The sequence below is a fragment of the Bombina bombina genome, chromosome 4 (genome assembly GCF_027579735.1).
Source record: "Bombina bombina isolate aBomBom1 chromosome 4, aBomBom1.pri, whole genome shotgun sequence".
Classification (NCBI taxonomy): Eukaryota; Metazoa; Chordata; class Amphibia; order Anura; family Bombinatoridae; genus Bombina; species Bombina bombina.
Window position 1 is genome coordinate 814,933,320 of NC_069502.1, and position 144,179 is coordinate 815,077,498.

General features: G+C 40.4%; 2 protein-coding genes, 1 long non-coding RNA gene and 1 pseudogene across 3 annotated transcripts; 1 reads left to right on the top strand and 3 right to left on the bottom strand.

The window, feature by feature from the left end:
• Positions 1-1,447: 1,447 nt before the first annotated feature.
• Positions 1,448-4,154, bottom strand: LOC128655618 (uncharacterized). Its single transcript, XR_008401860.1, has 2 exons — positions 1,765-4,154; positions 1,448-1,693 (listed from the first exon to the last, which is right to left on the bottom strand). It is a non-coding gene; the product is annotated as an uncharacterized LOC128655618 (long non-coding RNA).
• A 26,666-nt stretch (positions 4,155-30,820) lies between these two features.
• Positions 30,821-100,825, bottom strand: LOC128657092 (gastrula zinc finger protein XlCGF26.1-like). The gene is made up of 6 exons (XM_053711338.1): positions 100,728-100,825; positions 100,506-100,589; positions 91,888-91,986; positions 41,413-41,520; positions 38,003-38,107; positions 30,821-33,812 (listed from the first exon to the last, which is right to left on the bottom strand). The coding sequence occupies exons 3-6, from the start codon at positions 91,937-91,939 to the stop codon at positions 32,362-32,364; spliced, it is 1,716 nt and encodes a 571-aa protein (XP_053567313.1). The 5' UTR covers positions 91,940-91,986; positions 100,506-100,589; positions 100,728-100,825; the 3' UTR covers positions 30,821-32,361.
• A 5,014-nt stretch (positions 100,826-105,839) lies between these two features.
• Positions 105,840-117,018, bottom strand: LOC128657900 (gastrula zinc finger protein XlCGF66.1-like). The gene is made up of 6 exons (XM_053712327.1): positions 116,967-117,018; positions 116,712-116,898; positions 110,276-110,398; positions 107,516-107,575; positions 107,177-107,324; positions 105,840-105,850 (listed from the first exon to the last, which is right to left on the bottom strand). The coding sequence occupies exons 3-6, from the start codon at positions 110,351-110,353 to the stop codon at positions 105,840-105,842; spliced, it is 297 nt and encodes a 98-aa protein (XP_053568302.1). The 5' UTR covers positions 110,354-110,398; positions 116,712-116,898; positions 116,967-117,018.
• LOC128655620 (proteasome subunit alpha type-3-like) lies at positions 109,027-109,910 on the top strand (annotated as a pseudogene).
• Positions 117,019-144,179: the final 27,161 nt, after the last annotated feature.

Below are 144,179 nucleotides of genomic sequence, written 5' to 3' on the forward strand. Positions count from 1 at the left end.
ACCAGTAGCTCGCCATTGTGTAACGCACAAACACTCAGTGTCAAGCATAAGGTCCATGTTGATTGACCACTTACCACCTATGCCAAGAGGGGGTGATAGGGCTAAGAGACTACTGCAATTGGAGAGTAGATGGATACATAGATTGGACACATTGGTTCCAAAAGGGTTGAATACGTCATTTGACTTTAGTCCTTTTTATTAAACCTGCACCCTTGTGACTTTCGTTTTGTAACCCATTCAATTCCTCCATGTGAAGCTCACTGTTTCTAAGTTTCTACCTATACTCCAGGGAGGCTTGATGTCACTATATATATATTATATTATTTTATTTAGTGAAAATGTGTGTCAGTGTTCAACTCTTGCAATTTGGATGATATTGTTTAACATGGATATATGTGCAGTTTGTGTATTATTTATTTGCTGCCATTGTCGTTGGTAATGGGGTATTGACTGATCAATTAATATGATTTATTGGTCTTTCAATTCTTCAAGTTGGTCATCATGATATTGTTGTCTTTTGATAGAATGCGTACATGACATCGGACACCGTGCATTATTAACTGTACCCGGAACTATATGTCTGTGAGATATATATATGACCCTGTGCTTGGTCTATTTTGGGTCCTTAGTGTGGATGTTATGTTTGCACGGTTGATCGATCTCATGCACTCTCTGCCACTTTTGCATCTTTTGCTGCTATCAGCACCGACCTCACATATCCACCTTAGCCAGCATTGTTTATGTTTAGTTTGTTGCTGTAGGAAACACGCTTTTCCAATAAGGGTTCTAGTCACACGCAGGCGCACTGTGGCTTAGACCTGCTCTGATGCTGTAGGCTTTCCGACATCGCTATGGCAACGCCGTGCCATGCGTCATCACGCTAGGCACGTTCTTTGCCTACGTGACATCATTGCCGTAATGGGGAAGACGCGAGCGGCTGTGTGGCGGTAATTTGAATCCTCAGGGTATGTTTTTAACATTTATGTTAGATGATTTTAAGTGTGTTGTATACTTTGTGAATATATGCTGACATTTGACAAAGGCACAATGCCGTGCCGAAATGTTATGTCACTCTTTTAATTATGACTTAATAAATTTTTGGATATTTTAACTAAGACCAGTGAGTGCCTGCACTTTTTTGAAATGCTTGGATGATATTCAACAAAAGAGAGCAAAGGGTTAACTGCGCAAAAAAGGATACCTATTAGACCTGTGATAATTAAGAGGAAACTCCCAACCTCTATTGATTAAGTGAGAAAAAAGAATAGTATGGAGTCTAAGAAGAAACCATAAGATTCAAAAAACACAGGCGCTATACAGCTTAAAATAGAAAAGTATATAAATAAAAATATAATTATAATTGATAAGCATATAATGCCAAATATATGTGCGAGGGATAACACCTGGTGCGGACCAAATAACCCAAAAAAGTGCTAACAACGAAGGATTAATAAAAATGTGTAAATTTAATTACAAATGTGAAATATATAAAAAACAAGAATAAACAAACACAATAGCGCTGATCAGACGCAATAATAAAGTGTAGTATACAGACAGCAACAATGTATCAAGGTATACAATGCAAATGTAACAATATGGAAAGTGAGGTTGTGAACGATCTCCTGGAGTGATTCGATGTGGCGGTCTTTGAGTGAGCCCAGGTTTGAAGAAGGATTTTAATCTTCAGTTGAAACTGGAACGAGATGAGGAAGACCGATAAAACGGCAGACAAGGCAACAGCATAAGGTGATCACTTATACTTACATCGGAGGTCGGTGGTTTGGTCCTATATGTTCCTCTCAGTGGCATAAATCTCCAAACCGCAGGAAGCAGCAAATTCAGCCCAGCATGGATAGTAGCAAACACCTTTGCACACAGGTAACTGGGAGACTGCACCTACGGAAGCCGAAGAGAGACAAAAAACAAACAAAGCAGAGCAACGCGTTTCAACCCGTAAGCAGGGTCTTTTTCAAGCTCCCAACGATAAGTAAGATTATGCTATATATAGCCGTTGTAATCAGGCTATTGGTTATTTTGCTTAAGTGGGCGTATATATTCGAAAGTCATTCTCGAACACTACTATTCAATTAGCTCAATGGTTTAACGTATCTACTTCATATACTGTATCACACTTTCAATCAAAAAAACATTCATGTATGTATATACATATCCTTTGAGATGCACAACTTTGGTTATACTTAATCCGCACCATAGGTCCATCGGACATACAAGGAAGCGCCATACGCAATACAAAATGTTTGCCGAAAAGTATAATATATTTGAAAATTATACAATAGGATTGTAAAAAATATATATAAAAATATAAAAGATATATAAGAAATATTAGCAACATTAAAAAAGATATAATTTGAGGGGAACAGCAAATGACCCCAGAAAAAATATATAAATGTAAACTAGGGTTATGGATGGAATAAGAGGTCAGTCATTTAGGAAGCAACCAATGTCGAAATCGACATTAAGACCTTGGGGTTGTAGGGTTTTTAAATCAAAGATCCATTTACTTTCTCTTTTTAAAAGATCGTTATGTATATTTCCTCCTCTCCATTTCTTTTTTACCTTTTCTATTCCTAGAAAGGAGAAGTGGCTTAAATTCCCATTATTGCAAATGCCAAAATGTTTAGCAATTGGTAGGTCTTTGTTTCTTTTGAGTGTGAAGTTTTCTATAGACCACATATGTTCCCTGATACGAGTACGTAGGGGTCTCGAGGTCTCGCCTGTATATTGCAAACCACATTTGCACTGGATGATGTAAATAATATTACTATCAGAGCATCTAATAAGATCTTTTATCTTATATGATTTTCCTGTTGTGTTTGATTTAAATTCTTTACATTTACTTGAATGCTCACAAGATTTACAAGGGTAAAAACCCGTTAGACTATTGCCTTTTATGTCGAGTTGGTTAAAGCTATTCACAGAATTCTTTATACTAAGTGTAGGGGCCAAGATGGTCTTAAGATTTTTAGTTTTTTTTATATACTATTTGTTGTCTAGGTGGAAGAACGGGACCTAGTATTTCATCATTTTTGAGTAATTTCCAATGCTTATTCAGAATTCTCTCTAGCAAATTTTTATTTTGACTATAATTTGTAATGAAAGGAATGAATGTCTGCTCCCTCCCCTCTCTATCCTTGTGGGTGGTGTATGTGGTCTGTTTGCGTTTGGGGATTAATAAGGAGTTTCTATCAACTAATCTGACCTCATTAAGAGTTTTATCTATGTCACTTTCCCCATACCCTCTCTCTAGGAATTTTTGTTTCACTAAATTTGACTGATTTTCAAAATCTGTCAAATTTGTACAGTTTTTACGAATTCGCAGAAACTGCCCTTTGGGAATTTTGTCCAACCATTTTTTGTGGTGGCAGCTTGTGTAGTTTATATAGCTGTTAGCATCAACTTTTTTGAAAAAAGTTCTGGCATTTAATTCATTGCCCTCTACAAAAATTTCCAAATCAAGAAAGTTGATAGTGGTTTTATCACGAGTGTGAGTAAATTTAAGATTAATATCATTAGAGTTCATATCTTCAACAAATTTATCTAGGGATAGGCAGCTTCCTCGCCAAATAATTAAAATATCATCAATGTATCTTTTAAAGGACACCAGGCTTGCCCCAAGTGGGTAATTTAGTAGAAATTGATGTTCCCAGTAGCCCATAAATAAATTGGCATAATTTTTTTATATTTTTTACAATCCTATTGTATAATTTTCAAATATAGTAAAACTTGACATACTATATCTAATAGCAACCCATAAATGCTCGTTTGGGCTAGGGATATGACAGAGAGCAAACATGCAGCAGAGACTGCAACAGTGAATCGATAATACAAGAAAAAATTCACTGTTTACATCAGGCTGCTGTCGGCATTAGGTGTCATAAAAATTCCTGACCGGAACATTTGTGTGTGAGAGGGGAGGTCTGTTGAGAGTGCTCTCCGTGTCAGATATCTGCGCAGTGTGCACACAGAAAGTCCTGATGTGGTGCAGCTGGTGTAAAACCCAGAGACAGACTCCCTTATGTCGGCTTCTCTGAATATACTGCTCTGTGAGAGGCGGGGTCATGTGACATTGTGCAATGACGTCACTGACCCCTGAATCGTTAATGGCTGCATCGCGATGCATCACTGAATCGATTATTTTCAGCAGCCCTAATATATATATATATATATATATATATATATATATATATATATATATATATATATATATATACCAGGCTCGGGAGAATGGGAAACAGAGCGAAAATGTATAAAATAAAGAAAACAAATTCATAAAATGCTGCATGAAAGCTCTCTAAGGCCTAGATTTAGAGTTTGGCGGTAGCCGTGAAAACCAGCGTTAGAGGCTCCTAACGCTGGTTTTAGGCTACCGCCGGTATTTGGAGTCACTCAAAATAGGGTCTAACGCTCACTTTTCAGCCGCGACTTTTCCATACCGCAGATCCCCTTACGTAAATTGCGTATCCTATCTTTTCAATGGGATTTTTATAACTCCGGTATTTAGAGTCGTTTCTGAAGTGAGCGTTAGACATCTAACAACAAAACTCCAGCCGCAGGAAAAAAGTCAGTAGTTAAGAGCTTTCTGGGCTAACGCCGGTTTATAAAGCTCTTAACTACTGTGCTCTAAAGTACACTAACACCCATAAACTACCTATGTACCCCTAAACCGAGGCCCCCCCATATCGCCGACACTCGAAAAACATTTTTTAACCCCTAATCTGCCGACCGCCACCTACGTTATACTTATGTACCCCTAATCTGCTGCCCCTAACACCGCCGACCCCTGTATTATATTTATTAACCCCTAACCTGCCCCCCACAACGTCGCCTCCACCTGCCTACACTTATTAACCCCTAATCTGCCGACCGGACCTGAGCGATACTATAATAAAGTTATTAACCCCTAATCCGCCTCACTAACCCTATAATAAATAGTATTAACCCCTAATCTGCCCTCCCTAACATTGCCGACACCTAACTTCAATTATTAACCCCTAATCTGCCGACCGAATCTCGCCGCTATTCTAATAAATGTATTAACCCCTAAAGCTAAGTCTAACCCTAATACTAACACCCCCCTAAGTTAAATATAATTTAAATCTAACGAAATTAATTAACTCTTATTAAATAAATTATTCCTATTTAAAGCTAAATACTTACCTGTAAAATAAATCCTAATATAGCTACAATATAAATTATAATTATATTATAGCTATTTTAGGATTTATATTTATTTTACAGGTAACTTTGCATTTATTTTAACCAGGTACAATAGCTATTAAATAGTTAAGAACTATTTAATAGCTAAAATAGTTAAAATAATTACAAATTTACCTGTAAAAGAAATCCTAACCTAAGTTACAAATAAACCTAACACTAGACTATCAATAAATTAATTAAATAAACTACCTACAATTACCTACAATTAACCTAACACTACACTATCAATAAATTAATTAAATACAATTGCTACAAATAAATACAATTAAATAAACTAGCTAAAGTACAAAAAATAAAAAAGAACTAAGTTACAAAAAATAAAAAATATTTACATACATAAGAAAAATATTACAACAATTTTAAACTAATTACACCTACTCTAAGCCCCCTAATAAAATAACAAAGCCCCCCAAAATAAAAAAATGCCCTACCCTATTCTAAATTACTAAAGTTCAAAGCTCTTTTACCTTACCAGCCCTGAACAGGGCCCTTTGCGGGGCATGCCCCAAGAAATACAGCTCTTTTGCCTGTAAAAAAAAACATACAATACCCAAGCCCCCCAACATTACAACCCACCACCCACATACCCCTAATCTAACCCAAACCCCCCTTAAATAAACCTAACACTAAGCCCCTGAAGATCATCCTACCTTGTCTTCACCTCACCGGGTATCACACAGATCCGTCCAGAAGAGCTCCTCCGATGTCCTGATCCAAGCCCAAGCGGGGGGCTGAAGAGGTCCATGATCCGGCTGAAGTCTTCATCCAAGCGGGGCAGAAGAGGTCTTCCATCCGATTGAAGTCTTCATCCAAGCGGCATCCATCCGGAGCGAAGCGGCAGCATCCTGAAGACCTCCACCGCGGAACATCCATCCTGGCCGACGACTGAACGACGAATGACGGTTCCTTTAAATGACGTAATCCAAGATGGCGTCCCTCGAATTCCGATTGGCTGATAGGATTCTATCAGCCAATCGGAATTAAGGTAGGAATATTCTGATTGGCTGATGGAATCAGCCAATCAGAATCAAGTTCAATCCGATTGGCTGATCCAATCAGCCAATCAGATTGAGCTCGCATTCTATTGGCTGATCGGAACAGCCAATAGATTGCGAGCTCAATCTGATTGGCTGATTGAATCAGCCAATCGGATTGAACTTGAATCTGATTGGCTGATTCCATCAGCCAATCATAATTTTCCTACCTTAATTCCGATTGGCTGATAGAATCCTATCAGCCAATCGGAATTCGAGGGACGCCATCTTGGATGACGTCCCTTAAAGGAACCGTCATTCGTCGTTAGTCCGTCGGGCCAGCAGGATGTTCCGCGTCGGAGGTCTGCAAGATGGATCCGGAAGAAAGAAGATTGAAGATGCCGTTGATAGAAGACTTCATCCGGATCATGGACCTCTTCAGCTCCCGCTTGGATGAAGACTTCATCCGGATCATGGACCTCTTCAGCCCCCCGCTTGGGCTTGGATTAGGACATCGGAGGAGCTCTTCAGGACGGATCGGTGAACCTGGTATGGTGAAGACAAGGTAGGAAGATCTTCAGGGGCTTAGTGTTAGGTTTATTTAAGGGGGGTTTGGGTTAGATTAGGGGTATGTGGGTGGTGGGTTGTAATGTTGGGGGGCTTGGGTATTGTATGTTTTCTTTAAAAGGCAAAAGAGCTGAACTTCTTGGGGCATGCCCCGCAAAGGGCCCTGTTCAGGGCTGGTAAGGTAAAAGAGCTTTGAACTTTAGTTATTTAGAATAGGGTAGGGCATTTTGTTATTTTGGGGGGCTTTGTTATTTTATTAGGGGGCTTAGAGTAGGTGTAATTAGTTTAAAATTGTTGTAATATTTTTCTGATGTTTGTAAATATTTTTTTATTTTTTGTAACTTAGTTCTTTTTTATTTTTTGTACTTTAGCAAGTTTATTTAATTGTATTTATTTGTAGGAATTGTATTTAATTAATTTATTGATAGTGTAGGGTTAGGTTAATTGTAGGTAGTTTATTTAATTAATTTATTGATAGTATAGTGTTAGTTTTAATTGTAACTTAGGTTAGGATTTCTTTTACAGGTAAATTTGTAATTATTTTAACTATTTTAGCTATTAAATAGTTCTTAACTATTTAATAGCTATTGTACCTGGTTAAAATAAATACAAAGTTACCTGTAAAAACAGAATTTATGTTTACCTGATAAATTACTTTCTCCAACGGTGTGTCCGGTCCACGGCGTCATCCTTACTTGTGGGATATTCTCTTCCCCAACAGGAAATGGCAAAGAGCCCAGCAAAGCTGGTCACATGATCCCTCCTAGGCTCCGCCTACCCCAGTCATTCGACCGACGTTAAGGAGGAATATTTGCATAGGAGAAACCATATGATACCGTGGTGACTGTAGTTAAAGAAAATAAATTATCAGACCTGATTAAAAAACCAGGGCGGGCCGTGGACCGGACACACCGTTGGAGAAAGTAATTTATCAGGTAAACATAAATTCTGTTTTCTCCAACATAGGTGTGTCCGGTCCACGGCGTCATCCTTACTTGTGGGAACCAATACCAAAGCTTTAGGACACGGATGAAGGGAGGGAGCAAATCAGGTCACCTAAAAGGAAGGCACCACGGCTTGCAAAACCTTTCTCCCAAAAATAGCCTCAGAAGAAGCAAAAGTATCAAACTTGTAAAATTTGGTAAAAGTGTGCAGTGAAGACCAAGTCGCTGCCCTACATATCTGATCAACAGAAGCCTCGTTCTTGAAGGCCCATGTGGAAGCCACAGCCCTAGTGGAAGGAGCTGTGATCCTTTCAGGAGGCTGCCGTCCGGCAGTCTCGTAAGCCAATCTGATGATGCTTTTAATCCAAAAAGAGAGAGAGGTAGAAGTTGCTTTTTGACCTCTCCTTTTACCAGAATAAACAACAAACAAGGAAGATGTTTGTCTAAAATCCTTTGTAGCATCTAAATAGAATTTTAGAGCGCGAACAACATCCAAATTGTGCAACAAACGTTCCTTCTTCGAAACTGGTTTCGGACACAGAGAAGGCACGACTATCTCCTGGTTAATGTTTTTGTTAGAAACAACTTTTGGAAGAAAACCAGGTTAGTACGTAAAACCACCGTATCTGCATGGAACACCAGATAAGGAGGAGAACACTGCAGAGCAGATAATTCTGAAACTCTTCTAGCAGAAGAAATTGCAACCAAAAACAAAACTTTCCAAGATAATAACTTAATATCAACGGAATGTAAGGGTTCAAACGGAACCCCCTGAAGAACTGAAAGAACTAAGTTGAGACTCCAAGGAGGAGTCAAAGGTTTGTAAACAGGCTTGATTCTAACCAGAGCCTGAACAAAGGCTTGAACATCTGGCACAGCTGCCAGCTTTTTGTGAAGTAACACAGACAAGGCAGAAATCTGTCCCATCAAGGAACTTGCAGATAATCCTTTTTCCAATCCTTCTCGAAGGAAGGATAGACTCTTAGGAATCTTAACCTTGTCCCAAGGGAATCCTTTAGATTCACACCAACAGATATATTTTTTCCAAATTTTGTGGTAAATTTTTCTAGTTACAGGCTTTCTGGCCTGAACAAGAGTATCAATAACAGAATCTGAGAACCCTCGCTTTGATAAGATCAAGCGTTCAATCTCCAAGCAGTCAGCTGGAGTGGGACCAGATTCGGATGTTCGAACGGACCTTGAACAAGAAGGTCTCGTCTCAAAGGTAGCTTCCATGGTGGAGCCGATGACATATTCACCAGATCTGCATACCAAGTCCTGCGTGGCCACGCAGGAGCTATCAAGATCACCGACGCCCTCTCCTGATTGATCCTGGCTACCAGCCTGGGGATGAGAGGAAACGGCGGGAATACATAGGCTAGTTTGAAGGTCCAAGGTGCTACTAGTGCATCTACCAGAGTCGCCTTGGGATCCCTGGATCTGGACCCGTAGCAAGGAACCTTGAAGTTCTGACGAGAGGCCATCAGATCCATGTCTGGAATGCCCCACAGTTGAGTGATTTGGGCAAAGATTTCCGGATGGAGTTCCCACTCCCCCGGATGCAATGTCTGACGACTCAGAAAATCCGCTTCCCAATTTTCCACTCCTGGGATGTGGATTGCAGACAGGTGGCAGGAGCGAGTCTCCGCCCATTGAATGATTCTGGTCACTTCTTCCATCACCAGGGAACTCCTTGTTCCCCCCTGATGGTTGATGTACGCAACAGTCGTCATGTTGTCTGATTGAAACCGTATGATCTTGGCCCTCGCTAGCTGAGGCCAAGCCTTGAGAGCATTGAATATCGCTCTCAGTTCCAGAATATTTATCGGTAGAAGAGATTCTTCCCGAGACCAAAGACCCTGAGCTTTCAGGGATCCCCAGACCGCGCCCCAGCCCATCAGACTGGCGTCGGTCGTGACAATGACCCACTCTGGTCTGCGGGAGGTCACCCCTTGTGACAGGTTGTCCAGGGACAGCCACCAACGGAGTGAGTCTCTGGTCCTCTGATTTACTTGTATCTTCGGAGACAAGTCTGTATAGTCCCCATTCCACTGACTGAGCATACACAGTTGTAATGGTCTTAGATGAATGCGCGCAAAAGGAACTATGTCCATTGCCGCAACCATCAAACCTATCACTTCCATGCACTGCGCTATGGAAGGAAGAGGAACGGAATGAAGTATCCGACAAGAGTTTAGAAGTTTTGTTTTTCTGGTCTCTGTCAGAAAAATCCTCATTTCTAAGGAGTCTATTATTGTTCCCAAGAAGGGAACTCTTGTCGACGGAGATAGAGAACTCTTTTCCACGTTCACTTTCCATCCGTGAGATCTGAGAAAGGCCAGGACTATGTCCGTGTGAGCCTTTGCTTGAGGAAGGGACGACGCTTGAATCAGAATGTCGTCCAAGTAAGGTACTACAGCAATGCCCCTTGGTCTTAGCACCGCCAGCAGGGACCCTAGTACCTTTGAGAAAATCCTTGGAGCAGTGGCTAATCCGAAAGGAAGCGCCACAAACTGGTAATGCTTGTCCAGGAATGCGAACCTTAGGAACCGATGATGTTCCTTGTGGACAGGAATATGTAGATACGCATCCTTTAAATCCACCGTGGTCAAGAATTGACCTTCCTGGATGGAAGGATTGTTCGAATGGTTTCCATTTTGGACGATGGAACCTTGAGAAACTTGTTTAGGATCTTGAGATCTAAGATTGGTCTGAACGTTCCCACTTTTATGGGAACTACGAACAGATTGGAGTAGAACCCCATCCCTCGTTCTCTTAATGGAACAGGATGAATCACTTCCAGAAGATAACCTTGGGAGACTATTTCTAGCGCCCAAGGATCCAGAACATCTCTTGCCCAAGCCTGAGTGAAGAGAGAGAGTCTGCCCCCCACCAAATCCGGTCCCGGATCGGGGGCCCGCATCTCATGCTGTCTTGGGAGCAGTGGCAGGTTTCTTGGCCTGCTTTCCTTTGTTCCAGCCTTGCATAGGTCTCCAGGCTGGATTGGCTTGAGAAGTATTACCCTCCTGCTTAGAGGACGTAGCACTTGGGGCTGGTCCGTTTCTGCGAAAGGGACGAAAATTAGGTTTATTTTTGGCCTTGAAAGACCTATCCTGAGGAAGGGCGTGGCCCTTGCCCCCAGTGATATCAGAGATAATCTCTTTCAAGACAGGGCCAAACAGTGTTTTCCCCTTGAAAGGAATGTCAAGCAATTTGTTCTTGGAAGACGCATCCGCTGACCAAGATTTTAACCAAAGCGCTCTGCGCGCCACAATAGCAAACCCAGAATTTTTCGCCGCTAACCTAGCCAATTGCAAGGTGGCGTCTAGGGTGAAAGAATTAGCCAATTTAAGAGCACGAATTCTGTCCATAATCTCCTCATAAGAAGAAGAATTACTAATAATCGCCTTTTCTAGCTCATCGAACCAGAAACACGCGGCTGTAGTGACAGGGACAATGCATGCAATTGGGTGTAGAAGGTAACCTTGCTGAACAAACATCTTTTTTAGCAAACCTTCTAATTTTTTATCCATAGGATCTTGGAAAGCACAACTATCTTCTATGGGTATAGTGGCGCGCTTGTTTAGAGTAGAAACCGCCCCCTCGACCTTGGGGACTGTCTGCCATAAGTCCTTTCTGGGGTCGACTATAGGAAACAATTTTTTAAATATGGGGGGAGGTACGAAAGGTATACCGGGCCTGTCCCATTCTTTATTAACAATGTACGCCACCCGCTTGGATATAGGAAAAGCTTCGGGGGGCCCCGGGGCCTCTAGGAACTTGTCCATTTTACATAGTGTTTCTGGAATGACCAGATAATCACAATCATCCAAATTGGATAACACCTCCTTAAGTAGAGCGCGGAGATGTTCCAACTTAAATTTGAAAGTAATCACATCAGGTTCAGCTTGTTGAGAAATTTTTCCTGAATCTGAAATTTCTCCCTCAGACAAAACCTCCCTGGCCCCCTCAGACTGGTGTAGGGGCCCTTCAGAAACAATATCATCAGCGTCCTCATGCTCTTCAGTATTTTCTAAAACAGAGCAGTCGCGCTTTCGCTGATAAGTGGGCATATTGGCTAAAATGTTTTTGATAGAATTATCCATTACAGCCGTTAATTGTTGCATAGTAAGGAGTATTGGCGCGCTAGATGTACTAGGGGCCTCCTGTATGGGCAAGACTGGTGTAGACGAAGGAGGGGATGATGCAGTACCATGCTTACTCCCCTCACTTGAGGAATCATCTTGGGCATCATTTTTACTAAATTTTTTATGACATAAATCACATCTATTTAAATGAGAAGGAACCTTGGCTTCCCCACAGTCAGAACACAATCTATCTGGTAGTTCAGACATGTTAAACAGGCATAAACTTGATAACAAAGCACAAAAAACGTTTTAAAATAAAACCGTTACTGTCACTTTAAATTTTAAACTGAAAACACTTTATTACTGCAATTGCGAAAAAGTATGAAGGAATTGTTCAAAATTCACCAAAATTTCACCACAGTGTCTTAAAGCCTTAAAAGTATTGCACACCAAATTTGGAAGCTTTAACCCTTAAAATAACGGAACCGGAGCCGTTTTTATATTTAACCCCTTTACAGTCCCTGGAATCTGCTTTGCTGAGACCCAACCAAGCCCAAAGGGGAATACGATACCAAATGATGCCTTCAGAAAGACTTTTCTATGTATCAGAGCTCCACACACATGCAGCTGCATGCCATGCTGTTCTCAAAAACAAGTGCGCCATACCGGCGCGAAAATGAGGCTCTGACTATGATTAGGGAAAGCCCCTATAGAATAAAGTGTCTAAAACAGTGCCTGCCGATATTATTTTACAAAAAATACCCAGATTAAATGATTCCTCAAGGCTAAATATGTGTAAATATGATCGATTTAGCCCAGAAAATGTCTACAGTCTTAATAAACCCTTGTGAAGCCCTTATTTACTGTCTGAATAAAAATGGCTTACCGGATCCCATAGGGAAAATGACAGCTTCCAGCATTACATCGTCTTGTTAGAATGTGTCATACCTCAAGCAGCAAAAGACTGCTCACTGTTCCCCCAACTGAAGTTAATTCCTCTCAACAGTCCTGTGTGGAACAGCCATGGATTTTAGTAACGGTTGCTAAAATCATTTTCCTCATACAAACAGAAATCTTCATCTCTTTTCTGTTTCAGAGTAAATAGTACATACCAGCACTATTTTAAAATAACAAACTCTTGATTGAATAATAAAAACTACAGTTAAACACTAAAAAACTCTAAGCCATCTCCGTGGAGATGTTGCCTGTACAACGGCAAAGAGAATGACTGGGGTAGGCGGAGCCTAGGAGGGATCATGTGACCAGCTTTGCTGGGCTCTTTGCCATTTCCTGTTGGGGAAGAGAATATCCCACAAGTAAGGATGACGCCGTGGACCGGACACACCTATGTTGGAGAAATAAATATTAATCCTAAAATAGCTATAATATAATTATAATTTATATTGTAGCTATATTAGGATTTATTTTACAGGTAAGTATTTAGATTTAAATAGGAATAATTTTTTTAATAAGAGATAATTAATTTCGTTAGATTAAAATTATATTTAACTTAGGGGGGTGTTAGTGTTAGACTTAGCTTTAGGGGTTAATACATTTATTAGAATAGCGGTGAGCTCCGGTCGGCAGATTAGGGGTTAATAATTGAAGTTAGGTGTCGGCGATGTTAGGGAGGGCAGATTAGAGGTTAATACTATTTATTATAGGGTTAGTGAGGCGGATTAGGGGTTAATAACTTTATTATAGTAGCGCTCAGGTCCGCTCGGCAGATTAGGGGTTAATAAGTGTAGGCAGGTGGAGGCGACGTTGTGGGGGGCAGATTAGGGGTTAATAAATATAATATAGGGGTCGGCGATGTTAGGGAACCAGATTAGGGGTACATAGGGATAATGTAAGTAGCGGCGGTTTACGGAGCGGAAGATTAGGGGTTAATAATAATATGCAGGGGTCAGCGATAGCGGGGGCGGCAGATTAGGGGTTAATAAGTGTAAGGTTAGGGGTGTTTAGACTCGGGGTACATGTTAGAGTGTTAAGTGCAGACGTAGGAAGGGTTACCGCATAGCAAACAATGGGGCTGCGTTAGGAGCTGAACGCGGCTTTTTTGCTCAAACAGCCCCATTGTTTCCTATGGGGGAATCGTGCACGAGCACGTTTTTGAGGCTGGCCGCGTCCGTAAGCAACTCTGGTATCGAGAGTTGAAGCTGCGTTAAAAATGCTCTACGCTCCTTTTTTGGAGCCTAACACAGCCTTTATGTGGACTCTCAATACCAGAGTTATTTTTATGGTGCGGCCAGAAAAAAGCCGGCGTTAGTTTTTCGGGTCGTTACCGACAAAACTCCAAATCTAGCCATAAGTGTTTTCTGAGAACACTGAATTAGCTAGGGTGAAGCTTATAAAGGCAGATTTTGTTTTTGGCGGGAAAATTTAAATTTTTGGCACCAAATGAAGCAAAATGATGACACGTCACCCTAAATAGCATTATCACATGCGCAACATGCAAAGCTGTAGTGGCTTTCTAATACACCTATCACTCTAAAAAGCAGTTAAGAATTTTGATTGTATATACAAAAAAACTAAATGTACCTAAATAAAGTCTAAATGGATATTCTATTATAGCTGCATAAAATGCGATTATCAACATTCCATGAGACGAACAGAATACTTAGCATCCTAATTTATGAATAAATTACTAGCTACAAAAAAACCTGTATGTTTCACAGCCTCTACCAACCTTGACAAATTTTTAGCCACACATAAAGTTGCTAAAAAAGATCACTGAATTACTGACTCAAGGCATATAACAAATTTTGTTAAAAAGTGCTCAATCCATAGCTGAAAGTGTCTTATACAATAAAAGTATATACTTACCGTGTAAGACACCCATCGACATATAGCAGACAGCCAAACCAGTACTGAAACATATTAACAGAGGTAATGAAACAAGAGTATATTGTCGATCTATAAAGGGAGGCAGCAGATGAATCCCTGCGACCAATTTACAGAAAGCCATCATGCAATACTCCCTTCACATCCATCATACAAACACTGCACTTAGAGAGGAGCTGGGCTTCAATATGCTTAGAAGCGCCTTTCACAGAAGAAATCAAGGAGGCAAAGTTTTTAAAACTGAGGTATGAGTGAGGTGGGAGGTTTATTTATAGGCATTTGAGGTTTGGGAAACTCTGCCCCCTTCTGGTAGGAATGTATATCCCATCAGTAACTAGCTTGTGGACTCTCGCCACCTATATGAAAGAAACAATATTTATGCAATATTCATTTTTAATAAAGTCTTATACTGTCTATTTATTGTAATTTTTAAAAATAGATTCCTATATACCGTATTTGCTTGATTATTAGATGACCCTGATTATAAAAGACGACACCCCAAACTTTCATGTATCAGGGAAAAACGTTTTATATACATATTTTTTTCAGCAATGACATTTGAGCACTTTAGTATAAGCAATCACACTTTCTATTTCAAATCAATATAGACACATGTCCCAATGCTGAGCTGTATGAAACGAAGTGCAATTCTCAAAGTATTGTAAGAAATACCAATATTGTTAAGTTACCACACATACCGGTATATTATCTGATAGCCTACAGACTGTGTGCACTTCTCTTTACATTATATGTTGCCTGTAGGACCCCACCCAGTCATTAGTCAGTCTATCATTCCTTTTGCCCTGCACCCTCCATCAGGTAGGCTTTCCAAGGAAACAACAGACTTACAAGGTCAGTGCTTAGCAGGGTGAGTGGTAATGCGCTAAACAGTCTATATGTTTGTGAAAACAGGTAATAGAAGCGCTTTCCCACCCGGTTCCTGGAAAAGTTTGCATGTCACTGCAGCTCCTGTGCGGTATGCTCTTCCTGTTCATCCTCCAATATGGGACCCGCTGTATGCTCTTCCTGTTCCTCCTCCAATATGGCGCCCTCTATTCAGCACTTTTCAAGTTTGAAAGTAAGACGACCTTGATTATAAGACAAGCTCGTTTTTTTTCAGAGGTTTTTTTTTCTGAAAACAAAATTTATGCTTACCTGATAAATTTATTTCTCTTGTGGTGTATCCAGTCCACGGATTCATCCATTACTTGTGGGATATTCTCCTTCCCAACAGGAAGCTGCAAGAGGATCACCCACAGCAGAGATGTCTATATAGCTCCTCCCCTAACTGCCACCTCCAGTCATTCGACCGAAGACAAGCAAGAGAAAGGAGAAACTATAGGGTGCAGTGGTGACTGTAGTTTAAACATAAAAAACACCTGCCTTAAAATGACAGGGCGGGCCGTGGACTGGATACACCACAAGAGAAATAAATTTATCAGGTAAGCATAAATTTTGTTTTCTCTTGTAAGGTGTATCCAGTCCACGGATTCATCCATTACTTGTGGGATACCAAAACCAAAGCTATAGGACACGGATGAAGGGAGGGACAAGGCAGGCGCTTAAACGGAAGGCACCACTGCCTGTAAGACCTTTCTCCCAAAAATAGCCTCCGAAGAAGCAAAAGTATCAAATTTGTAGAATTTAGAAAAAGTATGAAGCGAAGACCAAGTCGCTGCCTTACAAATCTGTTCAACAGAAGCCTCATTCTTAAAAGCCCATGTGGAAGCTACCGCTCTAGTGGAATGAGCTGTAATTCTTTCAGGAGGCTGCTGGCCAGCAGTCTCATAAGCTAGGCGTATTATACTTCTTAGCCAAAAAGAAAGAGAAGTTGCCGAAGCCTTTTGGCCTCTCCTCTGTCCAGAGTAGACCACAAACAAAGCAGATGTTTGACAAAAATCCTTTGTAGCTTGTAAATTAAATTTTAAAGCACGAACCACATCAAGATTGTGTAATAGACGTTCCTTCTTTGAAGAAGGATTAGGACATAGTGAAGGAACAACAATCTCCTGATTGATATTCTTATTAGATACCACCTTAGGAAGAAAACCAGGTTTGGTACGTAACACTACCTTATTTGCATGGAAAATGAGATAAGGGGAATACTATTGTAAAGCAGATAACTCCGAAACTCTTCGAGCCGAGGAGATAGCTACCAAAAATAGAACTTTCCAAGACAAAAGTTTAATATCTATGGAATGCAAAGGTTCAAACGGAACCCCTTGCAGAACCTTAAAAATTAAATTTAAACTCCATGGTGGAGCAACAGGTTTAAACACAGGCTTGATTCTAACTAAAGCCTGACAAAACCCCTGAACATCTGGAGTATCAGCCAGACGCTTGTGCAAAAGAATAGACAGAGCAGAAATCTGTCCCTTTAAGGAACTAGCTGACAATCCCTTCTCCAATCCTTCTTGGAGAAAAGATAATATCCTAGGAATCCTGACCTTACTCCATGAGTAACCTTTGGATTCACACCACTGAAGATATCTACACCATATCTTATGATAGATTTTCCTAGTGACCGGCTTTTGAGCCTGAATTAAGGTATCAATGACCGACTCAGAGAAACCACGCTTTGATAAAATCAAGCGTTCAATCTCCAAGCAGTCAGACGCAGAGAAATTAGATGTGGATGGTTGAAAGGACCCTGAAGTAGAAGGTACTGCCTCAGCAGCAGAGTCCATGGTGGAAGGGATGACATGTCCACCAGATCTGCATACCAAGTCCTGCGTGGCCACGCAGGTGCTATCAAAATCACCGAAGCTCTTTCCTGCTTGATCTTGGCAATCAGACGAGGGAGCAGAGGAAACGGTGGAAACACATAAGCCAGGTTGAAGGACCAAGGCGCTGCTAGAGCATCTATCAGCGCTGCCTTGGGATCCCTGGACCTGGATCCGTAACAAGGAAGCTTGGCGTTCTGACGAGACGCCATGAGAACCAGTTCTGGTTTGCCCCAAAGTTGAATCAACTGTGCAAATACCTCCGGATGGAATTCCCACTCCCCCGGATGAAAAGTCTGTTGACTTAGAAAATCCGCCTCCCAGTTCTCTACTCCTGGGATATGGATAGCTGATAGAAGGCAAGAGTGAACCTCTGCCCATAGAATTATTTTTGAAACCTCCAACATTGCTAGGGAACTCCTTGTTCCCCCTTGATGGTTGATGTAGGCTACAGTCGTGATATTGTCTGACTGAAATCTGATGAACCTGACCGCAGCAAGCTGAGACCAAGCTTGAAGAGCATTGAATATCGCTCTTAGTTACAGAATGATTATCGGAAGGAGTGCCTCCTCCTGAGTCCACGAGCCCTGAGCCTTCAGGGAGTTTCAGACTGCACCCCAGCCCAGAAGGCAGGCATCTGTCGTTACAATTGTCCAATTTGGCCTGCGGAAGGTCATACCCTTGGACAGATGGACCCGAGAAAGCCACCAGAGAAGAGAGTCCCTGGTCTCTTGATCCAGATTTAGTAGAGGGGACACATCTGTGTAATCCCCATTCCACTGACTGAGCATGCAAAGTTGCAGCGGTCTGAGATGTAGGCGGGCAAACGGCACTATGTCCGTTGCCACTACCATTATCAGGTAAATCTTCATTTCTACAGAATCTATCAGAGTTCCTAGGAAGGAAACTCTTGTGAGAGGGGATAGAGAACTCTTTCCTTCGTTCACCTTCCACCCGTAAAGATTCTTTGTGCTGTAGCTAACCCAAAGGAAAGAGCCACAAACTGGTAATGCCTGTCTAGGAAGGCAAACCTGAGAAACCGATGATGATCTCTGTGTATCAGAATGTGAATATAAGCATCCTTTAATTCCACGGTAGTCATATATTGACCCTCCTGGATCATAGGTAGGCTGGTTCGAATAGTCTCCATCTTGAAGGACGGGACCCTGAGAAATTTGTTTAGGATCTTGAGATCTAAGATTGGTCTGAAAGTTCCCTCTTTCTTGGGAACTACAAACAGATTTGAATAGAAGCCTTGCCCCTGTTCCTCCTTTGGAACTGGGTGGATCACTCCCATAACTAGTAGGTCTTGAACGCAATGTAAGAATGCCTCTCTCTTTATCTGGTTTGCAGATAATTGTGAGAGATGAAATCTCCCTTTTGGGGAAGAAGCTTTGAAATCCAGAAGATATCCCTGGGACACAATTTCTAACGCCCAGGGATCCTGGACATCTCTTGCCCAAGCCTGGGCAAAGAGAGAAAGTCTGCCCCCTACTAGATCCGTTTCCGGATCGGGGGCTGATCCTTCATGCTGTTTTAGAGGCAGCAGCAGGTTTTTTGGCCTGCTTTCCTTTGTTCCAAGCCTGGTTAGGTCTCCAGACCGGCTTGGACTGGGCAAAATTTCCCTCTTGTTTTGTATCAGAGGAAGCTGCGCCACTCTTGAAGTTTCGAAAGGAACGAAAATTAGTCTGTTTGGTCCTTAATTTGTTGGACCTATCCTGAAGAAGGGTGTGACCTTTTCCTCCAGTAATATCAGAAATGATCTCCTTCAGTCCAGGCCCGAATAGGGTCTGCCCCTTGAAGGGAATGTTGAGAAGCTTAGACTTTGAAGTAACGTCAGCTGACCAGGATTTGAGCCATAGCGCCCTACGCGCCTGAATAGCAAAACCTGAGTTTTTAGCCGTTAGCTTGGTTAAATGAACAACGGCGTCAGAAACAAATAAATTGTCTAGCTTAAGAGCTTTAAGATTGTCAAGGATATCATCCAACGGGGTTTCTACCTGCAAAGTACTCCTCTCTCTCCCCAAAGTTGAAACATATATATGCACTATATAATATAATGGCAAGGATCCAATACAGTTAATCCAGATAGCAGAGCCGTAAAAAATGATACACAATTTAAATGAGCGTACAATACGTGTGACAGCCTATATTGCTGATGCAGTTCCCAGTCATAAAGCTTCATATATATCTTGTGATACAATCCATTAGTTAGATAATCACTTACTTCGGGAGGTTAAACCAGTCCTGCTGATCACTCACGTTTGCGCCTTCTTGTGTAGTTGATATTCCTTCAATGTATCGCTCTGTCTTCTGCTTGAAATGAGACCCAGCTGTGTGTAGCTGGGAAAACGGATCCTTGCTTTCGCCTTTGCTAAGATATATACTCACAGTGTGCCCTGTAGGTACCTTAATGTAAGTCCAAACAAAAAATGAAAAAAAACAAAACCCAGACCGGCACCACTGTTAGAGTATAAAAACATCAATTTATTGTCACATACTTAAAAAAGTGGTAAGCACACCACTTGGGAAAAAAAGGCTAACATACCAAACAGTTGAAAGCTGCGGATAAAAGGTGTGGCAGCTACAACCTGGGCCCGATGACGTCACTAACGCGTTTCAGGTATCAACCCGTAGTCATAGTTACCATCATGGGGTCCAGGTAAGCTTAAATAGCTAAATCTCAGGTGTAGACTGTTAATTCAAAATTTCCAATATTAACCCTTTAACACTTTAACATTTTTGCATTTGGAACACCTTATACTTAACTTATTATTAATAATATGCATAAAGCACATAAAACGGAGAACCAACTTCTTTCTTATTTTCATTTTTACATTTTAACATTGTTACATAACTGATGTGCAAGAAGATACCCGTTTACCAAAATGCAAACTTTATTTGCCGAATTTAATTTTATCTGGGTTTATACATAACCTTCATAAGAATTGTAACAGCGATTTCTCGCATATCTACTACATTTTATTAAAAGTTTGCAACGCTTCACTAAATACCATATTTAGTAATGTATTTATACCTCGATACTGGTTATTAACTTGTCACATGAGCATCAACCTACATGCTTAACTTTCCCATGTTATTTTCAGTTTCAGCTTTAGAACCAAAAAACTCGATAGAAACTATACATACTTAAACTCCAAATAATGCTAGTCTATCATAACCCCCAACCGTTCTACTTATATCATATATGACCAATTATTGGTATCATTTGGGGTACCCAATCTAATTCTTATGGTACTGACTGACCTTTACATAATGTTACAATATCAGTTATAATGTGCTCAAAATACACTGTTTTACTATTTTGTTTAATTTAGTACTTATCCTAAAACAACAACAATAGTTGTAAATTAGGGTGCCAATACAGGTATTTGTATACCTATATTTACTTTATCATTATTAGGAACTTTCCTGTACTAAGAGTATAACCAAAACTGCTAACCAGTAATTAATATCAAATACTTAGTGATTATTTCATATTCAAATCTCATTCCCAATGGTCGATGAGATCAAAGACCGAATTATAACCCGTTGGGATCCATGTCCCCAAGGTATAGATCCAAAAGGCTTCTCTACGATAGAGGATTTTCTCCCTATCGCCTCCTCGCTTGGGGGGTAATACTCTCTCAATTGCCTGCCACTTAAAATTGCTCACATTTTTATTGTGGTCAAAAATGAAATGGGAGGCCAGAGCTGAACAATCTCTTTCCTTATCGATGTTATTAAGATGCTCCCTAATTCTTGACCTTACCTCTCTTGTGGTGAGCCCTACATACTGTTTTTTACATTGTATGCAAGTCACCAAATAAACAACAAAATTCATTGAGCAGTTTATACACTGCGACGTCTCATACTCCTTCCCTGTCACACATGACACAAATTTATCAGAAATGATAATGTGTTCACAGGCCTTACATTTTCTGCTCCCGCACCTATAAGTGCCTTTATGTGACAGCCATGAACTGCTTTCTCCAGTATTAACAGTTGGAAGCTGAGTTGGTGACAGGATATTACCAATAGTCACTCCCCGTCTATATGAAAACCTACATCCCTGTTCTATGATGGGTTTTAACTTGTTATCAGCCAATAAAATTGGTAAATGTTTCTTTAACAATTTACAGACATTATTGTACTGGTTACTGTAATTCATTACAAAAGTGACCTTATTCTCTTCCTTACTATGCACTTCCTTTCTTTTGTCCGTTACAAGGCTTTTCCTAGTGCTATAGTCTGCCTGATTTTTCGCTCTCTTTATAACTCTATTCGAGTAACCTCTCTCTCTTAACAATTCTGTAAATTTTTCACTTTCTCATCGATAGATCTCAATGTTACTACAATTTCTCTTAATGCAGAGAAATTGTCCCTTTGCTATTGCAAATGGAACATGAGATGGATGATTACTAGCCGCATGTAAGAGTGTATTTTTAGATATTGGCTTTTTGTACAGCTGACTTTCAATCAAATTATCTTCTGTACCCACCAGTGTCACATCTAGATAGTTAGTTGTGTTTGCATTATATTCCATAGTAAATCTTAGATTTACATAATTTTTATTCAGATATTCAACAAAAGATCGCGCTTCATCCTCACTGCCCGACCAAACAAATATTAGGTCGTCAATGAAGCGCTTATATATTCTGATCTTGTCCCTAAAGGGGTTTCTACCTCCAAAGATGTGGTCGGTCTCCCACCAACCTAAAAACAGGTTGGCGTAGGAAGGGGCAAATTTCGCCCCCATGGCCGTACCACACCTCTGGAGGTAGAAACTCCCCTCAAATTCAAAAAAGTTATGTTCCAAAAGGAAACGAACTACCTTCAGGATTTAATCTCTTTGTTCAGATGTAAATTCCATTTTCCTTAAAAAGCTGTCAATAGCGGTAATACCACAGTCGTGTGGTATCGTTGAATACAGCGAAACCACATCGACTGTGAGCCAGCTAAAGTTAGAATTCCATTCTACCTCTTCGAGAATATTGAGTAGATGTTTTGTATCTCGTAAGTGGCTCCATAAACTCTTAACCAGAGGCTGTATTATGGAGTCCACCCATTCTGATAAAGGTTCTAAGATAGACCCGATTCCAGACACAATCGGTCTGCCTTTAATATCATCCAAAGATTTATGAATCTTTGGTAAATGGTGGAAGAGGGGGGTCTTGGGACATTGTACTAGCAAAAATTGTGCTGTTCTTTGATCCAGAAAACCCTTTTCAACCCCCTCCTCCACCATTATCTCAATCTCATGAGAAAAACGCCTCGTAGGATTTCTACCCAATTTCAAATATGTGTCTTGATCCTCAAGTTGTCTTAGTGCTTCGGTCACATATGCATGTCTATACAGTACCACTGTACTGCCTCCTTTATCGGATTTTTTGAACACTAACTCCTTCCTGTCTTTTAGACTAGTGGTAATAGTTCCGATAGCTTTGTTTTTATTCATATACCTATTTTTCTTCCTTTTTTCCAACATAGTTTTAGTATTTAAATAATTCAATTCTCTTTCTATAGTCTTATGAAAGAGCTCAAGGACTTTACCCCTACTCTGTAGAGGGTAAAAGGACGACTTTGCAGAAAAGGTATTTGTTATTCTTTTATTGTGTTCAATGCTCGAATCGAAATCCTCATACTGACTTACAGTTAATTCACTCTGTTGCTCTAGTTCATACAAATCATGTAAACTACATATCTCATCAAAATCTAATTTACTAACACTGTCACTTCCATCAATATCAATGATCATATTTTGACTATCATTAGACCCTTCATTAGGTGTTGTCTCAGAGGAGAAATGCCTTTTGAGAGTCAAAGCTCTAACAAACCTATTCAGATCAATTAATGTGTCGAATACGTTAAAATCTCTTTCTGGGACAAAACCAAGGCCAAGATTCAGGATTTTCTTACAGATATAAGTTGAACAGATGACGAATACAAAATCCTGAATCTTCTCCTCTGAGACAACACCTAATGAAGGGTCTAATGATAGTCAAAATATGATCATTGATATTGATGGAAGTGACAGTGTTAGTAAATTAGATTTTGATGAGATATGTAGTTTACATGATTTGTATGAACTAGAGCAACAGAGTGAATTAACTGTAAGTCAGTATGAGGATTTCGATTCGAGCATTGAACATAATAAAAGAATAACAAATACCTTTTCTGCAAAGTCGTCCTTTTACCCTCTAAAGAGTAGGGGTAAAGTCCTTGAGCTCTTTCATAAGACTATAGAAAGAGAATTGAATTATTTAAATACTAAAACTATGTTGGAAAAAAGGAAGAAAAATAGGTATATGAATAAAAACAAAGCTATCGGAACTATTACCACTAGTCTAAAAGACAGGAAGGAGTTAGTGTACAAAAAATCCAATAAAGGAGGCAGTACAGTGGTACTGTATAGACATGCATATGAGACCGAAGCACTAAGACAACTTGAGGATCAAGACACATATTTGAAATTGGGTAGAAATCCTACAAGGCTTTTTTTCTCATGAGATTGAGATAATGGTGGAGGAGGGGGTTGAAAAGGGTTTTCTGGATCAAAGAACAGCACAATTTTTTGCTAGTACAATGTCCCAAGACCCCCCTCTTCCACCATTTACTAAAGATTCATAAATCTTTGGATGATATTAAAGGCAGACCGATTGTGTCTGGAATCGGGTCTATCTTAGAACCTTTATCAGAATGGGTGGACTCCATAATACAGCCTCTGGTTAAGAGTTTATGGAGCCACTTACGAGATACAAAACATCTACTCAATATTCTCGAAGAGGTAGAATGGAATTCTAACTTTAGCTGGCTCACAGTCGATGTGGTTTCGCTGTATTCAACGATACCACACGACTGTGGTATTACCGCTATTGACAGCTTTTTAAGGAAAATGGAATTTACATCTGAAGGTAGTTCGTTTCCTTTTGGAACATAACTTTTTTGAATTTGAGGGGAGTTTCTACCTCCAGAGGTGTGGTACGGCCATGGGGGCGAAATTCGCCCCTTCCTACGCCAACCTGTTTTTAGGTTGGTGGGAGACCGACCACATCTTTGGAGGTAGAAACCCCTTTAGGGACAAGATCAGAATATATAAGCGCTTCATTGACGACCTGATATTTGTTTGGTCGGGCAGTGAGGGTGAAGCGCGATCTTTTGTTGAATATCTGAATAAAAATTATGTAAATCTAAGATTTACTATGGAATATAATGCAAACACAACTAACTATCTAGATGTGACACTGGTGGGTACAGAAGATAATTTGATTGAAAGTCAGCTGTACAAAAAGCCAATATCTAAAAATACACTCTTACATGCGGCTAGTAATCATCCATCTCATGTTCCATTTGCAATAGCAAAGGGACAATTTCTCCGCATTAAGAGAAATTGTAGTAACATTGAGATCTATCGAAGAGAAAGTGAAAAATTGACAGAATTGTTAAGAGAGAGAGGTTACTCGAATAGAGTTATAAAGAGAGCGAAAAATCATGCAGACTATAGCACTAGGAAAAGCCTTCTAACGGACAAAAGAAAGGAAGTGCATAGTAAGGAAGAGAATAAGGTCACTTTTGTAACGAATTACAGTAACCAGTACAATAATGTCTGTAAATTGTTAAAGAAACATTTACCAATTTTATTGGCTGATAACAAGTTAAAACCCATCATAGAACAGGGATGTAGGTTTTCATATAGACGGGGAGTGACTATTGGTAATATCCTGTCACCAACTCAGCTTCCAACTGTTAATACTGGAGAAAGCAGTTCATGGCTGTCACATAAAGGCACTTATAGGTGCGGGAGCAGAAAATGTAAGGCCTGTGAACACATTATCATTTCTGATAAATTTGTGTCATGTGTGACAGGGAAGGAGTATGAGACGTCACAGTGTATAAACTGCTCAATGAATTTTGTTGTTTATTTGGTGACTTGCATACAATGTAAAAAATAGTATGTAGGGCTCACCACAAGAGAGGTAAGGTCAAGAATTAGGGAGCATCTTAATAACATCGATAAGGAAAGAGATTGTTCAGCTCTGGCCTCCCATTTCATTTTTGACCACAATAAATATGTGAGCAATTTTAAATGGCAGGCAATTGAGAGAGTATTACCCCCCAAGCGAGGAGGCGATAGGGAGAAAATCCTCTATCGTAGAGAAGCCTTTTGGATCTATACCTTGGGGACACGGATCCCAACGGGTTATAATTCGGTCTTTGATCTCATCAACCATTGGGAATGAGATTTGAATATGAAATAATCACTAAGTATTTGATATTAATTACTGGTTAACAGTTTTGGTTATACTCTTAGTACAGGAAAGTTCCTAATAATGATAAAGTAAATATAGGTATACAAATACCTGTATTGGCACCCTAATTTACAACTATTGTTGTTGTTTTAGGATAAGTACTAAATTAAACAAAATAGTAAAACAGTGTATTTTGAGCACATTATAACTGATATTGTAACATTATGTAAAGGTCAGTCAGTACCATAAGAATTAGATTGAGTACCCCAAATGATACCAATAATTGGTCATATATGATATAAGTAGAATGGTTGGGGGTTATGATAGACTAGCATTATTTGGAGTTTAAGTATGTATAGTTTCTATCGAGTTTTTTGGTTCTAAAGCTGAAACTGAAAATAACATGGGAAAGTTAAGCATGTAGGTTGATGCTCATGTGACAAGTTAATAACCAGTATCGAGGTATAAATACATTACTAAATATGGTATTTAGTGAAGCGTTGCAAACTTTTAATAAAATGTAGTAGATATGCGAGAAATCGCTGTTACAATTCATATGAAGGTTATGTATAAACCCAGATAAAATTAAATTCGGCAAATAAAGTTTGCATTTTGGTAAACGGGTATCTTCTTGCATATCAGTTATGTAACAATGTTAAAATGTAAAAATGAAAATAAGAAAGAAGTTGGTTCTCCGTTTTATGTGCTTTATGCATATTATTAATAATAAGTTAAGTATAAGATGTTCCAAATGCAAAAATGTTAAAGTGTTAAAGGGTTAATATTGGAAATTTTGAATTAACAGTCTACACCTGAGATTTAGCTATTTAAGCTTACCTGGACCCCATGGCGGTAACTATGACTACGGGTTGATACCTGAAACGCGTCAGTGACGTCATCGGGCCCAGGTTGTAGCTGCCACACCTTTTAACCGCAGCTTTCAACTGTTTGGTATGTTAGCCTTTTTTTCCCAAGTGGTGTGCTTACCACTTTTTTAAGTATGTGACAATAAATTGATGTTTTTATACTCTAACAGTGGTGCCGGTCTGGGTTTTTTTTCATTTTTTGTTTGGGGTTTCTACCTGTAGAGCCTCTTCTAGAGACTCAAACCAGAAGCCGCAGTAGCAGTGACTGGGGCAATGCATGCAAGGGGCTGGAGAATAAAACCTTGTTGAATAAAAATTTTCTTAAGGTAACCCTTTAATTTTTTGTCCATTGGATCTAGAAAAGCACAACTGTCCTCGACAGGGATAGTAGTACGCTTTGCTAGGGTAGAGACTGCTCCCTCCACCTTAGGGACCGTTTGCCACAAGTCCCGTGTAACGGCATCTATAGGAAACATCTTTTTAAAAACAGGAGGGGGAGAGAACGGTACACCTGGTCTATCCCATTCCTTAGTAATAATTTCTGAAAACCTCTTAGGGATTGGAAAAACATCAGTGTAAACAGGCACTGCATAGTATTTATCCAATTTACACAATTTCTCTGGGACTACAATGGCGTCACAGTCATCCAGAGTTGCTAAAACCTCCCTGAGCAACACGCGGAGGTGTTCAAGCTTAAATTTAAATGTAGACATATCAGAATCAGGTTGAAGTGTCTTCCCTGAATCAGAAAAATCACCCACAGATAGAAGCTCTCCTGCTTCGGCTTCTGCACATTGTGAGGGTATATCATACATAGCTACTAAAGCGTCAGAGAGCTCTGTATTTGTTCTAGCCCCATAGCTGTCTCGCTTTCCTTGTAACCCTGGCAATTTGGACAATACCTCTGTAAGGGTATGATTCATAACTGCCGCCATGTCTTGTAAAGTATACGCAATGGGCGCGCTAGATGTACTTGGCGTCCCCTGAGCGGGAGTTATAGGTTCAGACACGTGGGGAGAGTTAGTCGGCATAACTTCCCCCTTGTCAATTTCCTCTGGTGATAAATCTTTTAAAGCCAGAATATGGTCTTTAAAATTTATAGTAAGATCAGTGCATTTGGTACACATTCTAAGAGGGGGTTCCACAATGGCTTCTAAACATAATGAACAAGGTGTTTCCTCTATGTCAGACATGTTGAACAGACTAGTAATGAGACCAGCAAGCTTGGAAAACACTTTAATAAATGTGAAAAAGCAGAATATAAAAAACAAACACATAAACTGCAAAACAGTGAAAAAAAGCAGTAAACTCTACAATTTTTTTACAGTGTGTATAATAGACTAAAATAGCATTGCACCCACTTGCAAATGGATGATTAACCCTTCAGGCTAAAAAACGAAGCAGAAAAATGGTAAAACCGTTATAAACAGTCACAAGCAAACTGCCACAGCTCTACTGTGGCTCCTACCTGCCCATAAAACAACTTTTGTAGGCACAAAAACCCTTTACAGAGGTCCTATATGTCAGGGGACTCCTTCAGGGAAGCTGGATGTCTCATACTGTAAAAACTACTGCGCAATTAGAGCGCAAAAATAGGCCCCTCCCACCATGCACTCAAAGTGAAAGGGCCTTAAGAAACTACTCCTAGGAGAAATCTAGTCAGCCATGTGGAAAACTAGGCCCCAAATAAAGATTTATCACCCTCAGTAAAAAATGTTTTTTATATATCATGCAAACGTTTAACATACTAAGTAATAAGAGAAAGTAATATGACTATTACCCTTTACTGCAAGCATGATCCCAGTCGTTTGTTAAATTACTGTAATCAGGCTTACCTTAAATATATCAGGCACTGTCAGCATTTTCTAGACCTTATCATCTCTCTAGAAAAAAAAATATACTGAACATACCTCAGAGCAGTTAATTCTGCAGGCCATTCCCCCAGCTGAAGTTTTCCCATACTCTTCAGTTATGTGTGAGAACGGCAGTGGACCTTAGTTACAACCTGCTAAGATCATCAAAAACCTCAGGCAAAACTCTTCTTCTAATTTCTGCCTGAGGTAAAAACAGTACAATGCCGGTACCGTTTAAAAATAACAAACTTGTGATTGAAGATAAACTACACTATTACCACATCTCTCTTGATACTTACTTTCTTGTCGAGAGCTGCAAGAGAATGACTGGAGGTGGCAGTTAGGGGAGGAACTATATAGACAGCTCTGCTGTGGGTGATCCTCTTGCAGTTTCCTGTTGGGAAGGAGAATATCCCACAAGTAATGGATGAATCCGTGGACTGGATACACCTTACAAGAGAAACCTTGTTTTATAATCGAGCAAATACTGTATATATATATATATATATATATATATATATATATATATATATATATATATACATACACACACATACATACACAGTATATATACACAAACCTCATTTAAATACAGTTCGGTCCATAAATAATTGGACATTGACACAATTTTCATAATTCTGGCTCTGTACGATACAACAATGGATTTGAAATTAAACAACCAAGATGCAAGTGAAGTGCAGACTTTCATCTTTAATTCAAGGGGTTGAACAAAAATATTGTATGAAAAGTTTAGGAATTGCAACCATTTTCATACACAGTCCCGAAATTTTAGGGGCTCAAATGTAATTGGACAAATTAACAAATCATAAATAAAATGTTGATTTTTAATAATTCATTGAGAATCCTTTGCAGGCAATGACTGCTTAAAGTCTGGAACGCATGGACATCACCAACTGATCAAACGCTGGGTTTCCTCCTTTGTGATGCTTTGCCAGGTCTTTACTACATGCTCTATTGACTGGGCCATAACATAATATTCCACTTCTTTGCCTTGAAAAACTCCTGGGCTGCTTTCACAGTATGTTTTGGGTCATTGTCGATCCCTATACACTTTAGAATTCATGTGGTTGCTTCTGTCACATCATAAACACTAGTAACCCATTGTCATTGGAAGCCATGCATGCCCATGCCATCACACTGCATCCACCGTGTTTTACATATAATGTGGTAGTCTTCAGATCACAAGCTCTTCCAAGTCTTCCCCATACTTTTTTCTTCCCATCATTCTGGTACAGGATGATCTTAGTGCCATCTGTCCAAAGAATGCTGTTCCAGAACTGGGCTGGCTTTTTTTTTTAGATATTTTTTGGCATAGTCTAATCTGGCCATTCTATTCTTGAAGTATATGAATGGTTTGCACCTTGTGTGGAACCCTCTATATTTGCTCTTGAGAAGTCTTCTCTTTATAATACATTAGGATAATTATATGCCTACCTCCTGGAGAGTGTTCTTCACTTGGCTGAATGTTGTGAAGGGGTTTTTCCTTACCATGGAAAGAATCCTATGATCATCCACCACTGGTGTGGACTTCCAGGCCTTTTGTGTTGCAGAGAGAGTGTACATTTCTCAGAATGTATCAAACTGATGATTTGGCCACTCCCAATGTTCCTGCTATCTCTCTGATGGATTTCTTGTTATTACAATTTAAATAAACAAGGTTGTAAACAAAACAGTGAGATTTTCTTTTTCAAATCTATAGTCAAAACCGTTGTGGATCTATAGTTGTATTAGGCAACATTTCTAAAATAAGCAGAGATTAAAAATAACATGGAGGCTCCAGGTGCTCCCTTGGCTAGTCAAACCTACATAGGGACCCTGGATTAAAGTTACATTATAATCCAAAGGTTATTAATCCTGAAATATAGATTAGTTTTTAATTATATAGCAAGATGCTGTTTATTCATTACTGTAATGTTTTTATTAATTAATTCAATTAATCTATTCACAATATCATGCTCTCCAAAAGGTTTCTGTCAGATTATTTTGGAGAATTTTTTAATCTTAATGATATTATCACATGATTCATTCTGTAGTTCTCGTCCTGGGAACTTGTGTCTGCAGAAATAACATGCACAGCAAAATGTTCTAAAAAAATAAACATACAGAGTTGATAAATAGACCTTAAAGGGACATAATCATGAAAGATAACTTTTGGGTTTTAGATAGAACATAACATTTTTAGATTTACTTATATTATGATATTTGCTTCATTCTCTTGGAATCCTTTGTTGAAGGAGAGCAATGCTCTACTGGGGACTATCTGAATACAATGGGTGAGACTGTGACAAGCAGCTAGCTCACAGTAGTGCACTGCATTTTAGTGAGCCTACCTATGCAGGCTTTTTAACAATGGATACCTAAGGAACAAAGCAAATTAGATAAGAGAAGTCAATTGGAAAATTGTTAAAAATTCATGTTCTTTCTGAATCATGAAACTTTAATTTTGACTTCACTTTCCTTTAATGCCATTGCTCCCCTGAAAATCTATATACACATAATTAACCCATATTAAGTTTCAAGAAGCTCACTGAATAGAAGATTGTTTGGAGTGGAATAGATCTGCACAAGGACCTAAGTGTGAGGAGGGAGGGCCAAGCATTAAAAATGAAAAATAATGTTATTGTTTTAGTAAAATAAAACTATTTATATTGTTATTAATGTAATAATTTTCCTACTTCCAATAAAGTACAGGTGAAAAGTTGATAAAATGTGAATGATTAACCAATTAAACTGGAGATAATTCACCTCCAACTAATTTCATTCATTTCAATGATTTATCTATGCATATCTAATGATATATAACCAATTTAGCAATAGCCTGGTATAACTATAAACAAATAATCTGAAAACTTATTCTAAACATGAAAACCATGATCTAAATTGGTCTTAAAGACTAGTGATTTAAATCATAATTTTTAAATCAAATCATCCCTGGGGTCACCTCATAAATGCTTGAGGTGCAGAAGGGACCTCAAACAGCTCCAAAACTACAGGCCCCAGGGGGTCACATGCAGTCATCAGCACTTGGTATTGTGTGGGTGACAACTACCATATTATTCCTCTTCAGTTAGAAGGTTAAACTCTGATTTCTTTTAATATGAGTTTTCTGATGCTTAAAAAGATGTGATTTCAGGATAAAACATTTTCCACATTTAGAACATGGAAATCCTTTTTCCCCAGTATGAATTTTTTTTTTTTATATAACTTTTTATTGAGGATTAAACATCACAACAGAAGTTACAGCATGAATGATCAGGAAGTTCACAAGTATACAGACAATATTTTGTTGCAATTACATAGTAAACCTAACTACTGATGCAGATGTAGAGCGAGTGGATTAGGCAAGTCTAGTATAGAGTAAAACATCAACCATGTAAACCTAATTTTCCAGTTAGTATGAACAAACTCGAATATAGGGACCGGGTAAACTTCCAGTCCTATATATTAACTCAATTATTCTATGGTTTTCAGACAGTCAGCTTAGAAATACCTGTCCACACACTTCATCTATTAATCGTAGTGCGCAGCCCCAGGCTGGGGGGGCTGTTAGTAAGAGGATAACTAGGAAAGGGAAACATGAGCTAGGGCAAGAAGTAAGTTCTACTTTGTAGGAAAGAGAGTAAGAGGGGAGAGGGGGGAGGTAAAAGGGAGGGGGGTACAGGAGAGGGGAGGTTAGTCAGATTTTGACAATAGGTTTAAGAGGCGGCAGTCGTTGGCTAATAAGCATATCTTAACTAGGTATGAAAGTTTGATTATGATAGTGGAAGTGGCAAGGGTTATATCATACCTATATGTTTAGCTGTAATCTCCTTGGTAATTAAACCAAGTCTCCCAAATCTGCCAGTATAGGTCCTCCTTATCCATGTTAGAATAGAAGCTTTGTTCCATTTTGGCGTATACCTGCATTATAGATATAACAACTGCAATATCCGGGGGTTGGGTTGCTTCCAGGCCCTTGCTACTGCCAGTTTTGTGGCCGCTAGGACAAAAATAATCAATTTAGAGACATGGGCTGGGACGTCTCTCGGGAACCAGTATGAATTTTTTGATGAATAAGAAGAGTTGATTTCCGAGTAAAACATTTTCCACAGTCAGAACACAAAAATGCTTTTTCTCCTGTATGCGTTTTCTGATGGCTAAGAAGATGTGATTTCAGAGTAAAACATTTCCCACAGTCAGAACATGAAAATGCTTTCTCCCCTGTATGAATTTTCTGATGCCTAATAAGAGTTGATTTCAGAGTAAAACATTTCCCACAGTCAGAACATGAAAATGCTTTCTCCCCTGTATGAATTGTTTGATGCCTAATAAGAGTTGATTTCAGAGTAAAATATTTTCCACAGTCAGAACATGAAAATCCTTTCACCCCTGTATGAATTTTCTGATGTGTAATGAGATTTGATTTCCGAGTAAAACATTTCCCACAGTCAGAACATGAAAATGCTTTCTCCCCTGTATGAATTTTCTGATGCCTAATAAGAGTTGATTTCAGAGTAAAACATTTCCCACAGTCAGAACATGCTTTCTCCCCTGTATGAATTGTTTGATGCCTAATAAGAGTTGATTTCAGAGTAAAACATTTCCCACAGTCAGAACATGAAAATGCTTTCTCCCCTGTATGAATTGTTTGATGCCTAATAAGAGTTGATTTCTGAATAAAACATTTTCCACAGTCAGAACATGAAAATCCTTTCACCCCTGTATGAATTTTCTGATGTGTAATGAGATTTGATTTCTGAGTAAAACATTTCCCACAGTCAGAACATGAAAATGCTTTCTCCCCTGTATGAATTGTTTGATGCCTAATAAGAGTTGATTTCAGAGTAAAATATTTTCCACAGTCAGAACATGAAAATGCTTTCTCCCCTGTATGACTTTGTTGATGCATAAGAAGAGTTGATTTCCGAATAAAACATTTTCCACAGTCAGAACATGAAAATCCTTTCACCCCTGTATGAATTTTCTGATGTGTAATGAGATTTGATTTCTGAGTAAAACATTTCCCACAGTCAGAACATGAAAATGCTTTCTCCCCTGTATGAATTGTTTGATGCCTAATAAGATGTGATTTCAGGATAAAACATTTTCCACAGTCAGAACATGAAAATGCTTTCTCCCCTGTATGAATTTGTTGATGCATAAGAAGAGTTGATTTCCGAGTAAAACATTTTCCACAGTCAGAACATGAAAATCCTTTCTCCCCTGTATGAATTTTCTGATGAGCAACAAGAATGTTTTTACAGTTAAAACATTTCCCACATATAGGACAGGAAAATTGCTTTTTTCCTGTATGAATTTTTAGATGTTTAAGAAGATGTGATTTCTTAAGAAAACATTTCCCACATTCAGTACATAAATTTCCCATGTGGCTTCTTTGATTTTGAAGTTTTAAAGAAGCATTTGGACTCTGATCATGACTAGGATTATTGCAGTTTGTAAATTCACCTGTCAATAAGAAACACAATGGAACTAATGTTATTAATTACATAATTATTTTATCATGAGAACATATAAACTGTTCTGATTTAATCAGTCCCCTACACTTGTAGTAGACACTGTGACAACTAGACCTTTTCTATGCTAAGGCTTAAGGGCAGTTTACTGGACATTAGGGACTATTTCTAATAATTCACACTTAGTCAAAGACTGAACTAACTTTAATATAATGTTGCTGTTTTTCTACCTAATATATCTATTCCTTTTAATATTGTGTCCACAAAAACTTTTAGAAATATAAAGATTAGTTTATGGGCTAAAATAATTTTAACTACTGCTTTTGTGCTTGTAGTTAAAACAAGGATAACTCTAGAACAACAAAACAAAGAAAATGGCCCCAGGTGGTGTAGTATATCTAAGCAATATATAAAATCTTCATCATAGAGAAGAATCTCACTCACGTGTCAACTACACTTTCTGGGATAATCAGCAGCTCCCCAGCCAGCTGTATTACTCAGGCAATTATTATCAGGTATTTGTAGAGTGCCAACATGTTTCGCAGCTCTATGAACATACGTGGTATATAAAAAAAAATACCGGGATCAAAGTGGTAGAGGGTCCTGCTGAGAGTTGCACTGTTGTAGTCGGCTCTTATGAAGGTGAACTACAAACAGCTGGGCTCATAGGCTTACGTGCCATGGAGTTTAAGGGAATAGCAGTGGAGATAAGGAAGGTTCGTGTAGGTTGTATGTGTCCCTGAATAGTAGACTCTTCAGGAAGCACTTGTAGTAGGAGATCATGAGCGGAGCGAAGGGAACGGGAGGGAGAGTATCAGGAGACAAGATCTGAGATGTAGGGGGGAGCAATGCAGTGGAGGGCTATGTATTTCAGAGTGAGAATTTTGTGTTTAATCCTGGAGGCAAGTGGAAGCCAGTGAAGGGATTGGCAGAGAGGTGCGGCAGATGAAGAGCGACGTGTAAGGAAGTTGAGCCTGGCAGAGGCATTCATTATGGATTGTAAAAGAAGCTAGGTGGCAGCTAGGGAGACCAGAGAGGATAGAGTTGCAGTAGATGAGGCGGGAAAGGATGAGAGAGTGGTTTAAAATCTTAGTTGTGTCTTGTGTAAGGAAATGTCTAATGTAAGCAATGTTTTTAAAGTGGAAACCGTAGGCTTTAGCCAAGAACTGAATGTGAGGAGTGAAAGAAAGATCTGAGTCAAGTGTGACCCCAAGACGGCATGTGAGGTAATGAAGTAGTTATCAACAGTTATAGAGTCATGGGGGTGGAGATTTTGGAAGAAGGGTGGAAGATAAGGAACTCAGTTTTGGAGAGTTTTAGCTTGAGGTAGTGAGAGGACATCCAAGATGAGATATGAGAGAGACAGTGACACGGGTTAGCAAGGAAGGAGATAGTTCTGGTGCAGAGAGGTAGATTGGGGTATCGTCTGCATACAAATGATAATTAAACCTTTGGGACTTTATTAAGGAACCTAATGAGGACGTGTAGATTGAGAAGAGAAGGGGACCGAGGACAGAGCCTTGCGGTACCCCAACAGAAAGAGGTAAACGGGCAGAGCATGCCCCAGAGAAGGCTACACTAAAGGTATGGTTAGACAGATAGGAAGAGAACCAAGAGAGAGCTGTGTCGCAGATGCCGAAGGATTGGAGGGTATGGAGCAAAAGAGGGTGCTCGACAGTATCAAAGGCTGCAGGCAGATCAAGGAGGATAAGTAGAGTGAAGTGGCATTTGGATTTTGCTGTAAGTAGGTCGTTGGTAACCTTAACAATTGCTGTCTGTTGAGTGAAAGGGACAAAATCCGTATTCCAGTGGGTCAAGGAGGGAGTTTAATGTAAGGAAATGGGCTAGACGTGCATATACTAGCTTTTCAGGAAGCTTTGAGGCAAAAGGGAGTAGGGAAATAGGGTGGTAGTTGGATGGGGAGGTTGGATCGAGAGAAGGTTTTTTTGAGTATAGGTGTGACTAATGCATGTTTAAGAGATGTGGGAACTATACCAGTGCTGAGGGAGAGGTTGAAGATGTGTGCGAGTATAGAGGTAAGGGTAGAAGAGAGGGAGGGGAGTAGTTGTGAGGGGATGGGGTCGAGGGGACAGGTAGTGAGGTGAGAGGATAGTATAAGGGCAGAAACTTCTTCCTCTGTAACAGGAGCAAAAGAGCTAAATTTATGGCTATGTGGGTTTTGTTTGATTGTGAGCTTTTGAGGGGGTGGGGGACTGGTAGTATGTTGAGAGCGGATTTCATTTCTGATGGAGTCTATTTTGTTGTTAAAGTAACTGGCAAAATCTTGAGCTGAGAGAAAAGTTTTGGTGGGAGGTGGGGGTGGGCGGAGAAGAGTATTGAATGTGGAGAACAGACATTTTGGGTTTGAAGAAAGAGTAGAGATAAAAGTAGAGAAGTAATGTTGCTTATACAGATTAAGGGCAGAATAGTAAGCGTTCAAGATGAACTTAAAGTGAAGAAAGTCAGCAGAACTCTGAGATTTCCTCCAGTGTTGCTAAGCAGTACGGAACATCTGCGTAGGTACCGTGTCAGAGGAGTATGCCAGGGATGAGGATGAGTGTATGTTTTCTGACCTATGGTAGGTGTGGCCAGATTATCAAGAACCAATGTAAGGGTGGAGTTGTAGTGGCAGATAGATTCATCAGGACAAGAAAAGGAGCGGTTGGAAGAGAGAAGAAGAGGTTCGAGAGAGCTAGCAAGCTGTTGCTGATATATTGACTTAATACTGCTGTGAAGTTTAGTGTGAGAGGTAGAAGGAGGGAGAATTATAGGGAGGGAGGTGATGTTACAAGTGAGGAGGTGGTGGTCAGAAAGAGGAAAAGGTAAGTTTGTGAAGTTTGAGATAGTGCATCGATAGCTGAAAAACAGATCAAGGGAGTGACCATCTTTGTGAGTGGGAGAGTCAGTCCATTGTGACAGGCCAAAAGAGGAAGTGAGTTGCAGAAGTTTTTTGCATAGGAGGCAGTGGGATTATCAACAAGGAGGTTGAAGTCACTGAGAATGAGGGTAGGGGTATCTGAGGAAAGGAAGTAAGGTAGCCAAATCTGTAATATCATATAGATGAGGAGTATTTAGCTGAAAAAGCTTAAAATACCCCAATACAAATAAACCAAAAGGATATCAACTTGTAACAAATTTCCAAAATAACATCAAACCACCACAGCTATTGAGTTAACTTAAAAAAGGCTAAGAGCATTTACATCACAGAAAAGAGGGTTAATATGTAATAATTGCATAATTAACAAATGCATAATAAAAAGACAAGACAATAATACCTACTCTGAATTTCAAATAAGCAGTAAAAAAATTCTGTCAAATTTATTTTTTTCTACCCTTTTTCCGCCTCCCTTTATCATGTGACAGACATGAGCCAATCACAGACTAGTATACGTATACCCTGTGAGCTTGTGCACATGCTAAGTAGGAGCTTGTTCCCCAGAAAGTGTGTATATAAAAAGACTGCAAAATTTGATTATGGAAGTAAATTGGAAAGTATCATAAAACTGAATGCTCTTTCTGAATCATAAAAGTTTATTTGAGTGCCCCTTTAAATAATTATTGCTATGAGCACAAAACATTTAGTTTTATATTTTTAGAATGTTGCATTTATGCCATATATTCTTTACTTGTAATGAAAACCAAAGTATCACTTTATATAAAAAGTAATATATAATATGTAAAATAAACTATTAGTGAACATACACATCAGACATGTACACTCACCTGTGCCCTGTTTCCCGCAGACGCATCTCACACGTACACTCACCTGTGCCCTGCAACCCTTACATGTCGCACACATACACTATCTGTGCCCTGTTTCTCACAGACATGACACAAACACTCACTTTGCCCTACATCCCTCTCAAGTGTCACACAAGTAAACTGCTTTCCTTAGATATGTCATACGTACACACACCTATTCCCTCCATCCCAGACATGTCACACACTTACTCACCTGTGCCCTGCGTCCCTCTCACGTGTCACCCATATACACTCACCTATGTCCTGCATCCCTTAGACATATCACACAGACATTACACACATGTCACACACATACACTCATGTGTGCTCTGCTTCCCTCAGACATGTCGCACACATGTGCCCTACTTCCCTCAGACATGTCACACACGTACACTCACATGCACCCTGCGTCCCTCAGACATTTCACACACGTACACTCACCTGTACTTATATTGGCACACATTTCCTGCTCTGATGGTTGGACATTTCTTAGCCACTGATCTTTTGTTTGTCCCATGTTACATGAAATCTTAGCATCCTTTTCACCTGGGGGAAAAAAAAGAATAAATAAATAAATCACTGAAATTTCAAAAATAACATCAAACTCCTACAATTAACTTAAAGGGACAGTTCACACAAAAAATAATACATTTTTAAACATAATAGCAGGAAGTTAAGTATGGTAGTGCAGAACATTCTGTGTGAATCGTCTGCATTTATAAATATTTTTTTAAATGTCTGTTTACAAAGTACAATGCCTAAGCCCCTTAGAATATTTTCTGGATGTGCGACCAGTCTGGTATTACTCCCTTTAGCGCATTGCGCATGCGCCGCCCCTCTAGATTGTTATTCCCTCTTATGTCAGAGCTATTGTAACAAGCTTTTGTTAACCAAAGTTTGGATGAAGATAGAAGATGCCGTCTGGGTGAAGACTTCTGCCCGTCTGGAGGACCACTTCTGCCCGGTTGGATGAAGACTTCTCCAGGCTTCGTTGAGGACTTCAGCCCGGTTGTGTGAAGACGACTCCCGGTAAGGTGATCTTCAAGGGGTTAGTGTTAGGTTTTATTAAGGGGGTATTGGGTGGGTTTTAGAGTAGGGTTGGGTTTGTGGGTGGTGGGTTTTAATGTTTGGGGGGGGTATTGTACTTTTTTTTTACAGGTAAAAGAGCGGATTACTTTGGGGCAATACCCCGCAAAAAGCCCTTTTAAGGGCTATTTGTAATTTAGTATAGGGTAGGGATTTTTATTATTTTGGGGGGCTTTTTTTATTTTATTAGGGGGATTAGATTAGGTGTAATTAGTTTAAAAATCTTGTAATTATTTTATTATTTTCTGTTAATTAGTGTTTTTTTTTTTTCGTACTTTAGATAACTGTATTTAATTGTATTTAATTGTAGTTAATTTAGGGAATTAATTTAATTATAGTGTAGTGTTAGGTGTAATTGTAACTTAAGTTAGGTTTTATTTTACAGGTAAATTTGTCTTTATTTTAGCTAGGTAGCTATTAAATAGTTAATAACTATTTAGTAACTATTCTATCTAGTTAAAATAAATACAAAGTTGAACTGTAAAATAAAAATAAACCGTGAGATAGCTACAATGTAACTATTAGTTATATTGTTGCTAGCTTAGAGTTTATTTTATAGGTAAATATTTAGTTTTAAATAGGAATAATTAAGTTAACTGTAGTAATTTTATTTAGATTTATTTAAATTATATTTAAGTTAGCGGGGTGTTAGGGTTAGACTTAGATTTAGGAGTTAATAATTTTAATATAGTGGCGGCGACATTGGGGGCGGCAGCTTAAGGGTTAATAAATGTAGGTAGGTGTCGGCGATGTTAGGGACGGCAAATTAGGGGTTAATAAAATTTAACTAGTGTTTGCAAGGCGGGAGTGCGGCAGTTTAGGGGTTAATATATTTATTATAGTGGCGGCGATGTCCTGTTCGGCAGATTAGGGGTTAAAAATGTATTATAGCGTTTGCGATGTGGGGGGGGGGGGCTCGGTTTAGGGGTTAATAGGTAGTTTATGGGTGTTAGTGTACTTTTTAGCACTTTAGTTAAGAGTTTTATACTACGGCGTTAGCCCATAAAACTCTTAACTACTGACTTTAAATGCGGTACCAGGCTTGACAGGAGAGGGTGTACCTCTCACTTTTTGGAAGACTCGTAATACCGGCGCTATGCAAGTCCCATTGAAAAAATAGGATACGCAATTGACGTAAGTGGATTTGCAGTATTTTTGAGTCTGGCCGAAAAAGTGAGCGGTACACCTGTACCTGCAAGACTTGTAATTCCAGCGGGCGTTAAAAAGCAGCGTTGGGACCTCTCAACGCTGCTTTTTAAGCCTAACGCAAGCCTCGTAATCTAGCAGTATGTAAATGTTAAATATCTGTCTATCTACGAGTGTCTTTATCTATATGGGGTATTGTAAGACTGACAAATTTGTACAAAACAACGAGGCAGCCCAAAAATCCAGAAGCCAGTCATTTTGAAGCGGCTACATGATGATTTAACTCAAGTATTATTTAGAAGGTAAATTAAAATGAGAACATGGCCTATAAATATAAAAAAGATAAAACAATACTATATTAGAAATCTAGCAGTTTGAAATTTACTGCTAAGGCACACGTACCCTCTGCAGTGCGGTGCCATATAATAACTTAGGTCTTGCTAATGATCTATAGCACACGGCAAACAAATGTCACATAATCACTGCTGGTGCACAGTGTAAACTCATCCATAGAGGCGCCTAGCAACCAGTAAAAAGGAGACTTATTTACATGTTTAGGACTAAGCTTGCACAGCAGTCAAATAACAAGGTAGTTCTTTGAAAAATGTGTTTATAACGCTATTTATGTTTGCACAATTTTATGAGAAACTTGTAGGCTACTTTACTGGGAGTTCCATGGTCAGACACATCACACACGTACACTCTCCTTTGCTCTGCATCCCTCAGACACATCACACACGTACACTCACCTTTGCTCTGCATCCCTCAGACACGTCACACACACGTAGACTCTCCTTTGCTCTGCATCCCTCAGACACGTCACACACGTACACTCACCTGTACCCTGTATCCCTCAGACACATCACACATGTACACTCACCTGTGCCCCGTATCCCTCAGGCACATCACACACGTACACTCACCTTTGCTCTGCGTCCCTCAGACACATCACACACGTACACTCACCTGTGCCCTGTATCCCTCAGACACATCACACACGTACACTCATCTGTACCCTGTATCCCTCAGACACATCACACACGTACACTCACCTGTACCCTGTATCCCTCAGACACATCACACATGTACACTCACCTGTGCCCCGTATCCCTCAGGCACATCACACACGTACACTCAAATTTGCTCTGCGTCCCTCAGACACATCACACACGTATACTCACCTTTGCTCTGCGTCCCTCAGACACGTCACACACGTACACTCACCTCTGCTCTGCGTCCAATGTCACCAAGAGAGGATGGCGCTAAAAAAGCTATTCATTCCCCAAAATAAATGTATATATTATAACAAATATCCACGTCAATATCTGCGTCCCTCAGAAACGTCACACACGTACACTCACCTTTGCCCTGCATCCCTCAGACACATCACACACGTACACTCACCTTTGCCCTGCGTCCCTCAGACACATCACACACGTACATTCACCTTTGCTCTGCGTCCTTCAGACACATCACACACATACACTCACCTGTGCCCTATATCCCTCAGACACATCACACACGTACACTCACCTGTGCCCTGTATCCCTCAGACACATCACACACGTACACTCACCAGTGCCCTGTATCCCTCAGACACGTCACACACGTGAACTTACCTGAATTAATATTGTCACATATTTCCTGCTCTGCAGCTTCTGTTATATTTCTTAGCCACTGATCTTCTATTTGTTCCATGTTACATGAAATCTTAGCATCTTTTTCACCTGGAAAAAAAAGAATGAATAAATGAATCACTATTTACATGGCCTATATTTAAAAACAGAATTTATGCTTACCTGATAAATTACTTTCTCTTGTGGTGTATCCAGTCCACGGATTCATCCTTTACTTGTGGGATATTCTCCTTCCTAACAGGAAGTGGCAAAGAGAGCACACAGCAGATCTGTCCATATAGCTCCCCCTCTAGCTCCACCCCCCAGTCATTCGACCGAAGGTTAGGAAGAAAAAGGAGAAACCATAGGGTGCAGTGGTGACTGTAGTTTAAACAAAAAATCTACTTGACTTAATAACCAGGGCGGGCCGTGGACTGGATTCACCACAAGAGAAAGTAATTTATCAGGTAAGCATAAATTCTATTTTCTCTTGTAAGGTGTATCCAGTCCACGGATTCATCCTTTACTTGTGGGATACCAATACCAAAGCTTTAGGACACGGATGAAGGGAGGGAACAAGACAGGTACCTTAAACGGAAGGCACCACTGCTTGTAAATCCTTTCTCCCAAAAATAGCCTCCGAAGAAGCAAAAGTATTGAATTTGTAAAATTTGGAAAAAGTATGCAGTGAAGACCAAGTCGCTGCCTTACAAATCTGTTCAACAGAAGCCTCATTTTTAAAAGCCCATGTAGAAGCCACTGCTCTGGTAGAATGAGCAGTAATTGTTTCAGGAGGCTGCTGGCCAGCAGTCTCATAGGCCAAACGGATGATGCTTTTCAGCCAAAAGGAAAGAGAGGTAGCGGTCGCCTTCTGACCTCTCCTCTTACCAGAATAGATAACAAACAAAGAAGTTGTTTGTCTGAAATCCTTAGGTGCTGGTAAATAGAACTTTAAAGCACGAACCACATCAAGATTGTGTAACAGACGTTCTTTCTTCGAAGAAGGATTAGGACAACAATTTCCAAGATAAAAACTTAATATCTATGGAATGTAAGGGTTCAAACGGAACCCCTTGCAGAACTGAAAGAACTAAATTCAGACTCCATGGCGGAGCCGCAGGTCTATAAACAGGCTTGATTCTGACTAAAGCCTGAGTAAACGCTTGAACGTCTGGTACCTCCGCCAGACGTTAGTGTAAAGAATAGACAAAGCAGATATCTGTCCTTTTAAGGAACTAGCTGACAATCCTTTCTCCAATCTTGGAGAAAAGACAATATCCTGGGAATCCTAATCTTACTCCATGAGTAACCCTTGGATTCGCACCAAGAAAAATATTTTCGCCAAATCTTATGGTAGATTTTCCTGGTGAAAAACTTTCTAGCCTGAATCAGGGTATCGATAACCGACTCAGAGAAACCACGCTTTTATAGGATTAGGCATTCAATCTCCAAGCAGTTAGACGCAGAGAAATTAGATTTGGATGTTTGAAAGGACCTTGTAGTAGAAGGTCCTGCCTCACTGGCAGAGTCCATGGTGGAACGGATGACATGTCCACTAGGTCTGCATACCATGTCCTGCGTGGTCACGCAGGCGCTATTAGAATCACCGACACCCTCTCCTGCTTGATTCTGGCAACCAGACGAGGAAGGAGAGGAAACGGTGGAAACACATAAGCCAGAATGAAAGACCAAGGCGCTGCTAGAGAATCTATCAGCACCGCCTGAGGATCCCGGGACCTGGACCCATAAAGAGGAAGTTTGGCATTCTGACGGGACGCCATCAGATCCAATTCTGGAGTGCCCCATAGCTGAATCAGCTGAGCAAATACCTCCGGGTGGAGTTCCCACTCCCCCGGGTAAAAAGTCTGACGACTTAGAAAATCCGCCTCCTAGTTGTCTACTCCTGGGATGTGAATTGCTGAGAGGTGGCAAGAGTGATCCTCCACCCACCTGATTATTTTGGTTACTTCCATCATTGCTAGGAGACTCTTTGTTCCCCCTTGATGGTTAATGTAAGCTACAGTCGTGATGTTGTCCGAATGAAATCTGATGAATTTGGCCGCAGCTAGCTGAGGCCATGCCTGAAGAGCATTGAATATCGCTCTCAGTTCCAGAATGTTTATCGGGAGAAGAGCTTCTTCCCAAGGCCATAAGCCCTGAGCTTTCAGGGAGTCCCAGACTGCACCCCAGCCCAACAGACTGGCATCGGTCGTTACGATGATCCACTCTGGTCTGCGGAAACACATTCCCTGAGACAGGTGATCCTGAGACAACCACCAGAGAAGAGAATCTCTGGTCCCCTGGTCCAACTGTATTTGAGGAGACAAATCTGCATAATCCCCATTCCACTGTTTGAGCATGCATAGTTGCAGTGGTCTGAGGTGTATCCGAGCAAAAGGGACTATGTCCATTGCCGCTACCATTAGTCCGATTGTCTCCATGCACTGAGCTACAGATGGCCGAGGAATGGAATGAAGAGCTTGGCAAGTGGTTAAGAGTTTTAACTTTCTGACCTCCGTCAGAAATATTTTCATTTCTACCGAGTCTAATAGAGTTCCTAGGAAGGAAACTCTAGTGAGAGGGGAGAGAGAACTCTTTTTGATGTTCACCTTCCACCCGTGAGACCTCAGAAAGGCCAAAACAATTTCCGTGTGAGACTTGGCTCTATGGAAAGTCAACGCCTGAATTAAGATGTCGTCTAGATAAGGCGCCACTGCTATGCCCCGCGGCCTTAGAACCGCCAGGAGGGACCCTAGAACTTTAGTGAAAATTCTGGGAGCAGTGGCCAACCCGAAAGGAAGGGCCACAAACTGATAATGCTTGTCCAGAAAGGTGAACCTGAGAAACTGGTGATGATCTCTGTGGATAGGAATGCGCAGATACGCATCCTTTAGATCCACGGTAGTCATATATTGACCCTCCTGGATCATTGGTAAGATTGTTCAAATGGTCTCCATCTTGAATGATGGGACTCTGAGGAATTTGTTTAGAATTTTGAGATCCAGGATTGGCCTGAAAGTTCCTTCTTTTTTGGGAACCACAAACAGGTTTGAGTAAAAACCCAGCCCTTGTTCCACAATCGGAACTGGGTGAATCACTCCCATTGTATGTAGGTCTCCTACGCAGCGTAAGAACGCCTCTTTCTTTGTCTGGTCTGTAGACAGACGAGAAATGTGGAACCTTCCCCTTGGAGGGGAGTCCTTGAATTCTAGGAGATATCCCTGGGATACAATCCCTAAGGCCCAAGGATCGTGTACGTCTCTTGCCCAGGCCTGAGCGAAGAGAGATAGTCTGCCCCCTACTAGATCCGGTCCCGGATCGGGGGCTACCCCTTCATGCTGTCTTGGAGGCAGCTGCAGGCTTCTTGGCCTGTTTACCCTTGTTCCAGCCCTGGTAAGGTTTCAAGGCTGCCCTGGGTTGTGAAGTGTTACCCTCTTGCTTTGCAGCAGGGGAGGATGGAGCGAGACCACTCCTGAAATTTCGACAGGAACGAAAATTATTTTGTTTGTTCTTAGTCTAAAAGGACTTGTCCTGAGGGAGAACATGGCCTTTTCCCCCAGTGATTTCTGAGATAATCTCTTTCAATTCAGGCCCGAAAAGGGTCTTTCCTATGAAAGGGATGTTCAGTAGTTTGGATTTTGACGACACATTGGCCGACCAGGACTTTAGCCATAGCGCCCTGAGCGCCAGAATGGCGAAACCTGAATTCTTTGCCGCTAACTTAGCTAGTTGGAAAGCGGCATCTGTGATAAAAGAATTAGCCAGCTTAAGAGCCTTAATTCTGTCCATAATGTCCTCATATGAGGTCTCCGTCTGGAGTGCATCTTCCAGCGCCTCGAACCAGAAAGCAGCTGCAGTAGTTACAGGAACAATGCACGCTATAGGTTGGAGAAGAAAACCTTGATGAACAAAAATTTTCTTAAGTAAACCCATAGGGTCTTTAAAAGCACAACTGTCCTCAATTGGTATGGCTGTGCGTTTAGCAAGTGAAGAAACAGCCCCCTCCACCTTAGGGACTGTCTGCCACGAGTTCCGCGTGGTGTCAGATATGGGGAACATTTTCTTAAAAACAGGAGGGGGAACAAACGGAATACCTGGTCTATCCCACTCCCTAGTTACTATATCCGCAATCCTCTTAGGGACCGGGAACACATCAGTGTAAACAGGAACTTCTAGGTACTTGTCCATTTTACACAATTTCTCTGGAACCACCAAAGGGTCACAATCATCCAGAGTAACTAATACCTCCCTGAGCAATAAGCGGAGGTGTTCTAGTTTAAATTTAAAAGCCAACGTATCAGAGTCTGTCTGAGGAGCAACCTTTCCCGAATCGGAAAATTCTCCCTGAGACAGCACATCCCTCGCCCCAATTTCAGAGCGTTGTGAGTGTATATCGGATACGGCTACTAAAGCGTCAGAATGCTCATAATCTGTTCTTAAAACAGATCAATCACGCTTTGCAGGTAACACGGGCAGCTTAGATAAAAATACTGAGAGGGTATTATCCATAACTGCCGCCAAGTCTTGTAAGGTAAAAAATAGACGCGCTAGAGGTGCTAGGCGTCGCTTGAGCGGGCATAACTGGTTGTGACACTTGGGGGGAGGTCAACGGGCTAAACTCATTAACTTCTGTCTGAGAATCATCTTGGGCCACATTTTTAAGTGCAACAATATGGTCTTTAAGGTGTATAGACATATCAGTACAAGTGGGACACATTCTGAGAGGGGGTTCCACCATGGCTTCTAAACACATTGAACAAGGATTTTCCTTGGACTCAAACATGTTTAACAGACTAGTAGTAAGACAAACAGGCTTAGAAATCGCTTTAATGAAGCAAAAACACACTTTGCAAAAAAACGTTACTGTGCCTTTAAGAAATAAAAAAGGCACACAATTTTCCAAAACAGTGAAAAATGCACCAAACTTTTTGAACTTTTCACAGTATGTACCTAAAGCATTGGTAAGATTGCACAACTAGCAATAAAAATGATTAACCCCTTAATGCCCAAACCGGATCAATAGTAAGCTAACAGACCGGTTAAAACAACTTTAGCACCTTGCCACAGCTCTGCTGTGGCCCTACCTTCCCTTAGGAGTCAGATTTATGGGGAAAAAGCTTCTTATGGGTCCTCAAACTGTAGCAGGAGCCTCCATATGAAAACAGCCTGAAGAACTAGTCAATCTAACTGCGCATCTGAAGCGCGAAATTAGGCCCCTCCCACCTTACTCCGGTGCTGTGAGGCCTAAAGAAACACTCCCAAGAGTTATAATATTAGCCATGTGGGTAACAACCCCTGAAAGAAACCCAAAGGGACCTTCAAAGTGTCTCAAAAAACGATATTTATTAGTAAAAATCGTTTGCCATAAAAAAGTGTCAACTTGCCATAAAATAGTGTCAACCAGCATAAATTAGCCCTGTTATGTAAGCTTGTAATTTCATACTTAGTCTCTGAATAAAGCTTACCCTTCCCTCATGGGGATCTTATCAGTCCTTTTCAAGCATTAACACAGTCTTGTCTAGAAATAAATGACTGAACATACCTTATTGCAGCCTAACCTGCAAACCGTTCCCCCCAACTGAAGTTTTCTTGTACTCCTCAGTCCTGTGTGGGAACAGCAGTGGATTTTAGTTACAACATGCTAAAATCATCTTCCTCTCTGCAGAAATCTTCATCACTTTTCTGCTGGAGAGTAAATAGTACAAACCGGTACCATTTAAAATAACAAACTTTTGCTTGTAGAAACAAAAAACTACAAATCTAACACCACATTCACTTTACCCTTCCGAGAGGGACCCCGTTGCTTAGAGCCGGCAAAGAGAATGACTGGGGGGTGGAGCTAGAGGGGGAGCTATATGGACAGCTCTGCTGTGTGCTCTCTTTGCCACTTCCTGTTAGGAAGGAGAATATCCCACAAGTAAAGGATGAATCCGTGGACTGGAAAAACCTTACAAGAGAAAATTACTTTAGTGTGATATATTGTGTAATTTAAGTTAAATAAACCTGAGCCTACATAAGTAGCAGTCACATCTGGGCGAAACAACCCATGAAATGACATCAGCACAACAGTAAATACAACCCGTGTCATACAGTAAAGGGAGTTAGCTGGGAATCAGTTACTTTACTTGCTACAAATACAGCCTCACTGTAACCAATCAGAATTCCCACGTGAGATGTATTACAGGGTTTGGTGAGGTTTTTGAAAATAAAATCTATTCACCTGTGCCCTGCATCCCCCATACATGTCACACACTAACACTCACTTCTACCCTGCACCCCTCAGACACATCACACACGTACACTCTCCTGTGCTGATTCCCTCAGACACATCACACATGTACACTCACCTGTGCCCTGTATCCATCAGACACATCACACACGTACACTCACCTGTGCCCTGCATCCATCAGACACATCACACACGTACACTCACCTGTGCCCTGCATCCCTTAGACACATCACATATGTACACTCCCCTGTGCCCTGTATCCCTCAGTCACATCACACATGTACACTCACCTGTGCCCTGCATCCCTTAGACACATCACACACGTACACTCACCTGTGCCCTGCATCCATCAGAAACATCACACACGTATACTCACCTGTGCCCTGCATCCCTTAGACACATCACACATGTACACTTTCCTGTGCTGATTCCCTCAGACACATCACACACCTACACTCACCTGTGCCCTGCATCCATCAGACACATCACACACGTACAAAGTGAAAGAAAGTGGAGCACCGGGTGTTCACGGAGGGTAAAAAACATTTTTATGTAAAATCTGACAAGGTAGTTAAAGGATAGAGTTAGGCTAACATGTTTCGGCTCCCACGCCGTAATCTTAGCCCTGGGAGCCGAAACATGTTAGCCCAACTCTATCCTTTAACTACCTTGTCAGATTTTACCCCAGGGACGATGGTCCCTAGGTTTGTGTATTTACTTCAATAAAAATGTTATTTACCCTCCGTGAACACCCGGTGCTCCACTTTCTTTCACTTTGTACATAACCTTGGCCACAGTGTGAGCACGGGCAGTAGGAGGAAGGCACTTGCTTTTATGTGCATGCAGGAGAGTCTACAGACCGGCAGCTAGTGAGTGGTACCTGTGTGGAGGATCAAGGAGGAAAGAGGGGGGGACCAACCCCCGAATAAGGAGCGCAAAGGATACAAACATTAACCTGGAAGGAGGACTACTGCTACCAAAGGGACGTGAGTAGAGCTGTACAGCTGCTTAATTTGTTGTTTGCTACCGTCTCTCCATAACTTCATGGTCACATAAATATTGTGCTGGAACATATATTTTTTTTTGATACCTTATGACACTCCACTCTATGGAAATAACTTTTCACTTTACCACTACTAGCTATACTAAGAGACTTTTATATGAATGCAGAAGAATTAGAGTGTCTGTACCACTACCTAGTAGCTGAAGCAAGTAGATAGGTACAGTTTTGTACTCTTCAATAATGCGTTTGTAACATTCCGGTCTTCTGAGACTGAATGGGCAGTTACAACTCTATTTGTTACATCACACACGTACACTCACCTGTGCCCTGAATCCCTCAGGCACATGACACATGTACACTCTCCTGTGCCGATTCCCTCAGACACATCACACATGTACACTCACCTGTGCCCTGCATCCATCAGACACAACAAACACGTACACTCACCTGTGCCCTGCATCCCTTAGACACATCACACACGTACACTCACCTGTGCCCTGCATCCATCAGACACATCACACATGTACAATCACCTGTGCCCTGCATCCATCAGACACAACAAACACGTACACTCACCTGTGCCCTGCATCCCTTAGACACATCACACATGTACACTCACCTGTGCCCTGTATCACTCAGTCACATCACACATGTACACTCACCTGTGCCCTGCATCCATCAGACACATCACACACGTATACTCACCTGTGCCCTGCATCCCTTAGACACATCACACATGTACACTTTCCTGTGCTGATTCCCTCAGACACATCACACACCTACACTCACCTGTGCCCTGCATCCATCAGACACATCACACACGTACAAAGTGAAAGAAAGTGGAGCACCAGGTGTTCACGGAGGGTAAAAAACTTATGTAAAATCTGACAAGGTAGTTAAAGGATAGAGTTAGGCTAACATGTTTCGGCTCCCACGCCGTAATCTTAGCCCTGGGAGCCGAAACATGTTAGTCTAACTCTATCCTTTAACTACCTTGTCAGATTTTACCCCAGGGACGATGGCCCCTTTGTTTGTGTATTTACTTCAATAAAAATGTTTTTTACCCTCCGTGAACACCCGGTGCTCCACTTTCTTTCACTTTGTACATAACCTTGGCCACAGTGTGAGCACTGGCAGTAGGAGGAAGGCACTTGCTTTTATGTGCATGCAGGAGAGTCTACAGACCGGCAGCTAGTGAGTGGTACCTGTGTGGAGGATCAAGGAGGAAAGAGGGGGGGGACCAACCCCCGAATAAGGAGCGCAACGGATACAAACATTAACCTGGAAGGAGGACTACTGCTACCAAAGGGACGTGAGTAGAGCTGTACAGCTGCTTAATTTGTTGTTTGCTACCGTCTCTCCATAACTTCATGGTCACATAAATATTGTGCTGGAACATATATTTTTTTTTTATACCTTATGACACTCCACTCTATGGAAATAACTTTTCACTTTACCACTACTAGCTATACTAAGAGACTTTTATATGAATGCAGAAGAATTAGAGTGTCTGTACCACTACCTAGTAGCTGAAGCAAGTAGATAGGTACAGTTTTGTACTCTTCAATAATGCGTTTGTAACATTCCGGTCTTCTGAGACTGAATGGGCAGTTACAACTCTATTTGTTACATCACACACGTACACTCACCTGTGCCCTGAATCCCTCAGGCACATGACACATGTACACTCTCCTGTGCCGATTCCCTCAGACACATCACACATGTACACTCACCTGTGCCCTGTATCCCTTAGACACATCACACACGTACACTCACCTGTGCCCTGCATCCATCAGACACATCACACACGTACACTCACCTGTGCTCTGCATCCATCAGACACATCACACACGTACACTCACCTGTGCCCTGCATCCATCAGACACATCACACACGTACACTCACCTGTGCCCTGCATCCCTTAGACACATCACACATGTACACTCACCTGTGCCCTGTATCCCTCAGGCACATGACACAGGTACACTCACCTGTGCCCTGAATCCCTCAGGCACATGAACACTCACCTGTGCCCTGTATCCCTCAGGCACATGACACATGTACACTCCCCTGTGCCCTGTATCCCTCAGTCACATCACACATGTACACTCACCTGTGCCCTGTATCCCTCAGACACATCACACATGTACACTCACCTGTGCCCTGTATCCCTCAGACACATCACACACGTACACTCACCTGTGCCCTGTATCCCTCAGACACATCACACACGTAAACTCACCTGTGCCCTGTATCCCTCAGACACATCACACACGTAAACTCACCTGTGCCCTGTATCCTTCACGCACATCACACACGTGCACTCACCTGTGCCCTGTGTCTCTCAGACACATCACACACGTACACACATCTGTGCCCTGTATCCCTCAGACACATCACACACGTACACTCACCTGTGCCCTGTATCCTTGACCTGATCTTTAGCAATCGATGCACTCTCTCAAACTTCACAAACTCCCCCTTTCCTCTTTCTGACCACCATCTCCTTACTTGCAACATACCATCCCTCCCTACAACTCTCCCTCCTTCTACTCCTCACACCAAACTTCACAGAAACATTATGTCATTAGATCAGCAACAGCTTGCTAATTCCCTCAAACCTCTCCTCTCATCCTTCTCCTTTTCCTGCCCTGAACAATCTGCCAGTATAATTCCACCCTTATATCTGTCCTTGACAATCTCGTCCCTCTTACCATAGCTCGGAAATCACACACTCATCCTCAGCCCTGGCATACTCCTCTGTCACGGTACCTACGCAGATGTTCCCGTACTGCTGAGTGGCACTGGAGAAAATCTTGGAGTTCAGCTGATTTTCTTCATTACAAATTCATCTTGATCGCTTACTATTCTGCCCTTAAGCTCCATAAGCAACACTACTTTTCTACTCTTATCTCTAATCTTTCTTCAAACCCAAAACGTCTGTTCTCCACTTTCAATACTCTCCTCCGCCCTCCCCCACCTCCTAATACAACTTCTCTGTCAGCTCAAGACTTTGCCAGCCACTTCAATAACAAAATCGACTCCATCAGAAATGAAATCAGCTCTCAACATAATTCCATTCTCCCCCTCCCCTCAAACACTCTCAATCAACCACAACCCACATAACCTTAAACTTAGCTCATTCTCCCCCGTTACTAAGACGTTTCAGAACTTATACTGCGTTCTCACCTCACTACCTGTCCCCTTGACCCTATCCCCTCACAGCTACTTCCCTCCCTCTCTGCATTTTCAACCTCTCCCTCAGCACTGGTATATTTCCCTCATCGCTGAAACATGCACTGGTCTCACCTATCCTCAAAAAAACCTTCCCTTGATCCTACCTCCCCATCCAACTACCGCCTTATTTCCCTCCTCCCTCTTGCCTCAAAGCTTCTTGAAAAACTAGTATATGCACGCCTATCCCACTTCCTTACGTTAAACTCCTTTCTTGACCCACTGCAATCTGGATTTCGTCCCCATCACTCCACAGAGACAGCAATTGTTAAGGTTACCAACGACCTACTTACAGCAAACTCAAAAGGCCACTTCTCTCTGCTTATCCTCCTTGATTTGTTCGCAGCCTTTGACACTGCTGACCACCCTCTTTTGCTCCAAATCCTCAAATTCTTCTGCATCTGTGACACAGCCCTTTCGTGGCTCTCTTCCTACCTGTCAAACCGTACTTTTAGTGTAGCCTTCTCTGGGGCCTTCTCTGCCCCGTCACCACTTTCTGTCGGAGTACCACAAGGCTCTGTCCTCGGTCCCCTTCTCTTCTTAAACTACACGTCATCACTAGGTTCCCTAATAAAGTCCCACAGTTTCCAATATCATTTGTATACCGACGACACCCAAATCTACTTCTCTGCACCAGACCTATCTCCTTCCTTGCTAACCTGTGTCACTAACTGTCTTTCTCACATCTCTTCCTGGATGTCCTCTCACTACCTCAAGCTAAATCTCTCCAAAACTGAGCTCCTCATTTTCCCCCCTTCTTCCAAAATCTCCACCCCCAATCTCTCTATAATTGTCGACAACTCCATCATTACACCAACCACCAAAAGAAGGCACCTGGTCTCCAACAATCCCAGCGGACTCGAAAGCTTGAACACTTGAAAAAGGACCAGTATTTCAGGTAAAAGCAAAAGGTCTTTAGACATCCAAAAACATGTTAAGTCAGGCTGGGTCAAACATGTTTCGTATAGAAATACTGTCACAACTTTATCAATGACCACGTGCAAACAAATGGCTAAACAGCAAGAAATATATACCTGCAAAGCACCTCCCTAAATTCTAACACCCTATCAGGGCTGCAAACCTTTTAATTGATATAAAGCACACCTATGTTTAACATTCTTTAAAATTAAGCCAATAAAAGGAAGTGTATAGAAAAGGGGGGGGGGGGGGAGCAGGCACTAAGCATAGATATTAGGTATACCTCTAAAATGCAGACATGTATATGTACACTTATTTGTTAAATTTGTATTATTTGAATATGATTTAGCTTATTCTGAAAATAAACCCTAAGTCCCTACACTCTCTAAATGGAAAGTTCAAAAAGATAATCCTTTTACTTTTTTTTCCTGACAGCCCCTCTGGGGTATATGGAAGCAAAAAGATACACTAAAATGACAGTGTAAATATACAGAATAATATTCTATCGCTTACAATATACATAATAATAAGAATGTACAAAAAATGTCAATATGCATATCTTATTTAACAAAAAGTTTTATATCCCATTCGGAATTCAAACCGTTTGGCACTACAGTCTCCAATTGAATAATCCAAAAAACTTCCCTTTGTCTGAGAGTTTCCTCTCTGTTGCCCCCTCTTGGGTGTCTGGGAATAAATTGAATACATTGAAATGCCAAAAGGGAAGTATCAGAATGGTGTTCTTTCTAAAAATGAAGTGACACAGGAGTTGTAGAAAGTGGGTCTTCTATGGACCTAAGATGCTCCAAAAATCTATCTTTCAGGGGGCGTGTAGTGAGCCCTACATATTGCTTATAGCACCCCCTGCAGGTAAGAAGATACATTACAAATGTAGAATTACAAGTAGAATATTGTTGTATCTGGTAGACTTTACCTGTAACTTGGGACTTAAAGTCAGTGCCAAACAAGGCATGAGCACAAGATTTACATCTACTGCTATTACATTTATGAAACCCAGGCTTTAGAGAAAGCCAATTTTCCTTTTTTATTTTTAGCAGCATGGATGGAGACAAAATGTTGCCTAAAGTTTTGGCTTTGCGAGACACAAAGCCACATCCTACCTGTACTGTCTCTCTAAGCCCATCATCAGCTTCTAATATAGGCAGAGAGTCACGCACTATTTTACAAATTTTATGATATTCACTACTGTATGTAGTGATGAATTTTGGTTTGTTCTGTACGGGGTTAAACTCCCTTTTAGTGTCAAACAGTGACTCTCTATCCAGAGGATCAACCTGTTTTTTGGCCCTTTCAAGGTTATTCTTATCATAACCTCTTTGTAAAAAACGATCAGTTAGTTCCTTGGCATGGAATTCATATCTTGCAGGATTAGTGAAAACAGAATTTATGCTTACCTGATAAATTACTTTCTCCAACGGTGTGTCCGGTCCATGGCGTCATCCTTACTTGTGGGATATTCTCCTCCCCAACAGGAAATGGCAAAGAGCCCAGCAAAGCTGGCCATATAGTCCCTCCCAGGCTCCGCCTACCCCAGTCATTCGACCGACGGACAGGAGGAAATATATATAGGAGAAACCATATGGTAACGTGGTGACTGTAGTTAGAGAAAATAATTCCTCAGACCTGATTAAAAAACCAGGGCGGGCCGTGGACCGGACACACCGTTGGAGAAAGTAATTTATCAGGTAAGCATAAATTCTGTTTTCTCCAACATAGATGTGTCCGGTCCACGGCGTCATCCTTACTTGTGGGAACCAATACCAAAGCTTTAGGACACGGATGAAGGGAGGGAGCAAATCAGGTCACCTAAACGGAAGGCACCACGGCTTGCAAAACCTTTCTCCCAAAAATAGCCTCCGAAGAAGCAAAAGTATCAAATTTGTAAAATTTGGCAAAAGAGTGCAGTGAAGACCAAGTCGCTGCCTTACATATCTGGTCAACAGGAGCCTCGTTCTTGAAGGCCCATGTGGAAGCCACAGCCCTAGTGGAGTGAGCTGTGATACTTTCAGGAGGCTGCCGTCCGGCAGTCTCAAAAGCCAATCTGATAATGCTTTTAAGCCAAAAGGAAAAGAGAGGTAGAAGTTGCTTTTTTACCTCTCCTTTTACCAGAATAAACAAACAAGGAAGATGTTTGTCTGAAATCTTTTGTAGCCTCTAAATAGAATTTTAGAGCACGGACTACGTCCAAATTGTGTAACAAACGTTCCTTCTTTGAAACTGGTTAATATTTTTGTTGGAAACAACCTTCGGAAAAAAAACAGGCTCAGTACGCAAAACCACCTTATCTGCATGGACCAGATAGGGCGGAGAACACCCAAAAAAACTCTTAGCCATCTCCGTGGAGATGTTGCCTGTGCAACGGCAAAGAGAATGACTGGGGTAGGCGGAGCCTGGGAGGGACTATATGGCCAGCTTTGCTGGGCTCTTTGCCATTTCCTGTTGGGGAGGAGAATATCCCACAAGTAAGGATGACGCCGTGGACCGGACACACCTATGTTGGAGAAATTGCGTTTAACACGAATGTATTGACTCTTGGGTATAGATACTACTGTATGCCGAGGATGACAGGAGGTAGCATTTAGGATGGTATTCCCAGCCACCTCTTTACGGTACAATTCTACCTCAATACTTTGTTCATCAACACTGGCCAGTAGTTCTATGTCCAAATAGGAAACACTCTTTACTGGTTACATGAGTAAATTTTTAATTCAGATCATTATCCTGTAAATACGCTATAAAGGAAGGAATTGTCTCCTCTGACCCTTTCCAGACAAACAACAGGTCATCAATATAGCGACCAAAAATATTACGTGTTCCCTATATGGATTAATATCTCCAAAGACGCGGGACAGCTCCCACCAACCCAAATAAAGGTTGGCGTAGGATGGGGCAAACTTTGCCCCCATAGCTGTCCCGCGTCTCTGGAGATAGTAGTCACCTTCAAACATAAAGAAATTATGTGTAAGCAGAAAATCAATAGATTTAAGAATAAATTCCTTCAATTCGGTATTATAGCCGGAGAATTTGTCCGGTAAAAATGTAACTGCCTCAATACCCTTATCATGAGGTATGCATGTATAAAGGGAAATAACATCCACTGAAATGAATGAATACCCTGGTTCCCATTTTAATTTCTCAATCTGTTGAATGACATCACTAGTGTCTCTCACATAGCTGAATAATTTGACAACCATGGGTTGTAAGTAGGCATCAATTATCTCAGAAAGGGGTTCTATTAGGGAACCAATACCAGCCACTATTGGGTGACCTGGAGGCTTCCACAAACTCTTATGAATTTTAGGCAGATAATGAAAAAACATAATTTATGTAAGAATTTACCTGATAAATTAATTTCTTTCATATTGGCAAGAGTCCATGAGCTAGTGACGTATGGGATATACATTCCTACCAGGAGGGACAAAGTTTCCCAAACCTCAAAATGCCAATAAATACACCCCCCACCACACCCACAATTCAGTTTAACGAATAGCCAAGAAGTGGGGTGATAAGAAAGGAGCAAAAGCATCAACAAGGAATTGGAATAATTGTGCTTTATACAAAAAAATCATAACCACCATAAAAAGGGTGGGTCTCAAGGACTCTTGCCAATATGAAAGAAATGAATTTATCAGGTAAATTATTACATAAATTATATTTTCTTTCATGTAATTGGCAAGAGTCCATGAGCTAGCGACGTATGGGATAGCAAATACCCAAGATGCGGAACTCCACGGAAGAGTCACTAGAGAGGGAGGGATAAAAATAAAGACAGCCAATTCCGCTGAAAAAAATTAATCCACAACCCAAATCAAAAATTTTAATCTTATAATGAAACAGCTGCCTGAAGTACTTTTCTACCAAACACTGCTTCTGAAGAAGAGAAAACATCAAAATGGTAGAATTTAGTAAAAGTATGCAAAGAAGACCAAGTCGCTGCTTTGCAAATCTGATCAACAGAAGCTTCATTCTTAAAAGCCCAAGAAGTGGAAACTGACGTAGTAGAATGAGCCATAATCCTCTAAGATGGGGATTTACCCGACTCCAAATAAACATGATGAATCAAAAGCTTTAACCAAGATGCCAAAGAAATGGCAGAAACTTTCTGATCTTTCCTAGAACCAGAAAAGATAACATATAGACTAGAAGTCTTTCTGAAATCTTTAGTCGCTTCAACATAATATTTCAAAGCTCTTACCACATCCAAAGAATGTAAAGATCTCTCCAGAGAATTCTTAGGATTAGGACACAACGAAGGGACAACTATTTCTCTACTAATGTTGTTGGAATTCACAACTTTAGGTAAAAAATTTAAATGAAGTCCGCAAAACCGCCTTGTCCTGATGAAAAATCAGAAAAGGAGATTCACAAGAAAGAGCAGATAACTCAGAAACTCTTATAGCAGAAGAGATGGCCAAAAGGAACAATACTTTCCAAGAAAGTAATTTAATGTCCAGAGAATGCATAGGCTCAAACGGAGGAGCCTGTAAAGCCCTCAAAACCAAATTAAGACTCCAAGGAGGAGAGATTGACTTAATGACAGGCTTGATACGAACCAAAGCCTGTACAAAACAATGAATATCAGGAAGATTAGCAATTATTCTGTGGAACAGAACAGAAAGAGCAGACATTTGTCCTTTCAAGGAACTTGCAGACAAACCCTTATCTAAACCATCCTGAAGAAACTGTAAAATTCTAGGAATTCTAAAAGAATGCCAAGAGAATTTATGAGAAGAACACCATGAAATGTAAGTCTTCCAAACTCAGTAATAAATCTTTCTAGACAAAGATTTATGAGCCTGCAACATAGAATTAATCACTGAGTCAGAGAAACCTCTATGACTAAGCACTAAGTGTTCAATCTCCATACCTTCAAATTTAATGATCTGAGATCCTGATGGAAAAAAGGGCCTTGAGATAGAAGGTCTGGCCTTAACGGAAGTGGCCAAGGTTGGCAACTGGACATCCGAACAAGATCCGCATACCAAAACCAGTGTGGCCATGCTGGAGCCACCAGCAGTACAAACGAATGCTCCATTATGATTTTGGAAATCACTCTTGGAAGAAGAACTAGAGGCGGAAAAATATAAGCAGGTTGAAAACTCCAAGGAAGTGTCAACGCATCCACTGCTTCTGCTTGGGAATTCCCTGGACCTGGACAGATACCTGGGAAGTTTCCTGTTTAGATGAGAAGCCATCAGATCTATTTCTGGAAGCCCCCACATCTGAACAATCTGAAGAAACACATCTGGGTGAAGAGACCACTCTCCCGAATGTAAAGTCTGGCGACTGAGATAATCCGCTTCCCAATTGTCTATACCTGGGATATGGACCGCAGAAATTAGACAGGAGCTGGATTCCGCCCATGCAAGTATCCAAGATACTTCTTTCATAGCTTAAGGACTGTGAGTCCCACCTTAATTATTGACATATGCCATGGTTGTGACATTGTCTGTCTGAAAACAAATAAACAGTTCTCTCTTCAGAAGAGGCCAAAACTGAAGGGCTCTGAAAATCGCACAGAGTTCCAAAATATTGATTGGTAATCTTGCCTCTTGAGATTTCCAAACCCCCTGCGCTGTCAGAGATCACCAGACAGCTACCCAACCTGAAAGACTCGCATCTGTTGTGATCACAGTCCAGGCTGGACGAACAAAAGAGGCCCCTTGAACTAAATGATGGTGATCTAACCACCAAGTCAGAGATAGTCGAATATTGGGATTTAAGGATATTAATTGTGATATATTTGTATAATCCCTGCACCACTGATTCAGCATACAAAGCTGAAGAGGTCTCATGTGAAAACGAGCAAAGGGGATCGCGTCCGATGCTGCAGTCATGAGACCTAAAACCTCCATGCACATAGCTACTGAAGGGAATGATTGCGACTGAAGGTTTCGACAAGCTGCAACCAATTTCAGACGTCTCTTGTCTGTTAGAGACAAAGTCATGGATACTGAATCTATTTGGAATCCTAAAAAGGTTACCCTTGTCTGAGGAATCAAAGTTCTTTTTGGTAAATTGATCCTCCAACCATGTCTTTGAAGAAACAACACTAGTTGATTTGTGTGAGATTCTGCAGAACGCAAAGACTGAGCAAGTACCAAGATATCGTCCAAATAAGGAAACACTGCAATACCCCGCTCTCTGATTACAGAGAGTAGGGCACCGAGAACCTTTGAAAAGATCCTTGGAGCTGTTGCTAGGCCAAAAGGAAGAGCAACAAATTGGTAATGCTTGTCTAGAAAAGAGAATCTCAGGAACTGATAGTGATCTGGATGAATAGGAATATGAAGGTATGCATCCTGTAAGTCTATTGTAGATATATAATGCCCTTGCTGAACAAAAGGCAGAATAGTCCTTATAGTCACCATTTTGAATGTAGGTATTCTTACATAATGATTCAAAATTTTTAGATCCAGAACTGGTCTGAAAGAATTCTCCTTCTTTGGAACAATGAACAGATTTGAATAAAACCCCAGACCCCGTTCCTGAAAAGGAACTGGCACAATTACTCCAGATAACTCCAGGTCTGAAACACACTTCAGGAAAGCCTGAGCCTTTACTGGGTTCACTGGAATGCGTGAGAAAGAAACTTCTCACAGGCGGTCTTACTTTGAAACCTATTCTGTACCCTTGAGAAACAATGTTCTGAATCCAAAGATTTCGGATTGAATTGATCCAAACATCCTTGTAAAATCTTAGTCTGCCCCCTACCAGCTGCGCTGGAATGAGGGCTGCACCTTCATGCGGACTTGGGGGCTGATTTAGATCTTTTAAATGGCTTGGACTTATTCCAGACTGGAGAAGGCTTCCAATTGGAAACCGTTCCCTTAGGGGAAGGGTCAGATTTCTGTTCCTTATTTTGACGAAAGGAACAAAAACGGTTAGCAGCCTTAAATTTGCCCTTAGATTTTTTTATCCCGAGGCAAAAAAGCTCCCTTCCCCCCAGTGACAGTTGAAATAATAGAATCCAACTGATAACCAAATAATGTATTACCTTGGAAAGAGAGAGATAACAACATTGATTTAGAAGTCATATCAGCATTCCAAGATTTAAGCCATAAAGCTCTTCTAGCTAATATAGCTAAAGACATATCTGACATCAATTCTAATGATATCAAAAATGGCATCACAAATGAAATTATTAGCATGTTGAATTAGCTTAACAATGCTATACGCATTATTATCTGGTACTTGTGCTAAAGTTTCCAACCAAAAAGTTGAAGCAGCAGCAACATCAGCCAAAGAAATAGCAGGCCTAAGCAGATGACCTGAACATAAATAAGCCTTCCTTAGATAAGATTCAAGTTTCCTATCTAAAGGATCTTTAAAAGAAGTACTATCTGCCGTAGGAATAGTAGTACGTTTAGCAAGAGTAGAGATGGCCCCATCAACTTTGGGGATCTTTTCACAAAACTCCAATCTATCAGTTGGCAAAGGATACAGTTTCTTAAACCTTGAAGAAGGAGTAAAAGAATTACCCAGTCTTTTCCATTCCCTATAAATTACATCTGAAATAGCATCAGGAACTGGAAAAACCTCTGGAATAACTACATGAGGTTTAAAAACCGAAATTAAACGTTTACTGGTTTTAATATCAAGAAGACTAGTCTCCTCCATATCTAATGCAATCAACACCTCTTTTGATAAGGAACGAATATACTCCATTTTAAATAAGTATGAAGATTTGTCAGTGTCAATATCGGAGGCAGAATCTTCTGAACCAGATAGATCCTCATCAAAGATAGATAAATCAGAATGCTGTCGGTCATTTAAAAATTCATCAATTTTATGAGAAGTTTTAAAAGACCTTTTACGTTCATTAGAAGGTGGTATGACAGACAAAGCCTTCTGAATGGAATTAGAAATAAATTCTCTCCCATTAACAGGAATATCCTGAGCATTAGATGTTGAAGGAACAACAACAGGTAATGGATTATTACTAATGGAAATATTGTCTGCATTAGAAAGTTTATCATGACAACTAACACAAACTACAGCCGGAGGAACAGTTACCACAAGTTTACAACAAATGCACTTAGCTTTGGTAGAATCGATATCAGGCAGCAGAATTCCAGTAGTAGATTCTGAGACAGGGTCAGATTGAGACATCTTGCAATATGTAATAGAAAAAATAACATATAAAGGAAAATTATCAATGTCCTTATATGACAGTTTCAGGGATGGGAAAAATGCAAACAAAATAAGCCTCTGGAAACCAGAAACAAAATAAAATAAAGATTCAAATAATGTCAAAAATCTAGCGCCACATATGACGCCCACAACTGACAAAATACTTTTTGGCGCCAAGAACATCTGCAACGAACATGAGCTTCATAAATGACACAACTGTGTGAAAATTCTCGGCGCCAACTAAGACGCCGGAAATGACGAAATAAATAATAGCATTTTGCTCTACCGCGAGCCTAGCAGCCCGCAATTTAGAAAAGAGAGTCAATTTGAAAATTTCAGGGAAGATTTTTTTTTTATATTTTATACATTTCCCAAAATGAAACTGACAGTCTGCAAGAAGGCAATATACTGATTAACCTGAATCATGGCAAATAAGTACAAAACATATATTTAGAACTTTACATATAAAGTGCCAAACCATAGCTGAGAGAGTGTCTTAAATAAAAGAAAACATACTTACCAAAAGACACTCATCTACATAAAGTAGATAGCCAAACCAGTACTGAAACTAGAATCAGTAGAGGTAATGGTATATAAGAGTATATCGTCGATCTGAAAAGGGAGGTAGGAGATTAATCTCTACGACCGATAACAGAGAACCTATGAAATAGATCCCCGTTAGGATGACCATTGTATTCAATAGGTAAAGGGGAGTGGACCGAGCGCTACAGAGAGGGCCTTAAGCTTACTCACAAAATAGCCTCCTAGTAGGCTAAACAGATAGAAATAATTAGCAAGGATGAGAGTAAGCACTATATAGCTTAAAAGGCTACGTTAAAATAACACAGTTTATTACAAAAGATAAAAAAATCAGGTATACATAAACAATTAAAATCAAATTATACGCATGGATCCATGTGTACCTTATCTAAAAGCTAGGTATACAATGTAGTGGATAACTCTTACAGAGCTAGAGTATACAGTGTGATCGGACAATCCTAGAATAGGTTACCTACTGGGAGTTAAGTAAAACACGAATTAAAGCCTTTGAGATATGTTTACAGTACAGTATACTTAAGACAAACTAAAATCCCATGATTGGTAAGTGCACATAAGAATCAAAAAAGTAAAATTTGTCCAAAATACGTTCAAAAAGTTAGCTGATAAAGTTCAAGTGAATCCGTGGGTGTATCCTCCAACGTGACGTGCAGAGATGTGCCGTGAAGATTAGTGAATTGTAAAAAATAGGAAAAGTCTAAAAAAGATATAATCCAAACTCCAAATAAACTCTGTGAAAAAATGGAAAACAAGTGGAATCCCACTTTAAAATGTGTATTTATATACTTAATATAAAAAGTAAAAAATGGACAGATATTCTCTTTTAATGACCTAATGGATTCATTTGATTTACCAAAACATAGTCTATTTGCATATTTTCAAACCCGGCACTTTATTAACTCGCAAAATTGGGATAGTTGTATTGATTTGCGATGGTCAGACATTAATGAGTGTATTAAAAAAGCTGTTGTAGGCAAATTTACAATTTCTCTTTTATACAATATAATGCTTGCAAAACAGGGCCAAATTTCTTCCCAAAATTTGGTCTCTTTCTGGTGTCAACATTTCCCTCGATTTGAATTAATTAATATCTCTTATAGTTTTTCTGCACTGGAGAAATTGAATGTGTCAATTGCATGGAAAGAATCACAGATTAAATTATTACACAATTCATATCTAACTCCCCTCAAAATGTCTAAATTCTCTTCTTCAATACAACAATGGTGTCCAAAATGTCACTTATCAAATGTGGATATTCTACATATGGTTTTCTATTGCCCCAAAATAAACCAACTGTGGGGCAAAGTTAACCACTGGTATAATCGGCAGTTCCATGATTGTTTTAAAATACAAGCCTATCATATAATCTTTTTGATACATCCGAACCTAATTAGGGTTAAACCTAAAAATATCAGGATATTAAATACAATAATTATGGTAATTAGAATTCTGATATTGAAAAAAATGGAAAGACAGATTTCCTCCCAGATTCTCTCACTTTCGTAACATGTTGCTCCAACAACTTGTGTTTGAATCACATAATACAATTTTACAATTTAAAGATAGGGCCGAGGTATTTGTTAGGAATTGGAGTCCGATAATTAATTTATACTCACTTTCTATACAGAAGCGAATATTAGCTCCCCTGTGCTCTACCGATACTTATAGAAACTTTTTTGCCCACTCAGTATGACAGTTAGCATCGGAAAATTTATTTTAACTGCCATATATTGAGAGGTGGAGGGGTGAAGAGAGAGGTACCGGGGTTTCCTTCCTTCCTTCTTTTCCTTCCCCCCTTTTTTTTTTCTCCCTTTCTTGTTTTTTGTCTCATGTGTTTTTTTTGTTATTTATTGTTATGTGTTTGTTATTTCATTAGAAAATCTTTCCAACAAGTGCATCTTTTCTCCAGGGCTATAACCTAGGTATCTATTAAGTTAAGTATCAGTACTACTAGGAATTTAGACATTAATTTTTTTTTTTTTTTTTTTTAAATTGGACTAAGAAAATACAGGATGTATTTTTGTAAGATGTAGAGAGGTATAATCTATATTTAACATATGTATCTGTTCGTTATTAATTCTTTATATTTGTAGAGATATGAATGTCAAGAAATTGTGTGGCCTAAAATGTAACCTTGAGTTGGGTCAAGAAAGGTTCCTTTGCATCCTATTGTAATGACTTATGTTAGTTATAGTTTCAAAAAGGAATTTTAAAGCTAAATATGTGGTTAGAAAAAGCATATGTAGTGCTGGTTTTTTTTTTTTATGTTTAAATCATCCTGTGAGATGTGTCAATGTAATAATTTTGCCCAAATTATGTTGTTGTACATTGTTGGATAATAATAAATAAATTAAAAAAAAAAAAAAAAAGTAAAAAATGAAAAAATATATCAAATGAGAAAAAATCCAATGTGAAAAAGATCCGGTTAAGCAATCACAAAGTCAATAAGTAGGGAAATACCTTAAAAACTCAATACAAAAACGCTGGTGAAAAATGTGACTGGTCAGGACAGAGGCTAAAACAAGTGGGTAAATGCAGAATCAGTGAGTCTGATGTCAGAAAATCCACAATAAAATCCACAAAAAAACGAAAAAAAACTAAAAGGAAACAAAAGAAAAACCAAATAGTGCAACACTGTATATAATAGACAATAATGGTAATTAAAACCAAGCTCACCAGTATGTCAACGTGTTTCGGCCTAGACTAGGCCTTTCTCAAGACTATACTGTGTATTGGAATCTGGGAGCTTTAAATAGGATATGTGTGGAAATGATTGGTGCTGTTTTGGCGCCAATTTTAAAAAGACTTCCCTTTCCTGTTTGGCCCATTGCATCTCTGGGATACTTCCTGTAGTTTCATTAATATTCCAAATTTCCATTCTTATATAAATTTTATTAAGGCCTCTAGTATTTGTGTTAAACTAGAATCTACCTATTTATCCATTTTCTGTGCTTTTTATAAATAATAAGTATTATGCATAATAAGTTATATTGACGTTTGTTCGTATCACTGCGGTAGTCTTCTATATTAACTCCGTTAGTGCTTTTGGTGTAGTTCCCCCTTTGGGGTCTAAATTTCTTATTACTCTCTACGGGCTGTCTTTCATTCATATAATGCTCCTATAAGTGTAAAATAAATACCTACTGAAGTCTTTCAGATTTCCCTTGTGGGTAGTCACAAAATGTTTATAGAGTGGGGTATCTGTTTTGCCTTTCTCTATGCGACTACCCACAAGGGAAATCTGAAAGACTTCAGTTACTTTGGGATACAAAAAGTCAAAAAAGACTGGCGAGGAGGGAACCATGAGCAGAAACTACTATTTAATGAGTCAAGATGGATTTTCATGATGGACTACCCTAGAGGTCTAAATCATAAAGAAGACCTTACACACTTGCTCTCTATGAAATAACATTAATAAAAACTTTTAGTATGGTGAGACTGAGATTATGAGGAACAATATTCCAACACAAGTCTGCCGAGGTGGTCACCCTAACCATTATTTTCCTCTTTTCCAAATAGGATAGTATCCCAGTTAAATATACATTGCGTAGACCCTGTAAGGGGAGATTGAATCTATTAGAGTAACCAATCTAAGTGGGAGTAAAGATTGACAACATCAACCTTCTCTATTCTCTAAAAGAACCAAGGATAAGATAAGGACCTAGAACGAGCAAAATATTTGTCCTGGACTATAAAATCAGGATGCTCACACAAAAATATAATAAAACTAGAGATAAGAACATAGGACAAGGTAGAGGACCATTGCAGCACAGAGACACACTAAATATACAAGTACAAGTACATTGATCCAAAAATCCACATCTGACAACAGATCCATACATAGGGAAGACAGACCACAAAGATTAACTGTAGGTTAAAATTTGTGGTATTGATCAACTGAACACACTCAGTCTTGTTAAACAGAGCACAACCAGTGTAAACAGTTTATGAAGCACCGAATAAACATTCATTTTGTAAAAAAAACATCAAATTCCCCCATAGAAGAAACCCCTCATTTATAAATGGATCTATAAAATATAGCCCAATGAAGGACTGATGAGTAATTGAAACGAACTACTACCAATGGAGGATTTAGTAGTCTTGACACTAAATCTGCCCGAAAGCCAAATATAAGTCACCTTTATTAATACATTTACACCATTACCCTACATAAGTCTACATCCGAATAGAGGTCACCCTTAGGGAGATATCTATAGGAAAATTTAAAAAATGTTTACATTTTTTTTTTAGAAGGTTCAAAGCATATACCCTCTTTTGAAAATATAAGAAGATCCAAGACTCTTTCAGTGAGCTCACAGCTTATCCCCCTGTTTTTAACGGATAGATATTAGTATTGGTAGCCAATGAATCTCATATAATGTATATTGGGATATATTAGGATATATGCTATAGGGTTATAATATATATATATATTTTTAACTTTTATAACATATATTTTCACTTTTCCAACAAGTTCACGAAACCCTAATGATGTCTCAACAGCCCCCTTAGAACACTTGGAGGTTACTTTTTAATAAATTGGAAGCAGGTAGCGAAAAAATGTACGAACTACTTGAAATGCAAGAACGACCACAAGCCAATAGCATAAGCAGCTCCTCAAAGTTCCTAAAAAGTTTGAAGAGATAGAAATAGGGCTCGTAAAGAACATAGAAAACAATGTACCGTTAGGGCTGATTGAGAAATCTGGATGTGATTTAGTGGATTTTTATAAACAGTGACAGATTAGTAATTTGTAACAAAAAGGGAATAATATAAGTAACTGTATTATAAGGAAGTATTATTTATAACACAACTACTACACAACTCCTAGTGACAGCCGATTTTATTATATACACATAAATTGGTATATTGACTCTCCAACTCTATATCCCAGACGTACACATAAAAAGAGCTAAAGTCAGATATGGCGATACCGGGGGTTTGGCAGTAACCTGTATATATAACAACAAGTAAACAAATGAGGAAACTACATATACCATGACCCAATGCGGAAGGCACTAACGCCTCTTCCGGTTACACCATGTAAACTAGTGGATTAATGCACTACGTCTCCCAGGAGTCAAGGCGGAAGCCAGTTTTGTGACATCCGGTAACTTCCGGTTTTAGCGATCTTAAATTTAAAAACTAAGATCGGACCATAAACAAAGTAGGTATTTATTTTACACTTATAGGAGCATTATATGAATGAAAGACAGCCCGTAGAGAGTAATAAGAAATTTAGACCCCAAAGGGGGAACTACACCAAAAGCACTAACGAAGTTAATATAGAAGACTACCGCAGTGATACGAACAAACGTCAATATAACTTATTATGCATAATACTTATTATTTATAAAAAGCACAGAAAATGGATAAATAGGTAGATTCTAGTCTAACACAAATACTAGAGGCCCTAATAAAATTTATATAAGAATGGAAATTTGGAATATTAATGAAACTACAGGAAGTATCCCAGAGATGCAATGGGCCAAACAGGAAAGGGAAGTCTTTCTAAAATTGGCGCCAAAACAGCACCAATCATTTCCACACATATCCTATTTAAAGCTCCCAGATTCCAATACACAGTATAGTCTTGAGAAAGGCCTAGTCTAGGCCGAAACGCGTTGATATACTGGTGAGCTTGGTTTTAATTACCATAATTGTCTATTATAAACAGTGTTGCACTATTTGGTTTTTCTTTTGTTTCCTTTTAGTTTTTTTTCGTTATTATATTTTTTTGTGGATTTTATTGTGGATTTTCTGACATCAGACTCACTGATTCTGCATTTACCCACTTGTTTTAGCCTCTGTCCTGACCAGTCACATTTTTCACCAGCGTTTTTGTATTGAGTTTTTAAGGTATTTCCCTACTTATTGACTTTGTGATTGCTTAACCGGATCTTTTTCACATTGGATTTTTTCTCATTTGATATATTTTTTCATTTTTTACTTTTTATATTAAGTATATAAATACACATTTTAAAGTGGGATTCCACTTGTTTCCCATTTTTTCACGGAGTTTATTTGGAGTTTGGATTATATCTTTTTTAGACTTTTCCTATTTTTTACAATTCACTAATCTTCACGGCACATCTCTGCACGTCACGTTGGAGGATACACCCACGGATTCACTTGAACTTTATCAGCTAACTTTTTGAACGTATTTTGGACAAATTTAACTTTTTTGATTCTTATGTGCACTTACCAATCATGGGATTTTAGTTTGTCTTAAGTATACTGTACTGTAAACATATCTCAAAGGCTTTAATTCGTGTTTTACTTAACTCCCAGTAGGTAACCTATTCTAGGATTGTCCGATCACACTGTATACTCTAGCTCTGTAAGAGTTATCCACTACATTGTATACCTAGCTTTTAGATAAGGTACACATGGATCCATGCGTATAATTTGATTTTAATTGTTTATGTATACCTGATTTTTTTATCTTTTGTAATAAACTGTGTTATTTTAACGTAGCCTTTTAAGCTATATAGCGCTTACTCTCATCCTTACTAAGTATTCAATAGGTAATACTCCTTTCACATCCCTCTGTCGTTCACTGCACTCTGAGAGGAACCGGGCTTCAGCATGCTGAAAAGCGCATATCAACGTAGAAATCTAGCACAAACTTACTTCACCACTTCCATAGGAGGCAAAGTTTGTAAAACTGAATTGTGGGTGTGGTGGGGGGTGTATTTATAGGCATTTTGAGGTTTGGGAAACTTCGCCCCTCCTGGTAGGAATGTATATTCCATACGTCACTAGCTCATTGACTCTTGCCAATTACATAAAAGAAATCGCCACTTTAGGATATTTGACTTTCAAAAATTCCAAATTCTTTTCTTTCATGTAATTAACAAGAGTCCATGAGCTAGTGACGTATGGGATATACATTCCTACCAGGAGGGGCAAAGTTTCCCAAACCTTAAAATGCCTATAAATACACCCCTCACCACACCCACAAATCAGTTTTACAAACTTTGCCTCCAAGGGAGGTGGTGAAGTAAGTTTGTGCTAGATTCTACGTTGATATGCGCTCCGCAGCAAGTTGGAGCCCGGTTTTCCTCTCAGCGTGCAGTGAATGTCAGAGGGATGTGAAGAGAGTATTGCCTATTGAATGCAGTGATCTCCTTCTACGGGGTCTATTTCATAAGGTTCTCTGTTATCGGTCGTAGAGATTCATCTCTTACCTCCCTTTTCAGATCGACGATATACTCTTATATTTACCATTTCCTCTACTGATTCTCGTTTCAGTACTGGTTTGGCTTTCTACAAACATGTAGATGAGTGTCCTGGGGTAAGTAAGTCTTATTTTCTGTGACACTCTAAGCTATGGTTGGGCACTTTATTTATAAAGTTCTAAATATATGTATTCAAACATTTATTTGCCTTGACTCAGAATGTTCAACTTTCCTTATTTCCAGACAGTCAGTTTCATATTTGGGATTATGCATTGAATTATCATATTTTTTCTTACCTCAAAAATTTGACTTTTTTCCCTGTGGGCTGTTAGGCTCGCGGGGGCTGAAAATGCTTCATTTTATTGCGTCATTCTTGGCGCGGACTTTTTTGGCGCAAAAATTATTTTCCGTTTCCGGCGTCATACGTGTCGCCGGAAGTTGCGTCATTTTTTGACGTTATTTTGCGCCAAAAATGTCGGCGTTCCGGATGTGGCGTCATTTTTGGCGCCAAAAGCATTTAGGCGCCAAATAATGTGGGCGTCTTATTTGGTGCTAAAAAATATGGGCGTCGCTTTTGTCTCCACATTATTTCAGTCTCATTTTTCATTTGCTTCTGGTTGCTAGAAGCTTGATGTTTGGCATTTTTTCCCATTCCTGAAACTGTCTTATAAGGAATTTGATCTATTTTGCTTTATATGTTGTTTTTTCTCTTACATATTGCAAGATGTCTCACGTTGCATCTGAGCCAGAAGATACTACAGGAAAACCACTGCCTGCTGGATCTACCAAAGCTAAGTGTATCTGCTGTAAACTTTTGGTAGCTATTCCTCCAGCTGTTTGTAATAATTGTCATGACAAACTTGTTAAAGCAGATAATATTTCCTTTAGTGATGTACCATTGCCTGTTGCAGTTCCCTCAACATCTAAGGTGCAGAATGTTCCTGATAACATAAGAGATTTTGTTTCTGAATCCATAAAGAAGGCTTTGTCTGTTATTTCTCCTTCTAGTAAACGTAAAAAGTCTTTTAAATCTTCTCTCTCTACAGATGAATTTTTAAATGAACACCATCATTCTGATTCTTTGGACTCTTCTGGTTCAGAGGATTCTATCTCAGAGATTGATGCTGATAAATCTTCATATTTATTTAAGATGGAATTTATTCGCTCTTTACTTAAAGAAGTACTAATTGCTTTAGAAATAGAGGATTCTAGTCCTCTTGATACTAATTCTATACGTTTGGATAAGGTTTTTAAAGCTCCTGCGGTTATTCCAGAAGTCTTTCCTGTTCCTAATGCTATTTCTGCAGTAATTTCCAAGGAATGGGATAAATTGGGTAATTCATTTACTCCTTCTAAACGTTTTAAGCAATTATATCCTGTTCCGCCTGACAGGTTAGAATTTTGGGACAAAATCCCTAAAGTTGATGGGGCTATTTCTACCCTTGCTAAACGTACTACCATTCCTACGTCAGATGGTACCTCGTTTAAGGATCCTTTAGATAGAAAAATTGAATCTTTTCTAAGAAAAGCTTATCTATGTTCAGGTAATCTTCTTAGACCTGCTATATCATTGGCTGATGTTGCTGCAGCTTCAACTTTTTGGTTGGAAACTCTAGCGCAACAAGTAACAAATCGTGATTCTCATGATATTATTATTCTTCTCCAGCATGCTAATAATTTCATCTGTGATGCCATTTTTTATATTATTAGAGTTGATGTTAGGTTTATGTCTCTGGCTATCTTAGCCAGAAGAGCTTTATGGCTTAAGACCTGGAATGCTGATATGGCTTCTAAATCAACTCTACTTTCCATTTCTTTCCAGGGAAACAAATTATTTGGTTCTCAGTTGGATTCTATTATTTCAACTGTTACTGGTGGGAAAGGAACTTTTTTACCACAGGATAAAAAGTCTAAAGGTAAAAACAGGGCTAACAATCGTTTTCGTTCCTTTCGTTTCAACAAAGAACAAAAGCCTGATCCTTCATCCTCAGGAGCAGTTTCAGTTTGGAAACCATCTCCAGTCTGGAATAAATCCAAGCCTGCTAGAAAGGCAAAGCCTGCTTCTAAGTTCACATGAAGGTACGGCCCTCATTCCAGTTCAGCTGGTAGGGGGCAGGTTACGTTTTTTCAAAGAAATTTGGATCAATTCTGTTCACAATCTTTGGATTCAGAACATTGTTTCAGAAGGGTACAGAATTGGTTTCAAGATGAGACCTCCTGCAAAGAGATTTTTTCTTTCCCATGTCCCAGTAAATCCAGTGAAAGCTCAAGCATTTCTGAATTGTGTTTCAGATCTAGAGTTGGCTGGAGTAATTATGCCAGTTCCGGAACAGGGGATGGGGTTTTATTCAAATCTCTTCATTGTACCAAAGAAGGAGAATTCCTTCAGACCAGTTCTGGATCTAAAATTATTGAATCGTTATGTAAGGATACCAACGTTCAAGATGGTAACTGTAAGGACTATATTGCCTTTTGTTCAGCAAGGGAATTATATGTCCACAATAGATTTACAGGATGCATATCTGCATATTCCGATTCATCCAGATCATTATCAGTTCCTGAGATTCTCTTTTCTAGACAAGCATTACCAATTTGTGGCTCTACCGTTTGGCCTTGCTACAGCTCCAAGAATTTTCACAAAGATTCTCGGTGCCCTTCTGTCTGTAATCAGAGAACAGGGTATTGTGGTATTTCCTTATTTGGACGATATCTTGGTACTTGCTCAGTCTTTACATTTAGCAGAGTCTCATACGAATCGACTTGTGTTGTTTCTTCAAGATCATGGTTGGAGGATCAATTTACCAAAAAGTTCTTTGATTCCTCAAACAAGGGTAACCTTTCTGGGTTTCCAGATAGATTCAGTGTCCATGACTCTGTCTTTAACAGACAAGAGACGTCTAAAATTGATTACAGCTTGTCGAAACCTTCAGTCTCAATCATTCCCTTCGGTAGCCTTATGCATGGAAATTCTAGGTCTTATGACTGCTGCATCGGACGCGATCCCCTTTGCTCGTTTTCACATGCGACCTCTTCAGCTCTGTATGCTGAACCAATGGTGCAGGGATTACACGAAGATATATCAATTAATATCTTTAAAACCGATTGTTCGACACTCTCTAACGTGGTGGACAGATCACCTTCGTTTAATTCAGGGGGCTTCTTTTGTTCTTCCGACCTGGACTGTAATTTCAACAGATGCAAGTCTCACAGGTTGGGGAGCTGTGTGGGGATCTCTGACGGCACAAGGAGTTTGGGAATCTCAGGAGGTGAGATTACCGATCAATATCTTGGAACTCCGTGCAGTTTTCAGAGCTCTTCAGTTTTGGCCTCTTCTGAAGAGAGAATCGTTCATTTGTTTTCAGACAGACAATGTCACAACTGTGGCATACATCAATCATCAAGGAGGGACTCGCAGTCCTCTGGCTATGAAAGAAGTATCTCGAATTTTGGTTTGGGCGGAATCCAGCTCCTGTCTAATCTCTGCGGTTCATATCCCAGGTGTAGACAATTGGGAAGCGGATTATCTCAGTCGCCAAACGTTGCATCCGGGCGAATGGTCTCTTCACCCAGAGGTATTTCTTCAGATTGTTCAAATGTGGGGGCTCCCAGAGATAGATCTGATGGCCTCTCATCTAAACAAGAAACTTCCCAGGTATCTGTCCAGATCCCGGGATCCTCAGGCGGAGGCAGTGGATGCATTATCACTTCCTTGGAAGTATCATCCTGCCTATATCTTTCCGCCTCTAGTTCTTCTTCCAAGAGTAATCTCCAAGATTCTGAGGGAATGCTCGTTTGTTCTGCTAATAGCTCCGGCATGGCCTCACAGGTTTTGGTATGCGGATCTTGTCCGGATGGCATCTTGCCAACCATGGACTCTTCCGTTAAGACCAGACCTTCTGTCACAAGGTCCTTTTTTCCATCCGGATCTGAAATCCTTAAATTTAAAGGTATGGAGATTGAACGCTTGATTCTTGGTCAAAGAGGTTTCTCTGACTCCGTGATTAATACTATGTTACAGGCTCGTAAATCTGTATCTCGAGAGATATATTATAGAGTCTGGAAGACTTATATTTCTTGGTGTCTTTCTCATCATTTTTCTTGGCATTCTTTTAGAATACCGAGAATTTTACAGTTTCTTCAGGATGGTTTAGATAAGGGTTTGTCCGCAAGTTCTTTGAAAGGACAAATCTCCGCTCTTTCTGTTCTTTTTCACAGAAAGATTGCTATTCTTCCTGATATTCATTGTTTTGTACAAGCTTTGGTTCGTATAAAACCTGTCATTAAGTCAATTTCTCCTCCTTGGAGTTTGAATTTGGTTCTGGGAGCTCTTCAAGCTCCTCCGTTTGAACCTATGCATTCATTGGACATTAAATTACTTTCTTGGAAAGTTTTGTTCCTTTTGGCCATCTCTTCTGCTAGAAGAGTTTCTGAATTATCTGCTCTTTCTTGTGAGTCTCCTTTTCTGATTTTTCATCAGGATAAGGCGGTGTTGCGAACTTCTTTTGAATTTTTACCTAAAGTTGTGAATTCCAACAACATTAGTAGAGAAATTGTGGTTCCTTCATTAAGTCCTAATCCTAAGAATTCTAAGGAGAAATCGTTGCATTCTTTGGATGTTGTTAGAGCTTTGAAATATTATGTTGAAGCTACGAAATCTTTCCGTAAGACTTCTAGTCTATTTGTTATCTTTTCCGGTTCTAGGAAAGGCCAGAAAGCTTCTGCCATTTCTTTGGCATCTTGGTTGAAATCTTTAATTCATCTTGCCTATGTTGAGTCGGGTAAAATTCCGCCTCAGAGAATTACAGCTCATTCTACTAGGTCAGTATCTACTTCCTGGGCGTTTAGGAATGAAGCTTCGGTTGACCAGATCTGCAAAGCAGCAACTTGGTCCTCTTTGCATACTTTTACTAAATTCTACCATTTTGATGTATTTTCTTCTTCTGAAGCAGTTTTTGGTAGAAAAGTTCTTCAGGCAGCGGTTTCAGTTTGAATCTTCTGCTTATGTTTTTTGTTAAACTTTATTTTGGGTGTGGATTATTTTCAGCAGGAATTGGCCGTCTTTATTTTATCCCTCCCTCTCTAGTGACTCTTGTGTGGAAAGATCCACATCTTGGGTAGTCATTATCCCATACGTCACTAGCTCATGGACTCTTGTTAATTACATGAAAGAAAACATAATTTATGTAAGAACTTACCTGATAAATTCATTTCTTTCATATTAACAAGAGTCCATGAGGCCCACCCCTTTTTTGTGGTGGTTATGATTTTTTTGTATAAAGCACAATTATTCCAATTCCTTATTTTATATGCTTCGCACTTTTTTTTCTTATCACCCCACTTCTTGGCTATTCGTTAAACTGATTTGTGGGTGTGGTGAGGGGTGTATTTATAGGCATTTTAAGGTTTGGGAAACTTTGCCCCTCCTGGTAGGAATGTATATCCCATACGTCACTAGCTCATGGACTCTTGTTAATATGAAAGAAATGAATTTATCAGGTAAGTTCTTACATAAATTATGTTTTGTGTGATAACCCCATTATAGACAGCCCAATCAATGATGGAATTAAGTTCCCTCTGAAAACGAAAAGTAGGATTATTGGGTCATTTTAAATAAACCTCCTCATCAGAAAGCTGTCTCCAAGCTTCTTCTAAATAATCCTGTTAATTCAATACCACAATTTTACCCCCCTTATCTGATCCACAAATCACAATCTCCTGCATTTTCTCTAAAGATTTTAGAGCTTGATATTCATTTTTGGTTAAATTATCACCTTTATGTGACTTCCAGTCAATACTTTCATGCAATTCCTTTAGTTTCAACTCAACAGTTTTCTGAAAAACCTCAATTGCGCTAGATCTAGTTTTTGTAGGATAAAAATCTGATTTTGGTCTCAGTTTACTGATATCAATTTTATCAGAAGTCTCTATATCTACCAACATTGAGCTTTCTTGTTCCAAGGATACCAAATCCAATAATGCACATTTATCTGAAAAATCCTTAATTTTCTCAATGCCAAGATCACTACTTTCATCCTCTAAAACAGTATTCATTGAGTCTGCTCCTGAAAAATGTTTCTTTAAAACCAAAATTCTAACAAATTTATTTAAATCTACAATAGTACTAAATAAGTCAAAATGTGTAGTGGGAGCAAAGCTAAGACCCAATGACAAAGCAGATAACTGATCCTGAGAGGACAAATTAACCGCATTATTAAACTGTTTATGTATTTCTTGGACTGACTCCCCTTCTTCCTTTGAGGATATCTGTGTGTCTTCACATTCCCTGTCTTTAATATGGGCTGCTCTGTTAAATCTGCGCCCCCCTCTACATATTTTTTTCTTTGTGTCAGGGGGCCCTTTGGGTTTTTTAGCATAGTATCACTATTAGATGTATGTGCACCCTCATTTTGCTGTAATACAAGAGGGAGAAGCTCTAGATTGTACTGTTTGTACATCATTCGGTTCTAAATCTGATGAATCATAATCATATTCTGTATTTGTATCTGCAAACTTAACTTTTTTGTTTGCTTGGGTGTTACCTTTCTTGAATTGTCTATTCCTTTTCCTATTCTCATACTGAGGGAATCTATACACTTTATCATTTTCGTAATCAGACTTATCTCCAAGTATTTTTTGCTTCTTAAAATGCCACGGATTATTTTTAAACTCAACAATAACATTCTGTATTTTATCATCATACAATTTGAAATCAGGTCCTTCAGATAAAGGCCGAATAAATTCTTTGTAACTTCTGTTTCTCAAAACCCAATTGCACACGTAAGTTGTTTTTTATACTCAATTAGAAGATCAATGAGTGCTAAAGAACACTCTGTAAGAATGTTATTCCACTTGTTAATAAAGTCCATGGGGCCTAGTTATCAAGCCGTCAACCTCAAATACGCTGGAATTCCGCAGCGTATTTGTGGCGCGGCTGATTCGCCTTAGTTATCAAAGGCTCGAGACCGGCAAAAGTAGAATTTTGTGACGTAAACTTCGATCCGCCGGACTCAGTCCGACACAGATCGATTCTTACGTCACTCCAGATGTTCCGCACACAAGTGCGGCACAATCTCACTACTTTTGCTAGTTATCAAAAAACTAGCAGGTACGCTCGGCACTTTTACGGCCCAGCGTACCTGGTTTTCAAAGCGCCAGCCTGGTGGCGGCGGATCCCATAGGAATCAATGGGAGTCTGACCATAGCGAAAGTACAAGTTCGCTGCTGACAGACATCCCATTGATTCCTATGGGAGCTGTCTACACCTAACACCCTAACATGTACCCCGAGTCTAAACACCGCTAATCTGACCCCCCCTACACCGCCGCAACTAAATAAAGTTATTACCCCCTAAACCGCCGCTCCCGGAGCCCACCGCAAGCTACTCTATACATATTAACCCCTAAACCGCTGCTCCCGGAGCCCACCGCAACTATAATAAATGTATTAACCCCTAAACCGCCGCTCCCTGAACCCGCCGCAACCTATATTAAATGTATTAACCCCTATCCTGCCCCCTACACCGTCGCCACCTATAATAAATTTATTAACCCCTAATCTGCCCCCCCTACACCGTCGCCACCTATAATAAATTTATTAACCCCTATCCTGCCCCCCACTACGCCGCCGCCACTGTAATAAAATTATTAACCCCTAAACCTAAGTCTAACCCTAACCCTAACGCCCCCCTAACTTAAATATTAATTAAATAAATCTAAATAAATTAACTCTTATTAACTAAATGAATCCTATTTAAAACTGAATACTTACCTTTAAAATAAACCCTAAGATAGCTACAATGTAATTAATAATTATATTCTAGCTATCTTAGGATTTATATTTATTTTACAGGTAACTTTGTATTTATTTTAGCTAGTTAGAATAGTTATTAAATAGTTATTAACTATTTAATAACTACCTAGCTAAAAGAAATACAAAATTACCTGTAAAATAAATCCTAACCTAAGTTACAATTAAACCTAATACTACACTGTCATTAAATTAATTAAATAAACTACATACAAATAACTACAATTAAATACAAATTACATAAACTAACTAAAGTACCAAAAATAAAAAAAGCTAAGTTACAAAAAATAAAAAAATAAGTTACAAACATGTTAAAAATATTACAACAATTTTAAGCTACTTACACCTAATCTAAGCCCCCTAATAGAATAACAAACCCCCCCAAAATAAAAAAAATCCCTACCCTATTCTAAATTAAATAAATTTCAAAGCTCTTTTACCTTACCAGCCCTTAAAAGGGCCATTTGTGGGGGCATGCCCCAAAAAGTTCAGCTCTTTTGCCTGTAAAAGAAAAATACAACCCCCCCCCAACATTAAAACCCACCACCCACATACCCCTAATCTAACCCAAACCCCCCTTACAAAAACCTAACACTAATCCCCTGAAGATCATCCTACCTTGTCTTCACTCAGCCGAGCCACCGATGGAACTGAAGAGGACATCCGGAGCGGAAGAAGTTAATCCTCCAAGCGGCGCTGAAGAAATCTTCCATCCAATGAAGTCATCATCCAGGCGGCGCTGAAGAAGTCTTCGATCCGGCCGATGTCATCTTCAAAGAGGCGCTGAAGAGGTCTTCTATCCGGGCGAAGTCATCTTCCAAGCCGGGTCTTGAATCTTCCTTCCGCCGACGCGGAACCACCTTCTTCACCGACGGACTACGACGAATGACGGCTCCTTTAAGGGACGTCATCCAAGATGGCGTCCCCTCAATTCCGATTGGCTGATAGGATTCTATCAGCCAATCGGAATTAAGGTAGGAAAATCTGATTGGCTGATGGAATCAGCCAATCAGATTGAGCTCGCATTCTATTGGCTGTTCCGATCAGCCAATAGAATGCGAGCTCAATCTGATTGGCTGATTGGATCAGCCAATCGGATTGAATTTGAATCTGATTGGCTGATTCCATCAGCCAATCAGATTTTCCTACCTTAATTCCGATTGGCTGATAGAATCCTATCAGCCAATCGGAATTGAGGGGACGCCATCTTGGATGACGTCCCTTAAAGGAGCCGTCATTCGTCGTAGTCCGTCGGTGAAGAAGGTGGTTCCGCGTCGGCGGAAGGAAGATTCAAGACCCGGCTTGGAAGATGACTTCGCCCGGATAGAAGACCTCTTCAGCGCCTCTTTGAAGATGACATCGGCCGGATCGAAGACTTCTTCAGCGCCGCCTGGATGATGACTTCATCGGATGGAAGATTTCTTCAGCGCCGCTTGGAGGATTAACTTCTTCCGCTCCGGATGTCCTCTTCAGTTCCATCGGTGGCTCGGCTGAGTGAAGACGACTCAAGGTAGGATGATCTTCAGGGGATTAGTGTTAGGTTTTTGTAAGGGGGGTTTGGGTTAGATTAGGGGTATGTGGGTGGTGGGTTTTAATGTTGGTGGGGGGGTTGTATTTTTCTTTTACAGGCAAAAGAGCTGAACTTTTTGGGGCATGCCCCCACAAATGGCCCTTTTAAGGGCTAGTAAGGTAAAAGAGCTTTGAAATTTATTTAATTTAGAATAGGGTAGGGATTTTTTTTATTTTGGGGGGGTTTGTTATTTTATTAGGGGGCTTAGATTAGGTGTAAGTAGCTTACAATTGTTGTAATATTTTTAACATGTTTGTAACTTACTTTTTTATTTTTTGTAACTTAGCTTTTTTTATTTTTTGTACTTTAGTTATTTTATGTAATTGTATTTAATTGTAGTTATTTGTATGTAGTTTATTTAATTAATTTAATGATAGTGTAGTATTAGGTTTAATTGTAACTTAGGTTAGGATTTATTTTACAGGTAATTTTGTATTTCTTTTAGCTATGTAGTTATTAAATGGTTAATAACTATTTAATAACTATTCTAACTAGCTAAAATAAATACAAAGTTACCTGTAAAATAAATATAAATCCTAAGATAGCTATAATATAATTATTAATTACATTGTAGCTATCTTAGGGTTTATTTTACAGGTAAGTATTTAGTTTTAAATATGAATAATTTATTAAAGTATAGTGTAGTGTTAGGTGTAATTGTAACTTAGGTTAGTTTTTATTTTACAGGTAAATTTCTCTTTATTTTAGCTAGGTAAGCTATTAAATAGTTAATAACTATTTAATAGCTATTGTACCTAGTTAAAATAAATTGAAAGGTACCTGTAAAATAAAAATAAATCCTAAGATAGCTAGAATATAATTATTATTTATATTGTAGCTATATTAGGGTTTATTTTAAAGGAAAGTATTTAGTTTTAAATAGGATTCATTTAGTTAATAATAGTTAATTTATTTAGATTTATTTAATTAATATTTAAGTTAGGGGGGCGTTAGGGTTAGACTTAGGTTTAGGGGTTAATAATTTTATTACAGTGGCGGCGGCGTAGTGGGGGGCAGGATAGGGGTTAATAAATTTATTATAGTTGGCGACGGTGTAGGGGGGGCAGATTAGGGGTTAATAAATTTATTATAGGTGGCTACGGTGTAGGGGGGGCAGGATAGGAGTTACTAGGTATACTGTAGGTGGCAGCGGTGTCCGGGAGCGGCGGTTTAGGGGTTAATACATTTATAAGAGTTGCGGCGGGGTCTAGGAGCGGCGGTTTAGGGGTTAGTAACTTTATTTAGTTGCGGGGGGCTCCGGTATAGGGGGTAGAACAGTGTAGTTTAGTGTGAGTGCTTAGTGACAGGCTAGCAATAAAGCTGTGAAAAAGCCGAAGGGCAGCGAGATCGGATGAGTGATAACTGTCACAGTCCGCTGCTCATCGCCCCGCGGCTTTTTGACAGCTTTATTTGATAACTTAGGCGAACGTATTCAAGGTCCGCGGCGGCGAAGGTAGGCGAGCTTAGGCGGACGTATTGGGCCGGCGAAGGCAGAAAAGTAGACGGCTTGATAACTACCCCCCCATGTCAGTTACATGAAAGGAGGGAAATTTCTTAATTCGCAGTCCTCTAGGTATGCGTTTAGTCTTTTTATAAATGTTAAAAGTCTTAATATCAAGTTCTAACCTAGAGTCCTGTTTTAGAAGAGTATCCATTCTAAAAAATAAAACTGTCCATGTCCCCATTGTCTTCTTTCTCAATAGCATCACTATTAAACAAATCCTCACAGTCACTGCTGTCTTCATTATCTGGTTTAAGAACAAAACTAGCTGAAGCCATGTTCATGAAAAAATGAATGTCAAGTTAATATCCAATTGCTGAGGTGAATAATAACACAATACTGTATCACTTTATATAGAGCAGAGCGTGCAAATTCCAATTTTAGCAGCGTCTTACAGGGCATGAAAAGACTAACACATTGTGCATGTACATATTCCGTAACATATGCAAATAAATGCTCCTGGTGATAAAATGTATCCGTGCAGCTTACCCCAATGATGGATCATACACGACCAACAGCAAATACAGGCAGTGCTCAGGATACCACTCACATCAACGAAATGACCGCACAGTCATCCAACTCTCCAATATAGAAATACACCAACCACCAAAAGAAGGCACCCGGTCTCCAACAATCCCAGAGGACTCGAAAGCTTGAAAACTTGAAAAAGGACCAGTATTTCAGGTAAAAGCAAAAGGTCTTTATTTAGACATCCAAAAACATTTTAAGTCAGGCTGGGTCAAACATGTTTCGTATAGGAATACTGTCACAACTTTATCAATGACCACCTGCAAACAAATGGCTAAACAGCAAGAAATATATACCTGCAAAGCACCTCCCTAAATTTTAACACCCTATCAGGGCTGCAAACCTTTTAATTGATATTAATCCATATAGGGAACACGTAATATATTTTGGTCGCTATATTGATGACCTGTTGTTTGTCTGGAAAGGGTCAGAGGAGACAATTCCCTCCTTTATAGCGTATTTACAGGATAATGATCTGAAATAAAAATGTACTCATGTAACCAGTAAAGAGAGTGTTTCCTATTTGGACATAGAACTACTGGCCAATGTTGATGAACAAAGTATTGAGGTAGAATTGTACCGTAAAGAGGTGGCTGGGAATACCATCCTAAATGCTACCTCCTGTTATCCTCGGCATACAGTAGTATCTATACCCAAGAGTCAATACATTCATGTTAAACGCAATTGCACTAATCCTGTAAGATATGAATTCCATGCCAAGGAACTAACTGATCGTTTTTTACAAAGAGGTTATGATAAGAATAACCTTAAAAGGGCCAAAAAACAGGTTGATCCTCTGGATAGAGAGTCACTGTGACACTAAAAGGGAGTTTAACCCCGTACAGAACAAACCAAAATTCATCACTACATACAGTAGTGAATATCATAACATTTTTAAAATAGTGCGCGACTCTCTGCCTATATTAGAAGCCGACGATGGGCTTAGAGAGACAGTACAGGTAGGATGTGGCTTTGTGTCTCGCAAAGCCAAAACTTTAGGCAACATTTTGTCTCCATCCATGCTGCCAAAAATAAAAAAGGAAACTTGGCTTTCTCTAAAGCCTGGGTTTCATAAATGTAATAGCAGTAGATGTAAATCTTGTGCTCATGCCTTGTTTGGCACTGAGTTTAAGTCCCAAGTCACAGGTAAAGTCTACCAGATACAACAATATTCCACTTGTAATTCTACATTTGTAATTTATCTTCTTACCTGCAGGGGGTGCTATAAGCAATATGTAGGGCTCACTACACGCCCCCTGAAAGATAGATTTTTGGAGCATCTTAGGTCCATAGAAGACCCACTTTCTACAACTCCTGTGTCACTTCATTTTAAGAAAGAACACCATTCTGATACTTCCCTTTTGGCATTTCAATGTATTCAATTTATTCCCAGACACCCAAGAGGGGGCAACAGAGAGGAAACTCTCAGACAAAGGGAAGTTTTTTTGATTTTTCAATTGGAGACTGTAGTGCCAAAGGGTTTGAATTCCGAATGGGATATAAAACTTTTTGTTAAATATATTGACATTTTTGTACATTCTTATTATTATGTATATTGTAAGCGATAGAATATTATTCTGATATTTACACTTAGTCATTTTAGTGTATCTTTTTCTTCCATATACTCCAGAGGGGCTATCAGAGAAAAAAGTAAAAGGATTATCTTTTTGAACTTTCCATTTAGAGAGTGTAGGGACTTAGGGTTTATTTTCAGAATACGCTAAATCATATTCAAATAATACAAATTTAACAAATAAGTGTACATATACATGTCTGCATTTTAGAGGTATACCTAATATCTATGCTTAGTGCCTGCTCCCCCCCCTCCTTTTCTATACACTTCCTTTTATTGGCTTAATTTAAAGAATGTTAAACATAGGTGTGCTTTATATCAATTAAAAGGTTTGCAGCCCTGATAGGGTGTTAGAATTTAGGGAGGTGCTTTGCAGGTATATATTTCTTGCTGTTTAGCCATTTGTTTGCAGGTGGTCATTGATAAAGTTGTGACAGTATTCCTATACGAAACATGTTTGACCCAGCCTGACTTAACATGTTTTTGGATGTCTAAAGACCTTTTGCTTTTACCTGAAATACTGGTCCTTTTTCAAGTGTTCAAGCTTTCAAGTCCTCTGGGATTGTTGGAGACCGGTTGCTTTCTTTTGGTGGTTGGTTTATTTCTATATTGGAGCGTTGGATGGAGCGCTCGTAAGTGGCATGGTGGATGACGTCATCAGCGGGGGACGAAGTGAGCAGAGAGATGTGAGCGTGTTTAGGATGCACATAGCATGAAGGCGGCTGATTTGACATTTCGTTGGTGTGAGTGGTATCCTGAGCACTGCCTGTATTTGCTGTTGGTCGTGTATGATCCATCATTACCCCTACCCTGCATGCCCGAAGACTCTGGGTCACATTTGACTCAGATCTTTCTTTCACTCCTCACATTCAGTCCTTGGCTAAAGCTTGCCGCTTCCACCTTAAAAACATCTCTAAAATTAGACACTTCCTTACACAAGACACAACTAAGATTTGAATCCACTCATTCTTTCCCGTCTTGATTACTGACACTCTGTCCTCTCTGGTATCCCCACCTGCCGCCTAGCTCCTTTACAATCCATAATGAATGCCTCTGCCAGACTCATCTTCCTTACATGTCGCTCTTCATCTGCTACACCTCTCTGCCAATCCCTTCACTGGCTTCCTCTTGCCTCTAGGATCAAACACAAAATTCTCACTCTGAGAAACAGATCCCTCAACTGCACTGCTCCCCCCTATATCTCAGACCTTGTCTCCAGATACTCTCCCTCCCGTCCCCTTCGCTCTGCTCATGACCTCCTACTCTCCTCTTCTCTGATTACCTCATCGCACTCCCGTTTACAGGACTTCTCCAGACTGGCTCCCATCTTGTGGAACTTTCTGCCTCACTCCACAAGACTCTCCCCTAGTTTTGAAAGCTTCAAGCGCTCCCTAAAGACTCTACTGTTCAGGGATGCATACAAACTACGCTAACCTTACTTTATACCGGCTCCACTCCTCCATTGCTATCCCCTGAACCCCCTTAGCATGTAAGACTAAGAGTCCAGCTGTTTGTAGATCACCTTCTTAAGAGCGGACTACAACAGTGCAGCTCTTGGCAGGGCCCTCTACACATTTGATCCCTATAATTGTTTTGTTGTACTCCGCATTTGTTTATAGCGCTGCAGAATCTGTTGGCGCTCTACAGATAACGATAATAATAATCCCTCAGACACATCACATGTACACTCACCTGTGCCCTGTATCCCTCAGACACATCACATGTACACTCACCTGTGCCTTGTATCCTTCAGACACATCACACACGTACACTCACCTGTGCACTGTATCCCTCAGACACATCACACACGTACACTCACCTGTACCCTGTATCCCTCAGACACATCACACACGTAGACTCACCTGTACCCTGTATCCCTCAGGCACATCACACATGTACACTCACCTGTACCCTGTATCCCTCAGGCACATCACACATGTACACTCACCTGTGCCCTGTATCCCATAGACACATAACACATGTACACTCACCTGTGCCCTGTATCCCTCAGGCACATCACCCATGTACACTCACCTGTGCCCTGTATCCCTCAGACACATCACACACGTACACTCACCTGTGCCCTGTATCCCTCAGACACATCACACATGTACACTCACCTGTGCCCTGTATCCCTCAGACACATCACACACAAACACTCACCTGTGCCCTGTATCCCTCAGACACATCACACACGTACACTCACCTGTGCCCTGTATTTCTCTGACACACGTCACACTAGTACACCTACCTGTACTTATATTGTCACATATTTACTGCTTTGAAGCTTCTGGCATATTTGCTAGCCCCTGATCTTCTGTTTGTTCTGTGTTACATAAAATGTTAGCATCTTTTACACCAACAAAAATATCAGTAATAGAAATAAATGATTCTTTGCATGGTATCTTTGTAAAAGTTAGTTTAAAACAAAATGTAATTTAAGTTAAAAGCACCCGAGCCTACATCAGTAGCAGTCACATCTGGAAGAAACATCCCATGAAATGACATCAGCACAACAGTAAATACAACCTGTGTCATACAGTAAAGGGAATTAGCTGGGAACCAGTTACTTTACTTGCTACAAATACAGCCCCCATTGTAACCAATCAGAATTCCCATATGAGACGTATTACAGGGTTCTGTGAGGTTTTAAAAATAAAATCCATTTCCCATTGGTTATTAAAACCTCACTATAGCCCAGGTAATTATCTTAACTTGTATTGCCTGTGTGAGAGAGTGTACCACAGAGATATGATAGAGACATCAAATATATAAAGGGATTTATATAGTTCAAGACAAAATTATTTTCTCTTTAATAAAAGAGTAAAAATAATAGAAATAATGCAAGTTATCAAGTTTAACCTTTTCACTACTAAGCCATTTCATACCCTTGTGCTGAAGCAGTTTTCAGTCTTTTGCATTCATTCGGCTAGATTACGAGTTTTTGTCGGTAAGACTTGCGGTGCTAACGAGCCTTTTTTTCTCACCGCTCACTTAAGACAGCGCTGGTATTATGAGTTTTCTGAATGGCTGCGTTAGCCGCAGAAAAGTGAGCGTTGAGCAAAATTTAGCTCCACATCTCAATTCAATACCAGCGCTGCTTAAGTCAGTGGTGAGCTGGCTAAACGTGCTCGTGCACAATTTCCCCATAGGAAACAATGGGGCTGAGCCGGCTGAAAAAAAAAAAACTAACACCTGCAAAAAAGCAGCGTTCAGCTCCTAACACAGCCCCATTGATTCCTATGGGGAAATACCTTTTATGTCTACATCTAACACCCTAACACGAACCCCAAGTCTAAACACCCCTAACATTACACTTATTAACCCCTAATCTGCCGCCCCCGATATCGCCGCCACCTGCATTATATTTATTAACCCCTAATCTGCCGCTCCGGACACCGCCGCCACCTACATTATACCTATGAACCCGTAATCTGCTGCCCCTAACATCGCCGCCACCTACATTATTATTAAACCCTAATCTGCCACCCCCAATGTCACCGCTACCTACCTACAATTGTTAACCCCTAATCTGCCACCCCAGTCGTCGCCGCCACTATAATAAAGTTATTAACCCCTAAATCTAAGTCTAGCCCTAACCCCCCCTAATTTAAATATAATTTAAAATAATCTAAATAAAATTAATACAATTAAATAAATTATTCCTATTTAAAACTAAATACCTGTAAAATAAACCATAAGCTAGCTACAATATAAATAATAATTACATTGTAGCTAGTTTAGGGGTTATTTTTATTTTACAGGCAACTTTGTATTTATTTTAACTAGGTACAATAGTTATTAAATAGTTATTAACTATTTAATAACTACCTAGCTGAAATAAATACAAAAGTACCTGTAAAATAAATCCTAACCTCAGTTACAATTACACCTAACACTACACTATAATTAAATGAAATCCATAAATTAAATACAATTAAATCAAATAAACTAAAGTACAAAAAAAACAACACTAAATTACAGAAAATAAAAAAATAATTACAATTTTTTAAACTAATTACACCTACTCTAATCCCCCTAATAAAATAAAAAAGCCCCCCAAAATAATAAAAATCCCTACCCTATACTAAATTACAAATAGCCCTTAAAAGGGCCTTTTGTGGGGCATTGCCCCAAAGTAATCAGCTCTTTTACCTGTAAAAAAAAAAATACAATACCCCCCCAACATTACAACCCACCACCCACACACCCAACCCTACTCTAAAACCCACCCAATACCCCCTTAATAAAACCTAACACTAACCCCTTGAAGATCACCCTACCTTGAGACGTCTTCACCCAACCGGGCAGAAGTGGTCCTCCAGGCGGCCAGAAGTCTTCATCCAGGCGGCATCTTCTATCTTCATCCAAACGGTGCGAAGCAGGTCCATCTTCAAGACATCCGACTCAGAGCATCCTCTTCCATCCGACGACTAACACTAAATGACGGAACCTTTAAGTGACGTCATCCAAGATGATGTCCCTTCAATTCCGATTGGCTGATAGAAGGTAGAAAAAATCCTATTGGCTGATGCAATCAGCCAATAGGATTGAACTTCATTCCTATTGGCTGATCCAGTCAGCCAATAGGATTGAGCTCGCATTCTATTGGCTGTTCCAATCAGCCAATAGAATGCAAGCTCAATCCTATTGGCTGATTGGATCAGCCAATAGGATTCTTTCTACCGTAATTCCGATTGGCTGATACCGGTACCGTCATTTAGTGTAAGTCGTCGGATGGAAGAGGATGCTCCGCTTTGGATGTCTTGAAGATGGACCCGCTCCGCTCCGGATGGATGAAGAGAGAAGATGCTGCCTGGATGAAGACTTCTGGCCGTCTGGAGGACCTCTTCTGCCCGGATCGGATGAAGACTTCTGGCCGTCTGGAGGATCTCTTCTGCCCGCATCGGATGAAGACTTCTGGCCGCCTGGAGGACCTCTTCTGCCCGGTTGGGTGAAGACGTCTCAAGGTAGGGTGATCTTCAAGGGGTTAGTGTTAGGTTTTATTAAGGGGGTATTGGGTGGGTGGTGGGTTGTAATGTTGGGGGGGTATTGTATTTTTTTTTTTTACAGGTAATAGAGCTGATTACTTTGGGGCAATGCCCCGCAAAAGGCCCTTTTAAGGGCTATTTGTAATTTAGTATAGGGTAGGGATTTTTATTATTTTGGGGGGGGGGCTTTTTAATTTTATTAGGGGGATTAGATTAGTTGTAATTAGTTTAAAATTCTTGTAATTATTTTATTATTTTCTGTAATTTAGTGTTTTTTTTTGGTACTTTAGTTCATTTAATTTAATTGTAATTAATTGTATTTAGTTTAGGGATTTAAATTAATTATAGTGTAGTTTTAGGTGTAATTGTAACTTAGGTTAGGATTTAGTTTACAGGTACTTTTGTATTTATTTTAGCTAGGTAGTTATTAAATAGTTAATAACTATTTAATAACTATTGTACATAGTTAAAATAAATACAAAGTTGCCTGTAAAATAAATATAAACCTAAGCTAGCTACAATGTAACTATTAGTTATATTGTAGCTAGCTTAGGGTTTATTTTATAGGTAAGTATTTAGTTTTAAATAGGAATAATTTATTTAATTGTAGTAATTTTATTTAGATTTTTTTACATTATATTTAAGTTAGGGGGGGTTAGGGTTAGACTTAGATTTAGGGGTTAATACATTTAATATAGTGTCGGCGATGTTGGGGGTGGCAGATTAGGGGTTAATACATGTAGGTAGGTGGCGGCGATGTTAGGGATGGCAGATTAGGGGTTAATAAAATTTAACTAATGTTTGCGAGGCGGGAGTGCGGCGGTTTAGGGTTTAATATATTTATTAAAGAGGCAGCGATGTCCGGTCGGCAGATTAGGGGTTCAAAATTTTAGTTAAGTGTTTGGGATGTGGGGGGGGGGGGGGGGCTCGGTTTTGGGGTTAATAGGTAGTTTATGGGTGTTAGTGTACTTTTTAGCACTTTAGTTAAGAGTTTTATGTTATGGCGTTAGCCCATAAAACTCTTAACTACTGACTTTTAAATGCGGTAGGAGTCTTGACAGGAGAGGCTGTACCCCTCACTTTTTCCAAGACTCCTAATACCGGCGTTAGGAAAATCCCATTGAAAAGATAGGATACGCAATTGACGTAAGGGGATTTGCGGTATGCTCGAGTCGCGGGAAAAAAAGTGAGTGGTACACCTGTACCTGCCAGACTCGTAATACCAGTGGGCGTTAAAAAGCAGCATTGGGACCTCTCAACGCTGCTTTTTAAGGCTAACACAAGACTCGTAATCTAGGCGATTGTATTTAGAATTCAGCCCTACATTAGTAATATCACAATCACCACAAATAACAGGTGAGTTTTCATCTATGTGTTTTATTGAGGGGGAATAGGGACTCTAAAAGTGAGACACGTCACACATATACACACTCACCTGTGCTATTCTAGTATTCCAACAGCACCTGGAAACATGCACAGACACACAACACAATCTCCCTCACACACACACACAGTAAAATCCTGATTATTTTATACAAACATATACAATATTAGAGAGGGGATTGTGGTCTTTCTTACTAAGGGTCAGATTACAAGTGGATCACAATTTAATGCTCCCGCTTGTTAACTGCGCTAGAAGTAAATTTTTTGTGTGGGTTGCGCTCATATTATGAGTTGAAAGTAAACTGTTAGCTCAGGCGCTAACCCGAAGAGCATAAAAAGCTGAAATCAGGATATTGTGCATGCAATAACCTATTCCTCCAAAGAAGTTAATGGAGTAAAAACGGGGGGGGTACCCTACTGGTGCACAAACCTGATCCCATATTCTCAAGTGCTCTAACATGACATGAAAATATAAATATTTCACATTCCTATGATCTTCACATAGAAGAATATGTTCTATTTATTCATCAATACATAATGCACACAAATGTGCGCTGGTATTTGAAGTGGAGCGCAATGCAAACTATTGCATGTAAGCTTTACTCTCAATAGAGCGCACTTCCTTAGGCTCCAATGGGAACCTTGTTCTCATGCGATGAGACACGGCAGAGAATCTAGCGCAGCAAAGGGGGCAAGTCATGCAGCGATGGGCAGCAAAGTGTAAATAATATGTGTGTGTGTGTGTGTGTGTGTGTGTGTATATGTGTATGTGTATGTGTATATATATATATATATACACATACACATATATACACATACACACATATACATACATACATTAACATGTACATACTGTAAATATATGTATATAAGCATACACAGTACATATATACACACACACATACACTGTACATATATATTTGTTCCCCATAGGCTGCAATGTAGAGGCACTTTTCAGTGCCTTTTTTTTCTAACACCCCAAATCCCCTAACTTTAATCCCTAAAACCTGCTTTGAGCAGTTATTTTACAAAATAAAGATGCTTATCAATTTATTTTAAACAACACTTAACCTTATTTGGGGGGCAATTGGGGAAAATTCATAAAATTAACCAGAGATCTGATCTCTGGTTAATTTTATGAGCACCAATTGCTACCGCAAGCTTGTAATGGCTGGATATTTATCATGCCCATAAACGGGCAGATTTCCCCAATTACAGGCACACAATATATTAGCCCTCCACTTGTAATATAGCCCTAAATATGAATATTGCATAAATAGGTTTTTACATGTTTTCATCTACTTAACTGCAAAGGGCTCCAATGCACATTATATATATATATATATATATATATATACACACACACACAAACATCTTTAGACATGTATAAGTATGTATCTTTATGTTAAAGCCCTTTGCCTGTGTTTTTTCTAACAACTGAGACCTTGGGGTCGATTTAACAAGGGGCAAATGGCCCCTGTTCCCCTTGTTTCAGCTCGCTGCTCCTTAACTGTATCGCCACCTCTGAGCGGTGGACAAAAATCAACCAGATCCTATACGATCGGGTAGATTGACACCCCCTGCTAGAGGCCGATTGGCTGCGAATCTGCAGGGGGCGGAATTGCACAAGAATATGCTGTCCGCATTCAGCAATGTCTGGCAGAGTATCATGTCCGCCAGACATTGGTAAATCGGCCACCTCATATGTTTTGAGCCCTTATAAGTTTTTTGTGCAATATTTTTTTAAATTGTTTTTATTAGATGATGTTATGAGCGTTGTCACTGATACCAGACCACCAAGGCTACCCCCTACCCCCCTACTATATGGCTCACTCAGTTTTACATAAATTTTGGCCCGTTCATGGCCTAAGGGGGATCTCCCAGGCTCTTGCTATATGTTGGTTGTGCTATGTGTACTTGGTCAGGAAAGAGCGGATATCTGACCGGAAAAACCCTTCTAGGCTAGTTGGGCTACTGGAACTGCCGACTGGCCGCATCACACAGTGTCGGTTACCCCCCTAACCACTCGCGGCTGGCCGGGCTCCTGGAACCCCTGGTCGGCCACATTAAGCCGGACACCAGTTAACTTTACCCCCGGTCGCTCCAGTGGCCCTTTGCCCCAGAGCTCCGCTCTTTTGGGGATTGGTAGCCCCTAGGGAGGACAAGAGGTGGGGGAATTACCAGAGGAGAGCTACTTTGGAAACCAGGGTTTTGGACACCCCTACCCCCCTATATTTAACGGTATGTAACTCCGGTCCCCAGAAACGAATCACACCTAGGGCATCTAGGGACCGAGGGTTTTCAAATGACACCCTGGTAGTGCCGCCGCTCCCCCGGGATCACCCCGAAAACACCACCTCTGTGTACTGGGACTATGTGAGACTGTGCCTGCTATGGCTGACGCCAGCCTGTCTAGAGGGGCGGGAATTGCGGGAGATTTGGGAGTGAGATAAGACCCTGTGTTTGTGTATAAAAGGAGTGTGTGTTTCCCAATAAAATCAGTTCTTGTTTTCACCTGAATGCTAGTCAGTCTAGTTAATTTGGGTGGGGATTGCTATAATCACTTTCCTCGCTACATAGCGGCTTGTTCCAGGTTCTAGGTGTCAGAAGGAACCGTTTGGCAGAGCTACCTAGTCGGGGTAGCCAGAGTCCGCCACTTTCTCTGCTACATAGCGACCTTTTGTCAGGGAGAGGAAGGACCCTCTGGCAGAGCTACCCAGTCGGGTGAATCAGAGTCTGCCACAGGGTGGAAGCCTGAATACTGGTGTTGTCTGGTATCAGGCAGGGCTACTGGCTGTAATCGCTTGGCGGCTACAAAGCTGCAGTCGGCAGGGAGGAAGCAGGACCCTTTGGACGGAGCTATCCAGTTGGGGTATCCGTCACAAGCGAAAATGTATTTTGTAATTTATTTTTTTATTTGTTTTGTGACTTTTTTTGTTTCCCAAAACAGTTAACCAGGGCTCTGATGACGCAGTAATCATTCTAACGTACTTTCAACTTGTAATACGAGCAGATGCCAGCAAATAGCCGAGATAAAATTCCTTATCGCTCATGTATAAATGTTAACGTGCCCCTCGTAATCTGGCCCTAAATGTATCTAAAATAAATGTTTCTCCCACGGGCTGCATCCCTGCATTTGCACGTGCGTCTTCACAGCTCATTAAAATATGCAATTCAACTGCGTACACTATTGCACATTTTCATAGTCATTGCTGCTGCCACTTCTCAACTGGGTATTTATCACTAATAATAATTAGTTGGTTCTGTCTTTAATGCTGTAATTTCCCTTTACATTTTTCCCACGTAAAAATAAATATTACAAAGCTGTTTCTCTGCTGGTCTTTCACATGTATTATAGAAGGTTCAAGTACAATGCCCCTTTAACTCAAAATATACAGACAGGACATACAGATGAGTAGATCATATAATGCTATGGGATTTATTTTATGCTCCTAAATACTCCTAATACTGATGTATCTGCAGCTGATCAGATGACAATAGTAATGATTATACTCTGGCAGATATAAATGACAGCAGCTGTATAGGGCTTGGGCTTCATATGATGAGGATAAATAAACACTAGGCAGTGAGTAGCAGGCTATATTGTGACACTCAGTGTGTGATTGAGGTGACACCCTGACTGATAATATAATGTACAGCACTTACAGACAATAAGATATAAAAACCAGGCAATACCCCATAAACAGAAGATACGTCACACACGTGCACTTACCTTCACTGTCACACACGTGCACTTACCTTCATTTTCACTGTCACACACGTGCACTTACCTTCACTGTCACACACGTGCACTTACCTTCATTGTCACTGTCACACACGTGCACTTACCTGCATTGTCACTGTCACACAATTCCTGCATTGGAGCTTCCAGCTGACACATTACACTCAGATCTTCTGCTTTAACATCTATGTCAGTATTAATGTCACCTGTCAGAACATTTATTGCAGACAATATTTCATTTCACCCCAAAGGCAACTAATGTTTAACACAGTAATGGGTAATTGCCATACACTTAAAGGGATAGTCTACTTGAAAATTGTTATTGTTTAAAACAATAGACAATGCCTTTATTACACATAACAAACACTGTTATATTAATACACTTTTTACCTCTGTGATCACCTTGTATCTAAGTCTATGTAGATGGCCCCCCTTATCTCGGTTTATTTCACAATCTTGCATTTCAACCAATTAGTGCTGTTCCTGCAGAATTATTATCATTCTACACGGGAGTGAGCACAATGTTATCCATATGATACACATGAACTAGCACTGAATGGCTGTAAAAAGCTAATAAAAGGCACCGAGATAAGAGGGGCTTAGAAACAGGTAAACTGAGGTTATAAAGTATATTAATATAACAATGTTATCCATATGACACACATGAACTAGCACTGTATGGCTGTAAAAGGCTAATAGAAGGCACCGAGATAAGAGATGGCCTGCAGGGGCTTAGAAACAGGTAAACTGAGGTTATAAAGTATATTAATATAACAATGTTATCCATATGACACACATGAACTAGCACTGTATGGCTGTAAAAGGCTAATAGAAGGCACCGAGATAAGAGATGGCCTGCAGGGGCTTAGAAACAGGTAAACTGAGGTTATAAAGTATATTAATATAACAATGTTATCCATATGACACACATGAACTAGCACTGTATGGCTGTAAAAGGCTAATAAAAGCCACCGAGATAAGAGGGGCTTAGAAACAGGTAAACTGAGGTTATAAAGTATATTAATATAACAATGTTGGTTATGCAAAGCTGGGGAATTGGTAGTAAAGTCGTTATCTATCTTTTTGAACAAAAATAACAAAAAAGTAGATTGTCCCTTTAATATTTGGTGCATATTGAGGTTGATCAATAACATCAAAAATGTAATTTTATTAGATTTGTACGTTTAGATGTTACGTTAAATATTTCAATTATATTGCAAATTTGCAGGTACGAGTATGAAGCATAAACACCCAAAACATATTTCAGAACTGAAAGGAACATTCCAGCCAAAATTAGAATCCACATGGGTGCATTTCAGTTTTGAATAGAAGATGTACAGGTAAACCTCACTTTACAGCGCTGCGCTAATACAGCGCTTTGTGGAGCTAAAGGTTCAACCTCCAAGGATTTTGAAAAAGTGCTGTAATCTTCGCGAGATTGCGAGAAAAGTGACTGGCACCATTGTGTTATGCACAGTTCACTCTGTTTACAGCATCACAGTGCAATCTGTGTCTCAGTGCTATAGTCTGGCAAATGTTACTACAGTAATTGTCACTATTTTACAGGTACAGTATTTATTGAATACTGTGCTGTGCTAGTGTTAAACTAAACGTAGCGCTATTGCACCCCTAATATATGTTAGTTCAAACATATTTTCAAGTTTTTAAACGCACTGGCAAGTGAAAAGAAAGCTAAAACCGCATTGTTTCACTTTACAGCGGGGCTCCGGTCCCTAACCCGCTGTATGAGCGAGGTCCACCTGCATTAACAAAATTACTTCTAATAAAAGCTATAGCTGTTTCAAACATGTATTTAAAGGGACACTAAACGCAAATTGTTTATTTCATGATTCAGATAGAGCATGCAATTTTAAACAACTTTCTAATTTACTCCTATTATCAATTTTTCTTCATTCTTTTGCTATCTTTATTTGAAAAGCAAGAATGTAAGTTTAGAAGCCGGCCCATTTTTGGTTCACAACCTGGGTTGTGCTTGCTGATTAGTGGCTAAATGCACTCACCAATACACAAGTGCTGTCCAGTTATATGAACTAAAAATGATCTGGTTTCTTAGATAGCAAGAGAACAAAAAAAATTTGATAATAGGAATAAATTAGAAAGTTACTTAAAATTGCATGCTCTATCTGAATCATTTAAGAAAAAAACTGGGTTTAGCATCCCTTTAAGTATGGACCGTGCACCAGCATTTCAAACACAGCACTTGTTCAGAGAACCTAACGGTGCTTTTACCATCTGTTAATTGCTGACATGATACAGGCCCCGCAGGCGCTCTGAGCAGCTGCTGTATTTAAAATGCTGGTGCACTGAGAATATCTAGCTATGCTTCACATGCACAGACAAATACTAACACTAAAACAGTGATAACTTTTACTATAGGTATTTTTGCCAATACATTTATATTGCAAATATGTTTCTATTCAAGGATGTAATTAATTTATGTGCTTTTACATTTTGACCATAATGTCCCTTTAAAATGTATATACAATAGTCTGTAGATTAAATAATGTTCCACTACTGTCATTGTATTAAAAGGATATTTACAGTATATTGCAAAGTACCAGATGCCAATTTATTCCTATATTTAATCTTTATTAATGGCCTAAATGTCTGAGTTCACAATAAAATAAGTGTTCAGAATACCATTTAATGAACTAGAAGTGGGATAGAGAGGGCACATGTGTGTATCATTTACATGACGCAGAGTGTGAGAGAGGGCATGCGTGTGTACCATTCACATGAAGCAAAGGGTGAGAGGGCATGCGTGTGTGCCATTTACATGATGCAGAGGGTGAGAGAGGGCATGGGTGTGTACCATTGACATAAAGGCAGAGGGGGTGAGAGGGCATGCGTGTGTACCATTTACATGAAGCAAAGGGTGAGAGAGAAGGGAAGAGAGGGCATGTGTGTGTACCATTTACATGAAGCAAAGGGTGAGAGAGAAGGGAAGAGAGGGCATGTGTGTGTATTATTTACATGAAGCAGAGGGTGAGAGAGGAGGGAAGAGAGGGCATGTGTGTGTGTCATTTTACATGAAGCAGAGGGTGAGAGAGAAGGGAAGAGAGGGCATGTGTGTGTATCATTTACATGAAGCAGAGGGTGAGAGAGAGAAGAGAAGAGAGGGCATGTGTGTGTACTATTTACATGAAGCAGAGGGTGAGAGAGAGAAGAGAAGAGAGGGCATGTGTGTGTGTATCATTTACATGAAGCAGAGGGTGAGAGAGAAGGGAAGAGAGGGCATGTGTGTGTACCATTTACATGAAGCAGAGGATGAGAGAGAAGGGAAGAGAGGGCATGTGTGTGTATCATTTTACATGAAGCAGAGGGTAAGAGAGAAGGGAAGAGAGGGCATGTGTGTGTATACCATTTACTTGAAGCAGAGGATGAGAGAGAAGGGAAGAGAGGGCATGTGTGTGTACCATTTACATGAAGCAGAGGGTGAGAGAGAAGGGAAGAGAGGGCATGTGTGTGTATCATTTACATGAAGCAGAGGGTGAGAGAGAAGGGAAGACAGGGCATGTGTGTGTATCATTTACATGAAGCAGAGGGTGAGAGAGAAGGGAAGAGAGGGCATGTGTGTGTACCATTTACATAAAGCAGAGGGTGAGAGAGAAGGAAAGAGAGGGCATGTGTGTGTATCATTTACATGAAGCAGAGGATGAGAGAGAAGGAAGAGAGGGCATGTGTTTGTGTACCAGTTACATGAAGCAGAGGGTGAGAGAGGGCATGTGTGTACCATTTACATAAATCAGAGGGTGAGAGAGAAGGGAAGATAGGGCATGTGTGTGTATCATTGACATGAAGCAGAGAGTGAGAGAGAAGGAAGAGAGGGCATGTGTGTGTATCATTTACATAAATCAGAGGGTGAGAAAGAAGGGAAGAGAGGGCATGTGTGTGTAGCATTTACATGAAGCAGAGGGTGAGAAAGAAGGAAACAGAAGGTGTGTGTGTACTATTGACATTAATCGAAATTGAAAGAGAAGAGAGGGCATGTGTGTGTATCATTTACATGAAGCAGAGGGTGAGAGAGAAGAGAATAGAGGGCATGTGTGTGTACCATTCACATGAATCAGAGGGTGAGAGAGAAGGGAAGAGAATAGAGGGCGTGTGTGTGTATCATTTACATGAAGCAGAGGGTGAGAGAGAAGGAAGAGAGGGCATGTGTGTGTACCATTTACATGAAGCAGAGGGTGAGAGAGAAGGAAGAGAGGGCATGTGTGTGTATCATTTACATGAAGCAGAGGGTGAGAGAGAAGGAAGAGAGGGCATGTGTGTGTATCATTTACATGAAGCAGAGGGTGAGAGTGAAGAGAAGAGAGGGCATGTGTGTGTATCATTTACATGAAGCAGAGGGTGAGAGTGAAGAGAAGAGAGGGCATGTGTGTGCCATTTACATGAAGCAGAGAGGACGAGAGAAAGAAGAGAGGGCATGTGTGTGTATCATTTACATGAAGCAGAGGGTGAGAGTGAAGAGAATAGAGGGCATGTGTGTGTACTATTTACATGAAGCAGAGGGTGAGAGAGAAGAGAGGGTGTGTGTGTGTCATTTACATGAAGCAGAGGATGAGAGAGAAGGGAAGAGAGGGCATGTGTGTGTATCATTTACATGAAGCAGAGGGTGAGAGAGAAGGGAAGAGAGGGCATGTGTGTGTGCCATTTACATGAAGCAGAGGGTGAGAGAGAAGGGAAGAGAGGGCATGTGTGTGTATCATTTACATGAAGCAGAGGATGAGAGAGAAGGGAAGAGAGGGCATGTGTGTGTATCATTTTACATGAAACAGAGGGTGAGAGAGAAGGGAAGAGAGGGCATGTGTGTGTACCATTTACATGAAGCAGAGGGTGAGAGAGAAGGGAAGAGAGGGCATGTGTGTGTATCATTTACATGAAGCAGAGGGTGAGAGTGAAGAGAAGAGAGGGCATGTGTGTGTATCATTTACATGAAGCAGAGGGCGAGAGTGAAGAGAATAGAGGGCATGTGTGTGTACTATTCACATGAAGCAGAGGGTGAGAGAGAAGGAAGAGAGGGCATGTGTGTGTATAATAGGGTGAGAGAGAGAAGGGAAGAGAGGGCATGTGTGTGTATCATTTACATGAAGCAGAGGGTGAGAGAGAAGAGAGGGCATGTGTGTGTACCATTCACATGAATCAGAGGGTGAGAGAGAAGGGAAGAAAGGGCATGTGTGTGTATCATTTACATGAAGCAGAGGGTGAGAGAGAAGGGAAGAGAGGGCATGTGTGTGTATCATTTACATGTAGCAGAGGGTGAGAGAGAAGGGAAGAGAGGGCATGTGTGTGTGTCATTTACATGTAGCAGAGGGTGAGAGAGAAGGGAAGAGAGGGTGTGTGTGTGTCATTTACATGAAGCAGAGGGTGAGAGAGAAGGAAGAGAGGGCACGAGTGTGTGTATCATTTACATGAAGCAGAGGGTGAGAGAGAAGGGAAGAGAGGGCATGTGTGTGTACTATTCACATGAAGCAGAGGGTGAGAAAGAGGGAAACAGAAGGTGTGTGTGTACTATTGACATTAATCAAAATTGAAAGAGAAGAGAGGGCATGTGTGTGTGTGTCATTTACATGAAGCAGAGGGTGAGAGAGAAGGGAAGAGAGGGCATGTGTGTGTGCCATTTACATGAAGCAGAGAGGACGAGAGAGGGAAGAGAGGGCATGTATGTGTACCATTTACATGAAGCAGAGGGTGAGAGTGAAGAGAAGAGAGGGCATGTGTGTGTATCATTTACATGAAGCAGAGGATGAGAGAGAAGGAAGAGAGGGTGTGTGTGTACTATTCACATGAAGCAGAGGGTGAGAGAGAAGGGAAGAGAGGGCATGTGTGTGTGTGTGTGTGTGTGTATCATTTACATGAAGCAGAGGATGAGGGAGAAGGAAGAGAGGGCATGTGTGTGTATCATTTACATGAAGCAGAGGGTGAGAGTGAAGAGAAGAGAGGGCATGTGTGTGTACCATTTACATGAAGCAGAGGGTGAGAGAGAAGGAAGAGAGGGCATGTGTGTGTATCATTTACATGAAGCAGAGGGTGAGAGTGAAGAGAAGAGAGGGCATGTGTGTGTATCATTTACATGAAATAGAGGATGAGAGAGAAGGAAGAGAGGGTGTGTGTGTACTATTCACATGAAGCAGAGGGTGAGAGAGAAGGGAAGAGAGGGCATGTGTGTGTGTGTGTGTGTGTGTGTGTGTGTGTGTGTGTGTGTGTATCATTTACATGAAGCAGAGGATGAGGGAGAAGGAAGAGAGGGCATGTGTGTGTATCATTTACATGAAGCAGAGGGTGAGAGTGAAGAGAAGAGAGGGCATGTGTGTGTACCATTTACATGAAGCAGAGGGTGAGAGAGAAGGAAGAGAGGGCATGTGTGTGTATCATTTACATGAAGCAGAGGGTGAGAGAGAAGGAAGAGAGGGCATGTGTGTGTATCATTTACATGAAGCAGAGGGTGAGAGTGAAGAGAAGAGAGGGCATGTGTGTGTATCATTTACATGAAGCAGAGGGTGAGAGTGAAGAGAAGAGAGGGCATGTGTGTGCCATTTACATGAAGCAGAGAGGACGAGAGAAAGAAGAGAGGGCATGTGTGTGTATCATTTACATGAAGCAGAGGGTGAGAGTGAAGAGAATAGAGGGCATGTGTGTGTACTATTTACATGAAGCAGAGGGTGAGAGAGAAGAGAGGGTGTGTGTGTGTCATTTACATGAAGCAGAGGATGAGAGAGAAGGGAAGAGAGGGCATGTGTGTGTGCCATTTACATGAAGCAGAGAGGACGAGAGAGGGAAGAGAGGGCATGTATGTGTACCATTTACATGAAGCAGAGGGTGAGAGAGAAGGAAGAGAGGGCATGTGTGTGTATCATTTACATGAAGCAGAGGGTGAGAGTGAAGAGAAGAGAGGGCATGTGTGTGTATCATTTACATGAAGCAGAGGGTGAGAGAGAAGGAAGAGAGGGCATGTGTGTGTATCATTTACATGAAGCAGAGGGTGAGAGTGAAGAGAATAGAGGGCATGTGTGTGTACTATTTACATGAAGCAGAGGGTGAGAGAGAAGAGAGGGCATGTGTGTGTACCATTCACATGAATCAGAGGGTGAGAGAGAAGGGAAGAAAGGGCATGTGTGTGTATCATTTACATGAAGCAGAGGGTGAGAGAGAAGGGAAGAGAGGGCATGTGTGTGTGCCATTTACATGAAGCAGAGGGTGAGAGAGAAGGGAAGAGAGGGCATGTGTGTGTATCATTTACATGAAGCAGAGGGTGAGAGTGAAGAGAATAGAGGGTATGTGTGTGTACTATTCACATGAAGCAGAGGGTGAGAGAGAAGGAAGAGAGGGCATGTGTGTGTATAATAGGGTGAGAGAGAGAAGGGAAGAGAGGGCATGTGTGTGTATCATTTACATGAAGCAGAGGATGAGAGAGAAGGGAAGAGAGGGCATGTGTGTGTATCATTTACATGAAGCAGAGGGTGAGAGTGAAGAGAATAGAGGGTATGTGTGTGTACTATTCACATGAAGCAGAGGGTGAGAGAGAAGGAAGAGAGGGCATGTGTGTGTATAATAGGGTGAGAGAGAGAAGGGAAGAGAGGGCATGTGTGTGTATCATTTACATGAAGCAGAGGGTGAGAGAGAAGGGAAGAGAGGGCATGTGTGTGTGTGTGTGTGTGTGTATCATTTACATGAAGCAGAGGATGAGGGAGAAGGAAGAGAGGGCATGTGTGTGTATCATTTACATGAAGCAGAGGGTGAGAGTGAAGAGAAGAGAGGGCATGTGTGTGTATCATTTACATGAAGCAGAGGATGAGAGAGAAGGAAGAGAGGGTGTGTGTGTACTATTCACATGAAGCAGAGGGTGAGAGAGAAGGGAAGAGAATAGAGGGCATGCGTGTGTACCATTTACATGAAGCAGAGGATGAGAGAGAAGGAAGAGAGGGCATGTGTGAGTATCATTTACATGAAGCAGAGGGTGAGAGAGAAGGGAAGAGAGGGCGTGTGTGTGTACTATTCACATGAAGCAGAGGGTGAGAGAGAAGGGAAGAGAGGGCATGTGTGTGTATCATTTACATGAAGCAGAGGATGAGAGAGAAGGGAAGAGAGGGCATGTGTGTGTACCATTTACATGAAGCAGAGGGTGAGAGAGAAGGGAAGAGAGGACATGTGTGTGTGTAATTTACAAGAAGCAGAGGGTGAGAGAGAGAAGGGAAGAGAGGGCATGTGTGTGTATCATTTACATGAAGCAGAGGGTGAGAAAGAAGGAAACAGAAGGTGTGTGTGTACTATTGACATTAATCAAAATTGAAAGAGAAGAGAGGGCATGTGTGTGTATCATTTACATGAAGAAGAGGGTGAGAGAGAAGGAAGAGAGGGTGTGTGTGTACTATTCACATGAAGCAGAGGGTGAGAGAGAAGGAAGAGAGGGCATGTGTGTGTATCATGTACATGAAGCAGAGGGTGAGATTGAAGAGAATAGAGGGCATGTGTGTGTACTATTCACATGAAGCAGAGGGTGAGAGTAAAGTGAATAGAGGGCATGTGTGTGTGTACTATTCAAATGAAGCAGAGGGTGAGAGAGAAGAAAAGACAAGGTAGGGGTGTGAACCAAATAGATTTTATTATTACAATCTGTCTGTACTGAGGCTCATCATTAACATAGGGGGAAACATTTCAGAATCTGAGTTTTCTAACTGTGAATCTTATATCATAGATCACTCACTTGCAGAGACATCTGATGGCTGAATTTTCTGTAGGTCTCCTTGTGCTCCTGTGTCTAGATTTTCATCACTGTGACCTGTTAGTTCTAATAAAGAATACAATTAGTTTTTTGGTTATATGGATTTAAGTGCAGTTATCTCACACAATCTGATTATACAGTAATATTACACAACACATCATTATTTGAAAACATTACTAGTAGCTTCTGCCATAGATCTGTTACCTGCAGAGACGTCTGATGGGGTCTCCACTGGCTGAATATTCTGTACAAGTTCTCTATGTGCTCCTGTGTCTAGATTTTCATCTCTGCGACCTGTTAGTTCTAATAAAGAATAAAATCAGTTTGTTTTGTTAAAGGGACATTATACAATAGATTTTTCTTTGCATAAATGTTTTGTAGATGATCCATTTATAGAGCCCATACAGTTTTTTTCTTCTTCTTTTTTTAAATGTATAGTTTATTTTTAAATAACATTGCTTTGATTTTCAGACTCCTAAACAAGCCCCAAACTTTTAGGAGAATACTGACGTATACCTACTCCAGCTTACTCCTGTTTTTTGTAAAGGGTCTTTTCATATGCAGAGGATGGGGGCGTGTCTGATATTTCCCACTTGCAATCGGTGTTCTAGCTACCTTTTTAACAGAGCTAAACTGGGAGCTTCTAAGTAACTTTTTAAATGGTTTTATACTGAATTTTTAAATCGGTATCTGTGCATATTTATAGTAGTGTCTATTACATGCAGTTATATGAAAATTGGTGTATACTGTGGGCGGAGCTAGCACCGCAACAAGATGGCGGCTTTTCTTTGAAGCTCCGTGTTTCAAAAGCCTAATTAGCCGTCTCACCTGGTTCTCATCAGCCTAAAAGCAGACCAAATGTTAGGTGAACACTAACAAAAGAGGACGCTGTTCCTGTGTAACCAACTTGGATCTCCTGATAGCCTGCACATCGCTCCGTCGTTGAGACCTATTTCCCAAGTGCACCATAAAAGCATGATCACCGCATAACTCTGCCAGAGGGCCCCAGCCTGCGGTCGACAACTACAGAGAAGTTACGCTTCAGCAGACAGAATAAGAGCTGAATACAGCCACTGAGGTCGCCGATCTCAAGGTAACTAAGCAGAGTGATTGCACAGGACAGCGACCTCAGTCAGGCACATTGCAGAGCTGCCGTAACATTGATCACAGGCTACAAGTGAATATACACTAAAAATCAAGCAATCCCCCAACGCTGCTCAGAGTAAGACACGCATATATCCTGATTGCCTCAGACACCAACGGTCACAAGTACCATCCACTATGGAGACTTCCATCAATAACTTGTTGCGCAGCTTAATCATCATCAGAAAGCTCTCACTCTGGAGATCAGATCTGCCTTTCACTCGTTTCAGGACAGGACAGATCAGAGGTAGAAATGTCAGATGACAGCAGCCAGTTTACCTCTGATTCCCCAACCCTAAGTCAGCTATCTCAAGTCGCTCAATCTGAAGGAGACACAGCTGTTCCTGAGTCATATGAGGCAAGAGGACGGTCTAATAAATATATATATATATATATATATATATATATTTTTTTATTAGGGGTGTCGAAAATCGAAAATAATGCAGTGAAGAGGCTGAATCGATTCACGCGGCATCACGTGTCCCCACCAAATGCCCGGTACTGATTGTGCAAAGTTTTGGAAGTGGCCGCGGGCCCTAGGCTACAAACCCCCTGCGCGTCAGCGCTATCTGGGAATCTGATTTATGGAACAGCTCCAGCCTTTACGCTGCTTCCTAGCAACTTGCAAGGCACAGTGCATAGCAACACTGGCCCCGGTAAGTGCGGCAGCTTGATTGGCAATGCCTATATACATATATATATATATATATAGCTTCATTGGCAATCAAGCTGCTGCACTCACTAGGGCTGGGCAGGTGTTGCTACGCACTGTGGCTTTCAAGTTGCTAGGAAGCAGAGATGGGGCAGCTGTTCCACAGTCCTCACAGTGATATCATCAGCAGCAGACTAATAGCGCATGAATAAGATAACTTGCGCTCATGCTGAGAGTGACATCAGGCACAGCGCCTCCCCCTCACTAGCGAGAGCGGGAAGAGGAGAGGTTAAGATAACATTGTTAGTGTTGCAGGGCTGGAGACGGAGTTGCATTCAGGGACACAGTGCAGGACAATTATCCCGTGAGCAGTAGCAGACAGGGCAGTAAAACAAAGACGCAACAAGAAGGAGCAGCATGAAGTGTGTTGGGATCCTGGCTTTATTTTGTGTAGTAACTACCTGCTCAGTACGGTAAGTGCTGAAAGTAAACTGTGTTCTGTACAAGGGGCTGGAGTAAGTTTTGTGGCAGCTAAGGGGAGGAGGGGTAAGTTGTGTAATACACAATGAGGGAGATAGTGACCTTGTGTGAGTGTGCTCTCATACATGTATCTGGTAGTTGTGTGAATGTCCTTTCACTTATTGTGTATCGTGCAGTTGTGTGAGTGCTCTCTCACCCATATGTATACGTCTATCCTTATGCATTAATTTATTAACCCCTCACCTTCCAGCTGCAATACATTACTCTGAACCAAAGATAAAAACTTGTATACATGCACCAAGCATCACTATATAATACACCATAATTTAGACAATGACTGTGTGTGCGTGCATATATATATATATATATATATATATATATATATATATATATATATATATATATATATATATATATATATATAGTGTGTATAAACTGTGTATATATATATATATATAGTGTGTATAAACTGTGTGTATATATATATATATATATATATATATATATATATATATATATATATATATATATATATATATATATATATATATATATATATATATATATATAGGACTATTGTATAGGACATCCTGGTTTTGTCCTTTTTAATATATGGAATAAAAGTTCGTCTTTTTATATACCCTGCTGCCTGGAACTCGACATTATTTGCTCTTTTCAGTATAGTGCTTTTTATAGCACTTTCAGCATCATTTTCCTCTCTACCAGAGCGCCTTCTCTACTTTTTGCATTCTATATATATATATATATACATACATACATACATACATACATACACACACACACACACAGTATATATATATATATATATATATATATATATATATATATATATATAGTGTGTATAAACTGTGTATATATATATATATATTTTTTGTTTATATATATATATATATATATATATATATATATATATATATATATATATATATAAATAAAATATGGAATAGAACAAGATCATGAAAATCATGGCCAGTAATCGTGATGCATCGCGATGCATCGTAGAATCGAAACGATGATAATCGTAATCGAATCGAATCGTGAGACAAGTGAAGATGCGCAGCTCTAATAGTGACATTTGCGGAAAGATCACATCCCTGGCCCATGTACACCTCTTCTGCTGAACAAACAGCGTTGCTCATGTTTATATGGAAGGACTTGGACTTTTGCACAGTATATGACTCCCAGAAAAAATAGTCCGCCTGCCATCCCCAAGAAACTAACCTGAACAAGAACTTTCAACGACTGTTTGAGATCTCTTATGTGAGAGCAGGAGTGGGATAGCTTAACGCAGTTTAGATGTTATACCCAACTGACATATGTTACTCAAGAAACCATTTCTATTTTGCTCCCCAATGTTAGGGGTTTATTATATCATTGCTTTATAAGCCTCATAATATTTGATTGACTGAGACTCTTTTCCTCCTTTCCCTGATCCTAAGGTTGTATAAATCTACCTTTCGTGGCGATGTAAATTATGAGAATTTGCAAAGTTTAATTGGTATAAATATCCAGTTATCCTTGCACTTTTATATTTCTGTATGTTATTGCTGGCTGCCTGACATATTTGCCTTTTAGAGCTCTGCTAATTTTCTTAGAAGTATTGTTCGATTATAGAACCAATAGATTAGCACTAATAACTCAGCATAAACTAATGTATGTTGCGCTGCTAGCGGCCGGGGCGACAAGACAATCCTTCTTACACTATCCTAAGTCTGTGGGTGCTAATATGTTTGTATGAGCTCTGAGAATAATTATTGTCTGTGTGGTAGATCGGCTCACAACTTGATGTTTTGGTAGAAGCTTAGTTGTAGGGTCAGCAATGCTTTCTCATAATATAATAATTACCCTAGCGCTTACCTTGCAGCAGTTTACTACTTTAGGGTAATTGTAATACATTTAACTCAATTCATCTCTATAGCTTGATGAGCCACATCCCCATTTCTCCTATATCTCACCCTATCTTATACTGTTTTATAGGTCATTGAGATAATGCTATTCTGATAGTTATTCTATCTGCATAATGTACACCCTCTAAGTGCTTAATTACTTAATGATATGTATAGGGATGTCCTAGTTATATAGACTTCTGTATGGGAGAGATATTGTTACCTGCTACTATATGTCTACTTACGACAGCCACTGTGATGCCAAATGCAACTCTTAATATCTTCAATGTTAACACGTGGTGCCTAGTATTGTTTTTAGACGCCAGAATCTCTAACTCCTTAATGTAGCATTATTTACCCTAACGGAGTGCAAGTATATGAGGACTGCTTATTATAAGGCTACACAACATCATTAGGAGACTCCTATACATGAACATGGCACGTATAAAATAGCTTTCAATATGTATTTGTGAGAGATTCCAATAGGTTTATCCTGCTTTAGGGGACATAGCCTCACCAAACAGTATCTCTCTAATTCAGAATTCTGTTAATCAAGGTGTTTATTCCTAAATAGTTTAATGCAGTCAGCTTGTGCGCAACTAAGTTTTTCTATACCAGTTCATTGTCCTCCCGTATATATATTTAGTTAAAGCAGCCAGGTCCTCGCACACTGTAGTAAGGTCTGGGTAAGGTAAAGAAATGAGCCGGTGACTTAAAGAAGCTTTTTATTTCTCAAGCAAGAAGTATCGGCTCATTTCTTTACCTTACTACAGTGTGCGAGGACCTGGCTGCTTTAATTTCATTTAACCTTGGGGAAGAGGTGAGGTTCCCTGCATATCCTATGCACCTGTTCAGACCGGAACCATTTCCTTTGCTGTAGCTCCCGTGGGGAGCGCTGAGCAGGAGACACAGAGCAACGCTGCAGAAGCAACGGAGACACAGCGCATCACACCGGGTTAGTGAAACTGCAAATTTACGGAAGCGCTTACCTTAAGGAATTGTACAACGTATATATATTTAGAGCTTCCGTCTTTATACTCAGTGGAACACCCAATAACCAAAGCCATAATTAATTTAGGTTCTTTATTTTTCATTATATAGTTACTGCTGTATTATCTCATCCCCCCCGATTGACTAAGATTTTCCTTAAAACAGAGACAGTACTCTTTATCATTTAGTCTTTATTCACCCAATATGGTGAATATCTCAGGGGTATTAATCTGCTAAATTGTATAAATCATATTTTATATCTAAAACATTATAATAGATGTTATATATTTTATAGTAAAACTTGTATCTCTCAGTTAAAGGGACAGTCAACACCAGAATTTTTGTTGTTTTAAAAGATAGATAATCCCTTAATTACCAATTCCCCAGTTTTGCATAACCAACACAGTTATAATTATACATGTTATACGTCTGTAATTACCTTGTATCTAAGCCTCAGCAGACTGCCCCCTTATTTCAGTTCTTTTGACAGACTTGCATTTTAGCCAATCAGAGCTGTCTCCATGGTAAATTCACGTGCATGAGCTCAATGTTATCTATATGAAACATGTGAACTAATGCCCTCTAGTGGTGAAAAACTATCAAAATGCATTTAGATTAGAGGCGGCCTTCAAGGTCTAAGAAATTAGCATATGAACCTCCTCGGTTTAGTTTTCAACTAAGAATACCAAGAGAACAAAGTAAAATTGGTGATAAAAGTAAATTGGAAAGTTGTTTAAAATTACATGCCCTATTTAAAACATGAAAGTTTTTTCTGGACTTGACTGTCCTTTTAAGATAATGTTATTACTCTAAGTTGTCCAGACTAAAGCATCACTCTACTAGGCAGTATATCTGGATAAAGAGGTACTAGGGTATCCTTCTATAAAAAAAAAAAAATCTAAGGTATCAATGCAAGACCTGAAATGTATATATGAGTGACTTACTAGCATTATTATATACCATGTTTATGCCATACCTCCGGTACTCTTTCTGGGGAATTTAATCTTGAGGTTGCTCATGTATCTTATTCTTATTTTATTTTTTTCTCTTCTTTTTAATTTCTACATCAGTTTGTCATCATATTGTGAGAATAATATTCAGGATGTAATGCTATGAATATTGTATGGATAAATACCTTAATAAAAAACTTTGATTATGAAAATTGGTGTATACTGTCCTTTTAAATGGATATGAAACAATTTATATATATTTAAATGTATTCAATTAAGAACAAAACAAAGCATCTGTTTTGCACTTAAACATTTACATATATAAAATTAATATACAAATTGATTTAACAGTAATTCCTCTTGACCCTTTAACTGTGTTTTTATTATTTTTGTTGGGTATAAAATTAGTTTATAATCAGACAGCTCATTAGATCACACATGACGGATTCACTGTAGATTTGCTCTGTGTCACTCACGTCAGTAGTTTTTGTGCACTTCCTGAGTGAGATATTTATTACTACACAGCGTTACCTGAGCTCTCATTTCCATGGATCTCCTTAGTCCTTAGTGCTTGGTGAGTCTCCATCATGACGTCCTTGTAAAGCTCCTTGTGTCCCTCTATATACTCCCACTCCTCCATAGAGAAATACACAGCAACATCATCACACTTTATAGGCACCTGAAACACACACAACTCATTCAGTACTGACACAGGGACTGGTTCTGTCACACACTTTTACTGACAGAGCCAGGATAAAGTTACTGAGAACATACAGAGACACAGACAGAAGGCAGGAAATACACACAGGGTCAGATGGGTCAGTAAAGGGAGTCACTGTGTATATTGTCACATTCCCCAGCAGTACTCACCTCTCCGCTCAGCTGTTGAACGCTGCTGTGGGAGAGCCTCTTCTTCACAATGGTGTATTCCTATAATATGTATGAGAAAGATCATCAGACTTCATTTGCCTGGACTAACATGTTCTTGTTTACTTCTCTCGATCATCACAAAACATATAAATAAATAAAATATAAATGGATAATTTTGTGGGACCTCTATGATAAAAGCTGCTAAAGACTGAGGACATGAGATCAAGAAAATTTACATTGCTAGAACATTTTTAGAGGGTGTGATGGGGGGGGGGGGGGGCAAAATGTTGAGCCCTTGATTGATAGGAGGTTCCTTCGGTGCTGTGGTAACTTCGGTAAGTTTTTGCAATAGAGGACATGTAGTAGGGCTTTTTATGAGTGGGTTTTTTCTTTATGGTGGGAGGGGTCTTGGATGTTAGGATTAGTATATTTTTTTCTGCGGGGAGAGGATTTGTGTTGGAGGGTTGTGCAGGTGAGTGAGCTTAAATGGACAATGTACTTGATTTTTTTTTTTTTATTATTTAAAAAGATAGATTACGCCTTTACTACCCATTCCTGATCTTTGCATAACTAACAATGTATATGACACTTTATAACCACTAAACCTTCAAATCTCTGCCTGTTTCTAAGTGACTGCAGGTCACTGCTTATCTCAGTGGTTTTTATTAGCTTTTCACAGCAAGACAGTGCTAGTCCATGCATGCCATATAGATAAACATTGTGCTCACTCCTGTGGAGTTATTTCGGAACCAGCACTAGTGGTTGAAAATGCAAGTTTGTAAAAAGCACTGAGATAAGGGGCAGTCTGCAGAGGCTTAGATACAGGTAATAATAAAGCAAAAAAGTATATTTGTATAATAGTGATAGTTATGCAAAACTGGTGAATCTTTTTAAACAATAGCAATTTTCAAAGTAGAATGTCCCTTTAATTTAGTGTTAGTGAGATGGTCTGGTTAAACAGAAGTTAGGGTTAGTGAGATGGTCTGGGTGAGATGAAGTTAGGATTAGTGAGATGGTCTGGGTGAGATGAAGTTAGGATTAGTGAGATGGTCTGGGTGAGATGAAGTTAGGATTAGTGAGATGGTCTGGGTGAGATGAAGTTAGGATTAGTGAGATGGTCTGGGTGAGATGAAGTTAGGATTAGTGAGATGGTCTGGGTGAGATGAAGTTAGGATTAGTGAGATGGTCTGGGTGAGATGAAGTTAGGGTTAGTGTGATGGTCTGGGTGAGATGAAGTTAGGGTTAGTGTGATGGTCTGGGTGGGATGAAGTTAGGCTTAGTGAGATGGTCTGGGTGGGATGAAGTTAGGCTTAGTGAGATGGTCTGGGTGAGATGAAGTTAGGGTTAGTAAAATGGTCTGGGTGAGATGAAGTTAGGATTAGTGAGATGGTCTGGGTGAGCTGAAGTTAGGGTTAGTAAGAAGGTATGGGTGAGCTGAAGTTAGGGTTAGTGAGATGGTCTGGGTAAGCTGAAGTTAGGGTTAGTAAGAAGGTATGGGTGAGCTGAAGTTAGGGTTAGTCAGATGATCGGGGTGAGTGAAAGTTATGGTTAGGGAGATGAAGTTAGGGTTAGTGAGATGGCACAAAGTGCAGTCTCACTAGCCGGTGCGCATTGTTAGCGGAGAGATGAGTTCCATTGGTACCGGGTATGATCTATCAACATCCACGTTCTCTCCAGATGGCAGAGTGTTTCAGGTTGAATATGCAGCTAAAGCAGTTGAGAACAGCAGCACGGCCATTGCTATCTGGTGTAAGGATGGTGTTGGGTTTGGTGTAGAGAAACTTGTTCTGTCTAAGCTCTATGAAGAAGGTTCAAACAAAAGGATCTTAAATGTTGATCAACATGTTGGAATGGTAGTGCTGGACTCCTTGCAGATTCCCGATCCCTAGCAGATATAGCTAGAGAAGAAGCTTCCAACTTCAGGTCAAACTACGGTTATGATATCCCAATAAAGCACCTTGCGGACAGAGTAGTTATGCACGTGCATGCTTATACACTGTACAGCGCTGTCAGACCATTTGGCACAAGTTTCATGATGGGATAGTCCAATAAAGATGATGGTTCTCCGCTGTATATGATTGATCCATCTGGTATTTCCTATGGATACTGGGGCTGCTCTATTTGTAAAACCAAACAGGCAGCCAAGACAGAAATAGAGAAGCTTCAGATGAAAGACATGACCTGCCGGGAAGTGGTCAAACAGGTGGTGAAAATAATCTACATCGTATATGATGAAGTAAAGGACAAATCTTTTGAGCTGAAGCTGAGCTGGGTTGGAAAAATAACTAACGGAAAACATGAAGTTGCTCCCAAAGATGTCCGGGAAGAAGCAGAAAAATATGCAAAGGAGTCTTTAGAAGAAGAAGAAGAAGATTCGGATGATGACAACATGTAACATTTCATAGCTTCAGCTGTACAAGAACTTCTTTTTGTATATACATTTACAGCACTGGACAGATAGTGTCAGACTGTTTCTGGAAAGGTTTTGTTATTTGCTCATCTTTTATCTCACAAGTAAAAAAAAAAGCTAATATGCAAAAAAAATAAATCTGTTAGTGAGATGGTCTGGGTGAGATAAAGTTAGGGTTAGGAGATGGTTAGTTTCGGTGAGATGAAGTTAGGGTTAGTGAAATGTTCTTGGTGCGGTTAAGTGAGATGATCAGGTGAGCTGAAGTTAGGGTAAGTAAGATAGGTCTGGTGTATCAGAAGCAGCACAGTAAATAGGACCAGTGTCACATGACATTACCCAGAACCTCTTACCTCTCCGGTCAGTAGGCAGATGATGCCCAGGGCCTGACTCAGGAACTGTTCTGCTATCTGCTTCCTGTATTTGTTCATCTTGTTTATCGTCAGTGACTGAGTCTGATGCTATAAATGTGACACCTGCAAGAAGAAAGGAAGACGGTTAATGTGAGAGATCAAAAATAATCAGAGCTCTTCCTGTATTTTTATTACAGTAAATAGATGATTAAGTGATATTAAACATGTTTATTTCACGTATGAGCAATCTAACAGTACACGTGTGACCAGGGCCGCCACTAGAAATTGTGGGGCCCCTTACTTAACCACTGATCAGCCCCCCCTCCCTTGACATGTTTAATTTTTGACCAAGTGACTAAAATGTATATATGCACTTTATTCTTAAGTGCAGTCAAACTTGGAAATGTTGTAAAGGTAGTAACACACAAACACAGAAACACAGACACACATATGGATTCACATATAGACACTCTAGCAGACACGCAAAGAAACACACAAACAATCTCAGACACAGACACCAACACAGACACTCAGCACTTGTTTACATTGACCTGAAAAGTAATGAGGTAGACTACAGTTTTGTCAAAAAAGGAGATTTACAAGACAAAATATGGAATTCGGATTATCTTTTTGACAAGGAAGATGCCAACTATATGATGACAACAGCATGCATTGGCTGAAAGGAAGGGCCCTGAACTGCCTAAACAATAATTTAAAGGTTAAGTGGTGGATTGGTGACTTCCAGAAAGGTCTCATTAGTCTCAAAGTCTGTGAATAATCAGCAGTAAGGTCAAAATGTCCTAAAAAGGAACAGACAATGGACACACACATAGACACAAACTCAAACACAAACTTGCTCATACACCCAAGGAAACACCCACCTAGACAGCCTCAGAAAACACACAAAGACATATACACTCACGGATACCCACAGAAAACACACAAAGACATACACACACACACAAATAGAGACACCCACAGAAAACACACAAAGACATACATACACGCACACCCTCACAGAGACATCCACAGAAAATACACAAAGATAGACACACAAACCCTCACAGAGAGATCCACAGAAAAAAAACATGCACACTCATAGAGACACCAACAAAAGCATAAAGACATAAACACAGACACCCACAGAAACACTCACAGGAGGTAAAATTTCTGCATATTGCCATCCCCTAAAAAAAACAGTGTGACATGCATGATAAAAGAAATTAAGAGATCACTTTTTAAAGAATCATATTTGTATTTGTGCAAACAAAAATACTTCTGTGAATTCAAAATTGTACATTATTGATCTATCAGAATGGGTAGATGAAGAAAAGTACTTTTGAAAGGTTGACATATGTTTGGGGTCCCCCCCTATTTGTCCCAACCAAGAGCACCACTTCAAATCTGGTGTACAAATGTTTCCATCTGTCAGCTGTACTTATGGATTTTGAAAATGCTGTACTCTATATGGTCTTGGTGGAACTATAAGCTGTGGCACTAGGTCTCATACCATTAAATCTGGTTAAATGCAGTATTTAGGCTTGTGTGTATGTATTTCAAAATTAGGTCAACTGTAGTGTAAACTGAATAGTGTTAAGTTAACCTGTCTCATTTCAAACACTGAGCAATCTTAGCCTGGGAGAATAACATTTTATGCAGATGTAAAAATCTTAGATAAAATGTCTCCTGACATCTGGAAAGTCCTTGCATAAAGAGGCAGTACACTGGAATGTAATATATATATATATATATATATATATATATATATATATATATATAATATATCTGCCAAAAGGGCACCTACCATTTGTGTATTGAGGAAGAAACATTTCTGCATGGTTTTAAATATAGAGTTTCTACAGCATTGTCAAATAATAATAAATACACTGCTGCATATTGCAAAAAAAAAAAAAAAAAGTGCTTTTATGGACCCCTGGCCCCACCACACAACTACCACACTGAAGTTACAATCTGAAATTGCACAAATAAATAAAAAAAACATTTACTAAGTAAGTCCTACCTACTCTGCAAATGAAAGTGATCTGTCGTCTGACTCAGGCACACACTGTACAAACTGAAATGCCAAGTCTGTCTTACACTGTGCATAGTGGTTTAGTGCACACTCAGAAATCCTCTCAAATGCTAATGCTTTACTCCTTGTAATGACATTTCCCATGCTCAATAGGGCTCTGCTGTAGCGCCCTCTGGTGGCTGCCAAAATGTATTTTTAAATAATAGTTGTGCTTGCCTCATGTGGCCCGCCTGGCACACTGGGCCCCTGACAGGAGTCACCCTATTCACCCCCTGATGACGGCTCTGCGTGTGACCAGATGCATATGCAGCAGATAACATAAAGTGATAAAATGTGACAGTCTTTATATAGCATGTTTGACATTATGGGGCGTCACATTTATTTAATATTAAAGGGCCAGTAAATACAGTAGAGTTGCATGATAACAAGACAATGCAATAGCACTTAGTCTGAATTTCAAATGAGTAGATTTTTTTCTGACAAATTTTAAAGCTATGTCTATTTCCACTCCCCTTGTATCATGTGACAGCCATCAGCCAATCACAAATGCATATACATATTTTAGTTACTTCTTGCACATGCTCAGGAGCAGCTGGTGACTCAAAACGATATGAAAACAAAACATTTTGTTTATCAAAGTAAATTGGAAAGGTGTTTAAAAACGAATGCTCTATCTGAATCATGAATGTTTAATTTTGACTTTAGTGTCCCTTTAAGCTCATTAGAAGCAAAATAAGGTGACTGTACACAGGAATATGCAATGTTATCTGATAAATCAGGAAGCAGATGTAAAACACTAAGTGCCTCAGCTCCCTGGTTACCAGGCATCCTGTAATTTATGGGATTATCCCAAACTGGTAGCTCTGTCCTGCTGCACCTTAGTTCTTCATCTGCTGTTTATGCCCTGACCGGAATCTGCCCCAAATCATATAACCCACATATTACCTTGATCATAGGATAAAATTACAAATTATGTGAGAATCCTAAACTGAGGACACAACAAAAACTGGGCACCAAGTAAGTAATTGCCCTGCTACATGTGCTGTAAGACTGGTCCATAATATACCTACTACCCTCTGAACAGCTGTGCGTGTGCTTCATTTTATTATATTTTTTTGCATTACTCTGGGATGTGGTTTCCTCTTCATATTAAGTTAAATGGCTTCATGTCACCCTTTACTTTTCACCTCTCTTAAATTCATTAAGATAGTCATAAATGGTGAATTATAGCAACAGTAATAATAATAATAATAATAATAATAATAATAATAATAATATCTAATAGCAAAAAGAAACATTTTTTACAAACTTTTTCCCAGTTATGTCACATCCTGTTTGGGCAACCATGGAGACTGACTTCCTGTGACCCCATCACATATACAAGTAATAAATATACAATTATTATAAACATGTCAGACTTGTACCCATCACCCTAACACCGAGACTGTGCTTCATCAAGTCCTCACACCCTCAAATACAGCTTGTTCATTGTATCAGCCCCCTCACACTGTAGTCCCTATACAGACTCTCAGCCCCTCTCTGTCTCACACCCCAGTCCCTGTACAGAATCTAAGCCTCCTCACACCCTAGCTCCTGTACAGAATAGCAGTCCTCCTCCTGTCTCACACGTCAGTCCTTATACAGATTCAGACCTCTCTCTCACACCCCAGTCATGTACTGGTTCTTAGCCCCCCCTCTGCCTCACACCTAAGCCCCTGTACAAGTTCTCAGACCCCACTGTCTCACCGCCTAGCTCCTGTACTGGCCTGTACAGTCCCTGTATACACCCCCTTCCCTCTAATTCACTCCCCAGTCCCTTTAAGTCTCTCACCCCCCTCTGTCTCACACTCCATCCCATGTACAGGCTCTCCGCCCCCTCTGTCTCACACCTCAGCCCCTGTACAAGTTATTTGACCCCACTGCCTCACCGCCTAGCTCCTGTACTGACCTGTACAGTCCCTGTATCATCCCCTCCCCTCTGATTCACTCCCCAGCCCCATTTGAAGTCTCTCAACCCCCATCTGTCTCACACTCCATCCCTTGTACAGGGTTTCAGCCCCCTCTGTCTCACACCTCAGCCCCTGAACAGGTTCTTAGCCTCTGGCTCTCTCTCACACCCCAATACATGTACAGGTTCTCAGCCCCCCTCTGTCTCATAATCCAGCCCCTATACAGACTCTCAGCCCCCTCTGTCTCACACCCCAGTCCCTGTGTAGACTCTCAGCCCCCTCTGTCTCACACCCCAGTCCCTGTGAAGACTCTCAGCCCCCTCTGTCTCACACCCCAGTCCCTGTGTAGACTCTCATCCCCCTCTGTCTCACACCCCAGTCCCTATACAGACTCTCAACCCATCTGTCTCACACCCCAGTCTCTGTGTAGACTCTCAGCCCCCTCTGTCTCACACTGCAGCCCCTATACAGACTCTAAACCCCTCTGTCTCACACCCCATCCATTGTACATGCTTTCAGCCCCCCCTCTGTATCACACCTCAGCCCCTGTACAAACTCTCAACCCCTCTCTCTGTATCTCTCCCACACTGCACTCCTGTATTGGTTCACAGCCCCCCTCTGCCTCACACCTAACCCCTGTACAAGATCTCAGCTCTCCTCTGTCTCACACCCCAGCCCCTGTAAATACCCACAGCCCCCCCTCACACCCCAACCACTGTATAGACTCTTAGCCCCCCTCTGTCTAACACCCCAGCCCCTGTACAGATTCAGACCCTCTCTCTCACACACCCCAGTCCTGTACTGGTTCTAAGTCCTCCTCTGCCTCACACCAAAGCCCCTGTACACAATCTCAGTCCCCTCTGTCTTACAGTCTAATACATGTGCAGACTCTCAGCCCCCTCTGTCTTACACCTCATACCCTGTACAAGACTCTCAGTCCCACTCTCTCTCTCACAGCCCAGTCTTGTACTGGTTCTCAGCCCCCTCTGTTTCACACCTCATACCCTGTACAAGTTCTAACCCCCCTCTGTTTCACACCCCAGTCCCTGTGCAGACTCTCAGCCCCCTCTGTCTCATACTCCAGCTCCTCTATAGACTCTCAGCCTCTTTTGTCTCACACCCCAGCCCCTGTACAGAATATCAGCCCTCCCCTCTGTATCACACTCCAGTACCTGTACAGACCATCAGCCCTCTTACACCCCAGCCCTGTACAGACACTCAGCACCCCTCACAGCTCAGCCCCTTTATAGATTTTCAGCCCCCCTCTGTCTCACACCCAAGTCCCTGTACAGACTCTTAGCCTCCCTCCATCTCACATCACAGCTCCTGTGGAGACCCTAAGCCACCCTCACAACTCAGCCCCTGTATAGATTCTCAGCTACTCCTCTGTCTCACACCCAAGCCCCTATAAATACACTCAGCCTCACTCCATCTCACACCTCAGCTCCTGTAAGGACCATCAGCCCCAATCACACCCCAGCCCATGTAGTCTTGGTATTGGTTCTCAGCCCCCCTCTGCCTCACACCTAAGCACCTGTAAAGTATCTTAGCCCCCCTCTGTCTCACACTCCAGCCACTGTACAGATGCTCAGCCCTCCTCACATCCCAGCCCCTTTATAGACTCTCAGTCCCCTCTGTCTCACACACCCCTGCCCCTGTACAGACTCTCAGCCCCTCTCACACCTCAGCTCTGTAGAGACTCAGATACCTCTCTCACATACACACCAGTCACTGTATTGGTTCTCAGTCCCCCTCTGCCTCACACCTAAGCACCTGTACAGTCTCTTACCCCCCCCCCCCCCCATCTCACACGCACACACCAGTCCCTGTATTGGTTCTCAGCCCCCCCTCTGCCTCACACCTAAGCCCCTATATAGTCTCTCACTCCCCCCTCTGTCTCACCCACGCCACCCTGTCTCACCCCCCCCCCCGTCTCACACACACTCCCCTCTGCCTCACACACACACTCCTGTCTCACCCCCCAGCCCCTATACAGACTTTCAGCCCTCCCCTCTGTATCACATGCCAGCCCATGCTCAGCCCTCCTCACATCCCAGCCCCTGTATAGAGACTCTCAGCCCCCTCTGTCTCACATACCCCAGCCCCTATCAGCCCCCCTCTCTCTCACATCCCCCCAATTATATACTGGTTCACAGTTCTCCTCTGCCCCACACCTAAGACCCTGTATAGAATATTAGTCCCCTCTGGGTCAAACATCAGCCCCTCTCTGTCTTACACCCAGCCCCTGTACAGACCCACAGCACCGCTGTCTCACATCCCAAGCCTCAGCCTGTACAGATACTTACTCAGCTCCCCTCTGTCTCGCACATAAACCCCTCCTCCTCCACTTAACCCCTCTCTCTCCGCATCCACAGCTCACCCTCTTAACCCCACAGTCCCCCACCTATAGGCGGTTAATGCTAGTTGTCACGCTTCCTTAAATCACATATATTACCTGGTAGTAGCTAGATCCAGTCCGGTTAAAGGACAGAAGAGGTGAGGTCACTGCAGTCACGTGGCTTCTGTGAGTTCACTGGTCCTTTTGCTGCAAGGGATCTAGCTGCTACTCGAGGATAAAGTACTGGAACTTCTGGAAGGAGGCTGTGTGTGTGAGGCAGAGGTATCCTCTTTATAATATTTATCTGTAAATAATGTACTGGTGAGGTATTTGTATATCAGGCAATTGGTATATCTATATAATATTCTATACCTGTAGATAAGGTACTAGGATTATTGAACAAAAGTATCAACCTTGGGACCCCTCCTCTTCTACCGGACGTGACGCGATGCATACAGCTTCTGCTGCACTGCATGCTGGGAGTAGGTTCGTGGTTTCCTGCTGAAGATCACTGGTACGAAAGCTGGCAATTGTATCCTGGGATTTATAGCACTTTCCCCTGTTTGTTTCCTGGGATGTGCTGACTCTCAGCTGCCTAACAACCAAGTCAGTAAATCAGATATAGACTGATGGGTGTCTTACGTGTGCAATGTTGTTTGTGTATAACAGTATTAGTGTGTGTAACTGTGTTTATACTGTGTGTGTGTGTGATAAATGTGTAGCTAATTGCGGGAGGAGCAGCACAATTCTACTGTTCTACATGATATGTAGCTCCATATAAGGTCTATAAACTATGTATTTTGTTCTTTATATTAGATAGCGGAGAAGTGCAGTACATATTAGATAGAGGGAATATTATATCTATATGTTGGGTACTGGGAAGGGGGTTTGTGTTCACTTGTGCAGAGGGAACCTCTTTATAGTATATATCTGTATATAAGGTATATGGAGGGGCTTTTTGTGATGCATAGTCAAAGGGCTATTATGATGTAAAATTACATAGTGACTCTGTAATGCTATTTCACCCCCCACACATAGGTAGAACGTCTCTACTAAGGTTTTGTAGAAGTTGGCTCTGTTTGAGTGAGATATATCTGTATAGAAGATACAGTGAGGGGTCTGTGTATATGTTAGGTAAAGTGAACTTCACATGTGTGTGTATATATATATATATATATATATATATATATATATATTTGAAGAAGAAAAATAACATCAGACAGCTGTTCCAAATTAATAAGGTTATAATTGTACAATTAAACAGGATTACAACAACAAAATGACAACAAGTCACTTCACAGTAATACAGAGTGTGGCGCGCAGCATTAGATAGCAACAGTGTCTCTTTTTATAGCCCATGTGCTGTGCCTCAATCTTCACAATAAGCACCTTGTGGTCTTCTTCTTATCTTGTCCATACAAACTTTGGGTGTTACTGTAGCTGAAAATACTTTGCATATACAGCAGTTTCTGTACTAGCTGAACTGACAAAAATAAATGTAACTGTTTAAAAATATCACTTGTCCCTTATAACACATAGGAAAAATATATATACAGAATTAAAAATATTTTTCCTTAACAATATATATATATATATATATATATATATATATATATATATATATATATATATATATATATATATATATAGGGCTGGGAGATATGGGCAAAACAAAATTGCATTATATTTTTTTTTTAAAAAACGCAATTGCGATTTCATCGCAATTTTTTTTATAAATGACTATAACGCCTTCATTTTGCATTATAAAATTTATTTAACACTACATAATCTTAATGTACATGTTTCTCAATGCCCAATACACTCTTGGAGCATAAAAATACAAACCACAAAATAGTTAAAATAAAATTTGCTGCCTGTGATTAAATAGTAGCCACTAGCCAGTTATTAGGTCTTATGACACACAACATTGTCATGTTTTCTTGAACAAGAAGAAAAAATGGGGTTTATTTAGCAGCGCTAAAAAAGCTAGGAAATGATGATACCAATCTAATTTAAGTTTTATACAATCTTGTGTATTTAAATATTCTTATAACACATAAAAACAACAGCAAATGCTATTCCTAATTAATAAAGGGACGTCTCCCTTATACAACACTTATAAAAACAGACTAGAACCATATATTGATAAACCCTAGAATTCCAGGTATAAAGGAATTAATTCTCTAGATAACATATGGCAAGCAACAAATTTATAGGATAAATGGTGAATTGAATATTTAAAAGGCACAAATGTATCAATCCTAATATATTAAAAGCAAATAGATTCAGCGCTAATTTTCAAATTGATTCAACTGTAATTAGAAAGTGAGCGTAACAGCTTTGGTTCAACTGTGATTAGAAGTTGAGCATAACAGCTTTACAGTTCTTCAGTAACAAATACCGTTATAAAGTTACACAGTTACTTTCCTTGGACATATAATTGGCTCAGGTGTGCTGGATAGTTAAAAAGGCAAAAAACAGCAGTTTTTCTGATTTAGGTGCCAAAACAATCGTGGTTAATGGAAATGGTTAATTTAACATATGAATACCTTTATGTCGTTAAAGTTCAGTTTGCATGTTTTAAAAACCGTAGTGCAAATTAGTGTAGAGGTACCTTAATCTGTCCTGGTTGCAACCGCTGATAGTCTTCACTGTGAGGGATTCACAGACTGTTAGTTCCTGGTGCTTCTGATAAGTCACCTGACCTTCTCTTTGATTCAGAGGTCAGGGGTGATGATCCGTTCTGGTGATGTAGTTATCCTTTTTTTGTTTTCCTTTCTTCTTATAGCCCAAATATTGTTTTCATCTGGGTTCCCTCAGACTTCTTAAGGTTTGAAGAAATCTTTGGTCAGTGTTTAGCAGTAACACCGCATTCCCTGAAGTAACCAAAGGTAGATTTTAACTTGCAGGGTCAGGAGAAAAGTTTAAAGTTGCAGGGTCACACAGCAAATGAAGTTTAGTAGAGTGTAGCAGGTCCCATTCAACGCGTTTCACCCTTCTGGGCTTTATCAAGATAAAGATAAAGCCCAGAAGAGTGAAACGCGTTTAATGGGACCTGCTACACTCTACTAAACTTCATTTACTACTGTCACAAAGCTGTCTGACCCTGCAACTTTAAACTTTTCTCCTGACCCTGCAAGTTAAAATCTACCTTTGGTAACTTCAGGGAATACGGTGTTACTGCTAAACACTGACCAAAGATTTCTTCAAACCTTAAGAAGTCTGAGGGAACCCGAGATGAAAACAATATTTGGGCTATAAGAAGAAAAGAAAACAAAAAAAGGATAACTACATCACCAGAACGGATCATCACCCCTGACCTCTGAATCAAAGGGAAGGTCAGGTGACTTATCAGAAGCACCAGGAACTATCAGTCTGTGAGTCCCTCACAGTGAAGACTATCAGCAGTTGCAACCAGGACAGATTAAGGTACCTCTACACTAATTTGCACTACGGTTTTTAAAACATGCAAACTGAACTTTATAGACATCAAGGTATTCATATGTTAAATTAACCATTTCCATTAACCACGATTGTTTTGGCACCTAAATCAGAAAAACGGCTGTTTTTTGCCTTTTTAACTATCCAGCACACCTGAGCCAATTATATGTCCAAGGAAAGTAACTGTGTAACTTTATAACGGTATTTGTTACTGAAGAACTGTAAAGCTGTTATGCTCAACTTCTAATCACAGTTGAACCAAAGCTGTTACGCTCACTTTCTAATTACAGTTGAATCAATTTGAACATTAGCGCTGAATCTATTTGCTTTTAATATATTAGGATTGATACATTTGTGCCTTTTAAATATTCAATTCACCATTTATCCTATAAATTTGTTGCTTGCCATATGTTATCTAGAGAATTAATTCCTTTATACCTGGAATTCTAGGGTTTATCAATATATGGTTCTAGTCTGTTTTTATAAGTGTTGTATAAGGGAGACGTCCCTTTATTAATTAGGAATAGCATTTGCTGTTGTTTTTATGTGTTATAAGAATTTTTAAATAAACAAGATTGTATAAAACTTAAATTAGATTGGTATCATCATTTCCTAGCTTTTTTAGCGCTGCTAAATAAACCCCATTTTTTCTTCTTATCCACCATTTAGTTCTCTTTGAGGGAAGAACTTTTTTAGCAGCAGGAATCCACCTTTAGGCGCTCCTATCACACTACACATGTTTTCTTGAACAGTCATTCTAACTGTGGACAGTGGTATGATTAACAAATGAAGCAGTGTAAGCCACATACACACACACACACACACACACACACACACACACACACACACACACACACACACACACACATATATATATATATAGATATATATATATATATATAATATTTGTTTTCTTCTTTTTTAAACATTTTAATTTGACTGAAAATGAGCCCTGCTCCTGTCCAGGAATCCATTACAGGCATATAGCAGTAGGGGTGGGGGCTGCTCGTTTCAGAAATGCTGTGCCTTGCTGATATAAAATACATTGTAGATGCAGTTAAGTTAACCCAGCAGCTAATAGCAGAGGGGACTGCAGTTTTAGCCTTTTTGGGAGCCGTGGGGTTAACTGCATCTGCTATGTATTTAAGCCGTTTCTCAGAGAGCAGGATATTGTGTGGGAGGTTCCATAATGTTTACATACCCTAAGTTTCAGACTGCAGATGTCCCTAGGAGGAAATATAAGTAAGTGGCTTTCTCTGCTCTTCATTCCTGCATGGGCTCCTTTTAGATTTCTAGATTGATCGGCTGCTTCTCAGAACAGAAAGTGAAAGTAAAAGAGCCATTTTACAAATGTGTGCTAAAAGTAACCACTAGATGGAGCTAGTTTGCAAGAAATCACAAATAAATGAATGCATTACAGCCACTTCTAAAGGAATTTTTTATGTAGGAAAAAATTGCGACTCCTCGCGGGTTTAAAATCGCAGTGATTAATCACGTTTTTAATACCAAAATATCATGTATGAGCGGCTTACTCACCAGGGTCATAGGAAGCAGTAAGGAGTGTCAGATATACTGACCAGTTCTCACCCGGTTCTTGTATAGGGCTGAGTAGTCTTCAGTTAAGTGTCCGTAGAAGCAGTGAATCCGCCCGTCGGCTGGTTGTTGGTCTGGAGCAGGCCCGTAAGCAGGGAGGCACAAAGATGGCGGGTGTTCGCGCCTTATTTACAGTTTGCGCACCAAGGAGTCCCGGTCGAGTTATCCCCTGATCTTTAGGGGCCAGATGTTTCGGCACACACCGTAGTGCTGTCCGTGCCTTGAGAAGGTGTAGAGGGTGAGTATGGGCGCTCTCGGCAGAAGCCTCTCCAGGGTCGGTAAACAGGCAGGACTTTCGTTCAGATGCAGCCTCACCCGCTCAGAGAATGTTAGTAGCGGGTAGCTCCGGAGCGGATCCCCGGCCCTCCAGAGCGGTGCTGGCAAGAGGGGACTGGCGGCAGGTGATGTTTGTCGGAGGAGCAGGCTGCTACTCCGGAGCGGAGCCCCGACCCTCCGGAGTAGGGGGACAGTAATAGCCAGCAGTTGAGGTCCAAATCAGCTTGTGCCCGTCGAGTTCAGATCAGCTTGGGTGGTGGTAGTAGCGGGTGAGCTGTGTCCGGAGGTCCAGGTAAGTTTGAGTGGTAGTGGGGATGTCCAGGGTAGAGCTCCGATCTTCCAGGCTGAAGCTAATGGCGGCCTGTGCTCTCAGCAGTGGCACTGCTGGTAATCGGCTCCGTGGTCATTCTTAGGTCAAAGTGGCTAAAACAGGGCACCATACCAAGGTATAATGTCTCTCCACGACAGCTAACCACCCAGGTGGACTTTGAGGCCAAAATGTATACTTAGTATAGCTTTTTTTAGCTTATTTTAAACTATTAGTCTGAGGAGCTTGGCATACACACAATCACATCCATCCAGTACAGTGGCTAACTCCGCCCCCCTTAATCACATTTTTAAATTGCATATACGATTAATCGTGCAGCCCTAATAAATATAAATATATATATATACCGTAGGCTCATCAAATTTATTTTATTTAAAATGTTTAGTTTTATGTAATGAAATAACTTTGCAATATATTTTCATTCTTTATTTTGAACTTTTTTGTGTCGTCTGGTTCAGAAAATTAAGCAATTTCTAATTCTATGAACTTAGATGCACCCTGCTGACTTCTCAAGGCTAACTCAGCTACATATATGTCTCTAAGTGGCATTATCATATAACAACTGCACTTTATACTAACATTATGACTGTAGCTAGCCTTGTTGTCTCTAAATAAAGAAAATGGTGGGTGGAGTTTGGCTATTGAAAAATAACTGTTGTAAAAAAAGGATGTTAATGTTAGACTTGGCTGATATGTTATTCTATAGCAACACAACAGGAATATCCTTTAATTACAAGGTGTTTACTGTCCCTTTAAAGGGACATTATACACTCAAACATATGGGCTAATTAAATAAAGCATTAAAAGAAAATAAAAGTTTTTAATTATCATGTGTTATCTATTTTGCTGCTTAAAGTGAAGGTCACTTTTCATGTGAAAGTGCCCGGTTTTAAAAAAAACTATTAAAAATGGGCACTTTCATTCATGAAAATTGACATAGCACCGTATTTTAAAAATTCTTACATTGTTCTTCTTTAACGCCGGATCGGCCTTCTGAAACGACGCCCCGCCTGCTTCTTCCTGGTTTACTTACCCAGCAATGACGAAACTGGCTTCCTCCAATCACAGCATTGCCTCATGCAATGATTACCCCGGGGGGAAGGCCGTGATTGGAGGATGTTGGAATCGTCATTGCTGACATATGAAGAGGCTTGCGACGGGCTGGTGAAGCACTGGAGCGGCTTCAAGAAGAAAAGGTAAGTATAGTTTTAAAAAACCCCGACTGAAATGTCAATTTTCAGGAATGAAAGTGCCCTTGTTTTTAATAGTTTTTTTAAAAAACAGGCACTTTCACATGGAAATTGACCTTCACTTTAAGGTCCTTAAAATGATGTTAAAGTTTGAAGTCCTCTGACTTCATGAGAATACGTTCGTAATACCCAGTAGCTACAGAACAAGACTTTTTACCACACTCCCTAAATAGTGTTTACAGACAGCCCTCCTGCTGGAGCGGTCTGTGTAATGTGCTTTGTGCAGTACTATGTTCAAAGGCAGAAACGATGCAGATATACACAGAATATACACAGAAGCTGCAGAATTCCACTTCCCTTTCCCCCTCCGGTTACCACAGATCTCCTCCAGTCTCTGCACAACCTAATTAAATGCTATGGTAACCGGGAAGGGGAAGGGAAGTGGAATTCCTGCAGCGTTAGAACGGACAGAAGGGAAAATATGCTGCTGAGTTTAGCAGCTTCTGTGTTTATCTGTGTCTGCTGATTTCACACAGTCCGTTCTAACGCTGCAGGAATTCCACTTCCCTTCCCCCTCCCGGTTACCACAGCATTTAATTAGGTTGTGCAGAGACTGGAGGAGATCTGTGGTAACCGGGAGGGGGAAAGGGAAGTGGAATTCTGCAGCTTCTGTGAATATCTGCATTGTTTCTGCATTTGAACATAGTACTGCACAAAGCACATTACACAGACCGCTCCAGCAAACACTATTTAGGGAGTGTGGAAAAAAGCCTTGTTCTGTAGCTACTGGGTATTACAAACGTATTCTCATGAAGTCAGAGGACTTCAAACTTTAACATCATTTTAGGATCTTAAAGGGACATGAAACCCAATTTTTTTTCCTTTCATGGTTTAGATAGAGAATATAATTTTAAACAACTTTCTAATTTACTTCTATTATCTAATTTGTTTCATTCTCTTAGTATAATTTGTTGAAGGAGCAGCAATACACTAATGGTTTCTAACTGAATACATGTGTGAGCCAATCACAATCGACATGTATATGCAGCCAACAATCAACAGCTAGAACCTAGGTTCTGTGATGCTCCTGAGCTTACCTAGATAAACATTTCAGCAAAGGATAACAAGAGAAGGAAGTAAATTAAATAATAGAAGTTAATTGGAAAGTTGTTTAAAATTGTATTCTCTATCTGAATCATGAAAGAAATTTTGTAGGTTTCATGTCCCTTTAAGCAGCAAAATAAAACTCCAGGTGCCTTTAAACAATTTTGATGATGTGGAAAAATAATAAATGCAGTATAGTGTAAAACTATGCATGGGTACACAATGGAATTCCAGAGAATTATCACCAATTTTGACTTATATTTTCATTAATTATTTAATTAATGCAAACTAAAGTTGGTTTCTAAAAGTGCTAGGTCTAATGAAATGTCAGCATATAGTTTGTGTGGGTAACTCACAGAAGAAATAAACACAATGGAATTGATATTCAAAAACCATAAATGTAAATGGTTTGAAACAGCTTCAGCACAAGGTTGTCAAAGGATTAAAGGTTTGTAAATAGTAACAAAAAAAAACCAAAAAAAAACTATGTATTGTTAGAGAAGTTAAAGGGACGGTCTACTCCAGAATGTTTATTGTTTAAAAAGAAAGATAATCCCTTTATTACAAGTTCTCCCTAAGGGTGCTGCGGGAAGCCAGATATGGACCCGTTGCTTAGTGTGCCTAGAGCTTTATTACCCATTCCCCAGTTTTGCATAACCAGCATGGTTGTATTAATACACTTTTTACCTCTGCGATTACCTTGTATCTAAGCCTCTGCAGAATGCCCCCTTATTCCAGTTGTTTTGACAGACATGCATTTTAGCCAATCAGTGCTTACTCCTAGGTAACTCCATGTGCACAATGTTATCTATATGGCACAAATGAACTAACCCCCTCTAGCTGTGAAAAACTGCCAAAATGCTCAGCGATAAGAGGCGGCCTTCAAGGGCTTAGAAATTAGTATATGACCTTACCTAGGATTAGCTTAGAACAAAGCAAAATTGATGATAAAAGTAAATTGGATGTCCTATCTGAATCATGAAAGTTTAATTTTGACTAGACTGCCCCTTTAATGTATACCCCTTATGACAACGAACTGTACATGAGACTGTCTCTCTCTCTCTCTGTGTTTAGGCTCCTGTTACTGTGAAGATCACGTACAATAGACGTCACTGTGTTTGCCAGTAAAGGGGACAACATTATAAGAATATCTGACAAATTCGTTTGTGCTGAACAAGACAATGTCTGACAAGAACCAAACCTCAGACCTTCCTGATGCACACAGAGGTAAGCGGGATGTCACATGTATGTCACCTGGTTTTGTCATCACAATGGGATAATATTTACATTAACTAACCAGAAACCTCAGTGATCTGTTTGTCTTAAAGGTACATAGGGGTTGATAGTATATTACCCCAAGGCAGAACATGCTGTGATGTGAGATGTCATTGCAGAAAATGCAGCATGTCTGCAGGAAGAATGGGACACATGCAGGAACTGTTGGCTCTTTTGCTTTGCAGCGCTGCTCTTCATCAGGCTGTTGTCTTCAAACTGCACTGTGCTCTGGCTGCACTGTGTAAGTTTTCCTTAACAAAGTGCACCCAGAACAAAGTGCTGTTTGAAGAGAACAGTCAAATATGGAGCATCGCTGCAAAGCAGCAGTGCATATAATATTATTATTGACTGACTCAAGACATAAAAACAACACTTTTTTTTTCTCTGCAGCTAATGTGCAATGTACTATATTATAAAACTTTAAAAAATGCTTTATTCTCCAGTTACTCAACACATTGCAATTGAGCTGGTGCTTTACTGTAACTGCTTAATTTAAAAATTCTAAATGATCTGCAGAAAATTTTTCACTTAAAAAATCTCATAGCAGAAAGTGGGGAAAAAAGGAAATTTATTCTTACCTGATAAGTTTTTTCTTTTACGATACGATGAGTCCACGGATTTCCAGATGATCCAGCAACAACCACCATAGAAGAGAGTCCCTTGTCTCCTGATCTAGATCTATGTGAGGAGACAAATTTGTATAATCTCCATTCCACTGCCTGAGCATGCTCAGTTGCAGAGGTCTGAGATGAAAACGAGCAAACGGAATGATGTCCATTGCTGCTACCATCAATCCAATTGCCTCCATGCACTGAGCCTGCAAATATAAAGAGGAACAGAGGCGCCAACATGGCCTAATATTGCCAGAGCATGTAAACAACAAGTGCAGAAAATGGAGTATACTCACAAGCAGGGCGCACCCATATGGTGCTATTGTAGCAGACTGGAACTAAGCAGTGGTCCAGCTCACTGATCTCCACCAGCATAAATCCAAAGGGTCCTTAAGAGAGCCTGTTGGTTAGTATCTGAAAGGACAAAAAATACACACACATAGCCCAGTACCGTTTGGACCAAAGAGGTATGTGATTAATAAGTTGCACTTACAGGAGACAAAGCAGCTCCAGGTGCAGTACCAGCAAACTGGGACCTCTCAGCCGCCCAGTGGACTGTATCACCACGAAGCAGGACAGTAGCAATCCCAAGCGAAATGCCCGAATGGCCAGCAAAAAAGTGATAATGATGTATGGTGACAAGAACCATACAACAGCAAGTGTATATTTAAAAAAGTGACGTGTTTCTCAGCCCACCTATGGGGCTGTTTCATCAGGCTATAAAAACAACATTGCAACACACTTGCTATATAACAGGAAATGATAAAAGCACAATGATCTGATAGGTCAACCAATTAATACAATTAAAAACCTTCCAACTGTGTTTGTTAATTGGTAGTTAGTTGATATGGTAACCTCAGTATACAAACCTAACATGTAATACATAAAATATTAAAAATACAAATCGAATCAATACATGTATAAACTAAAATGCACATCAAATCCTATATTAAGAGCCCAAACAAAAATATATACCATATAATATAAAACATTTAAAATGATCAGTATTTCAGTAATTATCACATTTGGTAGATAGTGCGTCCAAAAACCTACAAACAAACATATCAGCAGGGTCTTATATATACTAAAAATAGTTTCTTAATTCACTCTTTTTAGGCAGTAGCACACTATAGCTGAAACTCGATGCAGATACCAATGTAATAATACTGGTTGCTTAGTCCTAAAGATATAACTCTTATCAAGACGGTCTTATATTAGCATTTAAGCTTTAACATAGTGGTAGAGGGACCCTATGCTCTTACGTGAGGGCTGGGTCTCATCGGCGATCATGATCGCAAACATTTAGTTTAGAAACTAAGGGCCATATTGTGGATAACATGTTCTTTTCTTTTGGGCCTATCACAATGGGATTGAACATATATGGGCTTTGTCACCCTTTGTAGAGTTATGGGTTATTTTGTAGTTCTGGGCTTTTTCACTATCCCTCTGTGATTAGATCTAAGATACACACCTCATTCGGTAACACAGGAGGGCGGGTCATTATGGCGATCACGGTAACAAACATTTAGTTATTAGAATTTATGGGCCTCACTGAAAACAATGTATCCTTTTCAATGATTATAATAGGAATGAATATATATATATAAGCATAGGTCCCTCTCCCACTATGTTAAAGCTTAAATGCTAATATAAGACCGTCTTGATAAGAGTTATATCTTTAAGACTAAGCGACTATTATTATTACATTGGTATCTGCATCAAGTTTCAGCTATAGTGTGCTACTGCCTAAAAAGAGTGAATTAAGAAACTATTTTTAGTATATATAAGACCCTGCTGATATGTTTGTGGGTTTTTGGACGCACTATTTACCAAATGTGATTATTACTGAAATACTGATCATTTTAACTGTTTTATATTATATTGTATATATTTTTGTTTGGGCTCTTAATATATGATTTGATGTTCATTTTAGTTTATACATGTATTGATTCGATTTGTATTTTTAATATTTTATGTATTACATGTTAGGTTTGTATACTGAGGTTACCATATCAACTAACTACCAATTAACAAACACAGGTGTAGGTTTTTAATTGTATTAATTGGTTGACCTATCAGATCATTGTGCTTTTATCATTTCCTGTTATATAGCAAGTGTGTTGCAATGTTGTTTTATAGCCTGATGAAACAGCCCATAGGTGGCTGAGAAACGCGTCACTTTTTTAAAATAAAGTTTTTTAAATATACACTTGCTATGGTTCTTGTCACCATACATTATTATCACTTTTTGCTTGCCATTCGGGCATTTCGCTTGGGATTGCTATTGTCCTGCTTCGTGGTGATACAGTCCACTGGTGGCTGAGAGGTCCCAGTTTGCTGGTACTGCACCTTGGAGGTGCTTTGTCTCCTGTAAGTGCAACTTATTAGTCACATACCTCTTTTGGTCCAAACGGTCCAAAAGAGTATTCTTTGTCCTTTCAGATACTAGCCAACAGGCTCTCTCATGGACCCTTTGGATTTATGCTGGTGGAGATCAGTGAGCTGGACCACTGCTTAGTTCCAGCCTGCTACAATAGCACCATATGGGTGCGCCCTGCTTGTGAGTATGCTCCATTTTCTGCACTTGTTTTTTACATGCTCTGGCAATACTTGGCCATGTTGGCGCTTCTGTTCCTCTTTTTATTTGCAGACTACGATTCATCAGGATGACCGTCCTATGACATAGAGCAGCCACTTCAATTTTGGATTATCCTTTTTGTTTTTTGGCTCTATGGACATTCTCTTCTTTTTTTATTGTTGTGTGTATATATATGACTATTTTTTTCTGCTTTTGTTTCTGTGTTATGGTGATATAACCATTCTATAATTGAATAATAATTTTTGGTGTTAGGGTCTTATAGTGGCCAGGAGGCGCCCCCTATGGGTGTGGGATACATTTGGGTACACCACACTCTTTGCATTTGTCCATGCACTGAGCCAGGATTGGACTGAAGGGTTCGGCATGTATTCAGAATCTTTAACTTTCTGACTTCCGTCAAAAAGATCTTCATGGATAGAGAGTCGATTAGAGTTCCCAAGAAAGGAACCCTTGTCCGTGGAAGTAGTGAGCTCTTTTCTAGATTCACCTTCCACCCGTGAGTCCTTAGAAAGGACAGAACAATGTCGGTATGAGACTTCGTTAGCTGATAAGACGACGCCTGGATCAGAATATCGTCCAGATAAGGCGCCACTGCTATGCCCCGCAGCCTGAGAACCACCAGCAGAGATCCCAGAACCTTTGTAAAGATTCTGGGCGCCGTGGCCAGACCGAAAGGAAGAGCCACGAAATGAAAATGTTTGTCCAGAAAGGCAAAACGGAGGAACTTGTGATGATCTTTTTGGATAGGAACATGTAGATATGCATCCTTCAGATCCACGGTAGTCGTAAATTGACCCTCCTGGATCAATGGAAGAATGGTACGGATAGTTTCATCTTGAAGGATGGAACTCTGAGGAACTTGTTTGAGGTCTAGAATAGGTCTGAAACGTTCCCTCTTTTTTGGAAACTACAAAAAGATTTGATTAAAACCCCTGACCCTGTTCCAGTATTGGAACAGGACATATTACTCCCATGGAAGCAAGGTCTCCTACACAATGTAAGAACGCCTCTCTTTTTATCTGGTTTGCAGATAATCTTGAAAGAAGAAACCTTCCCCTGGCGGAAGAGTTTCTGAACTCCAACTGATATCCCTGAGACACAATTTCCAGTGTCCAGGGATCCTGAACATCTCTTATCAGAGCCTGGACGAAGAGAGAGAGAGTCTGTCCCCCACCATATCCGGTCCCGGATCGGGGGGCCGACCCTTCATGCTGACTTTGTAGCAGCAGCAGGCTTCTTGGATTGTTTTCCAGGACTGGTTGGGTCTCCAAGTGGACTTGGTTTGTAAATAATTCCCTTCCTGTTTAGCGGAAGAGGGAACTCCCTTGAAATTTCGAAAGGCACGAAAATTACTCTGTCGCCCTCTTTGTTTGGACTTTTTATCCTGAGGGAGGAGATGACCCTTTCCTCCCGTTATGTCAGAAATGATCTCCTTCAAGTCAGGCCCGAATAGGGTTTTCCCCTTGTATGGAATAGTCAAAAGCTTAGATTTGGATGACACATCCGCAGACCAAGATTTTAACCATAAAGCTCTGCGTGCTAAGATGGTAAAACCTGAACTCTTAGCCGCCAATTTAATAATCTGCAGGGAAGCATCCATAATAAACAAATTAGCTAACTTAAGAGCTTTAATTTGATCCTGTATCTCTTCCAAAGGAGTCTCAGTCTTAAAAGACTCTTCCAGAGCATCAAACCAATAAGCAGCCGCAGTGGTGACTGTGACAATGCAAGCCGTTGGTTGTAACAGGAATCCCTGATGAACGTAGAGTTTCTTAAGGAGACCCTCCAATTTCTTATCCATAGGGTCCTTAAACACACAACTATCCTCAATAGGAATAGTAGTCCGCTTGGCCATAGTAGACACAGCACCTTCAACTTTAGGGACCGTCTGCCAAGAATCTCTAATAGCATCAGCTATAGGATACATTTTTTTAAAAACTGGAGAAGGAGAGAAGGGAATACCTGGTCTCTCCCATTCTTTTGCAATGATCTCTGAAGTCCTTTTCGGGACTGGAAAGACATCCGAATTAGATGGAACTTCCAAATATCGGTCCAACTTACTCAATTTCTCTGGAGGGACCACTATTGAGTCACAATCATCCAGAGTAACCAACACCTCCCTCAGTAATAAACGGAGGTGCTCAAGTTTAAACCTGAAAGAAACTACATCAGAGTCGTAAGGCACTCCCTGAGTCAGACAGTTCACCTTCTGAAAGTACCGCAGTACTCTCCAACTCAGAACCCCGGGAGGGTACGTCCATAATCGCCATCATAGAATCAGAGGCAGAATTTACTACATAATTGTTCTGTCTTGAATGCTTGCCGTGCGATATGGGCAAATTAGCTAACGCATCAGAAAGAGTAGAGGACATCACTGCAGCTATGTCTTTTAATGTAAAAGCTGCAGATACTGGTGAAATACAAGGTCCCGCTTGAGCGGGCGTTAAGGGCTGTGACGCTTGGTGAGAAAGCTGCGGCATGCTCTGCATCTTATCTGTAGACTCTTGAGAAGCATTCAGCTTAGTCAATGATTTGTCAAAAACAATCTTGTCTCTAAAATGCAAGGCCCCTCAATACATGAGGGACAAAATGGAGCAGGGGGTTCCACAGTGGCATCCAAACACATTGAGCACGCTACAGTTTGGATATCGTCTTCCATCATAACAGAAAGCAAGAAGCAATTTGGTCTGAAAATTATTTCACAAATTTGTAGCTAATTGCATAGAAAAAAACAGCAGCACAGATTATTTTAAACCTGGGCAGCTACTGTGCCTTTAAAAACAAACAGGCACAGAATATATGGAAACGGGCAGTTACTGTGCCTTTAAATATGTATTAACGATTGCAAAAGGCAACAATAAAAAAAAACAATCTGTCTATATTTTATGTCAGTACCTCGCCACAGCTCTGCTGAGGCTCCTACCTGCCCCCACGGTCTAACGACCACACTCGACAAGGAACCAGAGGAATCTGACAGAAAAAAACGCCTAAGACCGCTCGTGTGTGTACTACCATGCGGTCTCGTCGTGAGTTAGTCTATTCCGGAAGCAAGACAGTCTGCGCAGCTAACAGCGCGCCAAAGCAAGTCCCGCCCATCGTGGGCGTCGCATCGGCTGTAACTCCGCACGGCAAAGAACTTCCATATCTGTAAAGTTCACCGCGCGGCAATAAAAGCCAGTTCTTAACCCCTGCTACAGAGACCAAAGAAAAACATGCAGGCCGTAAAACGGAGTCCTATACAAGGACTCCGGTAATTACGCCAGCGTCTAACACAGAGGCACCATAGCCCTAAGCATTCACACTGCAGCTATGTTCCCAGTCCCTGAATTAAGCCCCATTTGTAGGACCACAATAGGTATAACATTAGTCTCTAATGTAACCCCCCCTTGGGACAGACACACATCGTTATAGAACAGCCCTTCTACTTGTAGCTAGGGCTCAAGTTCCAACCACTTATAATGACACAGTCCCTTCTGAGTTAGCCAGTGTCCCAGAATAAAAAACTGCACTTACCTCAGTGCTGATCAACAGCCTGAGCAGGTCCACAGGATCAAGAGGTCTTCTCCCTCCAGCAGCTCTGCTAAGGCCATCAGGATACAAAGGGCAGCACTAGTATGGGAGGCACAGTGCGGGTAAAACCCCACCAGTTCCCATTGCTTTAAAGCCACCTGTGGCTCTACTCTAGAGGCTGACAAGGAATACGGCTACACCCTATAGTAAAATAGTACACTTTGGCACCATTTTAAAAATAATAAACTCTTGATTGTAGAATCTAAACTAACACATCACTTTACCTCTTCCTATCACTAACACAGGCAAATAGAATGACTGGGGTGGGAGGGAAGGGAGGAGCTATATATACAGCTCTGCTGTGGTGCTCTTTACCTCCTCCTGCTGACCAGGAGGCGATATCCCACAAGTAAGGATGAAATCCGTGGACTTATTGTATCTTGTAAAAGAAAAGGTTTCTGCCTCTGGTTGTATATTGGTAATGTACAGAAGTCTCTACTACACAGTTTATAAAATCCTGCTTTACTCTTGTTGTTATTGACCAGATCGGCACTGTGCTCATGGCCATTGTGAATCTGTGTGCGTAAAGAGCTCTTGTTGGTAGGTAAGCTCCATGCATAGTGTACCAACCAATCCGCTATTGCAAATGTTGCCAATTTCTTATATACAAAATGTCTAAACATGGTTTTGTTTGTGTTTTTAGGGACTTTGCATTGCACAATGTCTTACTCTGGTGTGCTTAATTTGTACAACACCAACTACAGAAATCGGAGTGCAATCTATACATGACAGCAGTGCTTGTCATCAGAGTATACTGGACATAGGCTCACAAGTGTGCTCTATAAATGGCAGTAGTGTTTGTCGTTAGAGCATTCAAAGGTAGATTCAGGATGTTGTTCATTCAGGAGCATGCTCTATATGTGCAGCAGTGCTTGTCATGAGAGCATACTGAGGTAGGCTCAGAAGCGCACGCTATATATGGCAGCAGTGCTTATCATGAGAGCATACTGACGTAGGTTTAGGAGCGCACTCTATACATGGCAGCAGTGTTTGTCATGAGAGCATACTGATGTAGAACAGGAGAGTGCACGCTATATTTGGCAGCAGTGCTTGTCATGAAAGCATACTGAGGTAGAACAGGAGCGCACTCTATATATGGCAGCAGTGCTTGTCATGGGCAGCAGTGCTTGTCATGAGCCCATACAGAGGTAGGCACAGGAGCACCGTTAATATACAGGACAAGTGTTTGTCATGAGCTCATACTGAGGAAGGCTCAGGAAGCGCACTGTATACATGCAGCAGTGTTTGTCCATGAGAGCATACTGAGGTAGAACAGGAGCGTGCTCTATATATGGCAGCAGTGCTTGTCATGAGAAGCATACGGAGATGAACAGGAGCGTGCTCTATATATGGCAGCAGTGCTTGTCATTAAAGCATACTGAGGTAGAACAGGAGCGTGCTCTATATATGGCAGTAGTGCTTGTCATGAGAGCATACTGAGGTAGAACAGGAGCGTGCTCTATATATGGCAGCAGTGCTTGTCATGAGAGCATACTGAGGTAGAACAGGAGCGTGCTCTATATATGGCAGCAGTGCTTGTCATTAGAGCATACTGAGGTAGAACAGGAGCGTGCTCTATATATGGCAGCAGTGCTTGTCATGAGAGCATACTGAGGGTAGAACAGGAGCGGCCTCTATATATGGCAGCAGTGCTTGTCATGAAAGCATACTGAGGTAGAACAGGGAGAGTGCACTATATATGGCAGTAGTGCTTGTCATTAAAGCATACTGAGTAGAACAGGACGTGCTCTATATATGCAGCAGTGCTTGTCATGCATACTGAGGTCGACAGAGCGTGCCTTTTGGCAGCAGTTTGAAAGCATACTGAGGTAGAACAGGAGCAGCTCTATATATGGCAGCAGTCTTGTCATGAAAGCATACTGAGGTAGAACAGGAAGCGCACTCTATATATGGCAGCAGTAGCTTGTCATGAGAGCATACTGAGGTAGAACAGGAGCGTGCTCTATATATGGCAGCAGTGCTTGGTCATGAGAGCATACTGAGGTAGAACAGGAGCGTGCTCTATATAGTGGCAGCAGTGCTTGTCATGAGAGCATACTGAGGTAAGAACAGGAGCGTGCTCTATATTGGCAGCAGTGCATTAGTCTATTAAGACCATATAAGAGTAGGGCACAGGAGCACTGTTTATATGGCAAAAAGGTGTAGGGTCCACAGCACCATAAGTATCTGTTTATTATTATTATTCTTTATTTATGAAGCGCCAACATATTCCGCAGCGCTGTCCATGGATACAATTCATTTAATAAAACAATTTAAGACTTGTAAGAGACAGGACAAAATTTACAAACACATACAGGAGGAATTGAGGACCCTATTCCCGTGGGAACTAACGCATAACAGTCAGGTAAATGTGCACGTTATGCTTTAGTAAACAGATGCTTATTCATAGTGCTGTGGACTCTACACCTTTTTGCAGCCTTGGCCGTGGCTTCCAGTCCTACGTGCACTACCCCAGATGGGAGTTCCAGGTGCTGAGCTTTACATTATCTGTTGTGTCTATATATGGGAGAGGTGTTTGTCATGAGAGCATACTGAGGTAGGCTCAGGAGCGCTCTCTGTATATGACAGCAGTGTTTGTAATGAGAGCATACTGAGGTAGGCACAGCAGCATGTTCTATATATGGCAGCAGTGTTTGTAATGAGAAGGTACTGAGGTAGGTACAGGCGCATGCTTTATACGAGGCAGCAGTGATTGTAATCAAGCATACTGAGGTAGGTACAGGATCATGCTCTATATGAGGCAGCAGTGTTTGTAATGAGAACATACTGAGGTAGGTACAGGTGCATGCTCTATATGAGACAGCAGTGCTTGTAATGAGAGCATACTGAGGTAGGTACAGGATCATGCTCTATATGAGGCAGCAGTGTTTGTAATGAGAGCATACTGAGGTAGGTACAGGATCATGCTCTATATGAGGCAGCAGTGTTGTAATGAGAGCATACTGAGGTAGGTACAGGATCATGCTCTATATGAGGCAGCAGTGTTTGTAATGAGAAGGTACTGAGGTAGGTACAGGATCATGCTCTATATGAGGCAGCAGTGTTTATAATGAGAGCATACTGAGGTAGGCTCAGGATCATGCTCTATATGAGGCAGCAGTGTTTGTAATGAGAGCATACTGAGGTAGGTACAGGATCATGCTCTATATGAGGCAGCAGTGATTGTAATGAGAGCATACTGAGGTAGGTACAGGCGCATGCTCTATATGAGCAGCAGTGTTTGTAATGAGAGCATACTGAGGTAGGTACAGGCGCATGCTCTATATGAGGCAGCAGTGATTGTAATGAGAGCATACTGAGGTAGGTACAGGATCATGCTCTATATGAGGCAGTAGTGTTTGTAATGAGAGCATACTGAGGTAGGTACAGGATCATGCTCTATATGAGGCAGCAGTGTTTATAATGAGAGCATACTGAGGTAGGTACAGGATCATGCTCTATATGAGGCAGCAGTGTTTGTAATGAGAGCATACTGAGGTAGGTACAGGCGCATGCTCTATATGAGGCAGCAGTGTTTGTAATGAGAGTATACTGAGGTAGGTACAGGTGCATGCTCTATATGAGGCAGCAGTGCTTGTAATGAGAGGCATACTGAGGTAGGTACAGGCGCATGCTCTATATGAGGCAGCAGTGTTTGTAATGAGAGCATACTGAGGTAGGTACAGGTGCATGCTCTATATGAGGCAGCAGTGCTTGTAATGAGAGCATACTGAGGTAGGTACAGATGCATGCTCTATATGAGACAGCAGTGTTTGTAATGAGAGCATACTGAGTTAGGTACAGACGCATGCTTATATGAGGCAGCAGTGATTGTAATGAGAGCATACTGAGGTAGGTACAGGCGCATGCTCTATATGAGGCAGCAGTGATTGTAATGAGAGCATACTGATGTAGGTACAGGCGCATGCTCTGTATGAGGCAGCAGTGTTTGTAATGAGAAGGTACTGAGGTAGTTACAGGTGCATGCTCTATATGAGGCAGCAGTGTTTGTAATGAGAGCATACTGAGGTAGTTACAGGATCATGCTCTATATGAGGCAGCAGTGTTTGTAATGAGAGCATACTGAGGTAGGTACAGGATCATGCTCTATATGAGGCAGCAGTGTTTGTAATGAGAGCATACTGAGGTAGGTACAGGATCATACTCTATATGAGGCAGCAGTGTTTGTAATGAGAGCATACTGAGGTAGATACAGGCGCATGCTCTATATGAGGCAGCAGTGTTTGTAATGAGAGCATACTGAGGTAGGTACAGGATCATGCTCTATATGATGCAGCAGTCATGGGAGCACACAGAAGTAGGCTCAGGAGCGTGCTTTCTGTATGACACCAGTACTTGTCGTGGGAGCATACTAAGATAGGCACAAGTTAAGTTGTATCAAGGAGTTTAATACATACTTAGTGACTACAGTATTTCAAGACGCTGGTTTATTTGGGCCCATAGTTGGTATCTGTTAAAGGGACATTCCGATCAAAATTTAAATGCGCATAGATGAATTTCATCTCTGAATAGAAACATATTTGTAATATACATGTACAGTATTGGCAAAAATGCTTCTAGTAAAAGTTATCAGTGTTTTAGTGTTAGCATTTGTCTCTGCACGTGCATGTGACGCACAGCTAGATATTCTCAGTGCAGCAGCATTTTAAATATTGCAGCTGCTCATTAACAGATGGTACAAGCACTTTAGGCTCCCTCACAAGTGCTGTGTTGAAAATGCTGGTGCACGGGGCATACTTAAATACACTTTTGAAACAGCTATAGCTTTTAATAGAAGCACTTTTGCTAATGCATGTAAATTACAAAAATGCTACAATTCAAAACTGAAATGCATCCACGTGGATTCCAATTTTGGCTGGAATGTCCCTTTAAGCTTTTAAATTGGGATTTTTTAGCTGAGCTATTGTACTTATTTTTTTTATTATTTAAATTGTGTAATATAAAATCTGTGCCAATTTCTTCCCAAAAGTGATTCAATATTACTCAAAGCTGTAAGTGACTGCATTTAATACAAAGCGTGATTTTAGTATCTAGATTATTAGGCTTAAAGGGACATGAAACCCAACATTTTTCTTTCATGATTTAGATAGAGAGTACAATTTTTAACAACTTTCCAATTTACTACTTTTATTTCATTTGCTTCCTTCCCTTGTTATCCTTTGCTGAAATATTATCTAGAAAAGCTCAGGAGCATCAAAGAACCTAGTTTCTAGCTGCTGATTGGTTGCTGCATGTTTATACCGATTGTCATTGGCTCATCCATTTTTTTCAGTTTGAAACCAGTAGTGCATTTCTGCTCCTTCAACGAATGAAACAAATTAGATAGTAGAAGTAAATTAGAAAGTTGTTTAAAATTGTATTCTCTATCTAAATCATGAAATCATTTTTTTGGGTTTCATGTCCCTTTAAGAATATTATTGTAAAAGAAGATAAAACATACAAACTGCTGCTATATAAGTTTATGTTACACCCTGTACTGTGCTCTATCAGGTAACTTCCTGCTGTAATTACATGGCGTCTAGAGGAAAACCCGGGCACTGGGCTATTAAATGTGAAGGAAGAGAATGAGACAGATGACATGAATAGTCATCAGACTGAAATACATTGCTCCCTCCCTGCCGGTGAGTAGTAATACGTGAGAGTCTGCCGGGGCTGTGCACACAATTCCTTACTGCTCTCCCTCCCTGCCGGGGAGTAGTAATACGTGAGAGTCTGCCGGGGCTGTGCACACAGTTACTTACTGCTCTCCCTCCCTGCCGGTGAGTAGTAATACGTGAGAGTCTGCCGGGGCTGTGCACACAGTTACTTACTGCTCTCCCTCCCTGCCGGTGAGTAGTAATACGTGAGAGTCTGCCGGGGCTTTGCACACAGTTACTTACTGCTCTCCCTTGTAGTTTACTGTCTGCTTTATAAGCGCAGATAACAACATGAGTTTAACCCTTGTTTATTTTATACTGGAATATAGAGGATCACAGTAAAAAAAAGGATGAGAGGGAAAAGGAGGAGACTGTTGCGAATTTAGTGCTATTGTCTGTTAGGGAAATACACAAACTATTTTATGGTAAAGTTATAAACAAAACTAGATCATGTGATATAAAAACTGAATCTGCTTTATTGTACAGATGAAGATAACGCTGATATAGTGAAAGTTGAGATAACAGAAGATCTGTGTGTGAGGCATCAGCTGGAAGCACCAGATGAGGAAACCAGTGACAGCATCAGCCCAGGTGAGTGTGCACTTGTGGTGTGTCTGAGGAACACAGGATACAGGTGAGTGTGCACTTGTGGTGTGTCTGAGGGACACAGGATACAGGTGAGTATGTATGTGTGGTGTGCCTGAGGGATGAAGGTCACAGGTAAGTGTGCATCTATGTTGTATCTGAGGGATATGGCTTACATGTGAGTGTGCATGAGTGTTACAGATGAGTGTGCATGTGTGTTGTGTCTCAGGAACACAGGATACATGTGAATGTGCACATATGTTGTGTCTTAGGGATACAGGTTACAGGTGAGTGGGCATGTGTCTGAGGGATGAAGGTAACATATGTGTTGTGTGTGTGTGAGATATTTGGGTTACTGGTGAGTGTGCACATATATTTTGTGTGTGTGGTATGTTGCAAACAGGTGAGTGTGCACATATATATTGTGTGTGAGGTATGTGTGTTACAGGTGAGTGTGCACATATATTGTGTGTGAGTTACGTTGGTTACAGGTGAGTGTGCACATATATTGTGTGTGAGGTATGTGTGTTACAGGTGAGTGTGCACATATATTGTGTGTGTGAGGTATGTGTTACAGGTGAGTGTGCACATATATTGTGTGTGAGGTACATGGGTTACAGGTGAGTGTGCACATATATTGTGTGTGAGGAATGTGGGAAACAGGTGAGTGTGCACATATATATTGTGTGTGAGGTACGTGGGAAACAGGTGAGTGTGCACATATATTGTGTGTGAGGTACGTGTGTTACAGGTGAGTGTGCACATATATTGTGTGTGAGGTACGTGGGTTACAAGTGAGTGTGCACATATATATTGTGTGTGAGGTATCTACGTTACAGGTGAGTGAGCACATATATTGTGTGTGAGGTACGTAGGTTACAGGTGAGTGTGCACATATATATTGTGTGTGAGGTATCTACGTTACAGGTGAGTGTGCTCATATATTGTGTGTGAGGTACGTGGGTTACAGGTGAGTGTGCACATATATATTGTGTGTGAGGTATCTACGTTACAGGTGAGTGAGCACATATATATTGTGTGTGAGGTATGTGTGTTACAGGTGAGTGTGCACATATATATTGTGTGTGAGGTATGTGAGTTACAGGTGAGTGTGCACATATATATTGTGTGTGAGGTATCTACGTTACAGGTGAGTGAGCACATATATATTGTGTGTGAGGTATGTGTGCTACAGGTGAGTGAGCACATATATATTGTGTGTGAGGTATGTGGGTTACAGGTGAGTGTGCACGTATATTGTGTGTGAGAGATACATTGATACATCCCACGAGCACTGCACACAACTTACACATACATATATATTCTTATTGTACAGGCCGTATGGATGTGACGCCTTTAGAGGGCTCAGCGGTTGAGCACAGAGGAGAACCGTATTTGTGTGATCACATAAGGACTGAGGAGGATGAAGCTCCTATATATATGGCTACAGGTGATATGCACTAATTAACACATTACCCTTAAATATCCGCCAGCTATAGCACAGGTCTTGACTCCGGCATACAGTCCTAGCACAGCTTTGCCAGCGAAGCTGTGCTAGTTAAACCCAAAATGACCACAAACCTACAGGGCCTGTACAGGTTCTGAAAAACAAGTCATTATCTATATTTAACCATTAACCAAGGTTAATTAAAGAGACATGACACCCAAAAGATTTATTTCTTGATTCAGATAGAGAATACAATTTTAAACAACTTTGTGGTTTACTTCTATTATCTAATTGCTTCATTCTTTAGATATCCTTTGTGGAAGAAAAAGCAATGCACATGGGTGACCTAATCATGAGGCATCTATGTGCAGCCACCAATCAGCAGCTACTGAGCCTATTTAAATATGCTTTTCAACAAAGGATATCAAGGGAATGAAGCAAATTAGATAATAGACATAAATTGGAATGTTGTTTAAAATTGCATGCTCTTTCTAAATCATGAAAGAAAAAATGTAGGTATCATGTCCCTTTAAGTAAAGAGAATATTCTGATGGTGACATTTTGTCTTATTTAAACAGTTATATTTTCTCAGATGGTTACACAGCAGACACAAGTCAGTGAGCAGCTCATGTATGAATAACTAAGGGCTAGATTACACATGAAGCACACAAATATAAGCACTGCTGAGTGCTAACTCCACTCAAGTTAAATCTATAGAGCTTCTATTCTTGTACTCGTATTACAAGTTGAAAGTAGAATGTTATCGGAAGAGTCAAAGCCTCAAGTTCTAACATCTGGAGGTCGTTTATTGTGATCTCGCTGAGTCCCTTTCTGCATAGACTCCTGTATATTTATACACATATAAATAAAAACACTTACATATACAACTTTGTGTCTGTTCCAGTCCAGCACCTGATCATAGACCATATCTCTTTAAATCACTGTTAGAATATTTGTTTTTGTATTAAATATGTATAACTGAGTGAAATACTTTATTTTTGTTATATTATATACAGTATCTCACAAAAGTGAGTATACCCCTCACATTTTTGTAAATATTTTATTTTATTATTTCTTTTCATGTGAAAACACTGAAGAAATTATACTTTGCTACAATGTAAAGTAGTGAGTGTACAGCCTGTATAACAGTGTTAGTTTGCTGTCCCCTCAAAATAACTCAACACACGGCCATTAATGTCTAAACCGTTGGCAAGAAAAGTAAGTATACCCCTAAGTGGAAATGTCCAAATTAGGCCCAAAGTGTCAATATTTTGTGTGGCCACCATTATTTTCCAGCACTGCCTTAACCCTCTTGGGCATGAAGTTCACCAGAGCTTAAAAGGTTGCCACTGGTGTCCTCTTCCACTCCTCCATGACGACATCACAGAGCTGGTGGATGTTAGAGTCTTTGCTTCCCCACCTTCCGTTTGAGGATGCCCCACAGATGCTCAATAGGGTTTATGTCTGGAGACATGCTTGGCCAGTCCATCACATTTACCCTCAGCTTCTTTAGCAAGGCAGTGGTTGTCTTGAAGGTATGTTTGGGGTCGTTATCATGTTGGAATACTGCCCTGCGGCCCAGTCTCCGAAGGGAGGCAATCATGCTCTGCTTCAGTATGTCACAGTACATGTTGGCATTCATGGTTCCCTCAATTAACTGTAGCTCCCTAGTGCCGGCAGCACTCATGCAGACCCAGATCATGACACTCCCACCACCATACTTGGCTGTAGGCAACACAAGACACACTTGTCTTTGTACTCCTCACCTGGTTGCCACCACACACGCTTGACACCATCTGAACCAGATAAGTTTATCTTGGTCTCATCGGACCACAGGATATGGTTCCAGTAATCCATGTCCTTAGTCTGCTTGTCTTCAGCAAACTGCGAGCTTTCTTGTGCCTCATCTTTAGAAGAGGTTTCCTTCTAGGACGACAGCCATGCAAACCAATTTGATGCAGTGTGCGGCATATGGTCTGAGCACTGACAGGCTGACCCCCCCCCCCCCCCACCCCTTCAACCTCTGCAGCAATGCTGGTAGCACTAATACGTCTATTTCCCAAAGACACCCTCTGGATATGACGCTAAACACGTGCACTCAACTTCTTTGGTCGACCATGGCGAGGCCTGTTCTGAGTGGAACCTGTCCTGTGAAATCGCTGTATGGTCTTGCCTACCGTGCTGCAACTCAGTTTCAGGGTCTTGGCAATCTTCTTATAGCCTAGGCCATCTTTATGTAGAGCAACAATTCTTTTTTTCAGATCCTCAGAGAGTTCTTTGCCATAAGGTGCCATGTTGAACTTCCAGTGACCAGTGTGAGAGCGATAACACCAAATTTAATACACCTGCTCCCCATTCACACCTGAGACCTTGTAACACTTCAAGTCACATGACACCGCGGAGGGAAAATGGCTAATTGGGCCCAATTTTGACATTTCCACTTAGGGGTGTACTCACTTTTGTTGCCAACGGTTTAGATATTAATGGCTGTGTGTTGAGTTATTTTAAGGGGACAGCAAATTTACACTGTTAAACAGGCTGTACACTCACTACTTTACATTGTAGCAAAGTGTCATTTCTTCAGTGTTGTCAAATGAAAAGATATAATAAAATATTTACAAAAATGTTAGGGGTGTACTCACTTTTGTGAGCCACTGTATGTTTTGTTGTGCATATATTCATAGGGTCGGGACAGTAAAGGCAAAATTACACTTTTGTGCTCCAGATGAAGAGTACAATTTTAACATATTTCCAATTTACATCTATTATCTAATTTTCTGTGTTCTCTTGGTATAGTTAGTTGAAAAGCATACCTAGGTAGGTAGGCTCAAGGGCAGCAATGCACTACTAGCTAGCTAAAGTTTGGTGTCTGCACATATGTCTCTTGTCATTGGCTCACCAAATGTGTATAGCTAGCTCCCAGTAGTGCTTAGCCGCTTCTTCAACAAAATATAACAACATTTGCTTCATTCTCTTGGTACCAGAAGTAAATTGGAAAGTTTTTTAAAAGTGCACGCTCTATCTGTATTGTGAAAGGTTTACTTCAGGTCTCCAAAAGCACTAATTTTTCCAATGCTATTTTGTAATGTGCTTGAGTGTAACACTTATGTCGCCAATGTAATACGAGCGTTAGTAACAAATCCTGTGCTATCCATTCAAAGTATAGGGTGCGCTAAATAAATGTCAGCCTTGTTAAAGGGACATGCAACCCCACATTTTCTTTCATAATTCAGAGATAGAATAAAATTTTGAACAACTTTCAAATGTACTTCTATTATATAATTTTCTTCATTTTCTTGGTATCAAAGGATGCGAAGAGAACAAAACAATTTCGATAATAAAAGTAAATTGGAAAGTTGTTACAAATTGCCTGCTCTCTGAATCTGTCTGACAATTTCATGTCTCTGATAATGACTGTGCGCAGCATCACACTAAAGTTAATGTCAATGGTTGCGCTTAGTCTCATGGATGCAGCACACAGGTGTGTACGTTATGTGTCTGAGGGACGCAGGGACCAAGTGAGTATGTGTATGATGTATCTACAGGGTGCAGGTGAGTTTATGTGAGTGACGTGTCTGAGGGACGTAGAGACCAAGTGAGTATGTGTATGATGTATCTACAGGGTACAGGTGAGTTTATGTGAGTGATGTGTCTGAGGGACGTAGAGACCAAGTGAGTATGTGTATGATGTATCTACAGGGTACAGGTGAGTTTATGTGAGTGATGTGTCTGAGGGACGTAGAGACCAAGTGAGTATGTGTATGATGTATCTACAGGGTACAGGTGAGTTTATGTGAGTGATGTGTCTGAGGGGTGCAGGGTACAGGTGAGTGTATATGTGTCTAATATAATTTCCTTGATCAGTGCTAAAATTTAACCATTTTTATATGATCTATGCAGGTGATGTTA

Excerpts from the sequence above, each read along its gene's own strand:
- LOC128657092 (XM_053711338.1), bottom strand. The coding sequence starts at position 91,939 with ATGTGTCAGCTGGAAGCTCCAATGCAGGAATTGTGTGACAGTGACAAT. Across the intron at positions 38,108-41,412 it reads ATGTGACAATATTAATTCAG|GTGAAAAGGATGCTAAGATT; the intron begins GTAAGTTCACGT and ends TTTTTCCCCCAG. Across the intron at positions 33,813-38,002 it reads GTGTGCCAATATAAGTACAG|GTGAATTTACAAACTGCAAT; the intron begins GTGAGTGTACGT and ends TCTTATTGACAG.
- LOC128657900 (XM_053712327.1), bottom strand. The coding sequence starts at position 110,353 with ATGAACAAATACAGGAAGCAGATAGCAGAACAGTTCCTGAGTCAGGCC. Across the intron at positions 107,576-110,275 it reads TCTGCCTACTGACCGGAGAG|GAATACACCATTGTGAAGAA; the intron begins GTAAGAGGTTCT and ends TACATATTATAG. Across the intron at positions 107,325-107,515 it reads TTCAACAGCTGAGCGGAGAG|GTGCCTATAAAGTGTGATGA; the intron begins GTGAGTACTGCT and ends TGTGTGTTTCAG.